The sequence below is a fragment of the Schistosoma mansoni genome, chromosome 1, assembly GCF_000237925.1.
Source record: "Schistosoma mansoni strain Puerto Rico chromosome 1, complete genome".
Taxonomy (NCBI): Eukaryota; Metazoa; Platyhelminthes; class Trematoda; order Strigeidida; family Schistosomatidae; genus Schistosoma; species Schistosoma mansoni.
Genome location: NC_031495.1, coordinates 25,726,213 through 25,861,083, shown reverse-complemented (window position 1 = coordinate 25,861,083; position 134,871 = coordinate 25,726,213). Strand labels below are relative to the sequence as shown.

Genomic DNA, 134,871 nt, shown 5'->3' with positions numbered 1-134,871 from the left:
CCATATTTCAATTGAAAGCTTTTCAATCGATATCTGTCTGCTGTTTGATGTTTTGAGAAGCGGTTTTCTCATTTATGTTTTTCTGTTGTTTTGCATAAGCATTTTTTCTGTATAGTCGTCTTCACAATGGAGTTACAGTGTTCCTGCATCTGTTCTTATTAGTTATTAGTGTTTTGCTGGACAACAAAGCCTAGATATGTGAGAGATGCTGTTGTACTCCAGTCACGAAGAGGAAAATGATCCACACACTCAGGGAGTTGCTCCGATGCTGTTCAAATAAACACGTAATACATTTATAGAATGGGAATCTCACGGATCCAGGATCATCAAGGCATCCTTCAAAACAAAGGAGGGAATCACAATGAATGTTATCCAGTGTTATGCACCCACCAATGATAGCAAAGATGACGATAAAGATTAGTTCTATGAGAGGCTGCAAACAATCACAACGAAGTGCCCAAGAAAGGATCCCACCATCCTGATGGGAGATCTAAACGCCAAAGTCAGAACGTACAACACCGGATATGAAGAGATCATGGGATGACATGGACTGACTGGAAGAAAGAAACTAAAATGGTGGGAGATTTGCGAACCTATATGTACTCAACAAATTGGTTGTAGGTGGCACAATATTCCCACACGAACTCACACACAAAGCTACAGGGGTCTCATCGGACCACACTATGCAGTATCAGGTCGATCACATTTTCACCGACAAAACCTCAGGAAGATCCGTGAACGACGTGAGAACCAGGAGAGGAGTTGACATAGCTTCGGATCACCAACTGGTTGTGGCCAAGATCAAACTGAAACTAAAGAAACACGGGAAAAACAACAATACAAAGGTTCAATACAGCCTTCCTTTGAGATACTGACAAGCTCAACGAATTCAAGGTAACTCTCAGCAACGGGTTCCAAGCATTACAGGATCTACTCGTAGAAAAATAAACTACTATGCAAGACAACTGGAAAGGGATCAAAGAAGCATTAACTTCGACGTGTAAGGAGTTGCTGGGTTGCAAGAAGCACCATCATCATGAGGAATGAATCTCCACTGAAACGCAGGACAAAATTCAAGAAAGCAAGGACGAGAAGGCAGCAATTAACAACAGCAGAACAATAACGAAGAAGGTCGAGGCATAAGTTGAATACACTGAAGAATAAGGCGAGTGATGAATAGCATTAGAACTGGCAAGCAGAATTTTGCGGATAAGCTGGCAACGACGGTGGAAAAAGCTGTATGAGAAAGAAGTACGAGACAACTATATGACACGACGAAGACACTGGTATGGAGATATAGTAAAACAGAGAGATCGGTCAAAAACAAAAAAGGAAAGACAAACTCAGAGATTCAAGAACAGAGGAACAGATGGGTATGTAGAAAATCAACGTTCATGTTCTATGTCGAAATGATTGGGGGCCTACTATAGTTAGACGAGAATGGTGACGAACCAACTAACGCTGAAGTCACACCTCGCGACCGGCCCTTACGTGGTTTGAACCGTCGACGCATCAAGGAATCATGGACGCTATGGAGACTGTACAACACAAAGGACGTTATTACAAGAATATATTAGTTAAGGTACAACCACGGAAGTACAGAAGTGAAAGAACAACCACTGCCGCGTGGGCCATTCCATGACATATAATTGATTGATGCGCGTTGACTATCTTTGACCTTGACAGGGATCAGTGATCTGTTCGATATTCAGTGACCCTACAATATGACAGCGGGAATAGGTTTAGCTTGGTCAGTCTGGTACCATACGGGAGCTTCGCTATTCCGGGAATCAGCCGAGTTGCTGTTCTCTGAATACTTACGGAATGAAAGGCGTTTTTAGGCAGGGGCTAGCTGCTTGTATGCAGTACTGAAGTTTAGGACGTACGAACACTGTATACAAAGTCAGAAACGTTTTAGCATCGAGATGACTAAAAGCCCTACGTATGGACCATAAAGTTCTAAAACCTTTGGCGGCTATGGCACGGCAGTGTGCAGTAGTCTTTAAGTCTTGACTAACGATGACTCCTAAGTCATTGTGTGCCTGGAAAATAGGTAACTCAGTGTTATTCATCGTGTATGTATCTGTACCCTGATGGCCAATATGCATCATAATACACTTGGAAGTGTTTATCGGCAATTGCCAGGTTTGGGACCATTCAGATAATCTCTCTAGGTCATTTTGAAGTTCTAAGCTATCGCCCTTGCTTTGTATCGCTCTCCATATCTTGAAATCGTCAGCATAGAGTAAGACCGATGACGATAGTAGATGAAGGAGGTCATTTACGTACAGGAGGAATAACACAGGCCCCAAAACTGTACCCCGGGGGACTCCACTAAGCACAGTTCCCCAGCTAGACAACTTGGAGTTCACCCTCACTCTTTGTTGACGCCCAACTAGGAAGTCTTTTATCCACATCAATAGATTGCCTTCAATCCCGACATTTCTTAGCTTATATAACAGCCGGTTATGCGGAACTTTGTCGAAAGCTTTGCTGAAATCGATGTAAGCTACGTCTATAGGTAACTTTTGGTCCTTAAGAGCGCACCGGCTTTCACGAGCGACTAATAAGTTTGTGAGACAAGAGTAACCTGTTCTAAAACCATGCTGCTTTTCCGAGAGGATCCGGTTTTCATCGAGATACTTTAACAGCTCCTTCCGAATAATCTTTTCTAAGATTTTAACAACCACACTAGTTAGGCTAATTGGTCGGTAATTCTCAGGCTTATGTTTTGTACCTGTTTTGAAGACTGGACTTACTATGGCGTTCTTCCAGTCTTTTGGTAGACGACCCTGGGTTACGGATAGATTAAAACATACACTTAAAGGGTTCGCAACAAAGTTAGCTAATTCCTTTAGTAACCTAGGATGCAGTTCATCGGGTCCCGTGGATTTACCTATGTCAAGCTTAACTAGCAGACCAAAGACACCGAGTTCTTTAATGATCACACTGTCCAGTGCTTGTGTGGGGGGATTTTCATGGACTGGTGAGAAGGGTGTTTCCATGGTGTATACATTGCTAAAGTATTTAGAGAATACTTGAGCTTAGCCAAAGTCGTCCTCCACTAATGATGAGGCGGTACTGTCTCCCCATAGTGAAGGAGCATTTCTTCTTCTTTTTGCCCTTTGGTTTGCATACGAATACAAGCGTTTAGGGCATTCTCTGGATTCCTTAACGATTTTCTCTTCGTACAGCTTTCTGGACTTACGGAGGGTCGAGACACAGGTATTTCGAGCCTTTTGATACTGAGATTTTGCCTCGTCAATCCCCAGTAACCTAAATCTATCCCACATTTTCCTTCTTTTATGGGGAAGGATGCGAACCTCCCTACTGATCCACGGTGGGGAGTTTCTCGGCCCCCTAGGTGTAGTCCAAGGGATGTGGGGGGCGGTAACTTTTAAGTATAAATTCAGGAATACGTCCCAAGCCGTTTCGATTGATGACTCTGGGTCTATTTTCCAATCTACTGATGATGCTGATTTCATGATGTCTGGTATGTTTGCTTTCCAGACGTTAGGTCTGGATTGGGCTGAGGCGTGCTCGTGATCGACAGTTATATGGAAGTCAAAGATTAAAACTGCATGATCACTTTTGCCTAGGGGTGGCATGTAATCCAGGTTTGCAACGTCATCCTCATAATGAGTCAATATAAGATCTAGTAAGGATGATGCAGAACCCGGGTCGTACCTAGTTGCTTCCTTCACGTGTTACACTAGGGCACATGTGATTACCGCATCAACTAGTTCCTGTTCAAAGGAATTTGCTGATGATTCAGTCCGCAGATTTCCCCAGTCCACCATGGGTGCATTAAAGTCCCCTGGGATTAGACATCGATCACTTCGTGATAAAGTGTTGAGACTGCTTAGCAGGACCTCGTTTACCTCACAGCTTGGGCTGCGATAGATCAAACTAAGCAGCAGCTCTTGTCCCCTGCATTTCAGGCGGCAGCTAACTAATTCATACGTCCCACTCTCATGGGATACACTGTCGATAATGGTGAATGGGATAGCATTCCTAATGAATAGAGCTACTCCCCCTCCTTTACGCGTTTGTATTCTATCGGCCCTTACTAATGTAAAACCTTCGAAATCAAGTTCCCTACTATCTATAAACGGCGTCAGCCATGTTCCTGTGACTGCGATTATATCTGGCCTAGTTGAGTCAATCTGTACACCTAGTTCCGGTAGCTTATTGAGTAAGCTCCGGGCATTGGTATAACAGATCCGAAGCCTATTTAAGTGGCCTCGTGCTTCACCCAGAGTGGCTTCGGCATCATCCTCTGTCGAAGCCTCAAAACCGGAAAATTTACAATTTTCAGGTCTTTTTCGCCAGTTTCTAATTTGAGCTGTAGTTCTTTTTCGGCTTCCCGTCTTTTTACACGGTCCGCTAACGGTAAGTCCTTACGGAGAACAACTCCTGAACCCTTTAATTTGTGTCCATTTTCTTAGATTAAGTCGCGTTCGTTTGGGGATTTGAAAACGACTTTGAGCAGTCTAGACTGATTTGGCTTCAGATGCGCCAGGTTTCCTAGTCTATACACCTTTAGCAAGGTGACTCGGGAGATGTTTTGGGGCATAACTTGGTTGAGTAGTTGTTTTATCAGCACAATGTCGTGCTCAAAACGAGCTTTCGGTTCTGAGCTCTCACTCTCCTTGACTCTATGGAAAATGACTGATCTGTCGCTGTGATCAGACTTCGGCTTTTCGACCTTTTTGGTGGGGGTAGGATTCCCTTTTACGTCATTTTGCCGTTTTTTCCTTACGACCCGTACCCAATCGTCGACGTTCTTATGTATATATATATAGCTTTGGTTGTGTCACATTGCCTAGACATTCAGTGGTGAATACTGTAGAAGCTGACATCGGATCGCTGATAGAGCCCTATGAATTCATCGAGATCATGTTTTCTCACTAATCTAGACTTACTTACTTACGCCTGCTACTCCCAGTGGAGCATAGGCTGCCGACCATAATTCTTCAAACCACCCTGTCCTGTGCCTTCCTTTCTAGTTCTATCCAATTTTTGTTCATTCTTCTCGTGTGTCTCCATTTCTCGGCGCAATGTGTCCTCTGGTCTTCCTCTTCTCCTTTGACCTTCAGGATTCCATTTGAGGGCTTGCCTTGTGACACAGTTGGGTGCTTTCTTCAGTGTGTGTCCTACTCACTTCCAGCGCTTCTTCCTGATTTTTTCCTCCTCTGGAATCCGATTTGTTCTCTCCCACAGTAGGTTGTTGCTGATAGTGTCTGGTCAACGGATCCGTTGTATTTTGCGTGGACAACTGTTAATAAACACCTGTACCTTCTGGATGATGGCTTTCGTGGTTCTCCAGGTTTCCGCCCCATACAGTAGAACTGTCTTGACATTTGTATTGAAAGTTATGATTTCGGTGTTGATTGGGAGTTGTTTTGAATTCCAGATGTTCTTCACTTGTACATATTCTGCTATTGCTTTGCCGATCCTCGCCCTCACATCCGCATCAGATCCACCGTGTTCATCGATGATGCTGCCCAGATATGTAAAGGTTTTTACATCCTCTAAAGCTTCTCCGTCAAGTGTAATTCCATTGCTGCATGCTGTATTATATCGGAGAATCTTGTTCTTCCCTTTGTGTATTCTGGGACCTGCTGCTGCTACACTGGTCGTCTTCCTCTGCATTTGTTGTTGCGTGTGTGATAGGAGAGCCAGGTTACCTGCGAAGTCTGAATCGTCCAGCTGCATCCCAACTCTCCATTGTATCACATGCTTCCCTCCAGATGTTGACGTCTTCAAGATACAGTCGATCACTGGGAAAGAGAGAAAGGGTGAGGGTAAGCAACCTTGCATCACACCGGTCTTTGCTTCGAACGCGTCTATTAGCTGTCATCTATGCATTATTTTGCAGTGTCATCCATCATAGGAGTTCCGTATGATACTGACTATCTTCTCAGGCACGCCGTAGTGTAGAAGAAGCCTCCATAGTGTTTTCCTGTCCATGCTTTCTCGTAGTGAATGAAGTTGATGTAGAGTGATGAATTCCATTCAATTGATTGTTCCACAATGATCTGTAGTGTTACGATTTGGTCAGTACACGATCGATCCTTAAGGAACCCAGCCCGTTAATCTCGAAGTTGGGCGTCCACGAAGTCCTTCATTCTGTTTAACAATACCCTGTTGAAGACTTTTCAAGGTATTGAGAGAAGACTGATGCCTCTGGGTGCTGCGTTGATGTTGGATGGGTTCAGTGGAGCTGGTCGATTAAAGAGTTCATTGAAGTGTTCTACCACCTGCTTCGTTGTTCTTCGGTGTTGATGATAACCTTGCCTTCCTTGCTTTTCACTCGTCGTTCTGCTTTACGGTAACCTCCAGCAAATTTACTCGTTGTGTCATAAAGTTGTCTCATGTTTCCTTCTCATGCAGTCTTTTCAACCGTCATTGCTAGATCTTCCACGTTTTACGCTTGTCGGTTCTGATGGTCCTCTTTACTTGCTTGTTTACTTTACGTATTCAGCTGATTACCTATAGATGATAATATTGGACAGGTTGGGTGGTCGTCATCTGCTACTATTACTTCTGTTAATTCTACTATCTCACTCATCAGCACTTACTGTAAGCGGATTGCCGAATTGTTGAATGACTCAAGTCTCTATTGTCCAACGTGAACAATCTTCTATTACGTTTGGTTTATAGTGGTTGTTTTATTGGCAAGATGAGTGTTTTTGTTCAACTTCTAGTGTCTCTTCCACCTTGACAACTGTGTGGGTCAATGCAAAAATCACAATAATAGTAACTGTAATAATCGGAAATGAAGACTGATCTGATCTAATTTTATTGTTCCAGTAAGAGGAGAGTAGTGAAGACAGAAGATAGTTTGTGTTTTGCGAGTGTGGTAGTGTCACAATTATTATTAGAAATGGTGAAATATTTTGCACACAGTACTTATTTATTGCTGTTGTTTGAAGGTGATAAATAAATGGAGATCTGGTCAACTAACCGTTGACTTCAATGAGAGAAGACTTATGGTCATTTCGATTGTTTGGTACAATATGAATTTTTGGAATGAAGCAGTTTGGTAAAAATGAATGTTATACTGGTATAGCGGCTTTATCCATTGGTAGCTTTGGTTATCTGACTGATAGGTCTTGTTATTTCAACGGAATGCATTATGACCACAACTAACATGACGTCTCAATGATGTGTAAAATCCATGTTAAATGACTTTTGCAATTGCACGCTTTTTATTAACCTACCTATGAACATACTACTTACTTGATTACCTATGAAACATGTACATATAGAAGTAACGTGAGTTGACACACGATTGGTTTCGATTGACAAACAAACTAACTAACTGCATAGTTTTCTACATTTGTTTACATAATTTTGACTGTTTCTCTAATATGAACAAGTTTATATTTGGACTTTCAGATAAACATTAAAAATTGAAATCACGAAGTTCAAGGAATTGATTCATCATCGAATTCATTATCAAGCTGTACAATCGTATATATATGAAATCTTTTCTGGTAAAGTACTAATTGCGGGAGGAAATGTGAACACGAAAAACGAAGATGGCAGAATGGAAAGATTATAATGCTACAGTACATAATTCCAGTAATAACAGTAGATTTGGTGAAAATAATAAGATGATTAAAATTAATAAAGTGTATTTATTACAATAATTGAAGGTCATTAGAGGTCATAGAGGTGTAAAAATAAATAAGGTAATGTGATGAGTATTCGTGAATAAAGTAATGAAGATGCAAGACAATAGTAAAAAGGAATACAGTATTAATTATAATATTAATTAAGGCCACGGTAACGATAACGATAAGACGTACTCCTTTTAACCCAGCATGTAACCCCTGAGGGGGCTACTCCCGGTCCTTGGCCCAGATAAGGGAGGAGGGTTGGGCATGGCTTTAGCGACTCTATCCCGTAGAACGCTGACTCGCTAAAAAACGCTAACCAGGAAAAATAATTCAAACCACTAATCTAGAAACTAGGAAAAATATGATGTATATAAGTTTTGACATGTATAGTCACTGATTTTCGTAACGATAATATAAACATCACATATTTTTCCTATTTGTCACACTTCATATTCAATATCTGTTGTTTCTTTATATCGATGGTAAAGAAAGGTATATAATTGTTTGGTTATATCTAACATACACTACCACGATTGTTGAAAATAATAAACGCTACCTCTGCCGTATGTTCTTCTGCTTTATTGGTTATGGCCTCTGATTGAAGATTATAATAGTGTTATAACACCCTTTTAGGCCTTCACACACTGTGTTGGAGTTTTGGCCCGGATCATGATTAAATAATGCCACCGGTTTTAATCTTTCTCATTACGCCGTTGGTGCCACTACGTGCAGAAGAACCTTTGTTAATCAAGTGAACTCATTTTTGGTTGTTATCTCAAAGAGCAGCTTACAAGTAACATTCATTTCATAACAACTGTTATCATTCTGTTGTTTAATATACTATTTATATCGTAACTGTAATTTGTTACCTTTTTGCGTTGCTTCCTTAGTTTATACAGGTATTATATTTCCGATTACCTTACGTTGAATGATGAAAGGCTTTGTGTGTTTGAACAGGTAATCTTGTGCTCCATTGTTTAGGTAACGACCTATCCACTCCTGGTCTGGTTTCTTCGAATTATAGGACGAGAGATATATATCACCATGAAATTGCTTCTGGCAACCGTGTTAAACGGTCTACACAAGTTAAGAGATCAGTATGCCTACTTGAATCTGGCAGGAATCCTACCAAGTCAAGATTAACGTGGTTGGAACAAGCATCGGGAGTTTTGAATGAGCATAAGAGATATTTGTTGTGTCTGATCACCTTAGAATTCTGGCAGCTTACACAAGGATGTACCCACTCCCTCACGTCTTTATTCATACCAGGCCAGCAAAACCGTTCGGCTATAAGCTTGGTGGTTGCACGAACACCTGGATGAGAAAGATTGTGCAACGTATTGAAGACGTTGCGTCGATAATGTTTCGGCACGATTGGACGATCCCTACCTGTAGATGTGTCACATAGCGAAGTTACTTACTTGTTTCCATGTGTTTAATATTCAGTTTAAGGGTTGTCGAAGATAACTCGTGCTGAAGGTCAGTGTCTTCTTTTTGAAGCTGAGCGAGTTTAAGAAGGTCGATTCCTTGGAAACTGCTCAGGGAAGTCATACGAAGCAATGCTTTTGCATCTACATTGTTTGCTCCAGAAATGTGTTGTATATCTGAGACAAACTGCGAAATGTAGTTCAGTTGTCGAGACTCACGAGGTGAGTACTTGTCTGAAGATGGGCTTAAAGAGAAAGTAAGAGGTTTATGACCAGTAAAAGGGGTGAATTCTCGGCCTTCCACAGATTGTTGAAAGTGGCGTATAGCACAACATATAGCTAAGAGTTCCCTGCCAAAATTTCTGCACTTCAATTCAGTGTCTAGCAACCGTGAAGAATGCCAATGTTGTGATTAACCCATTGTTGTAAGACTTCTCCGATTGCTGAGTTGGATGCATCTACTGGGATACTAACGGGTACTTCGGTATCCTGATGTGAGAGCATATTTACTTTGGGTATAAGTCCCTTAACTACAGAGGATGTTTTTTCACGTTTTCGTACAAGTTTATGAGCTTCAAATCTCACGAAGTTGATCGATTCAAGGTCTCATGAGAGACTCACACTTCGATTTGAACGGTCGATGAAAACGTACAAGGCCGCTGAACGTGTTTAGTTGTTTGATTGTGATCGGTTCTGGGTAATATGGAGCGGCTGCCACTTGGCTTTTCAGAGGTTGGATGCCTTGAGCATCAACGGTACGTCTGAAAAAATCGAGGAATTCGTTTTCGATCTGACATCTCTGAATGTTTACAATAATGCCGCGTTTTCAAAGTCATTCGAAAACAAGGTCCAGTACTGGAGATGAGATTCTCTGTCCGGAAATGTGGTCAAGCAGTCATCTACATATGCATGTACGAAGCTGAAATTTCGAAAAACGTCATCGATGAATCTCTAAAAGGTTTGTGCAGCATTTTCTAGGCAGAAGGGAATTCACAATAATTCGTAGGGTCCGAAAGGTGTGGTGATAGCGGTTTTAAGGATCTCGTCTGAAGCCATGAGGATTCGGTTATATGTTCTAACCAAATCGATTTTCAAAAAACAGTTTCTCATTTAATCACCGAAGTTACCAGTTGAACGCCAACCATTGATGATCATTCTAGGGATCATATTCAACGGACATGTCCGTGAGCTGTTGGGTGGCTGAATCATTGCTCAATTTATCATATGGTCGAATTCGTTTGTAGCTAACTTCAGCTTTCCAGGAACTAGTCAGCGTGCTTTTGATTCAATATGTAAAAATGAAAGTTGAAATAAAAGATACATAGTGTTCAAACAAGGAACAGACTCGCACTTTACAAATTAGTGTGCAGATCACTTCAGGTTTACCATTACAAATGACACAGGTATTCGGAGTATGACAATGCCCTAACACAGTAACACTTCTTATGATCGAAACATACCAACCCAGTCAATTCTGAAATCAGGAGAAAAGGGGTTCGAAGACATATTTGATAGGCTAACGATATATCGAGAATTGATTAATCTAAGCTGGCTAGCGGCTGTAGATGTGTAGCATGGCGCAAGCACTCGTGATCTGGTGGGGATGCGTAACTGAGTGCTTTCAGCTAAGTAAGTCCAGTAAAACTAATGTGGTGGGCATCAAATATCAAAGACTTACAGAGCTATTGATTTTGAGGATTTGTTTACCTCTACAGACTATAGCATTCGTCGACTCGAAAAAAAGCCGGGAAGGAGTGGCAGTGGTTGGGAGGAAGTGGAGGATGATGAACGTGTGATTATCGTAGTGACTATTGAGAAGAGAAGCATCCAACCTGCTTGTCTAAGGACAGCTACCATCAATGATCAAATGTCTTCATCTCGTTGAAGATACAACCAGTATTCTAGTTTTACAACTATTAACCAAAACACCCTCTATATTCGAATCGTTCCCCACTGGGTTAAAATCAGAAGTTAGATGCGAAGAGATCGGAAAAATATATTGTTATATCTAGAGCTTTGCTTCTTACTATGCCGCGTACTACTAGACTACTTGAACGATAGAACCCGCAACGTCGCAAGAGAGAAGTCAGAAGACTAGTAAGTAGGAAGTTTATTCCCCAAATCAGTGTCAAAATATAGTACAGAAACCTCATGTATTTATAGTTATTGGCTGAATGTAAATCATCATTTCGGTCAACCAATAGACACATAGGAGTCATTCTTATCCATCCAATGAGAGAGCTACACGTCGACATTCTAGAATATTCCCCTAGCAGTGATTGGATGGAATATGTCCGGCTCTTTCTGGGCTTCTTGAGGCTTCTTAGAGTTTACCAACGAGCCATCCTTACATATATTTGATGCGTTATCAATATATCAAGAAGCGTTTGCTCTAATCTGGCTAATGAACGTAGGAGCTGTTTCCCACGCTGAGTCGTAACGCGATCTGGTACGGATGCATGACCGAACGCCTCCAGTTAAACAAGTCCACTTAAAACAACGTGGTCAGTATCCAATGTCGAACTTTTAATGAGCTATTGATTTTGGGGAATTATTTACAGCTACAGATTACCCCCCCTAGTGAGGTAGTGATGACCCTAAGACGTGACCAGCCAGAAGTTTAAACCCAACGAGTTTGACGTTGGTAAACGCTCTTCTGATAGCTTGCTATATGTCAGCAGCGTCTGGTCGTCTTTCCTTACACTAAGGGACCATGAAGTACAACATAGTAATAAAGAAACAAAGTACAATGAAAATTTAGGTTCCTTGTAAAACTTCGTCATTCTTTTCCAGCCGTCCTGGAAAAGAAAAAAATAGAACGTGTGAGTGCATGTCGAAATACACGTACTTGCGTAGGGACACAAGGTGAGCGGAAAAACAGTAAATAAACTAATACGCTTGCAACAGCGTAAAAGCGATTGTAAAAAATTTGGTTTTTTTGGGTGTTCTTCTATCTAAAAAAATATGTGCCCTCATAAGTAAAAAAAAATTTTTTTGGAATAAATATACAAAAATGAGCATATTAAAAAAATTCTTTTTTTTAACCAATAATGCAAACGGAATTCGAGATAAAGTTTTTGTGTCCTACGTGCAATAGTCGTTTAAATGTTCTGGAAATCCTACTCTTCTTCCAGAACGCGTTGCCTTAGGTTTACTTGCCGACGTTGACGAAGTATCAAGATGTGTGTCGGCTGTTGTGTAGGGTACTACGAGTGTAGGAGCCGTGTCGTACGATTGTACCGAAGTAAAATCGACGTAGCTAGGGTTTCCTTCTAAGTACGCCGCTTTGAGGCGATCGATACTGATGCTATCGTTCGTGCCGTTCTTATCGACTACATAGTACTTGGGTTAACGCTGAAGAACTTTGAAGGGTCCTTCGTATGCTGATTCGAGAGGTCGTCGATGTGAGTCTCAACAAACGAAGACATGTGTACTATGTCGTAAGTCAGGTTGAACGAAAAAATCAGTTGATTGCTGTCGAGTGTGATCAGGTTTAACTGAACGCATTGCGTTTGTAAGCCTGCTCGTGTAAGAGTTTAGATTCATGTTTAATGAAGAAGACGAAGGATCCACGAATTCTCCTGGGAGTCGGAGTGTCGTTCCATAAACGAGTTGAGATGCAGTGTATCCAATGTCAGCCTTCACTGCATCGCGGATACCTAGCAAGACGAGTGGAAGAGCGTCAGTCCACTGTGAAACGTTTGTAGCTGATAGTGAAGCTTTAGGTTGTCGATGAAAGCGTTCTACCAACCCGTTTGCTTGTGGGTGGTAGGTGGTCGTTCGGAAGCGAGTGATTCCTAATAGTGAGGTCAGACAATGGAAAAGTTCAGATTCGAACTGGCGTCCGCGGTCTGTAGTGATGGTTGAAGGGCAGCCGAAATTTGCTACCCATCGTTCGACGAAAGCGCGAGCCACGACTGGGTTAAAATTGGGTTAAAATCAGAAGTCAGATGCGAAGATATCGGAAGGATATATTTGATGCGTTATCAATATATCAAGAAGCGTTTGCTCTAATCTGGCTAATGAACGTAGGAGCTGTTTCCCACGCTGAGTCGTAACGCGATCTGGTACGGATGCATGACCGAACGCCTCCAGTTAAACAAGTCCACTTAAAACAACGTGGTCAGTATCCAATGTCGAACTTTTAATGAGCTATTGATTTTGGGGAATTATTTACAGCTACACCGTATTGAATATTCAAACTTAACTTCACTCTCTCTAAGGCTATGGAATGTCCTAGTGGGGTCCCCCAGGGTTCAATACTAGGACCTCTTCTCTTCTTGATTTATATTAACGATCTTCCTCAACAAGTTTCATCTGACTTATTGCTTTTTGCTGATGATGTGAAACTTTGGAGAGAGATACGTACTCACAATGATATACTAGTTCTTCAGGAGGATCTGACTCGACTTCAAAGTTGGGCAGACGACAACGGACTTACCTTCAACACTTCAAAGTGCAAGGTAGTCCATCTGAGACATGTTGCAGACTATAGTTATAACTTAGGTAACTCACCTCTAGAAGTTTCCCAAGTTGAAAGAGATTTAGGAGTGTTGGTACCCTACGACCTGGAATCGTATGCGAACTGTGACAAAAACGCCTCTCAAGCAAACCTTGCACTGGTAACATTGAAGCGCATTTTTGGCCAGTTTGACGGTAGAACCTTCCACATAATCTTCAACAGTTTTATTCGTCCCCACTTAGAGTACGGAAACATAGTATTTCCTCCCTCCCTCCAAAAGGATAAGGTCACTCTGGAACGTATACAACGTCGAGCCACGAAATCAGTTCGGCGACTCAAATTCAAACCTTATGAAGAGCGCCTCAAATCACTTAACCTTTACCCGTTAGAGTATAGGCGTCTTAGAGGTGATCTTCTTATGACTTATAGTATCCTTAATACTTCTGGTCATCCCCTTAAACAACTTCTTAAGCTTAGTCATAACACTAACCTCAGAGGTAACACCCAGAAATTGGAGACCCTACATAGCAGAACAGACTGCAGACACAACTTCTACTCCGTTAGAGTTGTCAAGTGCTGGAACTCGCTGCCGACTGAGCTAGTCCAAGCGACCTCCCAGGAGTCCTTTAAGAGAAAACTTGACTTATTCTTAAGGACTAAGGATAACATATTATTATGATTTACCAAATTCTTTTTTTCCTCTATTATCGTTCATATACCTAGGTTTTTGCCTGGAGGTATTGGTGATCCACTGCTACCAGACACGGAAGCCCGTTAAGCGAAAGCTTCTTCTATTCCGTCCTCAACCATTTGAACTAGCTAAGTCAGGAACAATGCCAGACATATACAAAGCTACTTTGCGCTTATTTACTACTGCTATACGGTTATTTTTTGGTCACAGGGCACGAATGTACAAATGCCAAGTGGTATATTGATAAAGAGCTTAAAATCTTGGAATATTACTTTGGTTTCACTGAGCAAAACGTCCTATTTCCACATTTATGTCGCTGCAACTTATCACTAAAACAGATTTGTGTTTTTTAGGTGCTTAATTCATATGAAATTTTCTGTCCTTAATCTGCCAGCAAAATATACCTCTCTGTTAGACATAAAAACTACATATGTTGCCCCACAAAATATTGTATATTGAGCCTTTATGTACAAGTTAGGTGTACTTCATAAGGTCGTCTGTTCTACAGTATTTTGCAAGGTTTTTGAGTATTAGATATCAAGTGTTTGTGTACTGGTAGCAGTTTTCACATGAATTATGGGTCAGTTAGACCAGGTATCACTGTCAAGCTTGGCAAGGTAAGAATTTATTTTACTAGTTGTTAACTGATGATATGATTGTCAAGAAACTAGAACTGTCGTATCATGTACATGATACGACAGTTCTACACGTTTACTACACGTGTGGGAAACTATAGTACTTTTTACAAGCAGCATGACACTCATTAACTAATCCAATAAGTTTCTGTGCAGTAGTCTGGTTGATGTTTTTGCCATATAATTCTGTTTCAATCAAGACTTATATTTACGAGTTAATACTTTTCACCTTAACTTCCAACCACTCATATAAACACCGCATTTCCTCATAGCTCTTACTAAATAGGACGAAATCATGACAGCGGGTGATCATGATCGCGTTATTTGGAGGTGTTTCTGTCTACTTGATTTCATATGAGACAGTTGTTCATTGGTTAACATCGTTCGACTGTCGACTGATACAGGTCTGGTTCAGATTCCGGGGCGAAGTAGACCTTCCTATATACCCCAACTTATGATAAACTAAGTTCTTAATTGAAAGTTTTCATCAAATAGATTTCAGTGGTAGCCTACACAAGGCGCATATGTGACGCATATGTATCTGGTGCCCTTTTGTACCAATATGTATGTGTTTAAGTAAATAAAAATAATAAATAAAATACACAAGGCAGAGATTGTAGCTTCACATAAAGACCTAGGTGATCGATAAGTCGTGTTATCTTTGTTACTTCCATTCATAGTGTTTATCGCTTCAGCTTATGTTTAATTCTCTTTTTATTTTTATTATTTTATTTATTTAAACACATAAATATTGGGTACAAGGAAGCACCAGATACATATGCGCCATACAAATCTCATTCGATTTGCTTGAGGGCTGTGATACTGCCCGGGTGCCCAAACTGAAGCAGGTGGTTTTCTTAGGGGCCCACACCCGGAGCCTTTGACCTAAAGGTCTAACCCACAAGGCAGTGGAGCTTCGTGAGGTGATGCAGTCCCATAGTAGCCGATGACCAACAATTGGTTCAGACGCCATTCGTCCCTTCAGGATACTGGAGCCCATGTGCACCATTGGTTTGGAATCAGGGTTTGCCAACTCCCCTAGGTGGACTATCCGTGTCCACCAACCCGGTTAAAGCGCCGGACATTCGCTTTTAGTCCTCTCAATTTCGTAAACAACCCCGCCACGAGAAGGCAGTGAGTAGGACTTCCCTGGCAGAGGCTATATATTCGCTGGCCATGTGAGAGCATTTCGAGAGGGAGAGTAGACTCTCCCCACTCTCGGCCGTACCAGGGCATTTGGGGGCTTAAATATTCTCTAAGTAAAATATATTCTGTTCCTTATTATAGCGGATTATTGATCCAAGACACTGCAAAATTTTGCACAGTGTACCCGTCGGAATAGAAGCTACAGAATACCTACAGTTCAGTGTTGATGATCTCGGTAAGATTAACTTAATCTTTCCTAATTTTTTGATATAAATGGTGCTGAGGTTTATAGTTTCATATTATTACCGGTCTGTTTTTCTTACCGCGATCAAACAGATATAGAATCATGTCAGAATGGATTGTTTTTAAAGAGCTTTTGATTTTAACTAACCGGTATTCACTCTTCACACTTCTAATGTTGGGTGCCGTTGATTTTTTCAGACCTTAGAGTTATTTTTATTTTTATATTTTTCCGGCTTTCTTCAAAAGTACTAGCTCTCGAAATGCCTAGGCAGATATTACTTTACTATCATCCTGCTGCATTCACTGTCGGTTTGGCCGTAGGAAATATACAAGCCTTTGTTTTTCTCTTTTTATAAAACTAAAGACATTACTTGGCGGTCTCGTCAAGAGTAAATCCTGTTGAAGTGTGAAGGCTTAACCTGAAAAAGTTACCTGGCGTCTATTCCATCTCATAGGTTTTCATCGAATAAAGACAGCACTACCCAAGTCTATGCAGGTTTTATTTAGTTTATCATCAAACTTATGGGCAGCGAAGGAAACATTTTGTAAAGCTGCAGCTTTGGTGATACTTCGCTGAAACCCAATGTGAAAGACTCAATCAAATTACTTTTGTTCTGTTATATTATTGTGACGACAATTTCATTGGTTTCTTAAGAATACCCTCCTGTAGAAAAAGTCACCCCAAAAATATAAGACTAGTTTGTTATAGTTCTAAAATTGTACCATGATTTAGAAGTGGACTACATTTTACCTTGAACTATATAAAATTGGAATTAAAAGGTGAGTTTTTATCTACCTGTAAAAAATTAAGATTATTGTCATGTGTACTGCGTATCCAAGGTTCGACCTCGATTAATTATTGATACGACGTAACTCAGCTGCTGTTTTTGTTACTGTCATCGTTAAATAAGCTTAGTGTTTTAAAGGGAGATAATGCAAACTAACCAAAAAATAAAACAAGCATTTTATAATCTGAAAAATAGCTCTTTTATACATATACGAACATAACTCGGCGATGAAGCATCAATAATTTGTTCTTCAAACTGGTCGATGTGAACAACTAGATACTAATTTGATTAAGATAACGTGTGAATCTTGGGTAAGAAAGCAGCATGTGTGGAAAGTTTGTATTGTAAACTTATAACTCAGATCAGTCCGTGTGTATGTATGAAGTAAATCGGTCAACCAATAGAGGATGTTTACATACGTGTTCAGACTCAATTAAGGAAATTTGGGGATGCCAGGGCAATCAGGCTATCTTATGATTGTTAACCTAACACTTAAATTACTGGACTACAGCTGTATAGTAGTAACCTTGAATATCACTTTTATATTTCACTATAGTTCTTGGTAATATCAACAGTAGGGAAAATATGGTCGGTAGACAGTCAAATAATTGACTAATCAACTCAAATGCAATTCAGTTACTAATTACTCCAACGTGATTTGGTCAAATAGTCACTTATAACTTCATCTGTTGATTTCGTCTTGTCTTATCTTTTTCAACGAAACATCTTATCCAGTAACTTCCGATATGTCAACTGCAAGTTCACATGTAATACCCACCCTGAACTCAGGTGGATTTTTGCCACCGAAATTCTACCATGATAAAATTCACCCTTTTCACACTTCTGACGTATATCCCAAAGGTACTTGTCATTTCTGTCTTAATCAAAATATTCAAGCTTGTTGGTTTTATGATCTTTATGCTAATTCGACAAATACAATGCAACTTCAATCGTCATGCTGTCATGTGGTTCGTTTAAATGGTCTCATCAGGTCTGTAAGCATGTAAGTTCCTCTCAAGTTATTTTATTCTTTACAGCTCTAATTGCTCTGGAAATTTTCTAAAACCTGTCGGTTTCACTTTGCTTTTACAGACACCTATTCCTTCTTAGCACTTGCAATACAATGAAAGACATCTCCGGGGTTGGTTTCGGTATACATTAATCCAAAGGATAATGATTATATTAATATTGTTCGTCGCTAGACAGGATTGTTTGAAGGTTCCCTCTCTCTTTGGGGTAAATCCTTAGACTTTAATAATGTACTAATTTATGTTTTTCTCCATCTACACCTAAATAAATGCGAAGAACGGGGGCAAAATGTTTTGCATGTTCAGTCCGCAAACGAAATCACCAAGTTCACATGCAAGCAGTAATTAGCTCGAAAGTTAACAAAGAATAAAAACGTCTTGTTTTAATGTAACCTGGAAAACTACTCAAGCTATCAGATGAAAAGTAATTAAAACAGTTACTAATCTTCCACTGAAAGTCACTCATATCCGACAGATCACCGTAGCCTCATCTGAACTAGATATTGCATAAAGATTCCGTTTAATTTAGTTTGGAATACAGAACTCAGTCTGTATTCAAGTTGACAACGTTGATGAAATGATTGTATAGAAAGACGACTGTCAAAGGTGTGGATGGTAAACGGTTGATCAAACTTATGTGGAAGCCAGCGAAACTATGGCCTACATACCGAATTGCTACTAACCTCTGGGATAAGTTGATCATCTTATGGAATTTGCAAATACGTATCTTTCGGGTCTATTTAAAAAATATTTTGACCCTCATAATTTATATAGAATCTCCTCAGCTTCTTTAGTGGTACAACTGTGTTGCAATAGCTGAGTATTTAGTGTCAAGCGGTAATCATCACATATTCTATGTGTTTTTCTGTCCACCTTTAATGGAGTCACAATGGGAGTACTTCAACTGAACAACTCAAATGGGATTACTATCCTTTTTCCAGCCAGTTTATCTAGCTCATTCTTCACAGCCCTTCTTAAATCACATAGAATTAGTCTACACTTCTAGAAGATAGGCTCTCCCTTTACTTTGAAGCGTGCTGTGTGAGTTGTCATACATATCACGGTCTTCTAGCATTGTAAAACCAGATTTTTGGCTAAAATACTGCCAGAAGAACCAGTTCACAGAAAAATGCGTGCGTCCAGCAATCTTAGGTCCTATAACCCTAGCTCAGCTGGGCCATACTCATTAACAAAAAAACGGGATATTGACACAACTACCATCTTTTCTCAACGGAATATTAACTGTACCAATAATTGGTAACTGGTGGCCAGTGATCCAAGTTATTCCACTACTTGTAGGTTTTAAGTGGAAATCATTATAAAAAAGCAATAAATTTCTCTGAGAAATAGTTGACTCTGTGCCATCATTATGAACAATAAACAAATGAGACTTGCCTGTGTTAGCAATTAATTTTCGTATTGCACGTGACGTACTGCTACAGGCTGTAGTGAGCGGCAGAGAATCCATCCTTCAGCCTCCAAATGCCCTGGTATGGCTGAGAGTGGGGAGAGTCCGCTCTCCCTCTCGAAATACTCTCACATGGCCATGCGTAATATAGCCTCTGCCAGGGAAGTCCTACTCACTGCCTTCTCGTGGCGGGGTTGTTTACGAAATTGAGAGGACTAAAAGCGAATGTCCGGCGCTTTAACCGGGTTGGTGGACACGGATAGTCCACCTAGGGGAGTTGGCAAACCCTGATTCCAAACCAATGGTGCACATGGGCTCCAGTATCCTGAAGGGACGAATGGCGTCTGAACCAATTGTTGGTCATCGGCTACTATGGGACTGCATCACCTCACGAAGCTCCACTGCCTTGTGGGTTAGACCTTTAGGTCAAAGGCTCCGGGTGTGGGCCCCTAAGAAAACCACCTGCTTCAGTTTGGGCACCCGGGCAGTATCACAGCCCTCAAGCAAATCGAATGAGATTTGTATGGCGCATATGTATCTGGTGCTTCCTTGTACCAATATTTATGTGTATAAATAAATAAATAATAAATACATCCTTCTGTCCAAATCAACTGGTCTTGATTCAACATCACTTAAGGTTTTATTAGTAGATGACTTGGATCTTTTACAAACATTTTGTGTACGTCTAACCTTTCTATATTTACAGCAACGTACACCACGAAACTGACATGAACTACGAAGATGTAGTTTACCACATGATTGACAGGGTTCAATACCGAGAGATAAATTCAAAGTGCTTATCTAATCATTCACTTGTCTGAATGGAACTGTTTCTGTCTGAGGTTTCTGTAATTTCAGAGATTTTTCACATTGGATAACAATACATAATGATATTTCGTAACAGCATCACTTGGATCATTATTAACATATTCATAAGTGAAACAGAAGTCTGGCTGCCTGAAAGGTTCCAAAAAGGATTTGTATAAGCTTCTTCTGTAGTTTAGAATTATTTATACTAGCAATCAGGCGGTCACGAAACCTGATGTGCACCTGTTCACTGAAATCGCTCTTAGAAGCTTATGTCTGAAGTTGTATTATGAAATCTCTGATAGTCTGATTCGGTGCACGGACTAATTTGTTGAACTGTGCTCTCGTGTATTTCAAATGGTTTGACATGAAAATTAGCGGTTGATAATCTTTTAAGTTTGTTGAACAGAAGTAGGGTAAGTTTACCAGGATGTACAAGATTCTTTGAAAAACTATGGGCTTCTTTACCAATAACCAATAAAAGGGTGTGAAATGCTATTTTCTTTGAAGTTATTTGACAAACACCAAGCTTCAAAACATTCTAAATAACCCTTCACTTCTCTCAGGGACAAACTGATAGACAATTACCCCAAGTTACTCGAATCCATATGTACTGTGACTCCGAGTGCGAATTTGAAATCAGGTAGCGAAATACTACTAATCACAAGTCTAGAACTTCGACAAGACACAAGCAAGAACTCGAATTTGAAGTACGCAGTATGAAATTTTATTTTGTTATGATAGATTTAAACACAACATAAAATATGTAATTGTCCAGTAAGTGCATCAGTTATCCACCACACTAACGGTCTCGACTTTTTACTATTCCATAGTCATTTGATGCCAAGCTGAAACCAAAGAAAACTGGGTTGGTTTAAGACTTAATGCGTGGTTCATCGATTCGGTCTTCACCTATTACCAAATCTATAAACATTAATACACTGATAGATGTCTCACACTGACCACTCTCTTCGACTAGGTTATCGGTGCAAACGCTTGTATAAAATAATGCCAAAGACAAGATGATTAAGCAGAACAATAGGCCTTTATATCTCATAAAATAACATGTTTCTATACAAGCTCTTAGCACAAAAAGTAAACATTTAGGTATCATAAGCGATTGGAAGGAATAAATTCGATAGATCATTTACTCTTCAGTCAATGAAGATTCTACCGTTAGGTGTAATTCTATCCTACCATATTGCCTTCGTCATAAACAGAGGTTATCTCATGTGTTCGAATCAGGTTACGAATATTTGGTCTGTGTTCTTCGCCTAAATGTAAAAAAAACAATAATCGGTCACAGCATATTAACTTTTTATTCACCTCTAGAGCTTGATAATTTATTGCTTTCCCTTTATTTGTCTCCTTTTACTCATACCTTTCACTATTCAACATCTCTTATTTATTTTTTGATCTCCCAATTTTTCAGGTATTATTATGAAGTGTTGGGAATCGGCCCGATTCCTTTTTATACGATACCTAAATTGTTACATCTCTCTGCTCATTTTTTGTACCTTAGAAATTTGATTGTGTTTAGTGGTAGCCAACAGTTCTATTTCATATTAGACTTTTCAACAAAATATAGCTGTAATTCAGTGAATTTTTGTGCTCAATAGGTCTTACCGACCGACTACTTATCAACTAAAATGTAGAATCTCTATAGCCAATTTTGCAACTCTCCATTTAGGTATGAAACCGGTTTGTTGAAAGAATCGAAGAATTCAGCTCAGTAAAATTAAGGAGCCCATGAATGTTTCATTTAGAAAAAAATTATTTGCACAAAGGTTAGTCAATCTTACTCAGAATCCAATCGGAATGGCTGTAGTATTTTCAAAGGTAAATTAGGTTTAAGTCCAATTCAGTCTCACTGAAATAGCGTGACATAATTGACGAACTTTAATAAACCGATTCATACATTCAGAAATGAACTACTAACTATCGAAAAATATAAGGGGCTCATGTGACAATAACGAGACCTGTTAAATCTGTTCAATCAACAATCAAACAAAACAACTCTAGCTAATGTGGTCATTTTTATTCTCTTTTTTCTAATAGGGAGCATTTAAGATGCTTAAAGCAAACTTCTGTAGACTATTCACAGCAAGCAAATGGTCTAAAAAATTCATTTATATCTTGTGATCGGTTAAACACAACACCATTTGCAGATGCAAACATTCCAGTTGGATCACGTTCATCTGGAGATGGTCAAACAGAGGACGAAGAGGAATCGAACGGAGTTAATTACCGAATTACTCCTGACATGCAGTCAAAAATCAATTCTACTTGTTCAAATTTTTCAAATGAAGTGAACGTTTTGCTAGGTAATGTTAGTATGGATGCGAAGTGTGGTAGAAAACAAAAATGGTATCATATTTCCAGATATTCTTAACAAATAAAAATATCGCGCTAATGAAAATAACCATCAAGTATTAAGAGACTGAACAATATGAACATAACAAGAATATAAGAATTACATTAATATTCGTCTACAGTCTACCTTACAGTTGTCAAAAAGATTTTCGGTGCTATATAGCGCCAGTAGACTATGCGTATTCTGATTAACAGTGACTTTTCCAGTATATGTGAGGTGTTGCTTTATTACTGACGAATCTACAGTGATAAGATTGAGTAGTGAGTTTTTATAAAAGAAGAGAGTAAACGAAATGGTGACTTAGTAATTACATCGCTCAACTTTCAATCACTAAGTTGAATTTCGAAACCCCACTGCATTTATTTTGGTTTGGGAACCTGGGTAGCATCACTTGGTTTCACTCACATAAAAGGGACAGCTCTTAGCCAGTTGTATAAGCCTGATCCTAATTACCGAGCTGTATTAATTATGAAAATCAAGTTGATAAGGGTCGGAAATCTGAAACAACTGCAATTGTTGATGTATATGCTTCATTTACACACAGTTGCTCACTTCCGATGATAATGCCATGTAAGCAGCTCCGAGGTCCAGCAATGTGCGTCAAAAAGTATTGTCATAATTCAGTTGGTGTATTCACCTTAAAACACTGGGTTTTGTGATTCGAACATATCTAAGAAGTCCCATTCCGGGGAGACTTTCACAATGCCTATTATTTACGGACACCAGAATTGGGTAGAAAAAGAGGGAAACCGACCTATTTACGATGTGGTGCTAATGAATAGGAAAGGGGTTTTAGACCGGTATCTGTCGGCTCATCACTTCTTCGTTGTGTTCCTACTGATCATACAAGTAAGCGACGTGTCACTATCAAATATGGTTTAAATCAAAAACCAGTTGGGATCCTTCTATGCATTTTTCTACCACATTCTTCGTAAATGAAAGATGGAACTCTAATTCAAAGAAAAGTGTTGTATTTTTCAGTAAACTCCTGCCTTATTGAATAAAATATTTGTTCTTACTTACTTACTTACTTTACTTACCCCACGTATAGCATAGGCTTGACCTTTTTTATTTCTCCACGATGTTGTTGTTTCATTTTGTGTAGTCCATTTTATTTGTCCATTTATTTATCCATGTAGTTTCACATTATACGATTGATAATCATGTTAATATTTACATTTGATATGCTAGAAAATGAGTGTAACTTTTAGTATTCACTTTCTCCACGATTCCACCTTTATTTATTCCATTCGGATCGTTATTTGTTGGAAACGAATTAAATTTTTACTTTAATGAAATAGATAGCCTTAGAGTAATTGAAAAAATCTTAATTTTCTCATTGTATTATTTGCATTACATTAATGTGTTTATTGAATTCTAAGTTCACTAATTTATACAAATTATTACTCTTTATTAAATTTCCAAAGGTTCTCATTCCAAATTAGGTTCACCGTCAACTTCTTTTACACACGATCAAATTAATACTAAACATCTACTTCTTCCAGGTCGTTCCTCTTTTGAAAAACATTTAGTTCGAGAAGTAGCGTACTTTGAAATATGTGAATTTTTAATTGAACAAATAGAAGAAATTTATGATATGGAAAATTGCGAGTTTTTGAATTCTATGTACAACGAAAAAAATAAGGACAACTCTTTACAAATTCTTACTGACCTTCAGGTACAATTATCATTCTGTATTGGTGAATGATTTAATTATTCACAATTACTATGTATGTCATAATTTGTGGTAACTTTACTAAGATAGGGGTGCCTGTTTAATTTGTTAAGTCTGACGTGATTTTCTATCGTATACTAAGTCAATTTTCTCGAGGTAACCAGATTACTATTAGTCTTAATGACCTTGGATTTTGACCACAGAGATTGGAACAACTGCTTGAGTTTGGTCACATGCGACCTTTTAGCGAGTAGTCCTTAATGTGTTACTTCCATATTTCAAAGATCTCACCGCCGGCGACGGAAATCCTTGTGAAAAAGGTGACGTGTTATTTCTTGGTCCTAGAGTCCCACAGCCTCCTCGTTACTTACTATCACCAGCCTAAAATTTATTAATAGCTATAAAACACTGGATACAGCTTTTTTCTTTCAGTTTAACGACTCATCAACAGCGCTAATGCTCGAACTTACATGTAATTGAACTCAGAATTTTTAAATCTTATTGCAAAGACATATCTTTCGATCACTAAGTCGGAATGTAGCTGTCCATTCTTCAATCCGTGATATATGACCATCCTCCAATCCTATTAATGACCTTTGATCGATAAATTTCAACTATTTATTGAAGTTGTCAGTTTTTCGTGGAATTTGCATTAATTTTACTTTCAAATGCCTTATGCATTGTATGTGTGTCCAGGTAAAACCTTGTTTCGCATACATGTACTACTTTCTTATCTCTCTCACTACCAAACCAAGAAATTATTGCTAATGAATTTCAGTTTAAACTAGTTGTAAAGAACCAATAGATATATTTTTATCTAGTTAGAGCAGTTTATCTGATGTAATTACTATTTACAATATAACATTGGCAAATGCCTAATCTACACCATCGTATTTTAAATTGTTTATCCTCAGTTGTGTAATAGGCTAGTTATTCACTTCGTAAAATGAGATGAATGTCTTTCTAAAGTAGTAATGGTATTATTAGTCTTTACACACGCTCAAAGTGCGACTGAATACATGAACTTCTATATTTGGTAATTGAGTTCCATAAAATTAAAATAGAATACCTGATCACTATTGTAATTAATACCATATAATATTGAACCAAATATCCATGTAAATTTCTGTTACTTTAAAATTTTTTCCGATTTAACCGCTAATCGAAATTCAACATTTTTTCGTTACTTTTTATTTTCATAATTATGACAACACTTAGTTAATCATAAACCTTCAAATATGTCTAATTTTTCTTGTTTTGTTCTGTATACAAGTTAGTAATAATAATAAATAAATATTTGAATGTGTGTAAACATCCTTTACGTTGAATAAGTTGGATCATTAAAATTTTTTTAAGGTTCACAAGTCAAATACTTTACCTTCAAGTCTACTCTCGTCACATATGACTTTGGTAGATGTTACTGACCAAAATTTACATAATCCATTGATCAATTCAATATTGCATAGTCAATCTAGAGAAACAGATTACTGCGAGCATTGTGTAGATAGTGCCACTGGACTGGCAGTTTCACTAATTAATACGTGTATACAAAAAACTGCTCAAAACGAAAAACAAGAAGTGATTTTGTTTAAATTTTTAAAACTACAAGAACTACTTCTCACGACTTGTGATATTAACTGGGTTCGTTTAAATCAAAAGTTTATTGAATCGCCGAGACCAACGAGGTTTAATTGTGATACTAAATTTCAAAACTTTTCCAAAAATAATTGGCTATCAAGTACATCTAGTGATTCAATACAACTGGATTCTCAGGGGTAAGTACTTGCTTTTTCACATTGTATTTTGCGAAATTTAGTCACTTCTGTGCGTGTTCACTTAGTCAATATTCTAAATTGTGACCCAAAGGTGTCTGATATATATATATATATATATATATATATATATACTGAGATGAACTTGGAATAACACCTACCAAATGAATACTATAATATACCATACCAAATTAGAGTGTACTCGCAAATTAACATGATTCAGTTACTAAATTTTATGTATCACCACGTTGCACCGTTCTTACTTGTCTTCAGATATTTTTAGAACAGTTGTTTCAAGGTCTTGCCCACCATCTTCCTACTATCCTTAGCCCCCAAATACCCTGGTATGGCCGAGAGTGGGGAGGGCCTGCCCTCTCTCGAAGTGCTCTCACACGGCCACGCGTATATAGCCTCTGCTAGGGAAGTTCTACTCACTGCCTTCTCGTGGCGGGAGTGTTTGCGGAATTGAGAGGACGAAAAGCGAATGTCCGGCGCTTTAACCGGGTTAATGGACACGGGAAGTCCACCCAGGGGAGTTGGAAAACCCTGATTCCAAACCAGTGGTGCACATGGGCTTCAGTATTCCGAGGGAACAAATGGCTTATGAACCAATCGTTGGTCACCGGCTATCATGGGACTGCATCTCCTTACTATGCTCCACTGCCTTGTGGGTTAGACCTTTAGGTCAAAGGCTCTGGGTGTAGTCCCCTAAGAAAACCACCTGCTTCGGTCTGGGCACCTGGGCAATCTCATAGCCCCCACACAATCAAATGAAATGAAAAATTTTTGTGTGGCGCATATATATCTGATGCCCCCTTGTACCAGTATTTATGTGTTCAAATAAATAAATAATAATAACCATATTTATTATCGCTCACCATTACGGCACATTTATTATTTTAAATAAACTTACGTTCCTTCAAAGGTTTAGACTATTCACTTTTTCGAATTATTTTAAAATAGTAATTAAATCCATAAGGTAAAATTTTCTGTGCGATATTACATCTTATAAATGTTCTTTAGACAATTCTAGGAGACTGGAACATGCCTCGAATTGTTCTCAAGCGGTCCATCTCTTTTAGAAAATATGGATAACCATTCATTTGTACTATTTCCTAAGACGGTGGTTGGAGGTAGTCAACAGGAAACCCTGGACCTCGGTTTCATGCTACTTGGGACTCGTCAGCAAGGTCCTTCTTAATGTACATCGAATCCAATCCACCTAGACTTAGTGGCCACATTGCAACTTGGTCGATAGGATTCGATCTGCACTAAAAAAGGACCTGACATACATGACATTGATCACCACTCAATGATTAATCAATTATACGTAATATCTCTTAGTTTGATTGATCAAATACCAAAGTTATTAACTAATATTAGTGTATTTTCTAAAAGCCTCTAAAATCCAAAGATTACTCAACTAAATCAACGCTCTTTGACTTCTATAACGCCAAATTAACCCTGAAAGCAAACATGTGACATTCCTGTCTGCCAATCCAAGAAACCTGGGTTTTTAATAGCTAATAGGTCAGGTCCCAAAAATTCCCTGATACGGCCGAGCGTGGAGAGAGTTCGTCCTTCCTCTCTAAGCGCTCTCACTTAGCTTCACGTATACAGACACTGCCAGGGAAGTTTTACTTCTTCAACGTAAAGAATTCTTCATGATTGTTTTCCCCTAACTGGAACTGCTTCTCCCTCTTTATTATTATTATTATTATTATTTTACTCGAATACACTAATTTTTGTTCATTGTTTCTTTTTTATTATACTCACTCTTCATTCTCTATCTCTTCACAACCTTATTGTTATTATATGACTCATATGTATTTCGTACCCCTTTGTACCAATGTTTATATGTTCAAATGAATAAATAGTAAATACATAGGTCAGGAAGTCATTGCCACAAGTGTTCAGCATTTCAGACGTAACATCTACATACGGTTATGTAAGCCCATAACAAGTCACACGTTTGAGTTTGACTTCTGTTTGGTTTGAATACCCAGTAAGTATCACTAGCTCCTACAAAAACAGTATTTCGAAGTCAAATAAATAGATACATATTTGGTTAATGAGTTACACACGTTCTACTTTTAACTATTCAGCCTACATATTCATAGTTGCAATTCTGTTTAACCTGTTTCCCCTTTTATTATTCCATTTTAAAAATCTTTGTAGAAGGTGGAACAAATTTCATCATTTGACTTCATTATCTCAGTCAACTAATTCAAAAAGAGCTATGAAATCAATCTCACAATCTGATTATTCCCCATCAGTGTTAACTTCATCTAGTTCATTTGGTAGTCATACAACAACACTTTCAAAACCTACCATAAATAAATTAAGTAATAATTCAACTATTATCATGGACACACTTTTAAAGAATGATAATAGTAATAATAATGATAGTCATGCTAATAACAGGTCGTCGATTTCTTTAATTAAAGATTTTCAATTATCGGATAAAATTAGATCCGATAATCAAGACTATCCTACATCATCATTGTCACTGTCATCAGCGTTTGGCTGTACACCTTTACCATATGGATTATTGATCAATCCACCTATCCAAAAATCTAAGTAAGTATCGTTTTATCTCAATTTTTATGTTTGTTGTATGTAATTGGAGAGTTATTCAGGGGAAAAAGTGCCTTAGATCACCTTTATACTATAAAATTGAAGATAAAGGAAAAATTCGTTTCAAACTATTGATACATAACTTGTACTGGTTATCTGACTAGCGGGTTAGCGTTATTATCATAATCAAGTATTTCGACACAATTTATATAACATGTTTGTTACTCATGCCAACAGATTTTCCACACAGTAATCACAAAGTTTCTTTTTGAAACCAATACTAAGGTTACTTCGTATCGGAAAAGTTATCAATGAAGAAATAAGATGTCTTCTTGTCTGGAAAACATCTCAAATCTATACTTCCAAGTATGCATAATTTCTTTCCATTTGGTTATTTAGAAAGCCATTCAGTGAATTGTCCCGCACATAGTTCAACCTGATCATATTAGCATTTGAAATTTCTTTGGATGAATTAATACACCTAAGACATAAGTCATTGTGTATCATCAGTGTTTAAACATCTAGTTGTGTTTAGTTATATTTTTCTTTTTAATACTAGGGAGTATGTTTTAAAAATTTTAAACTTCACTACATTAATAATATTTAAATAGAATGGTTATCATTTTAATTGAATGACTTTTTCATTTGATCATTTTCCTACACATAGACGTAAAGGAGTTCTTGTTAGTCAAAATAACCGATGCGCCGGTTGCGGTGCCTTCATTGAAACGCGTAAGTTCTTCCTCAGTTGTTGATTAGTAATTACCTTGAATATTCAAGAAATAAGTGTGCTTTCTTTTCATTTTCCTTAAATAGTGTTTATTATATACTTTGATATTGATAAATCCATCGTGAATACTGAACCATTCTGAGGACTGTTAAATGTGCCAGCAAACAATATAAATGGCTGCATGTATATCTTTCTTGTAGATCATTGACAAGTTTTACTAGCCGGACTATCGTTTAACCTGCTTCAGTTCAGGCTTTTCAGCCTTCATATACCGAAACAAGAAACAGAATCAAACTTTTCTATGTAACTGGACTGTTTTAACATATCAAATTGAGAGAATTAGTTGGAGTGATTTGATAGTTTGAGGGTTTGTTTTTAACTCTTTGAGTCGAAGTTTCTTATTCGCACACCCACTTTAGCTTTAACAGACTGGTAGCATCAGTAGTCCTTACATCAAAAGTGTAACCGAAACTCCAGTAAATGAACTCTTTTGTTATTGAGTTACATTACAAGAATTATTTCCCGGTACTTCTGTGGTGTGTGCTACCTATACGGACAGATGTAAGTAGTATGTATCAGGTATTGGAAGTAGAATTCTTACTGAAGAGGAAAATGAAGAGAAGAGAAAGAAAAACTGAGAGCAATCGAAATAATAACAGGAATGAAAGAACGATGAAGTTTGTGAGAGACAATTCATGAAAGATGTGCAAATAGAGTATTTAATGCACAGTTTACATATTTTACAAAAACACTGTTATTTCGCATAATATAACTGATTTCTCTTGTCCAAGTCTTCGTTCACTACACTTCTACTAACATGACATTTGTCTTGACAAGTTAATCTCACTGTGTTGATATGCTGTGGAAATCTGAACCGGTACACGTATGTGCTGTGTTCTCTGTTGCTTATATTTAACTAATACATATAAATTCACGTAGATCAGTGTTAAATTATAGTGACGATATCTGCATTCTGTCGGAAAGCATAAGTTATTATTTGCTAATTCATTAAGTGAACTGTAGTAAATTTTTCACCCAAAGAGTTAACAAATCTAATCATGTATAGATTTGAGGTTCCACACTGTTTAACCCCAAGTTGAAATGAAAAAACTTGCAGCTCCTTGACTAATATCAATCAATAATAAAAACATCTTCTTGGTGGCTTGCATTAGTGTTTTTACTCTGCAGTAATTTTCCTAATGTTCAGTATTTTTAAGCAGAACATTGACGTAACTATCGAGTTCCGTTATTATTTATAATTGTTTACTGTTTCGTTCTATCCGTATTTTTCTTCAGGATATCTTAAAAGAATGCGTTTTTGTGAATTTTTTGGTCGTTACTTTTGTTGTGTTTGTCATTCGAATACACTTATGACTCTTCCTGGGAATTTAGTAACCTGTTGGGATTTTCGTATGTTATCAGTCAGTAATTTTGCACGAGACAGACTTCGTCAGCTGCATAATAAACCTTTATTAAGGACAATCGATTTTAACAAACAAGTTTTAAATCGTCAGTCTAATCTTTTGAATTGCTTGACTTTACGTAAACAAGGGAATTTGATGCTACCATTTATTCAACGGTGTCAAACAGGTTAGTTGTTGATGTTTTAACTAGACAAAAATTTTCATTATTTGTTGACTATCTTATATCATGTGATTATAATTTGACGTTGATGAAACAGTTGCACGGAAAAAATGTAAAAACTAGTAGGTAAAGTCGATAACTTTAAAAGTTCAGTAATTTCGATCTTACTGTACATAATTATTATTCTTACCACCCCATCTATAATATGGAAAAACATGTCCCGTTAATAATAATAAGCTTTACAGTCATTGGTAGCTAACCCAAACTTGAAATTCTGAAGTCGAAAGTAGAAGAGGTGGACTAACGAACACATTACTCCAAGAATAGGAAGAAAACATTCGAGGAATGTATAGCAGTTGGAAACGATTGGAAAGGAGAGTCTAGGACAGAATTAGTTGGATAATCCTGGTCGACGCTTTTTGCTCCCTTCACGAGGGATAACAGGCGTAAGTAATACTATTTTCTAGGTGAAAAGGTTTTGTAGAGATTGGTTCAATTTGTAGGTTGCATTCATCATCACAGATTAATCTCAATCAGCGTACCATTGAAAAGCAGAGAACACTATAATAACAAGTAATGATTAATATTTTACTTTTGTTTCTGTATTCTGTTTTAGCTCAACAATTAGTCGATTTTACTTCCATACCAAGTCATTGGTTCGAAACACCAGATTTATGGAGTATGGCTGATTTACATTCTGTACATGATGGAAAATTATCAATAGCTTTACGTGCATTACTCTTACCAATAGTAGAGCATATATCAATATGTAAACGATGTTTAGCTTGTGGCTTTATTTGTGAAATTTGTAAATCTGGTCAAATTCTTTTTCCATTCGGTCAAGTAAATACCACAATATGTTCCGGTTGTTCAGCTTGTTTTCATCGTGCATGTTTACATTCCCCAAATCCTGAAACATGTCCAAGGTGTATTAGACGTGCAGTTAAACGGGAACAATTGATTTGAAAGGACGCTATTAATTTTATTGGTTTACTTTTTGTATTCCAGCCTTTTTGCTGATGCTTGTATTATCACAATTACTACCCCTTTATCCCCCCTCCACACATGTACATCATTGGCAACCGCATTATTTCACTCCATTTTATCACCTAAATATTAAAACAGAATAAGAATCAATCCCTGTGTTTATCTTGTTGATCTCAACTAATTATTTTTCATCACTGTAAATTTAACTCGAAACTTGGTATAAAAATCAGTATTTTATTTTTAACGACATACTATCCATTTGAACAAAAAAATGTTTTATTCTATGACTAGTATTTTTATTAGTCAAATTTCTGTTGGTCCTCTTTATTTTCTCTGCTCAGAAATTTACTATTATTATTGTCGTTATTATTATTATTTTTCTACTACAGTTTATTACTATATGTAATCCAAACAGTTGATCCCTATTCATTAATTGATTGAAACATCGAAAAATGAATAATGAATAGGCTGATTTTTCTTCTACTCTCATGTCTTTCTAATCGTTTTGTAATTTACTTCACACATGTAATATAGTATATTCGATTGCCTTTTAAAAAATTTGCGCAAACAAGATATTATCGACCCTCTTGAATATAATTCAAGTCTGTGTTGTTCTATCTCTATATGATTATTGATGAACTGAAACATTATTTGTAAGATGTTAATTTCATGAATTTTGTGTGGAAATAATATAACTTATTTGCCAACTACAGGTCTATGTATTCGACTTTCATCATGAAGGCTAAGTTATAACATTTTGCCCGACTTCTGAAACTGATGTAATTAAGGTGAAATTTCCATATGCAATCTAGGACATGAAATTTGAGTGATTTAAACAAGAAGTTACTGCTTAATGTGAGAATGATACTTTCTCAAAGATACAGAACTGTTACAAGAATTAATCGCTAAAAATTAGTTGTTTTTAATTTTATGTCTGGTTGACTATGTCAAGCTCCGCCTGTAGTTCTTCTAGAATAACTACAGCTCTATCCTGTAAAAAACAACCTTGCTAAACAACACTAACCAGAATAAACAAATTAAACAATTTAAACTCTGCCCTCCGAGTTCAGGGAAGCATTATGACGCCAGATGACCTGGTTCTCCTAACCCATATACATCAACAAGTGCGGGTAAAAACAGTCATTGTAGTAGCGGCCTCTGTATCAGTGGGCCTCAACATACACGTAGGACAAACCGTGATCCTCAAATACATTACGGAGAACATCAACCCGACCGCACTTGATGGAGAAACTCTGGAGGGGATGAAAACTCACGTACCTGAAAAGCATTATGGAAGAACGAGCAGGATCCGAAGCAAATGTAAAGGCGAGGATTGGGAAAACAAGGGCCGCTTTTTTACAATTAAGAACATATGGAACTCAAAACAAATGTCAACCAATATCAAAGTCAGAATTTTCAACACGAACGTTAAAATAGTTGTACTGTACGGAGCTGAAAAATGGAGAACTACGACAACCATCATCGAAGAAGCACAGATTTTTATAAACAATTGTCTACACAAGATACTGAATGTCCGTTTGCCGGATACCACCTGCAACAGCCTACTGTGGGAGAGAAAAACTCAACTTCAAGCTGAAGAGGAATTTAGAGAAAGACCCTGGAAGTGGAAAGGACATACACTGCGGAAATCATGAAACTGCATCACAAGGCAAGCGTCAACTTGGAATCCTGAAGGGAAATGGAAAAGAGGAAGACCAAAGAACAGAATGCGTCGAGAATTGGAAACAGACATGAATAAGATGAATGGCAATTGTAAACACCTAATCTTGGCTTTATGCACTCAGCAGTCCCAAGATACATGTGATATGTTTCGAAGATACCTGTGATCAAATACTAGCAATCTACCAATGTCCTCCATTTTTAATAATCAGGTTTCACACCCATAAAATAAAACAGAGCAAACAGCTACTCAGTAGACTTACCACTTCGTTGATAGACGGATAACTTCCCTACTTCATATGTAACGCAAATTGGCAAATCCAACCGAACTTGTTAAACCCGTCCCGAGCTTTCATTAGATACCAGTGAGACAGGGCTGAAGAGATTTTTAAAATAGTTGTAGTCGACACACTAAACTACTCTCTCTATCATTTATCATGCATTAACGCAGACCAGTGTGGAAGTAACGTTTTACATTTAGAGAGAGAATCACACCCTAAAACATTCTCGCATTTTTGTGTATGGTGATCAAAAGACACCATTTCGTCAGTATCCTCATCTAATAAATCGATATATTTCTTTGGTAGCTTATTTATTGATAAATACTGTTATAAAACCTGTATGCCAGAGGTATTAAATGTTGCCTTAAAGACAAGAAGGAACACTACATTCGGGCGTTGGTACGTACTTTTGTATTTTACAATGTTATAAATGGCAAATATTTCATCCCTACATCCACATCCAGGTCTAAAACTTGCTCAGTTTTCCCGCATTTTCTACTGATGTACCATACTTAATCGCCAGACGATCATTAAAGGTAATATTTTATGCACCATATTAGCCAAACTGATTCTGCTGTAGTTATTAGAGGAGGATTCAAAACTCAGCAATCGTTTTTTTTTCCAAACTTAGTCATCTGAGAATAAAATATGAAGATATTTCACGATATGTCATAAACTATTACGTAGATTTTTTAGTAGGCTTTCAGAAGGTGAAACGATAACCGATTAATTTATCTAATTTATCTAACCTCCCTCGTCTACTGTCGTCATCGGTCTTACTCTATGCTGACGATTTCAAGATATGGAGAGCGATACAAAGCAAGGGCGATAGCTTAGAACTTCAAAATGACCTGGAGAGATTATCTGAATGGTCCCAAACCTGGCAATTGCCGATAAATACTTCCAAGTATATTATGGTGCATATTGGCCATCAGGGTACAGATACATACACGATGAATAACACTGAGTTACCTATTTTCCAGGCACACAATGACTTAGGAGTCATCGTTAGTCAAGACTTAAAGACTACTGCACACTGCCGTGCCATAGCCGCCAAAGGTTTTAGAACTTTATGGTCCATACGTAGGGCTTTTAGTCATCTCGATGCTAAAACGTTTCTGACTTTGTATACAGTGTTCGTACGTCCTAAACTTCAGTACTGCATACAAGCAGCTAGCCCCTGCCTAAAAAATGACAGTGAACTCTTGGAAAGGGTTCAGAGAACAGCAACTAGGCTGATTCCCGGAATAGCGAAGCTCCCGTATGGTACCAGACTGACCAAGCTAAACCTATTCCCGCTGTCATATAGAAGAATCAGAGGCGACTTGATCACAGTTCTCAAATTGCCTAATGACAAATTTGCACCTGATATGCCCTCATTTTTCTTGTCTTCCAAAACAGAAAATCTACGAGGACACTCCAAAAAAGTTCACAAGCCCAGAACGAATTACTTGTCAGCTGACTACCGACTTTCACATCGAATCATCAACGAGTGGAATTCATTACCTCAGCACGTGGTTGAGGCTCCATCCGTCGACTCCTTCAAAAGGAAGTTGGATCAGCTGATAGACCATCATTGTCAGGACTAACACAGGCCATCAAGCCTCCTGTCCTTTCCAAACTGAAACTGTACTTTTTTCTAGCTCTTTCCATTCTTCTACTTTGTCAAAATTCACAGTTAAACAATGTCCTAACTGCACACGGTGTTATAATCATTACTGTTTTTAGCTTGTTACATTGTTTTATAGACTTAGTATTGTATTCGCAAAACTTTTATATATGTCTTATATCGGTAATTATAAAATATTACTCATAGATTTATAACCGTAGAGTCTGGTGAAATTGTTTAAACGATCATTCGTCGAAGAATTCTTTGTTTCGAATAAATAATATTCCCAATCTATCATTTGACAACAAAAAAATACTTTCATCTGAAAAATTAATAAGTTAACACGATTACTTATTTTAAGGTTAATATTGCCATCGACAACTTGGAAGCAGATTATAAGCTATTGAGAACTTGTTACGATCAAGGTTAATCACCAGAGTAGTTTCAGGACATAGAAGTGAGCGATCAACCTTTGTTTAAATCTGTTTAGCTGACATATCGCATCCTTTCTTGACCGCATTTCTTATTTTATGATTGTCTACAGTTAATTAGTCATTAAATGAAATTTGCTGTTGAGATGACTTGAATGGCCTTGATATTGATTAGGATTAATCATCACTCTTCTGTTACTACTACTTCCAATACATTAAAATGATTGACCAATTAGACGTTCGATATGCATTGAATTGATTGGCTAGTTGGGTTAGAGCGAAAGCATTTGTTATTGTAGCACTTCAAGATGGTCTCTTCTATGACTAACAAGCATCAAGAGCGTGTTACACACATGCAAGCACAGCAACAGCATATTTTTTAATAACAGTTACCTGGATGTACAAACTCGATGACCTCTTATAGACTACGAAAGTCAAAAATAACGTAGACTTACACCTCAAACCTGTTTGTAGTTCGTTTCAGGAAGTTTGGTGAACTCCCTCAATGTACAAGCAGATTGGGTGCTTGTTCATCTTACAATGTTAGATGTTGATATTCTATGGTGGTCAGTTGGTAATATGAATGCGACGTCTGTTAACAACTTTCATACTCTGGCGTACGATCTAAAAGGAACAGAAGCTGAAGAAACCAGTATTAATGGGATTTCGACAGGAGAACTTCAAAATGCTTTGGGTAATAATCCTAATGTTCGTCTGGCTAAAAAAATTCATAATGATAAAGAAAAAGGGCAAACAAACTATCGGTCAAGTTCAACAGAAGCATCGAAACAAAACGTGACAACTGAGCTTGTGAATAAATCTAGTGATGGACAGTGGAATTTAATTAAAGTTCGTGTAGGTTTTGATGTTACACGTAAAGGTAGGTTCTGCGTTTTTTCCACTCGTCATATGTTAAGTAGGCGTTATGACATCAGATCTAATTTCACTACTAATGGCTTGTATTTACAAAATACAACTATTGTTGCAGTTATTATGAACCGGTTTATACTTATAAGGATTTGTATTTAGTTATCCATCCACTCGTAATTTGGTCATTTAGATACTTGTCTGTAGTTCCAGTCTGAGGTATAGATTAGATTATAAAATAAAGTGGTTTTATTCTAGTTGTTTGGTACTTACATATAGCTTTGATGAAATAGTTGGTATTAAAAATCTATTGGGTTAAATTAAAAAGTCTATTACGACCTATTGATTAAGGATATTTGTTTACATAACTGTTCGCTAAGTTATACGACTTAGCTGTTAAATGTTAGTTCATGTTCAAATCGGTTGCGTTTCATCCAGTTCTTATATAGCCTATAGTCTATTCAGTTTTAAGTTTTAGTTTAAATTATTACCTGAGGTACCGAGGAAATTTATTCTGTAACACGAACTGTTTGTGTGTATTCCTTGTTTGAAAGTTTTCGTTGTTTAGATATGTGTTACGTCCCTCCATTAGTTGATTTATGTTTGATCATTTGGTACATTTTTAGCGAAGCATGGAGAAAATTACACTTTATTTAAATGACTACACTCCATCTAATCAACATGAGGATATAAAAGACAAAAAAGTGGAGACTGTTAGTTAATAATGAACTAAGCGCACAAAACGTGATTACGCTTATCAACACAATAAACAGCTGATGTCCCCTGAAACGTATTTTAATTGAGATTATCTACAGATTAGATAAACTATTGAATAGATTATGGACTTTTACCCATGGTACAAACATATAGGTAAGGGCTACTATGCCTCGTATTATTCACTATGGCCAAATTGTAATTTGCAATCTTTGTATGCAAATCAAAGACTCTGCACACACCAATTAACATGGGAAATAACTTCACTTTTAATCATGTTGATTTATAGACTACATATTGAGATTTTTCTCTTCACAACATTCCTGATACCTAACCTGTATATTCATACTTTTGATAATAATCCTATGATCTAATTGATTGTTAATTTTATATCATTTTCTCAGGTGAAAGAAGTCTAGTTATCAATGGATATAAATTTACAAAATCAAGAGATGGTATGGGTGATCGTGTATTTTGGCGATGTTCTCGTCGTGAATGCAAAGCCACAGCAGTTACTGTTTCAAATAAAGTAGAACATATACGATCGATTCATTCTCATTTGCCACCAGTAGCTGCGGAATTTTTTTCTGATGATTCTTCTCGTTGTGAACAAGAAGTACGATTTAACAATTTAGTCTATACTCAACGTTCTCGTATACGAAGACGTAGTCAACCGAATCCTTCTATGAAACTATCAAAACAATCTGTAACGAAACCCTGTTTTCTTGAACAAATAAAAGAATTAGCCTGCTCAACTTCATATTCTGAAGCATCGAATGCAGTTTCACATGAAAAATATTCCTCAAACATAGGAAGTATGGATTGTTCACATGATTCATGCATTGATTCAAGTGAATATGCATCTCCTATAAAGAAAAGACATTGTTCTGATCGAGTTCTATCTGATTACCCAACTTTAAAAACACTGTCTTCCCTTCTAACTAAATGGGTTGATTCGAAACAAATGAATATAGAAAATGACGAGGCAAAAGTAAATTGTTTTACTGCTTTTGAAATGTGCTTTTTCTAATTTAAGATAATCTTTCTAGTCAGGCATTTTTTTCAAGTCTGCTTCCGAAAATTGATGATGTTTTGACAAAAATATATTCTTAATTTTAATAGTTGGGATCACGAGTCAATTGAAGCTAGACCACCATGGAAAACCTGGAAGCAGTGAACGGCCGTTTCGTCCTATTGTGGAACTTCTCAGTAGTGCGCACCCACGGTCCCGCCTCGCGAGATTCGAACCCAGGACCTATCAGTCTCGCACGCGAGCGCTTAACCTCTAGACCACTGAGCCGGCATCCAACGATGTTAATGTCTAACTTCAACCGATCCCCGAAATTGAGCGACACATCCACCATTGTCTTCAGTGAGTTGATATCTCACAACAGACCTGGCTGAACTCCACTGGTCACTGCTTCTCACTAGAACTCCAAGAAATACCTCTTGAAGCGAGTCACTAGTGAGCAAATGTTGATTGATATCAGAAGGGGTTTTCGAAAATCAAGCTGTTGCTACGTTGCATAATATATAAAAGAGAAGAAAGAACTAACAAAATATTTTGATGAATGGTCAGTAATATAGTAGTTATGTAAGAATCAAGAGACGAATGTAGCGAATAAGTAAAATACAAAAATGGAAGGAATAAGATAATTGTTTACCAAAGTTCTGCTACAAACTCCGCTATACCGATATATATTCGTTTCTTACTGACTGAAACTATTGTAATAAAAAGACAAATTAGGAATAATAATCATTAGAAATCATTCTGAGAACTAGTCTGTTCGGATGAACAATAATGTTTCCAAGTTAAAAATTACTCACTGACTTTTCATTTGAATAAACTGAAACCGCCTTATACCAACCAGAGTAATTTATTAAGATACTTATTAACTATTTTGAGTTTTTCACCAATACTATAACCGCATAAAATTGTCACTATAACACAATGAACTGTAACTTTTATTAAGAAAAGTATTCAATGCCCTATTACTTGTCTAAATGTATAAATGAAGTCAAAGAAAGTAATTGGATAACCATTGTCTATAACCGTTACCGACACAGGATATGGCAGCTTTATTGAACTGCTAGTATCTTTTCCAGATTTCCGCAATATCAAAGAGATTTATTGTGCATAAACCCTATGTCTGTCTTTTTATGTTCTCGATTTCACCAATTTAAGGTAACTGTAAAGTATGCACTAGACAGTTATTTGTGTATAAAAGTGGTGTTATCTTCATTATTTTCGGATTTAATCGGTCATTTTACTGTAGTTCAATTATGGTAATGGTAAATAATGACAATATTCTATCCTAAATCCTTACTCATATACAGATATTCTTGTTTATCGTAAAACCAGTTCAGTTTTGGCTTGACACTGCAAATTACAAGATACTAAACTACTACAGAGGTAAATCGATAGCGATGTTCGTACCTCAAATGCACCCCTTTTCTCATGAAGTTGCAGTAATAGTATAATTTCTACAAAATACAATGTTACAAAACTAAAAACAGTTATCTATTTAAAGACTATCACCATTCTCGAGTAGTAGTCCTTTTGTTTATCCGTTCAAGGTTTCATGTTAATGACACCATTAGTAAAAACCTACATTTTTCTGGTTTCTGAAAGAGAGGGATCATCCCGTAGAATGGGAAGCAGACAAGTTTCAGTCGCTTACATCCCTTCGTTATCACAAGAGCTCTTTCTTGTGGTTGATAAAAATACTCTAAATTTCTTGCGCAATGAAACCCAACGCCATCACAAACTTGCAACTCTGAGTAGTTTCAAACTTGAGCAGTTATTACTCAGAATTGTAAACGTTATCACTAGGTCGTTTGTTCTGTGGCTGATAAAGAATAGAAGTTTTCGTCAGGTTTTATAGATTACTAAGTCAATAATGATCAAACATTAATTAAGCCACCAAGCTAACTACTTTTAGTCACACTATATAAATGTTTCAGTCTCTACTACTATTCTGGAGAACTTTTATACTACCCGTCGAAACTGAAAATGAAGAAAATATTTTTGGTAAAGTTTAAATATTAGTAGCTCAAAAATTATAAATGGAGAGTGGGAAACACATCGGAAATATATTGGTTATTGTAGATACTGGAAAAATTCATTTGTTAGATAATGATATTCAATGAGTTCTTTATGAACGAATTATTCATATAAATATGATATATCACTTGATACTTTCTCATGTTTATTACAATAATACTAAAATGAAATTGGTAGGTAGCGATAACTAAAATGGAGTTGACAATATATATCAATAGCTGCCAATTTAGTAGTTTAAATTTGTCATAACTATAAAATCTGATGGTTCTGGATTGATATCTGTTTATTGTTCTCAGTGTTCATTTGTGAGATACCCTAAACTGAAGGAAAAACATCTTTTTCTGCATCTGATGTCAGTTTAGGGTGAAAACTAAATTTGTAACTTAAAAAGATCTTTAAGAATTATCTCCAAACTTTTACGTGGTATCATCAGTAAAAGCAGTATTACTGTAAAGTAAATACGGATAATCTATCAGTCAGTGACTGTCGAAAAAATAGAATATGGGTCATTTCTAGGTATTTTAGAAAAATTATTAAGCATAGCTTCAATAAAATAGAAGTAAAATTATGAATTATAGTGAAAAGGTAAGTTATGTTTGAGAGCTAATTCAAGTAATTTCTTCCATCCTAGACAACTATAAATGTCATAATATTATTTACTCACCGTAAAGTTGACATTGCTTGATTTAATACTTATGTTTGTATGGAAATATTGAGTTTAAAATTTATCCTAGGAGTTTGATGCATTGTAGTTGACTACCTAGTTCACCACGAGACTACTATTATTCATATCTAACAAAGTTAAAGCTTAGGATGACAATCGATCTAACCATTGTCTTTTCATTGTGAGCTTTTTGATTACATTCCTAATTAACATCATTTCTTCCTTAGCAATGTATTACTTCATATAAGCGTAGTTCTTATTTGACAAAATACTTATTCGGTTGTCACTTTGTTAGTTTTGTATCTTTTAATAAGACTGAACTCATTTTTCTCAAATGCATTAAGAAACAAATAATTAACCAGCACAGTAGTATAGTTCATTTATAAAATGACTCATAGTAAAATGTCGAAGCTCAAGTCATTTCATCTATATGTAGATTATTATTTAACCGACTGCATGCAATTGACTTAAATAATAGTTCTATCTGATAGACAGCTGATTAAATGATATGGTAATAATAATAATAATGCGTTTTGATCATGTGATGTAATAATAGTACATTTTTGTCTTGTGATATTCAAGTATCATTGATGTGGTGTGAATGTATTAAATCTTTTGGTGATAATTCACGAGTTATTGATATCATAACTTCCTCATTTATTATGTTGAGTAATTTTCTCATATTTTCTCAAATTCAATTATCAGAAGGGGGTTTTTGTGGAGATTTAGTATTTTCATAGTTGAAAGCTTGAGTCAATTGAAGCTTGACTACTACAATAGGACGAAACGGCCGTCCAATGCTTCCAGGTTTTCCCTGGTGGTCTAGCTTCAATTGACTCACGCTTTCAACTATCAAATCCAATTGTTTGTTAGCATTAGATTGACCTGAAACTACAAATAAACTGTTTGTGGTGAGATTTATTTTATTAAAAATAGGACTGGATGTTACTCAAGGAATTATTGACATATATTTGTTGACATTTAGTGTCATGTAGCAGTTATACTTTCCAATCAAATGTAGCATGTAGCGACTAATGGTTTTCTCTTGTTGGATGGCGTAAATAGTAGTACAAAATACTAAATTTACAAGAGCAAATTAAAAATCTCATTGAAATACCAGACCAATAGTGTTTAAAATAACTGTTGAAAACTGTGATTGCTTATACTTGAAACCGTGTATAACTCATTAAGTATCTGATATAAATATATGTGAATATTTTCCTTTTCACTGTTACAAACAAAATACATGGTATGGATATCATTCTTTGAGATCTGCTTATGATGTAGTTAATTTTAAATCAAATTTGATAGATAAGTATCAAAATAGTTCCTTATAATTTATGTCTAATCCTTTAAAACTATACATAGACCATCAGTGTATGTTTAAATGCATCAAATTACGTGTTGGCTTAAAAGTGTTCCCATAGGTCTTTATCTCAAAATATCATCGTAAATATTCTTGTGATAACGGATCCATTGTTAGGGTTTTCGAGTTATCCAATTGTATGTAGGTTTTCGATTTATTTACGTAAAAATAATACAAATACTTCAAACACATTATTCTTAGCAAAAAGAGCGTGACATTTGTAGATATGAGTGGATGAAAAAGTTAGGTAAGATTTGCAAACACTATTTATATAATATCGGGAAAACAAAGAGACTTCTTGTATACAGTTCAAAAATTGTTTTCTTTTTTACTTCCTTATTAACAGGCAGTTCACAGAATAAAATTTCATTATCGTTCCAAACGGTTGTTAGTTTTGGTATTCCACATACATTGGTTTCTACATAGTCCACTGTCATTGATAAACAGATTGAGGTCGCCCAATAAGATATACTCAAAGTAGACCCTGGGGAAAACTTTAGCTTAGAACAACACAAAAAAAGAAAATTAGCGAGATTCAAATCAAAAGGATGAGACTCCGAACATCAATTTTAGTAAAAAAAATAAACATAGGAATTGCATTTCACGAGGAAAAATATAGGTAGAGGAATATAACAATTAAACATCACCAAGTTCAGGATTTATAAGATATGACTTTAATCCAGATATGTTGTTGTTCCCGATTTGGTGTTGTATCATCTGAGGTCTAAAAAAAAGAAGTATGCACCTTTTGATATGGCCCACTCCAAAAGTTAGTGACCATAAACTGATCTCATTATCTTCGTTCGGACTTGTAATTAATGTATATGCATACCACTACACAATGTGAGAATGACATGACTAAATCATTTCTAATGTCATTCGATAAAGAATAAAGCTTTACGACTATCTAATGATACCAATAGTATCTCTACTAATTAGGAAATGGTTAAATTCAATCAGTCAAAGCTTTCCACTAGATGTTCTATCGCATCTAGTCAGTAACAAGTATACGAATATGATATAAGCAAGGATTTTATGAAAACTTTTCGATTGGAAGTTATTTTTTAATTTTAATTCGATCGTATGTATGACTGTGATTATTCATCGCCGAGAAAAAATTTCAATGTAAAATGAAACAACTGTGTCTACTGATTCCCGTTTCTCTAACCGATATCATTTCGTGTTTGAAAAGTATTTTAAGGTAGGTATTATCTATTTCAATCAAATTTCGACTTGATTGTCTTTTTTTTTAATATTTCGTTCAGGAACATCTCTCCAATATTTCAAAATGCATTTTACCTCCAAAGAAATTATCAAATAATCTCTTGACTAGTGAAGAATACCAGTTATTTAATAATAATTCAATTTTAGGTGAGTATTCAAGAAGAAACAATAATATCCATAAACATTGAAATGTTTTTTCTTTTCATCAATATTTTTATTTTATTACAATTAAATGATAAAGAAATTCAAGGGTTAATAAACGGGCTACATATGTTTATATACATATATACAATATGTTTATAACTGCCGTTATTTAAATTCACTATAAAAACGTTTACATGTCAGTGACTGTCGTTCATTCAGTGCTTATCGATCTGAGTTCAGATTGTCTTATTAAGATTTAGTGTAACGCATCGGTAATAAATTTTCATCAATCAGAAAATTGTGGAAAACTAGGAAGTAAGAAGCAGTTTTTTTTTAGACTGATGTTGATTTGATGATATCATTCACCTTTGAATCGCATATTTGTTACATTGAAATGTAATATAATGATTTGTTACTAAGTTACACATGAACGTTAATGCAAATATTTTATGTTCTGCAACTAATTATATGACATATTTCCAGTGACTTATTATTTTAATGAAATCAAACAAATATCCATGTTATGTAATAAAATATGTCATTAATGAATGTAATCAATATTATACAGTGCCAGACCAAACGTTTGGGCTTATCTATCAATTTGAAGAAACTCTATGTTTCATAAAATGTTTTGATTTATATTACACAACACCGCAATCATCAATGGTATTCATCGGACTCCTGATCTATATATATATATATAAGGTAAAATTCACTTCAAGTCACTGGTAAATCAGTCAATGAACCTCAATTTTTAAGTATTACCTTCAATTGTCGAACGTAGTAAACTACATAATCACACATTACTTATTGTTCATCAAAACATTTTATAGATAAATAGTTAGAATACCCTGTTATCTCTATTCTGTCAACAATAAATTTATTACTACTTGTTAAATTTATGAGAATATGATTGGTATGAAATTCACTTTATTCATGTGATAGAAGAAAAAACTAGAATTATTCGCTTTACACATTAAATGTCCTAATTTCTTGTTATATTATCAATTTGTTTACTTAAACGGTTATTTTTAAAACATTTCAATGTGAAATAGACTTTCATCTGACAAGTGACATGAATACTCCATGACTTTTCAAACATTGAGCTTAAACTACGTCTAAAATATACTGTTACAAGTAGATTAGAAATGTGATCAGCTGTAGAATCCAGGACAGTCATTTCGCTTTAATTCAGACACGTTACCTAGAAGTATATTTATCCCTCGATTAATGTTCCCATTGAGACTCTAACCCAGCGCTTATCTTTTTAAACACTGACACCTTATCTACTGATCTAATAAATCCAAGTAGTTACTATCTTGTTTAGTCTGTACGAATCTACATGTAAGGGTTAGAATTTCATCAATACAAAGATTCACATACATTCAGCTGATGAACTCAAAGTAGGACAAAAGGCGTCTCCTAGATCTTACTACTAGCTACGATCCAAACATACCTATAACTCGCAAATAAAGACATAATCTTCTCAAGATGCATATAGTGTCAATATAGACCATTCAATTGAAATATTTAGTATCAACACCAGGAAAGCTCAATCCTTTATATATATCTTAATTTCGTTTTGCGTAGTATGAAAAATAAACACCCATTTGGATTTCATTTACTACACTGTTGTTTGTTTAAGGTATTTCACACTGATCTCCTTGTTTTTGTTGAACTTTTTCAAAACTTATAGATGTAAATAATTCTTCGAATCCAACTCACGGTGATGTTTATGAGGATTCCTTGTCAAAAGTAACAAAATCAGAAAGTTTAAAAATACTAACTACCCTGGTCACTTCATTGAACAATATTTATGATCATAGTTCAGAAATCGATTTAATAGCAATGAATAAAATATCTCAGTTCATTACACGGAACGGTACTACTGATGAAGACGATAGTAATCGAGACTTTATAAATGATAATTCACTGAAAAATTCCATAATTAATAATTTGTCAAAAGCTCAGCAATCCGATATAAGTTTACCTTCAATAGATGTCAATTCTCTTGAACTTAACTCTCAACGTCAAATTATTCTTCTTAATAACGAACAATTGAATGAATTATTAAAAATAATAAAGTAAGGATTCAAATGTCTCATATGCCTTAATATAGTTTTCATTCAGTTCAGTTATCAATTTCAAACTGAATTCTAAAGATAATTAAGATAAATCAGTTTCATTTTAGATATTTTTGTAGCACAACGCTTAAAGGTTTTTCTATTCTAGTTGGATTTATTATTTCAATTACATAATAAATAACAAATCACTGGACAATTTGCAATAGTGTGTAACTGACATTCCTTCTATGATTATTTCTTAAATGAAGTCATTTGAAAATAAGAGACTGACCAGTTGCAGTCCTAAGCATTAATGGGAAGATTCAAACAAATAATACTAAGTGAATTCAAACTTCACCCCATTGCACAAGCAAGTGGCTATCAGGACTCAGTAGCTGAGTGGATAACGCGATGGCGTTTAAAGCGAAAGGTACTGGGTTCGAGTCCCAGCTCTGAGATGCAGGTACATCCAGCTGACGACTCCCAAATAGGACGAAATACACGTCCTGGATTCCACTGCTAGCCATTATTCATCTTTGCTTATAATGCTTGTGAATTAAGGCAATGTCGAGGCAATACGCACAGTATGCACATATGCCAATAAGAGACTGACCAGTTGCAATCCTAAGCATCAATGGGAAGATTCAAACAAACAATACTAAGTGAATTCATTTGAAATATGTTTACATAGTTTCCTTACCGTAGACTATCTGTTCTTTAGAATAGTTGAGCATGAAAATTGGTTAGAAAATACAAATTGCTGTATTTCTATTGTCTTAATCATAGTCTGTATTCAGTTACGATTAGTCACTGTTGAAAGAAGTGTGTAATTCTGTGATATCTTATTTGTATTATTTGTTCACATCGATAATTTTATTGATGGGTTACTTCTGAAATCCCATCGGTTAAAGTTAGATAAAACCTAGTTCATAAATTACACAGATGGAGATTTATTTTAAATTGCAAACCTATGAATTTAATTCATTTTCTTATTGGTTGTTTGAATCTTCCCATTGATATTTAGGGCTGCAGTTGATCAGTCTCTTATTGGCAAATGTTTATCCTGTGCGGATTACCTTGATTATTGGCTTAAGTTATAAGCGTTATAGGTAAAGATAAATAAATTTGTTGTTTGTAAAAGTTAGTCGATGAGTATTATGATGAGACTAATTTAATGGAAAAAGCTTATCAGAATGTTTTCTGCTTCTGATAAAATATAAGTCAGTACGTTTTAAAATTAAGATCATTTATGTGCATACCTTTAAAGCGGTTCTCTTTCAATCGAAATATTTCTACTATCCGTAGAAAATCAAAACATAGATTTAAACAGACCAGGACGTAGCACAAATTTTATACACTAGTTTATATTGTTTCACGGGTAAAAGAGAATATTAAAAAGTGTAATTGTAATACCGAAAGCAGCATGGAAATTCAAAGAAAAAAAAGAAAAGGGAATTTTGGGAACGGAGAGTTGAATGAACATATCTGAAATATAAAACTTTATAGCACTTGTATCACAGTTTTAAGTTATCTGAAATGCTTTTCGATATATGGTTCCCCAATACAGAGAGATATTAACTTAAGATACTGTATCACAGTACATGCCTCGAAGTCCCGAAGCTCCCAAACAACACAGAATAAGTTAAACAACAAATGGATAGATGATAAAATAAACGGAAAGAACGTGGGTCAGAATAGAAAAATAGCTAGTAAATATTTTTATAAGGTTGAGAATCAGATAAGTAGTGAATGGGTTTGCATCGTTAGAATGGTTTTCCACCCACTATTGTTTAGTATCTCAACGTGCTCAGCCAACGAAGTTATACCTACACACGGCTTTCAAAAACATTGTTTGACTTCATGAAATGGTAAATTATCTTGGTTTATTCAACCTTAAATTGTATTCTAACCGAATCTTACCTTAGCAGACATGGCATAATAAAGTAAATGGACACTTCAAACACACCGCCAAATATCTCTATTTCTAAGATTAACAGACAGGTGAAAATGTAAGGTGAGAAAAAATCTAGTAACGTTACTTACAAATCATACTAATGAATAATAATAATAATAATAGTCATAATAATAACTAATATATATATATATATATATATATATATATATATATGTCTTCTGACAATTGTAGTCGAATCAACAATATTCCAATCCAAAATGAATCTATGGCTTCACCTCTACAAACATCAAGTTTAGTCAATGACAATTTGCTTAATCCTATTGGGCTGTTCACAGCTTCCAATCCCAATTTAACTGGAGGTTTAGCACAATGCACTACTACTTATTGCTGTTCACACTATCCAAGACTTAATAGTAAAGTTGTGAATCGCAATAATGATTGTTTACCATCATTTCACCATATTTCCCGTTCTACAAACCTAAATTCAAATCCAATTGTATATTCTTCCAATAATTGTCCGAACAATTTATTCAGTACAATGTCCAAATCAATGGCAGTCAATGAGAGTAACACTGATGGCTGTGGTAAGTTCGATACAATAAACAATTTTCTAATAGAAGAGTTACTGGACACATCAAAAGGCAATTATTCACTCCTGAGATTTCATCATTCATTCAGTTCGAATAGTTAGTGGCACTATTTTGAAAATATCTTTAATGACCACATTATTAAGGTAGTTCTTGTTAGTACGTGGCTGAATACATGCTGAACGAACTGTAGAAACGTCCACTGTTGGCATAGTCTATTATATTCCAGGAATTAAATTACAAAACTGGATTGACTATAGAAGCTGCAAGGTATCTTTGAAAGCATTTAGCAACATTATGGATATCTTAAATATTTGTTTCAACTTTCTTTAACAGTAAAATATTTCATCACAATTAAAAAGGTTCTCACTGATCTCTATTACATTTTCTTTGTGCATAATCCCTTATCAAGTGTTTATTTCATTCATTTAAAGAATCAACCTGACAACAGCATAATGTTCCTATTTCGTATGTTTCAGTAAAAGGGGACTCATCTGAAATTTCACTATCTTGGAATACGCTTAAACATTGAGAGCGTACAAAATCCTTATTTATATCCGTAATGTTTGAAGCCAGATTACGAGTTTGAATCTGTTGGGAAATTCATGTTACCTTTTTACAATTTACGCTACCTTAATATGTTTCCGTAAACATTCTGTAATTTTTATTATACATTCTATGTATACGAACTCACTAGACAGTAACTATAGTAACCTAGCTGTGACCTTGTGCTCTAATAGTATTTTTGGATTAGTAATCGTCTGTAAACATTCTTTTCATTCACCTTTGTGATAAACATAGTGCACATGTGTAAGTCGCATGTTTCCGTCCCCTTTACCTAAATTGTTCAAAATAACAGTTTTACCATTATCTATGTATACACGATGGGAGAACGTGGGCGAACATTGGCGAGTCACTTACGGATATCTCAAATGGCTTTGTTTCTTATTTTAGTGCTTACTAGTTTAAGTACAATAATATGACTCATCACTTCACCATTGTCTACTTTATCTTCATACCCTGTCTCACCCATCCTGCAGTTTGTATGTTTAATATGCTTCATATAAAAACATAGTACTTTAGTAGATCAATGAGACTATTAATGTGATATTTCCTTTTTTGAAAAAAAAACGCTTATTTCAGATTGTATATGTGACCAGTTGAATTTACATAGAATTATTTTTAGATGATAAACATATCATATAAGTCTATTTCTTTAGTTTGAGTCATACACCTGAATTTAAAGACATGTTGAAGAGATAGGTAGCCGTTATTTTACTTGAATTATCAAGTCTATATAACAAAACCCAATTACGAGTAGATGTAGATATGTAGGGGACAGGAGCATCTTTGAATTCTTTTGATAAATTTCTGTCAGGTTGATATAAAACCGTCGTTTTATTTCAAAGCACAAAGACTAAATCCAATAAAGGTGATATTTTTTGAAAGCCTTCATTTATGTTTTAATCATGATGACGTAGACAATACTTAAGAATACTCGTCTAGTTATAGTATACTTGGATTATGTATTAAAAAGTAACAATTTAGAAATTTGTCATTACTGCCATTCTAAAGGCGTTGCTATACTACACGATGAGAATCATCAATCAACCGTCGGTCTAGAATTACTAAATAATTTTGGGTGAAACAAATGTAGTCATAATTTAGTTTCAAGGATATTGGGACTTTCGAACTTTCAATTCTCATTGTTATCACTAGTATCAGGTTTAATACCTAACTAAAATAACTATTCTTTATTGATATTACTTATTCAAACCAATCGTATTTCACAAGAATTGTCTTTATTTGTTGTTATATTGACATCCATAGTACACTAAATCAGTCACATGACGTTTCATATCACGGTAAGTCAGTAGCTGCCCTTCGTGGGATCAGTTGGGTGAAATATAGATTTATGCGGGGTTTACACACTTTATTCGGAATCCAGTTTTTTTTCCATCAAACAGGACAGCACACAGTAGCGTGCGTAAGCACTATTTAAAAAATTCCATTCTAAACATAAGAATGACTACTTTTTTAATATCTGTAAATATGCTTATCTATAAGTCTGTGCAAAGTTACAGAAGTTAGACTGTTTTTTTTCTGTCTTTTATTTCCAAACATCTTAAGTCAAAAAATTTGTCATGACACTGTACCGTCTATCTCGATTGAATTCATTTCGATTAGTTTTCAATAAAATATGTTAGGCCAGTAATTTATTTCATTCCCAATCATATTATGAAAAATGATAAGATTTTCTGGAAGCTCATAACATAAAAAGTATTATTTTCTTATTGTTTTCTTTTTCAAAATGGGATTCATGATCTGTTATAAGACACTCATCTAAATGGTCACAAATCATCATCTCCCAATTTTCCAATTCATTGGAAAAAGGAGAAAATACGTGAATCTGTTGAAGAAGATGGAGTCAATTCGTTGAATGGATTCTATGATAATAATGATACATTTTCACATCAACTTTATCAATATAAAGATCATGGTAATACATTGGAAATGGTAGATAATCATCAGATATCGGTTAATAATACTCCTTTGATGAATTGTTCATCACAATTCCTTTATGGTTAGTACAACTTTAATTACATTAATAATAATAATCTTATATTAGATTTTTTGTAGGTAAGGTGTAACAATTTGTTCAATGATATTTCATACAACAGGTTTGTATTATCTTAATCACAAATTTTAGGGGAAAATCATTTTTTTGGTCAAATGAATATGATTATACTCCATACATAGATCAGGTCAAGAAGCGATTATCGTCTACAATATATTGTAAACTCTAAAATTGTAATGACAACACAGATCATCAGTTGATCAGTCAGTCAGTCCTAAACAATTTAAAACCTGGCTGAAATGTATGTAGTCTTACGTTGTCGCAATTCATCTGACCACAACCAAACAGAAACCTTACAAGATCAAAACCAAAAGGCTGGAATTCGTAATATCAGTGCTAATAGAAAACTAAGCATAAGAAGTATACACCAAGAAAAAAATAAATGAAATTAAGAGGTGGAGAGTGTATAATAACACTATTCAATCAGTCATAAGCAACGTGGATTCTAGCACATACTTTCATCGGTTCAAATAGTTACCGAGTCAGTACTGCGAAGCGGAATTGTCAGGATAAATGCCAAAGTAGTAAAAATATTAACAGTATCAGTATAAGTAGGAACGATTAAACACAGAAAATATGATTATGTAAGAACGAATGAATTTTCAGAGGAGAGCTTACGGGTATTTAAAGAGTAAAAACAAATTATCCGCTCTATTGTGACTGATTCTTAGTCGTGCTATTCAACATCCCTGACCATTGGTTACGATTATTGGTAGAAACAAAACCAAGGAATCTGTACCTACCGATACGGCTCAACCCGACAGTCAGTCATTTCATCAACCGATGCTATTTCTTGATTTTACAACCTCTAGTGTAACAACATTAAACTGATGATTTAGAAGGAGAATTGGATGAAGAATAAATGCAATTCTGTTAACGAAATCGATTTTAAGCCATATCATCTAGAGTTTCTGACCGTAAATTACGATTATCTCATTTACTTCAATCAGGAAGTCTGAACTATTCAACATAGCCAAGGTCACAAGTTCATAGCTTCATGAATTTGTGATGTGCATTTTCTTGACCATTATCCTTTGATTCAAATTATTCATATCATCACTGAAAAACGGAATAGACTATGGACTTATATGAAATACTCATTCTAACCACCTTACAGTAGGTCAATATTTATAGCTTCTTAAACTAATCAGGGTTTTTTACTGAATACAGGTCGGTTAAGTAGGTGATTCCAGCTATTTTCTACCGAATGCTTACGATATTCCCTTCATATTGAATAACAGATAATTAAAATACACTCGTATCTACTTTACTTGTTAGTCCTGTGCTGATGAAATGAAACAGATTATTTCTAAGTAGTATAAAAAGTAGATTATTTAAATGATGTCTATAATTTGTTTTAGCTAGAATGGTACACCTGCACTCTTCATCTAATAATAAGAAACTTTTTCACTATATATATATATATATATATATATATATATATATATATATATATATAGCGCATAACTGTCAAGAGATAGGTTCGAATCCTGCCCTGCTGACTTCAGTTAAGTCATTTGATTCGCAACTAATCAAGTATCACATGAATTCGTGTTTTGTTACTGATTTGTGTTAAATGATGTCAGTAAAAGCTTCACAACTAAGCTATCCAGCTCAAAGAACGAAAATCTACCATAAAAAAACTTTCATCGAAAATACAAATTTTCAGTAATTCATGTTCTACAATGAATACAAAATTTCCAATATCTAAAGTGTTTTATATAAAATTCTAAGTGTTGATTCTTCTACCTTTTTAATTAATGATCTTAGTTTTGCTTATTATTTATTTATTACACCGACGAATTTCACTGACTCGAATAATCAGGTGAGTTATCAGTATGGGTTTGTGGACATCGTTGAATTTTACTGAGGTTACATGACCGACCCTTGAGAACCTGGGAGCACCGGATGGACACTCCATTGCAATGTAGGGCTCCTCACCAGTACTTACCCACGTCCCTACAACTGGAAATCGAACCTGGAACCCCCGGTCTCGAGTGCGAACGCTTAACTTCTAGACCAGTGAGCAGAAATCCAACATTGCAGATGGATCTTTTCTCAGAGGTGTGAAGGTGACCGGGACCGAAGATAGACTTTATAAACGAATATCGATAAAAATTAAATATAATTGGGTGGTTTCTTGTTAACCTTGTTTGTCACAAACCGATTTCAAACAATGCGAAAGTACCCAATCTAACATAGTTATTACAGCTAAAAGTCTTATGGCTATTAATCAACCATTAGATTACAATTGACAGATTCAGGATCTATTTTTTTCTGAATGAATCATCTACAGTAGAACTATGTTTTCACCATCTTAACTACTGCTCAGTGCTTTACACTGGTAAGGTTACAGTACGTAAGGCGAATGGCGTAGTAAATTTTTTTGATTAAGGCTTTGCAACGAATGCTTAGGCGCTGACTCATTATTGCGATAACCAATATATATATATATATATATATATATATATATATATATATATATATATCACATGGCGTTTATATTTCAGACCAGTTTTTACGTACTTTAATGTTTATTGACTTTTTTATAATTGTCTATTTCAATCACAAATTCTTCTCTCCTTCAAATAATCCTAGCGAATACTGTAGCATCATCTCTTTATATGTAAAAGTACTTACATGCACGCTCACATGTCCATATATTCGATCGAAAGGTACTTTGATTACAAGTACTTGATAAGTTTGTAGCTTATCTTACTAATTGATGCCATCTTAGCTAACCACATTTCGGCTAAAAAAAATATTCAATTTAGACGCTTAGACAACAAGAACTAAGTAAGTCAGTGAATTATCATTAATATATTCTGGGACAGATGTGGGTTGGCCCAAATCGCCATAATTCATTAACATGACAAGATGAAATTAACTTGATGAATAGCAAAAGAGATCGGAGTAATTTAGTGGCAATGACAGTGAGGAAGATTAAGCATTGAAAATGAGGTTCAAAAAGACAGTGGTACTGTATAATATAAATGAATGCTGAAATTCAAGATCTGTGGTAAAATAAACAATCAATGAATATGCGTCATTGTGAACGACTCTTAACCCAAAGACTCTAACCACTGATCGCATATGTTGCATGGACCCCAACCAATTGGTTTGCATCTACCAGGACGGTTTAGACTAGCAGTCACTGACTTTATGGATTGATATCATGTCTTTGAAATCTAAAAATGAGGGAAACATAGAAATGTAACAAAAATGTTACTTATTAATTATACAATAAAGGTATAACTAGTAATAATCCAAAAAATAGTGCCAAGAGTTCTAACTTTCCTAATACTCATTCTTTTATAAGGGTGATGTTCAAATTAATTTGTCTCTGAGTGGCAACCAATGTCGTACTATCGATTCAAAAGGTAGATAACGTATTCAAATTAGATCAATATTTAATAACCAAGGGAATACTCAGAAGTTATTGATGTCTGTCATCTAGAGAATGTAATGATACAACTTGGCTACTCTATCTACATCTTCGTCTATGGTATTTATTCCGTATGATTTAACTAGACCACCTTAACAATGATTGGGTGGTAAGAGGTGATTTTGTGCTATCACCCCATTGTATTTTAATGAATTATTAGAAAACAAACATGAACTGCATAAATGCGACTAATGTATTTTCTATGCTACACTCCTTTCCTCTCTACCTTCTCTTTCGGTTGGTAATCAAGTTGAAATAACTTTAGTTCACTTAAACTGTGTATTCCTCTCGCTACTACTTATTCAGTCTGTTCAAGCGCAAACGGAGATCACGTGATAACTCGTCTCACACCACCCTTTAACGTTGAGGATTGATTATTAATGTACGTCGTGGTGATATTAAATATATAAATTAGACCTAACCTCAACTAAAGTGGTTCATCGTTTCACCTTAATATATATTTTGAATGTTAATTCTTTTATGTATCATGAATTCAATGATAAATTTTCACAACTTAACTCTCATATCTTCCTACTTCTATTGAATTGTCAATTTTCTGATCAGAAGGGGTTTCGTGGAGATTTAGTATTTTCATAGTTGCAAGTGTGAGTCAATTGAATCTAGACCACCAAGGGAAACTTGGAAGCACTGGACAGCCGTTTCGTCCTATTATGGGACTCCTCAGCAGTGCGCATTCACGATCCTGCACTCGCGAGATTCGAACCCAGGACCTACCAGTCTCACGCCAGAGCACTTGACCGATGGACCACTGAGCTGGGATCCAACGGTGTTAATGTCTAACTTCAACTGATCCAAGAAGTTGAGCATCCGAACGGTTGCTTTTTAGATTCGTCCAGTAAAATTATTTGAGTTCCTGAAAGGAATCATTTATTTTTTAAAGGTTAAGTAACAAAACTATTTAAAAAGAGCGAGAAACAAATTCTTCAAAATTCTATAAACAATATCTAGTTCAAATTTCTTATATTATTTAGTGATTAAATGTTTATTAAAATTTCATTTAAATAGATGATAGATTTTTTTATATATAGTTGAATTCATGAGCCAATTGAAGCTAGGCTACCATGGAAAACTTTGGAAGCACTGGACGGCCGTTTCGTCCTATTGTGGGACTTGTGGGATATGTGTGGAAAATATTTATTTATTCAACTAAAATGCATAATGAAAAGTGACGAAAGTAATGACAATGAAATAGTAATAATAATAATAATAATAACAATAGTAATAATGGCAATAATGATAGTAATAATAATAGTTGTACTTCTTTTTCTGTTCAACGTAATCGTTGTAATAAATAAGAAGAAATAAACTTGTCAAACTGTCTCATCACCATGTCAAATAAAAATTGATAATATTCATTGAACGTTTAAAATTTAAAAAGAAAAATGTCTAACATGTAAATAAATATAAGAAACCTGTACGATTATGTCATAATGTACAACATTCATACTTTTTTTTATTTTCTTAAATGCTTCAATCCCTAGATACTAATTTGTATACTACTATATACTCATGTATCTTTAGTAATAAATTCATTATTACTATGGGAATATATTTTGTGTTATACCGAAGAAAAAGAAAATTCTGTTATCTGTCAAAATCTTATAATTACTTGTTTTCAAGTTAAAGAAGACATACATATTCTACAGAATATTCATAGAAGACATTTATATGATTTTAATGAATAAATCCAGTATGAATTTGGCGCCAACAATAAGAACAATTCATATCATTGGTATAATTATTATTGTGGTATTAACAGTAATAATAATAATAATGCATTACATTTTTCAATAGACATTATTATAATTACCATTATTATGCATTCGGCATTGTTGACATGAAATACAATTACTTACTATAAATAAGCTTAGATTATAACAAGTCCCAATGTACTTTAATCTTTAGAATATTTTATTGTTTTACCATAATATCACTTTGAATTTTCTTAGTCTATGTAATTCATTTTACTTTTCAATATTTACTGATACATGACAAGGAATTCTAGTTCAGTTATTTCCTCGTATGCTAGATGATGGTACAAATGACGTTGTCCAGAACAACAATGAAATTTCCACAATTAAGTTATCTAGCTCAAAGAATACAACATTACCAAAAGTATACACCTGGACCGTAAATTAATATCATCATAGAAAACAGTTGTATCATTTTAATGAGTTTACTACTATGAAACAAAATCAGAACCATAACAAACATCAATCTTCAGTATAGAGTTGTGGAGATTGTTGAGTTTTAATTGAGATCGTGAAGCGATCAATGTTAAACCACCATTGAAAACTTATAGGCACTGAACGGCCATTTCGTCCTAGTATGGGACTCCTCAGCAGTGCGCATCTATTTGTATTTATATTTAATAATACAGAATTCAGTACATAATATATTTTTACGGTTATCTTTTTTAGCTGTTTATTTTTAAATAATATTAGGAATTGAAATATTCAGCTAATTATAAATTTCTACAACGGATTATGAATCAATTTACTGTTTGTTTATATTACTAATTTCCTTTTTTATTTTTAAATCTATACTATTTGTCTAATTGAAATACTTGCTATGAAGAACATTCTAAAACAGTTGTATATGATTTGCTTGACATTAGGGTAGTAATGACTGTAGTGGGAAATTGTAAATTGACTTAAACAGGATACATATGAACCTAATAAATCTCCATCTATCTAAATGTTTAGTGTTTTTATCATGAGTATTATAGTGACTGGATTTGATCTATTATAATCTAATAAATATATATCTATACTATTGAAAAAGCGTAAACTAAGAAAAGGCAATTTGTCCAGTAGTCATTTTCAATAATTCTTTACCTCGTATCATTTTAAAATGTATAATAAATAAATACTCAATAAAAGTTTAAGTGAATGCAATAAGTAGATAGGTTTAGCAAGGATCATGTTTTACATCATACAGTTTATTAGAATGGATTTATAATAGGTAAGATCACTGAGTGGTAGCAGTATTAGTGTGGCATTATATATATATAAAAACAGAGAATGATGTTGATGGTAAAAAATAAATTTAACAAACTCAATTTGATCGAGAGTCTTTTAAATTTTACTGGTCTTCATGGAATGTTTCCATTTGAAGCAGGATGGCTCTTTCCGTTACTTTTTTTTTAATAAAACATACAGATTTGAATTACTTCATAAAACTTCTATGAAAGTCGTATTGTAGATTGATTTGAGCTCATTTTTGAAAGTGAAGATGGTGTGAAGAAGTAATCGAACGATAGTGTTATTTTCTGGCACCAGTGAATATTGACCTATTGTTTTAATTGACGAACGTTCAATAAGCTGTTTTAACAGTTGTGATCTGAACATTTCAATTGTGTTAACAGATGTAATCAATAGCTTTTATTTAATAACGGTTTGTAATTTTCTTTCATGGTAAGAGAGAGAAAATCCCATCCATCATTGATTACGCTTAGTTAAAGATAGAAAACGTTATACCCATCATACTAACTATTATTGTTCAATTAAAACACTAGTGATCAAATTCAATTTGACGATAAACTATTATCAGTGAAAATTGTATTCTGTCAACCGAAAGCCATGTGTCACATAGTTAAGTAAATGGAGCACTCTTTATGTAACTAGTAGACTGGGTAGATTCAGATATGCCACACGGCTATGTTCATATGCCATCTCATTTCCAGATGGTAAGTGAAAAATGATAAACAAGGCAAGTTATTAGATGATGTTGGTTATATAATTTCTTCAAGGTTTTTAGCTTATATGTACTTTTCTAGGTCAGATGGACAGATATATGGATTCTGATGATTCATGTACACTTTATTTCTTTTGCCAACTATAGTTCCTTAATTATTCTGTTTTATCACTCACGGGAAACGTGTGTTGTGATCGAGAACGCGGGTGAGAACTACCAATGTATTTCAATATTAAATTACAGAATATCTTAGTAAAATATAAGAACCATTCACTGAATACTTTATTTGCAAATTTCCATCGTTTGTTCTTAACATTCTATACGATTCTTCAAGTTCACAATTCCTTTCTGTTTTCTCTTATATTCTCTTCAACCCAATCACCTTAGCCTTCTGCCTCCAGGTTTTCTACTTCCGATTGGTGTTACACACTATTTATGTCTGTTGATATAAATATCATACGCCTCACGTGTAACTGGATCTGAATGCATGATTGTGGAATGCAACAGTAACTTAAGGTCTTCAGCTTAAATTAAACAGTTACTTTAGTTTTCCGCTAACTTTATTTATCATCGCCAATGGATACTTTGATTCAATTTTTATTAGATGTTCACTTCAACTTCGGACAAATAGGCGAAATATTGATTCAGATTTTCTTCATGGTGTTTCTTTTTACTATTTATCAAAATAAAAATAATTCTTTTACGTTGCTTTGTGTTTATTTCGAAATTTTAGGTACGAACGATAAATTGTCCACTTACAATAGATTTAGTTCAACTTCAAGGACTACAAATACTACTAATAGTTACGATGGCAGTAGCAACAGTGAAGCACGTGAATTAATTCAAAGTCAATCTGAAATTACCATTCAGTCATCAGACGATGACCAATTTTTATATAATCAAATTCAAGATGGTATTCTCATGAAAATACTTAATACAGTACAACATTTGACCGCTAAACTTGATGCAGATGCTGATCCTCCTGAAGTTATTCAAAACTGTCGAGCTATTCAAGCGTGTCTAGATACAATTACTGCTATAAAAAGAGCCAAATCAAATCAGATCTTTATTGATAAACTAGACGAAACACGTTCAACTATTACACTTGAAGATTCAAATGATAATTTACAACACAGAGAATTCACCTCTAAGAATCAAGAAAATTTCCAACTATTTTCTCCTAATTTTATTCAATCTTAGGCTTGTTGTCGTTGCTGGTAGTCAGACGTATTAATAGTTGTAATACTAATAACAACCAGTAATTTCTTTGTTGATCGGGTTAATTTTTCTGTAGAAAAAGAGATTGTTTCTTTTTTTACACAAAAAATAAATAATACTACACTTTTCAAGGAAATGTGGTTATTTTCGTAATTATTTTTCTGTGGATGGTTTTTCTATGCTTTATTACTTTTATGATACCGTGCATTACTTGGATGTACTAGCTAGTATTTACACTATTCCCAATTAATATTCATTACTCTATCTTCGAGTTCTTCCAATAAAATGGTTTTATATTATGTTGTATCAGTCATTAAAACGAAAAAAGAAGTCAGATATTATCATAATTCATTTTTTAGCCGCATTTCACATTTCATATAATTACAAGATTTTTGTATGTTATTCCTTAAGGAGTATGTCAATACATTAAATATTGAATGGTATTAAATCGATACACAGTTCATTCATCTCTACTTATTCCGATTTTTTCTGTTATTGCATATTATTGATGTATACAGCATACTATTTTTACAGTTTTCATATTTGTATTTTGATTAATAATTTCTTTTCTTGAAATCGTGTTACATATAAACAAGTAAACCTTTAAACATAGCTTTCCTCATAGTGGAATTCACCAAAAATACAAAAAGTGATCCGATATTAGTCTCAGTAAATCAATCAGGATGCTCAGTCATTAAGTAGTCAATCTAGGAAATTTTGCTGTTAAAACGAAAAAGCCTGCACCATTATCATACGGAAATTGTTTATATCACTAAATTTTTTTCATCTCCATGTAGTTCAGTCCAAAAGAACTGAAAACAACTAGTCATAAAACAGATCATAGATGTAATGTGAATAATACAAACTTGTCTGAAGGTGAGACGAATTTCACTGAAATAAGGGACATTGATCTACCCAGTTGATGGTCATCAGTGATTAGATTTACCTTTCATTGATTTCTGGTCTTTGGAAGGTTTCAGTGTACAATCTGTCAAGACATCATTAGCTAAGCATTTGCTGACCTGTTATTTTATAATCTTTTGACAAGAACCTGACCTTCTAGAAGCATTAGTTCGAAGTATCCTCGTAGTAATCAGTGTCAAGGTTAGTGATGTCATTCATTTCAAACTATGTGAGACCAAATGACGATGTATGAATAATTCAGAAGTGAATAATCACTCAGTGTTAATAGACATAGATACATTTACAACACTTATGTTAGATATTCAAATGTACATGAAAGATAGCATATATACGACAGAAACAAGTGAAAAAAAGAATAGATACTAAAGAGTTTATTCTCTGTTATTACCTCATAATTCGACAGGAAAATCTATGACTATTAATGTCATAAACACAACTGGCAAATTTACAACTTATCATTTTGTTTGAATTTGTGAATTAATCTACCCACTGTTCCAACAATACTTTTCCAGTTAATTATAGACGTTAAGAACTCATTTTATTCACATAGGATGGTTTGAAGCCCCTTTAATTAGGTGTGAAATCAAGATACTTTTGATTATGTATATAATGTAGTTCTCATCGAGTGACGTACATTTGGGTATTAATCTGTTAGAGAATCGATACGAACATATCTTGTACACCACAGTACATATAATTTGAAATATTTAAGTACAGTTCATACCCAGTAAACTATGTTGAAAGAGATCATATGAATTCTTGATATATCATAGGAACTCATTAGATTCATCAGAATTGTTGAGTTCACAATTATACTCACAACCACTAGAAGGTCAGTAGGTATTATAAACAAAGTAGATGTTAACTTATCGGTGTTTTATAGGAGTGAATTAAATGTTATTATTTGAATAATCTCGAAGAATTTTATTAACTAGTTGATACGGAATCAAACTAATTTAATTGTGACTGGGTAGACGGTTATCATTTAAATTGTATTACCTCATCGTTATCGTATTTTTTGGACTCTTCTAAATGAACAGACATAAATGAACTGTGTTATTTGAACAATTCTGTCAGTTGTAATTGAGTCAAAAATATATCTGATTCATAAAGACCTATTCTAAATCATTCCCTTGATCATAACTCAGTTACATCTATTAGGATCTGTTGTAATGTGTTCTAATTTCTTATCGCCATCAGTATTCTGAGTCAATATTTTGTCTTTCATATCCCATTTTCTAATGATTGATTGAACAGATTTATTCTGAGGTCAATTGAAAGCTTAAGTCACAATAAAAATTTAGCCAATGAGATTATAACTCGGTTGTCTTACAAATAAAGAGTAATCAGTTTACGATCATCACGCTTGAGTATGAATTTCCCGACCAGTTGTTTGGTAGCGAACGAGAACACAGGTAGGGACAATCGAATGTATTTGAATAAAAAATTAAAGAACACCTTAGTAAAATCTGACAACCATACGGTAAAATATTTATTTGCAAAATATCAATCAATCGTCTCAGACTTCATTGTCTTTTCGTTTCCATACAAATCATTTTCTGTTCTTCGACCTTCCTAACCTTCTGCCTCTGGGCATTTCACTTTCGATTGATGATACATACTACTTATATCTGTCGACATCAGTAGCAAACACTACAGTCCCACTAAATTCAAAGATCTTGAGTTATTGGAAATCAGGTATTGAGATAAGTGTAGTAGACCATACTGTATTTTCACATATATATAAAATCTGCCACTTCTCATGTTGGTGTGTAACCATGATTTTCGATTTTATGGTGTGATTGATTTCGGCACCTCAGTAATGTAAACCCATCTTTGCTTGGAACAAACGCTAACAGAAGCTTAGCTGCAGTTTCATCTTTCCGTACTGAAGGTTAGGAATAGGAAAAGATGAACGAATCCGCAGACCAATAGGAGTGGAACTTACGTTATCTCAAGATTAATTTTGTCAGAACGCGCCACTAGTCATGACTAAGGATGCTAGGCTACAGATCAAACAGTATATACGGAGCCGCGACCCTGATTCGCGAATTTAGGAAGTGATATCGAATGACATATCTCAGATATAATAGTACTGAGACAATGGATTTTAAACTCTTCAAATGAATTAAACCTGCAAAAACTAACCATTCACAAATCTTAATTATAGGATGAGTACAAATCATTTCAAATCAGTAACCGTAGTTTTCAGCAAACATGTGAGTTAAGTGAATTGTCGGTTCATAGACATTGTTTTGTTGCAAGAAAACGTAAATGCAAAACAGATTTACGACTGACAGAAATGGGGTAATATTTACTTCATTATTTTGTCTTTGCTGCACTAAATCAATATTCGTAACAAGCATATATAGAGCCAAAATTTACTTCCATCAGTTTTAGTTTCATAAACTGAAAGCAGAAATTTTAGTATACAACAGAAACATTACAAACTTCCTGAGTATTTTGTCATTATTGTGGACCTATGTTTTGGTTTGCTCGTATCATAACATATTTTGTATACGCCTAAACACTCAGCCGGGCGCTTAAACAATGTAGACCATGTCTATCTACCATACTAATATAATATGTGTATCCCTCTGACGCTTTGGACAGTACGCTATGTTGGTCTGCTTGTCCTACCAACCTATGCAAGGTGGGTGACATACAGTAACTCCTTAGACTTTCGTAGTTGATTTCCGACTTTTACTTTAGCTGAAGAAAGGTGGTTAAGCAGAGTTGGAGGAACATATAATTTAAGGAAAATAGCAACTGTAGTAAGATGAAATAACGGAAAAGCCAACTGACTGAAGGGACAGGTATGTATAACACTGATGAGCTCTAACAGTACTGTACTGTATATTTTCGAGTAGCATTTGAAGAAAACCACTAGCAACTACATTTGTAGTCATACATTTCCTTTTCACAAAACCATACTGCTGTCCGATCAGATAAATTACAGTTTCGGGGAACAGATTAGGCTTAATCACTTATTAGCCGATAACTCCAGAAGAATTTCGACTGCGGCCCCTCTGAAGCAACTGGAGGTTCAAAACCCAAGTACAGGAGAGTTTGATGCAACTTTAGCAACCCAACCTCGTAAAACAATAGATAAGATAAGAATAGGGAAACAAAGAGAACCAACTGAACTCTAAAGGATATTTACAAAGAAGAAATATGATGCCTCATGATGAAAGCCTGGAGTCTCTGGAAGTCACAAAAACGACTTGTTTGCTGACCACCAGAGAGCAATACAGTCAGTCAGCTACAACGTAGGACCAGGAACATATATGTATCGGTCCAAGTTGCCTCACCTCATTAGCACAACAAGATGAAAACCAAAGCCATAGAAGTAGTTACTTCAATGGAAGTATTAAATAAAAGATTTCATATAAGGACATGATACAGAGAGAAAGAATTACTTCGTAGAAATGAAGGTATAAGGCAATTTTAATCTCAAGGTTTAAGGGAAGATAAAGAGTGTATACACCTACGCCATTGTGATCGATTCTGAGCCATGTCACACACAGTCTCCAACCATTGGTTACGATAGTCACGCGGACCCCAACCATGTAGTCTGCATCTACCAACATGGCTCAGACTAGAAGTTAGTGACTTCAAGCCCTGATGTCACGTTTTGGTTTGGCCACCCTTAACTCTCTTCCAACCATCCCCAATACTAGTCAGCATTGCGCGTCATGGTAATCGGTGTTCAGGTATACGTAACACGTGGCCCAACCATCTCAGTCAATGAAGATTCATGACCTCATCAACTGATTTACCGTCATTCCCAAATACCCTGCGTCTAATCTCACTATTACTTACCCGGTGATCCCAGCAGATGCGAGCAATATTTCCAAGACATCTATGATAAAATACTAGTAAATTACGAGTACAGTCTACTCTTAATGGCCACGTGCAATGCTAACTAGTGTTGGGAATGGTTAGAAGAAAGTTGGGGGTGGTCAAAACAAAACGTGACATCAGTCCTTGAAGTCATTAACTTCTGATCTGAGCCATGTTGGTAGATGCAGACTACATGGTTGGGGTCCGCGTGACTATCGTAACCAAAGGTTTGAGACTCCGGGTGACATGGCTCAGAACCGATCACAATGGCGTAGGTGTATACACTCTGTGGTCAAATACTAGTAACTTTCGAATATCTGCTACTCTTAAAGGCCACGTTTTGCAGTCGTAAAGTAGAACAGAGCGAACTGCTACACAGTATATTTGTTCCTTAGTTGATAGACAGATAACTCGCCTTCGCAATAGTTGACGTAAGTTGGCAAAAGCCAAACTCAAACGACGAGAAAGTTATTCCCAACAATAGGTCTATCATGAAATTAAACGAAAATAAAGATAGTGGACAGTCTTGTTGGACACCACCTGGGGTTGCAAAATCACATGACAGTTCGCCATAAGCTCTGATTCGAGTGGTAGAGTTCAAGTAAAGAGCCTTCACAAGGTTCATGTACTTTTGAGATACACTTTCCGATGAGACACTGCCACAGAACCTTTCGATCTACAGAATGAAATGCTGCTTTTAAGTCAAGAAAAACTATCATTGTCGGACGCCGATAAGCATGCCTGTGCTCTAAAACCTGACGAATGGTGAATATGTGGTCGATGCAGCCACCACCAGGTCTGAAGCCAGCCTGATTTTCTCGTATTTGCAGTTAACAAGTCTTTGTTAGATGTCCAATAATTATTGAAGCTAGTATTCTAAATTATATATTGATCAGTCATCTTTCTATAGTTATCACGGGGTGGTTCTGACCCCTTCTTATATATTGGGACAATCAGTGATTGCGACCAGTCACGTGTTTTAGCTAAAATATTAGTCAACCTAATTGCTAAAACTAGACAATCATCCTTAAAGACCTCTGGAGTCAATCTATCTGTACCAGATGCTCTTCCTCGTTTCAGATTAACTATAGCCTTTTTAATTTCAATTAGAGTCGGGGGACCTACTCCAATGTTCCATTAAGAATGTCTGAGAATGGTGTGTAACTGTAGAATAGCTGAAGGCCACCTGAACTGCTCCTTAAAGTGTTCTGCCCATCGTTTTAAACGTCTAGTATGAGAGCAAATGAGTCTTGTCGTTTTCCGGAATAATCGTATTTACACTCCTTAATTCGTTTTTTCTTATTAGTCTGAAAAGCTGTCTGGTGTTACCTGAAGCCGCTACCTTTTCCATCTCTTTTGCTTTTGTTGCTCAAACTGCTCACGGTTATTCTGTAGACTTTTGGTTAACCTAGATCTAATTTGTTTATGCTCATCATCATGTTCAGAGCCTGATGCGATGAGTTTACGAGAATCCATCAGTGCAATAGACTTAAAAAAGAACCCATTGGCTTTATGCAACCTTTTGATTTAAATTACTAATTGATGTTACTGCTGTTCGTAAATCTTTCCAAGCAACATCTGGGTCAGCCTCGTTTACAGAACTGCCTTAATGTAAACTCAGTTGTTCCAGGAACTTACTTTCGGCTTTCTCGTCCTCCAGTTAAAGGTGGTCTTAGTGACCTGAGAAAGTGACCGCAGTGCTCAATGGACAACTGCTTGAGGCCGGTCACACAAGACCTTTTGTGAGTAATTTTCGTGTTAGCTCCGTACTTGTTGGGACCTTAGCCCCGGAGTCGGGAATTTGTAGGATAAGGTGGGGTGTGCATTTTTACGGTCGACCTTTTCTAACCCCACCCTTCCTTGTAAGAAGGTAGCACTGCTGTTATTCTAGTTGTCTAGAGGAAACATTACTGCCGTCACATTCTGTACAGTCAGAAGTACGACTTCGCCCTCGGACATGACCCGTTGATTTGATTTATTATTTTCCATCAAGTTCAGCTACACCAAAACTGTACCGAAACATGTGTGAATACTCGCATTACTTCATTTTTTTATGACAAAAAAAGGAAATTACCGGATACACGACAACTTAAACAAACTGTAGTCATCTGGTTAGCACAGCAGACAATCATGTGACTGTTGGAGACATTTCAGTTCTATCCTAGTTATTTGTACTCAGTAATATAGCTAATTTGCACCCCGCTTGTAGCCCTTCTAGGGTTACTGCCGGTCCCGATCCCGGGTACAGGAGGAGGGTTGCGTATGGGGTCAGGAACCCAAATCCGTAGAAAACAACCTTGCTAAAAATTGCTAACCAGAAAAAAACCAATCAAACCATTCAAACACTGCCTTGAGGGTGAAAGAATTTTTATTCTGATGAACTATGATGCCTCATAGCGAAAGCCGATATTCTTCGGAGGTCACGAGGCCGATGCTCCTTCTAACAATCAAAGCAACAATTAATATAAGTACACATAATAACCGGAGAATGTGAGGGACTGGAATGACCAATCAAATAGCTGCGGAAATGAGATACAACTTGGCGGTGCTTGCGATAAGTTAGACTCATCGGACCCAAACTGGACAGAAAGGATTAAATTTGAGAGAGGTGCTGTTGTACTCTGATTATGAAGAAAATGCGTCACACAAACAAGAAATTGCACTGACGCTATTCAAAGCACAGAAAGCATTTACAGGGTGGAAATCCTACGGATCCAGAATCATCAAAGCATTCTTCAAAACAAAGGAGGGAATCACAATGAATGGGCCGTATGAAACATCACCATACAGAATGAATCTCTATCGAAACCCTGGGCAGGATTCAAGAAAGGAAGAACAAGACAGCAATTAACATCAGATAAACAAGAGTAGTGAAAGTCAAGACACAGACCAAATAAACAGAAGCAAACAAGCAAACAGAGAGAAGCATTAGAGCTAATAAGCAGAAATACGTGTAAAACCTAGCAATGACAGAGGAAAAAGCTGAAAGAGAAGGAAATACGAGACAACTGTATAGCAAAACAAAGAAACTAGCAGGGAAATATAGTAAACTGGGGCGACCAGTTAAGGACAAAGAAGGTAAGCCTATCACTGAGACTCAAGAACAGAGGAACAAGTGGGTAGAACGCTTTGAAGATCTTCAGAACGGACCAACTTCGCTGTACATTGAAGTAGCACCTATAGACCATTCCATAGCTGTGACTCTATCAACAATCGAAGAAATCAACATGCCCAATGAGGAAAAGATGCTGGAGGAGGACATGACATACACTGAGGAGATCAAACTGCATTAAGAAACAAGTCCTAACTTGGGATCTTGAAGGCAAGAGTAAAAGAGGCAGATTGAAGAACACATTACGCCGAGAATCAGAAGCGGACATAAAATGAATGAATAGCACTTGCAAGCAACAGGGAAAGAGAGCCTAGAACAGAGTTGATTGGAGAATCCTAGTCGGCGGTCTATGTCCTACGAGGGGTAAAAAGATTAAGTACGTACGTGGATAATCCTAAACTTTTATTAGCGTACATTTCTATCTTTAGACTTTTGTTCATCTCAAAGGATTAGTTCACTGACCTATATTTGCGAGACATGTCCTGTGATCCAAATACATATCACTCCATATATACTCTTAGTTCATTCAGTCACTGTATTGCTTGGATGTCTGTCTGATTATACAAATGAAAATTGAATACTATAATAATTTTCATCTAGTTAATACAATTCGGATCATTGAGGTTATTAATACGAACAGGACAGTTATGAACGTTTAGATTCAGCTGTTTAATGGGTTCACTCAGAGTTCCTCAAATAATATTCTATCGGGAGATGTTTCAGATTTTAGAAAATGGAAATATTTCATTATTAAACAGGATAGACGAGGATTGAGTAAGACGCTAATATGTGAATAAAGAACAATGAGTTGATAATGAATGAAAATCGCCAGAATAACAAGAAAAATAAAAATGTAGATAATTTATTTTGTAGAAATGTGTAGAAAAAACAAGTTACGAATATACGATTACCGGGTTCGTTAATCAAATGATAAAAAGTTTATAAAAATAACAATGAGAAACAATTACATGTAAATCTTATTAAATTGGTGTGGGAGAAATTTCAATTGTAGGGAAACTTAAAGGTCGACGGCGGCGGGAAGAGAGTCGAGTATTCACTACAGTACCAGTCATATTTGTAACCGGAACATTCTCCTTTTCCTTGTCATGTTGTTCTAGGTCAATATTCCAAAAACCATCAGGTGTCGATGGTGATGTTCGACTGACTGATTTTCTACGCGATTTTTGAGCAGACTGCAGAAAATTATTTATAATGAATGAGTTATGAGAGGATGGTAGAGAAAAGGTATTAAGTTGGATAGTCCATGGAGTCGAAAAAGTAGTCCAAAAGACAAATGATATTTGAAATTAATCTGAACCAATGGAACTGAGATCAGTTTCAGATTAAGAAATTAAATAGTCAAATTAATAACACAACCTGAGCAATTAAATACACATTTGTGATGTATTCACTCACATTTGTTGTTGTAGCTACAAATTATTAGTGGTGATTTCTAACCGGTAACAACACGATTAACAGTTGCGTGTGACTAAACTGCTGAGTTACAGATCTATTAAGAGTTTGAAATGGATGTATCTTTCTTGAATGAAGCAAAGGTCGAGTGGTTTTTGGTGATATAAATAAATTGAAGATTGTTAACTATATAACTATTCTGTGTGCGAAAAAATATTATGATAGCTGCAACGTCATTTTTATTCGCTATAGCAGAACAATTATTAGCCATCTACAAGAACTCGTACTTACGACGTGACTGAAGAAAAAACAGTAGCTCAAGATAACACTTACAAGATCATTTTATTAGTTATTGTGATGACAGTTACACATTCAGACTAATATCTATACGTAAGACAAAAGAGATAATGCTAATAATATAATCGTTCAGTGGTACTTTAAGTAAAACAAGTGTTTAGGTTGGTAAGCATGTAGAAAACAGAAATGAATTGACATCATTTTCTTCTATACAAGATAAATACTTTGTAAAAGTATCAAGTTTATCCATCAGTTTAACGAAACATGAACACGAACTATTTATGAATGTTACACCAACTATTATTGAACCTACACTGAGAATAATAACATTCTCTAACGATCATTATCAACTGATCACAGTAATTTTATACAAAGCAGTGACCCCATAAAAAAAGGAATGAAATAATTCGATATCGTTCCTAGATGGATATGTGATAATTTACTTCTGATCATAATAATTTTTCTATACAAACAAGCGATATCGTAATGCACATTTCATACATATTCTTGATCGATTAAAGGATCAATTTAAATATTAATTAATGGACAAACTTAGAAACAATAACTAGATTGTTACTAATTTTTAAGTCACATCAATTTAATAGTTTAGAATTCAGTGTCTGAAACAAGTGGCAATCTCATGCACAATACAAAAAGCTTAATTAAAATTGACTGGACAATTCAGAGTAATGTCTAATACTTAAAAATATTGGGAAGACAAGTATTTATCGATTTCTCTTATTGAATTGTTGCAAATTATTGGCTTTTGGATCCATTTAAGCAATCAAATATCCAGAATAGTGTACGATGTCCATTGTTTCTCTTTTATATATCGTTGCTGTTCTTGAAAATGTTAGTCAACATTCACTCTAGCCAAAGTAATCACCAATTCATGTTGCAAAAAAAGAGATTATAAATAGTTTATATTATTTATGATCTAGTAATAATTCAATTACCACTTACTTTATTATTTAAACACGTAAATATTGGTACAAGGAAGCACCAGATACATATGCGCCTCACAAATCTCATTCGATTTGCTTGAGGGCTGTGATACTGCTCAAGTGCCCGAACTGAAGCAGGTGGTTTTCTTAGGGGCCTACCCCGGAGCCTTTGACCGAAAGATCTGATCCACAAGGCAGTGGAACATCGTGAGGAGATGCAATCCCATGGTAGCCGGTGATCAACGATTGATTCGTACGCCATTTGTTCCCTCAGGATACTGGAGCCCATGTGCACCATTGGTTTGGAATCAGGGTTTTCCAACTCCCCTAGGTGGACTCGCCTTGTCCACCAACCCGGTTAAAGTGCCGGACATTCGCTTTTCGTCTTCTCAATCTCGTAAACAACACCCCCGCCACGAGAAAGCAGTGAGTAGGACTTCCCTGAAAGAGGCTATATATTCGCGTGGCCGTGTGAGAGCATTTCGAGAGGGAGAGCGGACTCTCCCCACTCTCGGCCGTACCAGGGCATTTGGGGGCAATAATTAAAGAAATACAGCCATTAAGTGAAACGCACAAACATACCGACCAGTATTGCGTGTCTTAATAAAATGAATAAAATTTATGAGTCACACTAATATAATAGGATAATAATGTCTTTCGATTGGTAGGTCACATGCAACAGGGATAGTTTACAGACATATCAGATCAGATTGACGTGGTGGGAGCTTAAGCAACGACTTGATTGGTTAGTTATGGACATAACTAACAAGGTCTATACTCAACTTTGACACTTTATGTAAAACTTTAACACGTAGCTAAGATTATGTCAATTCCGAAGATCGATTCAAAGGATTTTTTTCTCTTAATACGAGACTTTTTAGAATATGCATGTAACCTTTCTGTTGAAAATGTAAATGCGGGATTTCTGTAAATAGATTTTGCCTTTGTCAACTGTTATATAATAAGTGTAAAATCTTTATCCATTGAGAACATTATAACCAAGTTGTGGCTGACAAGGTGATGTATAAGTCTACATTTGCCTCACCTGCAGTTGATATTCCTCCTGGAAAAGACTGCATAACAATGATATCTAGAGCTTTAGACCTACCAAAGAGAGAGATTATAAGGTTTGACGATAATCCCATGAACTATTGGAGTTTCATACGAAATTTCGAAGACTGTTTTGATGAAAGAGTTGGATTCCGATCTAGGTTAAACTATTTGATTCAGTATTGTGATGGTGAAGCTAAGGCTACCATTGTTCATTGCTTGAGCCAGAAGGCTATCGTAAGGCGTTAGAGCTTCTGGAGGAAGCATTTGGTCAGAAGCATATCGTGGCCCATGCATTTATTGATAAGATGCTGAATATACCTGCTATTAAGGGAACTGATCCAGATAGTTTAAGAAGACTGTCTCGAGAGATGCATGTTTGTGAGCTCACACTTACGCAGATGGACTATGTATCCGATCTTAATTCTACAAAGACCATCCAGTGTATGTTCTTAAAACTCCCACTGCATTTACAGAGAGAATGGGTTAAAGTTGCATCTAGGATTCTTAAGACAGGTAGAGAGCCTTTATTCAAGGACCTTTGTGAATTTGTGAAGGAGCAATCAGACATTGCTAATACTAGGTATGGATTACTTGTCAGCGGTGATCTTTCTAACCGCAACCAAAGACAATCGGTTACCGTTACAAAAAAGCCCCTTGACTCAGAGTACAAAGTGAGAGTGTCGTTTGCTAACACTAGTGGGTCTGATGTCTCCCCACACGTAGGACCAAGAACTCTTGGGTTATCATGTTTATTATGTACTGGGAACCATCCATTGGACCAATGTGAAAGGTTTAGAGATAAGGATGTTAGTGAAAGAATAGAATTTGTATTAAGGAAGAAGTTATGTAATGTCTGTCTGAAGGCGAACCATATAGCAAGAAACTGTCGAGCACCAAGATCATGTACCGTCAAAGGATGTGGTTGGAGACACCATACGTTGTTACATAGGAAGCAGGGAGAACAGAGAGATAGCGATAGTGATGCTTGCATTAGTACTCATTTCTGTACGGAGGGAAGTGTTAAGCGTATGCAGAGACCAGTAGCATTTGCAGTAGTGCCTGTATGGATAAAAAATGGTGAGATTATTCAGACTTGCGCCTTTCTAGATAGCGGATCAAATACCTCTCTCATTGCTGATGATCTGGCTGATGAGTTAGGCCTCGAGGGAAAACCGAAAATGGTGTCTCTAAAGACTCTTAGTAATGAATCGTCATTGATATCCAAAGAGGTCGATGTAGAGTTGCACTCGATAGATTTCTCATCATCTGTTAAGGTGCTGAAAGTGTTGACTGTTAAAAAACTACCGGCGGTTTACAGGACTGTGCCAACGGTGCATCAAATGGCATCCCGGTCTCATTTAAAAGACACAAGTTTTCCGAGAGTAGAAGACGAGAATGTCAAACTGTTGATTGGGTGTAACGCTCCGGGCGTACACGAGATAAAAGAGAAGAGAATGGGAAAATCTAATGAACCATACGCTATAAAAACTGCTTTAGGGTGGACGTTGTTTGGACCTTACAGTGAGACCACGAGAAATATGAGTATCATAAATCATTTATCACTTAAAGATGAACCAGAAACCTGTAAAATGAAAGTACATTTGTCTGGTGCGATCTCATCACCAAGTCGCGCAACGTTTGCTCTACAAAAGACTATCCTAGGTAACGAGGCTAGATTTCCTGAATGCATTATACAGACAGCGAAGGAAAAGTTCTACGTTGATGATTTATTAACCAGTGTTGATACGTTAGAAGAAGCTAAATTAGTATACTCTCAGCTGAAGGAAATGTTACGTTTAGAGGGTTTTAATCTAACCAAGTGGGCCAGCAACAATGTTGAATTAATGAAGTTTATTCCAGAGGAAGACATTTGTTTATCTGTGGAAAGAAATGAAAGGATTCTAGGAAAAGAGTGGAATGTTCTAACCGATAAGATCTTCTTCAGGGTGTGCGCGTTCGATGCGACTCCTGAAAGGAAAATCATTTTGTTCTATGTAGCATCTATGTTCGACCCAGATGGGTTTATAGCTCCAATTGTTTTAGCAGCTAAATTAATTTTCCAAGATGCCTGTCGGCTAAATCTTTCATGCGACGAAGAGCTCCCTAGGGAGTGCTTTATAGGATGGGACTGTATGCTCAGAGGTACGAAGCGCCCAAGTAAATTGTTACTTCCCAGATGTCTCGTACCAGGATCGTACAAACCACTAGCTACTCAGATTTATTGCTTTGTTGATGCCTCAGAATTCGCATATGGTGTTGTAGCGTGTGCTCGTTTTAAAGACGTCTCGCGTCAAGTTCATCGTTCCTTTTTATTAGCCAAGTCCAGGGTTGCTAAGCCAAAAATAAAGGCACCATGTGATAATAATCCCAAAACAACTCTAAGAAAGCCTAAGAAAAGGAAGGTCACCAAGCTGAAAGTGAAGACACCGAAAAAGCCAAAGGTCACTTTAACAAAGAAGTCAGTAAATAAGACCGTGAAGAAGCAGACAGAACATATTCGCCGTGGTATTGTACATGGTGTTCGGAAAGACGCCTTTGTGCGAGTTGTGAATAAGAGTAAGGATGGTTCTGATAAATTTAAAAAAGCCAATGCTAGTCGTAGACAGATTATGTGTAGTTGGAACCAGAATAAGATAGCAAATGCTCTTTTAGAAAGAGGTTGTGAATGGCGTTTTAACCTTCCTAGAGCTAGTCATCGAGGCAGCGTGTGGGGATGCATTATAAAGTCAATAAGAAGGATTCTACGATCACTACTGTTTCAAAAGGTATTGACGGACGAGTCTTTGGAGATGTTTATAATAGAGGTTGAAGGGATAATGAACAATCGACCACTCGTAAAGCCAGTTAACGACTGTGATAATTTGGATATATTCTCATCAAATAAGTTATTGTTAGTTCATAGAGGTGTGTCCCTCGAAAAAGCGCAGATGAGTAAAACGTGCTTATATGACAGAAGAAAGGGAGTGCAACAACTAACCAACCTATTTCGGAACAGGTGGTTAAGAGAGTACCTAACAACCCTTCTGACGAGATCCGAGTGGTTGGACATGAGAAAGAATCGACAACCGGGAGATTCGGTGTTAGTAAACAATACTGGCTCACCGAGAAATCTGTGGCCGAAAGCTATAGTTAGACAGGTCAATTATGGTCCAGATGGACGAGTCAAAACAGTTCGACTGAAGAGATCAACCGGGACATACGGAATCTGTCTCTTTGGAGAAGCCGATTATATAGACGCGACAGTAGTGAAGCTTGGACGCGGTGTCCACTTGGGGGGGGGAATGTTAGTTATGTCTATAACTAACCAATCAAATCGTTGCTTAAGCTCCCACCACGTCAATCTGATCTGATATGTCTGTAAACTATCCCTGTTGCATGTGACCTACCAATCGAAAGACATTATTATCCTATTATATTAGTGTGACTCATAAATTTTATTCATTTTATTAAGACACGCAATACTGGTCGGTATGTTTGTGCGTTTCACTTAATGGCTGTATTTCTTTAATTATTGTACTAATCTAATTGTTTTTATGTTTAGAAACAGATAAAGTTTAAAGCCAAGTTGTCCTTGTTCTGACTATAGCTTTCACATAGACTCTGGGATCGCCAGTATCGCGTTTACAGTTTTAATAGTATATCTGTAGGACAAAATAAATCCTACAGACCTGATAAACTGATCTGTACCATTATTCGTTTCCAGATGGAATGAACCACTTACATACTGATAAGCTTTAAAAACTTGGTCTATGAATTGTCTCGTATTCTTATTTTTCAACAGGAGAGAAGAATGAAGTGAGAGTTGTGAGATTTTAGTTACAATAGGATAGATACGTGAAATAAACGATCTGAATAGACTGTGTGAAACGATAAAATAGTATCAGTTAAAATAAATGGGAATTTTCAAATTTTTGTTCAGCTTAACCACGGTCTGTCTAATGTAAGCCTTACCTCAAAACATAGGCTATAATAACAAGAGACTGTATGGGTCTACAGATTTGATTATTCATTTTAGCTCCATGCCATTCTAGTCACCGGGGCAGTGATGATACAAAAAAACTTAGGTACAATTGTGTATAAGAAGATAGAAAAAAATATTTGCATGTCGAGAGGCTGCGTGTAAACTCCGAAAACAAACAGGTTGTTGGCAGCACGGTTTTGACTAAAATATATGACTTTATTGTAGATTTACGTTATATTCCAGTTTCCATCCCCTTTTTCACCTATGAAACTATGCATGTTGGAGTAAGCAGTTGATAAGCTTCAACAAAACGGGAAAATATGGGGGACTACTAATCAAAAAATCTTTGTTATGTAATCATATTAGCCACCTTACCTCCTCAAAATCTCATTATTTATCGGTCATACAGATATATTAACTACATTTGCCTACAGGAATGATTATATTAGGTTTAATTTTGTTAAAATGTGTTGAAATGAATACTCGAATAGGATGATATTGTTTTGATACGTATATTTGTGGTGTAAACCAGTTCTGAACAACTGGGTTTTTAAAAGAATATGATTCAAAATATTACCGCTGCGATAAGCACTCTTCAAAGAACAATTACTTAGTCAAGCCATTTAAAAGAAAATATGCCTGAAGTGTATGTAATTCATGCAGTGAAGTCCCTAACAAACAACAATGAACCGTCAGTGAAAATGGTTAGGAGCAATCTATTAAGGTCTGACAACCCGTCAAATTGGAGGCTTACGGTGAACTGATTAATTTCAAACAAATATAAAATCAACAAAGACTTGTAGCTCAGGTGGATGATTTTGGTGGAGTTTTGTTTTCTGAGCTGGATGGTTTGGTCGTGGAGCTTTCATAGTTATTATGAACGACATCATCAGTACAAACCTGAAGTATGTGCTGATGATGTCGTTCAGAATAATAATAAAAGCTCCACGACCAAACCATCCAGCTTAGAGAACAAAACTCCACCAAAATAATATCAACAATCATAATGGACGAGGCTACTGTATAATTACGATTATTTGAAACAGTGAGTGGACAACACGGAGTAATTAACTGTATTGGTCTACCTGTTCATATCATTTTTGATGACAACTTTCTATATTTTTAATTTTTAACTAATTCCTCTTTCTGAGCTGCTAAAAATATGAATAAATGCATTAATATACCCATATATACTATCTGATAATTCCACTGAACACTCAGACCAATAGACCAACAGACAATATATACAAACAATACATTCGATGTTACGACGTCAGAGTAATGATTACTAGAGTAATTTCATCGTGGACTGACTTTAGCTAAACAACTAAAGAGAATTAGGAAGCACTGGACATTCATCTCGTCCTTAGAAATCACTTCTCAGGAGTACGTAACCGCAACTCTGTCCGGAATTAAGCTTGGAACCTTTAGTAATAGCTAACACCTTCAAAAACTATCTAGAGTATTGCTTTTGATAAAAATCACGGAAACGTACCTTTACACCAACGCTATTTGCAACAGAGAGTGGTTTTTTTGCAACCAAGGTTGTACGTTGTGGAGGAAGTGGGAACTTGAAGTTCGACTCATCACGGGTCGGTGAACCACCAATAGATGGGAAGTGAGATTTTGCTTTATTACGTTTGTGCTTTATTGATGCATCTAGGATGATGAAAGGCAAATATGGATAAAACATAACTGCATGTTGCAAGGTTTTGTAACTTTCATAACGAGATCTTAAAACGTGGTTATCCAGCAGTTCTGCCATTCCTGTAACCCTCAGTATGTACGAAGACGCGTGTGGTACTATAGCGTGGCTTTCTGCGTTTCACATTATCCCAGTATGGATTTCATAAATAGTCTGGATCAAACACCTTACAAAAGTATTGAGTTTATTTAGCTTATTCACCCGTATGAAGCTTAACCAATTTACTGCTTATTTTCAACCGAAGTACAAGACATACTCTTAAATATGGAAAAATTTATAAGTTCCTACGAAGCAACTTGACCATGAGAAAAATTAGCTTATTACTTAAGACGCATCTTAATGTACGATCACTGTGAATCTTATCGTTTTGATATTGAATGAATGAGATACGAACACCATATTCCCAATAGTGGTGAGATTTGCTTTAATTTTAACTTTCGACACGACCTATGGGGGAAACAGTGATTGCTAGTTCTGGTGTTGTCATTTTATCTTAATGACTGATTCACTCAAGTGAACGGTCTACAAAACTGGGATGGCTCAATCGTTTATGATAATCATAATTATTTTTGAGTCAATAAATTGTACATAAGTATGTCATTTTATTAGATAAAAATCTATTCTGGTTAGTGATCTCTTGAATATCAATTCATTAAGATAGTCGGGTTAATAATGCGGTATCATAAGCAACAATTGCTTAGCCAAACCATACTGTTGTATTCATTTATCAGCTGGCATTCAACGCACTAGTCTTAACAATTATAGACTTTGTTCACTTGTAAAATCCTTCACCGTAGGAGTATTTAAAGCAAATTATCTTTTCAAAACATCAGAAATTTATAAATTCTAACAGTAAAAATAAAAACTACTAAAAGCATTTGTACTATTCTTTAAATTATATATGTCGACTTTGCATTTCATGTTGCAGGTAAATAGTCAAAAAATAGTGATTACCTAATCTGATGTTTGCAGAGGAATACATTTACGGGGAACTTATCAGGTTAATTCCATCAACACAAAAATGAGTAACGTTTCCCAAAACCAATTTGTGACGAGGACAGTGATGATGTAAAACCTATTCTAACTAACGCTTTCGGTGTTAACCTGCAAGGTATTTTACGCTGCCTATGACAAGCCTTACCTTGCATGACAAGCTGAAAATCCTGAACCACTCAGTTTCACATGTTTTGTAACACGGTAGTTAACTGATTGTCGATAGTTTGTTTTTCGGAACAAGTCTTGGTGTTTTATTGTATTACTGTTTACAGTATTCAGTATGTATGAGTCAGGCTACAGAAAGACATGTGTCACAAACATGCGTCTTCATACTGTCTACTTGGTGTGTGAATTGAAGTTAGATTCATGGGAAGAATCAAGCGATACTTCCCTATGATAAGTGGAGCACGCTCTAAAAGATCCTAAACTTTTCAGTTCCAGGTAAAGCTAATGAAGTCGAAATCACTGTTGAGATATCCACGAGCAACAACTGTGGTACGGTTCATGAATGAACTAACTAATCATTTTGTTAGAAATAATTAATACGATGAAGTATTTGGATATTTAAGTCAGTGAATGTTAAATTAAAAGCATTTGAACATCAAAATGAAACAAATTACCGCTGGTAGTGGATTTTGGTGGAAAATAAACTGATGTTTCGGATTCGAGAAAACCAGAAGGCAGACTAATGTCATCACCAGTATCATCAGATTTCTTTTTTTCTCGCATGTTTTCTTTAGCAGGAAGTGTACGATGAAAGTAACGACAAGACGGTCGATGTATACGCTTTGGTCGATGACAAAGAACCTGGACCTGGTCAGGGCCATCCGCTGAGATTAACTTGTTAAGGTTTTTAACATATGGAATAAATTCTGCACCAATAGGTCCCGTCCGGTTAGTACTTGGAGACTCTAACCTAATGTTGAAGAATTAACATTCGAAGAGATTTCAGTATTAATTTTGGAAGAATAACAGGATAAATTACCTGATTAGAATAAATAGTGTCCTTCTTGTTGTAACAATTAAAGATATTGCCTAGATGCTTAACTAAAATCGAAAAATACATCCAATCCCATGATGTGTAAGGTGATCTGATAGTTTAGCCAAACTTAGCTAAGTAATGCAGATTAATTTTATGGCGCGAACTTGAGCATGATATTAACATACTGCTTCGAAAACTTGTAATTTAAGTAGGCTTTGAAAAACCCATTATAACGCAGTACTTATAGTTACCGTTTTTTAAATGAGGATCCGCGTTAAGTTGTAAAAAATAGGAAATTCGTTTACTATGAAAACCATGAAACAAAATCTGCTTACTTTTTATCAACTGTTAGTAAGGTTAATTGAAACTATTAATTTACAAAATCCCTAAAAGGAATACAAAGAATAATTAAAAACACTACTTTAGTTAAAAGGATTCAGGTAAACATTCCACATCATTTGTCTTGGTAGCACATTGGAAATAATAAATATGACACACTTGGGAAGTTAGGAGACTCAATACAGAAATAGGAACCATCCACTTATTACTACCATTGCTGACAGCTGAGAGCTTTTTGCTTCATAACTCTGTATTACTTACGAGTATTCAATAATTATTTTTCTCTATGTACCTCATTAGTTGAACTAAATATCAACACTTTATTCTCTTATTAGTTGAAATATACTTCGCTTGAATAGCCATTCTAAACTATCCATTGCTAACGTTTGACTGCATTGTGGTAGACTACTGTTGTCTTATAACTTTGGGTGTAAGCTTAACTTGAACTCATCATAGTTTGTTGTAGGACTATATATTATCTATATTTTATACATAAACATTTCCGGAAAGACAAGACGGTCTTTTGACTCAAATTGGTAGCGGGTGAGTTATTTAAGTGAATATGACAATAATAGCTAAGCATTACTATGAACAAAATAGCTGTAAGCAGTATGATACATACATGTTCCCTTTATTATTTGAATGTGACATATCCAACATGGAAGGATCCCTGTAAGTAGCATCATAATCAGCCAAATCATTGTGATTAATAGCATTTTTTACTGCTAAGGAAGCATCATAAATTTGTGATGGTGGGCTAAGGGAACCGATAGGGAAAACGCTGTTAGTTAGTGTTGTAGATTCACTTTTAGATATTTCGCCTTCACATTGACTCTCATCAGGTGCTCCGGAAGGGGATTTGCGAACGTCTGTAACAGAAAAGGTTATTTTTGACCATAGTTAAGAAACGTTTATTTGTAGAAAAGAGAATTATAGGGATTAAAAGGCGGCAAACTTCATCACTAAGAAAGCAAGTGATTTAAGGTGTCGGGATTTAAACTTACCAAACAAGTCTAAATAAAACGACCAAGCTGCTAGCTTTTTAAAACATCACTTAGTATTTGCATTTACGAAGTAAAGCAAGAATATTTCACTGAAGTGCTTATTGCGTCAACCGCAAAATGCAAAAGATTAAGGTAGCTATGAGTTTGTTTGAAGTTTAACCAGCCCGAAGTAGGAGAAAGTTGATCTAAATAATAGCAAGAGGACTAGAATAAAGTTTACTAGGCAATCTGTGAACCATCGCATTCAAATCCCCTTTATTCATTGAACGATAGTGACGTAAATCGTAGAAACAATTCCTATGCACTATGCTGACTGATAGCAGGCACACTGAAGAATAGCATTATTCCACGGAACTACTGTCTGTAAACGCGCAAAGTGAGACGGAGGTCTACTCACTGATGATTATGGATAGAAATCTTAACAGAATTTAATCCATTTAATTGCAATAATTCAGACAAATTAATTGTCTTTTTATATGTTCTCAATCGTTAAAGCCATAGTTTTTGGTTTCATTCATTTCACTTGAATAACGTTCCTCATACTTAGTTTTCTATGGTAATTAACACCATTGATTTAACTCGTTATCTTTGGTCTTGCTTATTTGGCAGTCCGAAGTGTGATAACTTGGAGATGAACATTTTTTCAGGTCCCCAATAGTTTATAATTGATTGGCAGTAACCAATTACATAAACACGTTTCCCTCATACAAATAATAAGAGTGGGTATCTTACACAGCAAACAAGTACTTGAACGAAAATCCTGGTACCGAAGCTAGGAACCTAGTAACCAACCTTTTAAGTAAACCTTTACACATTGGGTAGTAGAACTTAACAATTAGTACGATAGTTTTTAGGATTTGATGAAGCAATCGAATTAGATTTTGATATTTCTTGCTCGGTAAAAACCTGGTAGAATTTACGGTACAAACTGAGATGTTAAATTAGGACTGCTGGCTTTTATCTCAAAAATCTCAATGTGACATTCAGAGGAAATAATTAAGATACTTACCTTTTGGTGTTATATTGTTAATGTTTTCTGCATCAGCGCTTTCAACATCGTTCGCCGGTACATATGGACGTTTTTTTACAGGCTGCTGAATATGACTATTTAAACTGGATTCCGACAAACCATCCGATATCGACGATGAAATCTAACAAAGATCGTACAAAATTTTTATGCATTACATATTTCAGAGTGAATGGACAACAAGAGATACTTAGCACATAACTGAGTAACAAATTAGCAAGAAGTATTTCAGAACAAAGCGTGACTCTAAATAGGATATAAAATGGTAAGATGAAAACACTGTAGAGATGCAAATATAACATTACGATATGGAACAATGGATTCGGCTGTCTAGAAAGAAGCTTTAAGCAGAATGCTATCCAAAGAATTATCTGCTTTCGTGATACTTCGATTCTCCTTAAGTTTTGGGCGAATTTGACGGTATATTCAGTCAGTCGGCGACAACGTAGGACCAGGCACATATATGCATCGGTCCAAGTTGCCATACCTCGTTAGCACAACAAGATGAACACCGGATTCATAGAAGTAGTTAATTTAGTGGTGGTAGTATATAAAGAAAGGTTGTATATAAGGATATAGTATAGGAAGGAAAAAAGTTATGAAGCAATTTTAATCTCAAGGTTTAAGGGAAGATAAAGAGTGTATACACCTACGCCATTGTGATCGATTCTGAGCCATGTCACACACAGTCTCCAACCATTGGTTACGATAGTCACGCGGACCCCAACCAGGTAGTCTGCATCTACCAACATGGCTCAGACTAGAAGTTAGTGACTTCAAGCCCTGATGTCACGTTTTGGTTTGGCCACCCTTAACTCTCTTCCAACCATCCCCAATACTAGTCAGCATTGCGCGTCATGGTAATCGGTGTTCAGGTATACGTAACACGTGGCCCAACCATCTCAGTCAATGAAGATTCATGATCTCATCAACTGATTTACCATCGTTCCCTAATACCCTGCGTCTAACCTCACTATTACTTACCCAGTTATCCCAGCAGATGCGAGCAATATTTCTAAGGCATCTGTGGTCAAATACTAGTAACCTACGAGTATCTTCTACTCTTAATGGCCATGTTTCGCAGCCGTAAAGTAGAACAGAGCGAACTGCTGAGCAGTATACTCGTCCCTTAATTGATAGACGGATATCTCGTCTTCGCCATAGGTGACGTAAGTTGGCAAAAGCCAAACGAGCTTTTTGAATCCGTGCTGAGATTTCGTCAGACACCAACCCATTAGGGCTGATCAGACTTGCAAGATAAGTGAAGTTGTCGACGCGTTCGACTACTTCACTCCCTATCCTTAGTTCAGGTGTTGACGCAGGCCAGTCCTGGAGTAACAATTTACATTTGGATGGGGAGAAACGCATCCCAAACATCCTGGCATTATTACTTAGTTCTAACAGAAGACTCTGCATTTTATCAGTGTCTTCACCAAACATAACTATGTCATCTGCGTATTCTAAGTCGATAAGTGAACCTCCTGGTAGAAGATCAATTCCTGAAAATTCAGTCGACGAGTGTTATTTCCAGCAACAGGTCTATAATGAAGTTAAACAAAAATGGGGATAGTGGACAACCTTGACGGACACCACCTGAGGTTGTAAAATCATATGACAGTTCGCCATAAGCTCTCACTCGACTGGTAGTGTTCGAGTAAAGAGCCTTCACAAGGTTTATGTACTTCTCAGGTACACCTTTCAATGACAGACACTGCCACAGAACGTCTCGGTTTACAGAGTCAAATGCTGCTTTTAAGTCAAGAAAAACTATCATTGTCGGACGCCGATAAGCATGTCTTTGCTCTAAAACTTGACGAATGGTGAATATGTGGTCGATACAGCCACGACCAGGTCTGAAGCCAGCCTGATTTTCTTGTGTTTGCAGTTCACGAGTCTTAGTTAGGCGCCCGATAATTATTGAGGCTAGTATTTTAGATGCTATGTTAGTCAGACTAATCCCTCTATGGTTATCACAGGATGATTTTGGCCCCTTCTTATATATTGGGACAATCAGAGATTGTGACCAGTCAGATGGGATTACGTCCGTCTCCCAGATTTTAGCCAGAATATTAGTCAACCTAATCGCTATAATTGGACCACCATATTTAAAGACCTCTGGAGCCAATCCATCTGGACCAGCTGCTCTTCCTCGTTTCAGATTACTTATAGCCTTTTGAACTTCAAGTAGGGTCGGGGGGCCTACTTCAATGTTCCATTCAGGTTTTCTGGGAATAGTGGGTAGTTGTGCAGTAGCTGAAGGCCAGCTAAACTTCTCCTTAAAGTGTTCGGCCCATCGTTCTAAACGTTTGAGTTGAGAGCAGATAGGGGTTCCGTCTTTTTCCGAGATTGTCTCACTTACACTTGACTTCTTAATTCCGGTTTCTTTTAGTCTGAACAGTTGCCTGGTGTTGCCTACAGCCGCTGCCTTTTCCATCTCTTTTGCTTTCGTTGCCCACTACTGCTCACGATCGTTCCTTAGGCTTTTAGTTAACCTAGATCTAATTTGTTTACGCTCTTCGTCGTGTTCAGAGCCTGATGGGATGAGTTTACGCGAATCCATCAGTGAAATAGACTTAGAAGAAATCCACTGGTTTTTTGGAGCCTTATGGTTTAAATAACGAATAGATGTTACTGCTGTTTCCACAGCTGTTCGTGTGTCTTTCCAAGCAGCATCTGGGTCAGTCTCGTTTACAGAACTGCCTAGATGTGAACTCAGTTGTTTCTGGAATTCGCATTTGGCTTTTTCGTCCTCCAGTTCAATCCCAATGGGTCTTCTTAGTGTACTTTTCCTGCGTCCATTGAGGCGCAGACAAATGCGCGCTCGTATTAAAGCGTGATCAGAGTCTAAACAAGTATTCCAATACGAGCGACAATCTTCTATTGAGCCTCTCCAACGATGACTGATGACAATATGGTCTATTTGAGTCCATCGTTGGTTTGGTGCAGGTGGTCGCCATGTTAGACGATGTCTCTCCTTATGTTTAAAATTAGTGTTTGCTAAAAATAAACGATTGTCTGAGCATAGTTGCAACAGACGATCACCATTATCGGTTCGTTGAGCCGGAATACTAAAACACCCACCTAAATGTCTTTCTGTTTGATTTAAGCTGCCTAATTGAGCATTAAAGTCACCCGCTACGACTACTATGTCTGAGCGCTTAGCTTTCTGAAGAAGCCCAGAGAGTTTTCTGTAAAAGTCATCTTTCACTTCATCATGGCTGCAGTCAGTGGGAGCGTAGGCAGAAACGACGAAAAGGCAACGACGTGTGTCCCTATCCTTCCGAGTTCTTACGGAGCCATTTAGCCGGACAGCACACAGGCGACTGTTAACGGGGATCCATTCTAGTAGTGCCTGTTCTGCCCTTGTACTTAGTGCTATGCCTACACCTGCAAGTCCACGAGAACTAGCCAACGGGTCACCAGATACACGGAGGGTGTATTTCGTTGGCTCTCCATTTTGGCGAGGTGAGGTCAAGTGAATGACCACACTAGGATCCTGTATGTGTTTCGGAGACACAGCATACATCAATGGTATGAGATTCTAGGGTTTTAGCTAAAGAGGCCTGTTGACCGATTTGACTTAAAGTACGTACGTTGAAGGCTCCAATGTGTAGTTTGGAGCGAGGTTTTAGTAGACCTGGGACAGCGTTTCGCGCACTAGAATCGTTGGCCATGGTGAAACTTGAGGAGGAAACCGGAAGAAGAAGTTTAGTGTTGAAAGTCAAGGTAGAAGGAATAGCAAGAATTGAAGGAGATTGATTATGAATACAGTGGTCTTGAGTGCTGTTAGAGGTATGAGGGCAGTTATCACTTCCCGGTTGCCCACACCGTGGAAGAGTTCTTCTAGGGGTACCTGAAAAGGAAATTGGATTAGAAGTGGTCTTAATGATCTGAGAGCGTGACCGCAGTGCCCAAGGGACAACTGCTTGAGGTCGGTCACACACGACCTTTTTGTGGGTAGTTTTTATGTTAGCTCCGTTCTTCAAAGGACCTTACCGCCGGAGACGGATATCCGTGAGATAAGGCGAGGTGTGCATTTTTAGGGTCGACCTTTTCTAACCCCACCCCTCCTTGTGGGAAGGCAGCATCGCTGTCATGCTGGTTGTCTGAAGGAAACACCTTACTGCTGTCACACCTCTGTACAGTCAGCAGTACGACTTCGCCTTCGGACCTTGGGTTTTCTGCTTTTAGTCTCACCGCTCTTCAAACGACCTGTCTGGCATGGTAGGACCTTGAGGAACGATTGTTCCAGCCAGTATAGCTCGATTGAATCATCACGATAGGCAAGCCCGACCACCACGTCAAGGTAGCAGCAACGGTATATTACCTGATCTTAAAAAACATTACATGATATTACATGTTTAAAAACTATTTTAACCTCCCAACAGACATACTTTAGACGTAACTAGAAACACGACTGTTGTATGAAATGGGAATGACTTCACGTAACAAATAACTTGTTTATATACAGCTTTGAGCCAGACTTTACATGAAGGCTTGTGAGATTATTTGACGGTACAAATTGAAGTACTTAGAAAGAGGACTGAAACTGCAAGCTGTAGATTGAAAAGAGATCGTTTCAACCACTGAGTCATCGGCCCATAGGAAGTGAACATTATACAAATTAGTATGATGAATCGTATCAAGATCACAAACAGATTAATTGTGTACTTAACGGAACCCGAAAATCTGATAAAACTTGAGAAAACGCAAGTATTGCATTGACACAGTTGTTTTCATGTGTAAGTTGCTATGTAAAAGTAAGACTTTTAGAACACAGCCCATTGGATCTCAAGTAACCACAAAATATCGACATAGCACGAGGAGGCGCAAAGAAATAAAGATAGCAACAGTTGTGAAGAATTAAAAATAGGAAACCGCAGGAACAATCAGCAACGAATAAGTTGAAAGAATGAAAAGTACGTCACAATATGTGTATATCAGGACAAGACTCTGACAAAATGCAGAATATTCTGACAGCCTTGATCAACAATGCACGTTCGAGACGCGTTTCTCAGATTTTAAATGCAAAATGTTTCAAAACTGGTCTCCATCAACCCGCGAAGTAGTGGTGAGTAGAGTACCGAGGTGTACTTACCCTATAAGCCTCATCGAGACCGATGGCTTGCTGTCTGATGATGACTTGGTAAGGATTCAGAGAACTCTGTTGGTCTTCGACAGCTCTTGTTATTTGTGGTGAAGGCGAGATGTTTGTTCGTCAGTGTAAGCTTACTGAGCGACAGCCCGCGCTATATTACGTGGTTGTGATATAAGGTCCATGAAAGTAAAAGACATGCACAGAGTGCTGGCTTTTAATTACAGGTATCTTACACGCATTGTTCGAGAATTTCGTAACGACCAAGTAGGCAATACTGTGGTTAAGCATAGGGTTTTGGGTAAATATGTTAGTTTGACTGTTTATCGACTCAAGTGATTGACTTATATTGTACGTATGCTTAATGATTGTTTACCTTGACGAACAGTCGCGGCTGGTGTAGGAGTATGCTAGAGCGAAGCTAGGGGTACCCAAGCCGACATACCGGGAGTTCCAGAAATCCGAGCAAACACTGAGATTGTTCGTTGATGTTGAGCGACATGACTCAGAGTAAGTCGCTTATCCAGACGCATTCACTCCCATTCTTCCTCTAAATGTTGGGTCCCAGTATTTTTTTTATACACACTTTACTTTTTCTCTAGAACCGTACCGTCTTGTCATTAATGATGCAATAATTGACTTTTTGGATGTTTAGGGCTTTAATTTCATCCAATCATTTAGATGTCGTATGGAAACTTGGCCTAAAGCACGTTAGTGCTAGGTTTGAAAACAATTGTGACTAGCTAACTGATCAGACACTAAGCCGCGCAACATGAATCAAAACTCACTATCGAGATCGAAAATAAACCTGACGTAATAAACAATTAGTAACATATACAAAACACATGTAGTGATTCCTCTCATAAACCTGCTAAACTAGATAACTTACTGTCATAAGCGGGCGTTTGTTTGTTGAGTTAAAGACAGTGTCTCCTACTAAAGTGTTTCTAGCCTTGATAGAATCCCTTGAGCAATTAGAACACACACCCCGCCCAGTCGAGAAGCTTTGCAATTGATGGCCTAAAAATGTTTTGAACAATGCTAACTGAAGCTTACGTAACCCATATATTTCAATTTCTTTTCCTTTTATCATTTCCTCCATCTGCTGCAAAGTTCTGTGAAAAATCAGCTAAAATAATAGCCCTACCGAACGAGAGCTTTATTTTGTTCACGTAAGCGAGAAACTTCATTACTAAATTCTATAGAAAATATGAACAATTTACTGTTAATGACTTACCGCTCTGCACACATCGGAACTGTCGTCGTATTTCTAGAGGGAATGTTACTGAAGTATATGCGACCTACTAGAAACAGAGGCCGATATCTCTCTTGAGACTGATCGCCTCAAATTAACCAGCGAACTACTGAACATATATTCGACAGATAGAAGATTGTTCGAGTCCATCACCGTATCGAGCGCCTTGACTATTTACTCTGCATAACCGATGCTAACTAACCACATATTCCCAACATGGAAGCGCTTCGATTCAATCTTCAATGTTAAGCATAGGATTTTTGGTAGCTAACATAATCTCCTTATTTTAAAATACCCAGAGTCAAATCGCCTCAAGTATCTCCATAAATAATGCTAATACCATTAGATATAGATGAGAGTTTCATTCGTACCGGCCAAACTGGTGTACCTTGACGCCTTAATCGTACCAAACACAACCTCTTAATTAATGTAGCCTATTTTTTCAGTGGACCAATGTAGGGTGAAGTTACTGATCGTCAACGAGGAGAAATCAGTTATGTTGTTAGCTGTTACTATGCCCATGATTTCCTGAACCAAATGAAGTTACAAATCACAAAACTCTGTTTCACTATAAATCGTCTTAAAGTTTCCTCCAAATCAGTTGAGATTACGTAAAATAACAAAAACTTTTAATCTAACGGGTTCAGATTCATGTGAAACCTTCGGACCTCTTGAAAAACTTTCTCAGTGGCTTCTTGTGGTAACTCCATAAAATGAATGGTTTACAAGCATTCGGTACTTATATTGGCCATTTTAGTTTTGATGGAAGTTGCTAACTGAAAGCACATTGTCAAGTACCACCGCCAAATCGCTGCAAGACCTTACACAAAACTTCTCTCCGATATTGGATAACCAGTTTGCAAGTCTCAAGCTCCCCTACCTCTGCGTACTATCAAATATACCTTTTCTCCTTAACGTCATAACTTTCTTTCTTGTCAGTCTTTGATTTCAAATTGTAAAAAATATGTACTTGAGTACCAGCATTTTTTCCACCAATAAACTTGGATAGATTTAATCCAGTTCCGGTCCTCTTACTTTATTATGTTTACATGGTAAATCCCGATTGATGACTCATTGAAAGATTACTGGATCTAACCTACATTCAGTATGAATTCGCTCCCCGATGTGTAGCTGTGTCCAAATTAGTCCGATAATGGTATGATCACGTTCCTTAACTTTCCTATCTAATTACAGCACGTGGTTCTCTGGCTTCAGTTCATTTTCTCTTGCAGTCAGATGCATATCTCCATCTAACTTTCAAATGTCTGTAATAATCTACTTTTATGAAAAGAACGCGATTGGTGTAATGGAAACATTTATTATTATAATCAAATGTACCAGTGACTGTTTTACTGTACCCTATTGTTTAAGTGTACGAAAAATAGACTTTCCATTGTTGTGACCTTGAACTTATGTACGCACAGTAGTCTCGCCTGTAAACTTATATTATTTCGATACCACAAGATCTCCGATAAATATATCCTAACTAAAATCTACAACTGTTCTAATATTTACCCTAAAGAGGGATTTAACCTGGTAATTGGCACGTAATCGATCTGTAGTTATGATCATAGTCGACTGCGACTTGATACTACCATGTGTCTTTGGAGAAATGTTGTGTTGGGAGGTCGTCCGATAGTACTACTGATATTTAAGCTTCTGGTATCCGAGTCCAACCTGTAACTCGGGTGAAAAAGCCATGACTTAGATGCGGGATTTCATTAGTTAACCCAGATCAAAACACACTCAACAGCTGACCTATTAATGCAGATGTTTCACTTAAAAAATGAGGCCATATTTTCATCCGATGCTGTATGTATAATTTTCCCCTGGAAATTAGGCCAGCTTTTGACCAGCAGCACGCACTCATTAGTACCTCTCACTTTACATCTGACCATGAACTGATTTCTGACTCTCAAGACCGATCGAGATGTGTCTAAAACTCAATTAAACCATAAATAAATTTTTATGTAAGAATAGCAGTAATATTCACAACATATCATCAGATGACCTGTGATTTCTACAGCACATTCTGAATACCATGAAGCTGGAAGAAGCAGATACACATTAGCCCTTCGAATATTATATGTCTAGTGTCCTGAAAATGGTCCCTTAAAGGACTTTATATTCCCAGTAAAAAACATTCTCAAAGACCTCGTTAAGTATTTGAAAGATTGTAAATGCTATACTGTTAATGATGTGTAGAAATCTCAATTGCAAGTTATCTGACGAAGGCATATAACTGCTGTCCTGGAGACTAGTAAAGATACCACCAGTATTGTAGTTTGACAACTCTTTACCAGTAACACCTTCTATAATCAAATCGTGCCCACCCAGTTAAAATCAGAAGTCAGAAGCGAAGAGGTTGGAAGATATGTTTGATGGGTAATCAATATATCGATGAGCGATTGATCTAATATGACCAATGATCGTAGGAGATGTTGGTGGCTCCGGTCGGGAATTATTTACAGCTACACTAGCTGACTGGAAAACAAATCAGCATTCTGTCTGGGTTAATGTGAAATACAATTCATCCATAAATTTATCACACTTAACAGACAAACAAATTACTATCCATATGGCCATCACACGATGGCTGACGAGTTAACTGCCTTAGGGAGTAAAAGAAATCAAACTGAATGAGGTTCCCAGATTGCCGTTGGTTAAACGAAGGACTAAATAACGTAAAAGACGATGACTGCACACCACTATCTGGAGGTCATTGTCAGCGTTCGTTAAACACTGACTCTATTGAAATATTTTGAAGTTCGGACCCCCTCGATTCCTCCCTAAAGAATCATAGTCTCGTCTTAGTTGATCGTGATTGTCACACTGCGGAGCGTGGAGGGATACATTGAGCAAAAAAACAAAAATTTTCCCTACAGTAATAAAAACTAAAAGTTCCTACTTATTCAGCATTCGTTTTGTAACTGTGAAATACTATTCAGTTTTATTTGGCGTTTCGGTTTATACAGTTATTCCAGCTACCATTATTCTCATTCGGACTGCTATTTCACCTCGTATATTAAACCTAGACCAATTCTTTGTGTGAGACCGCAGAAACAAGAAGCCGACAACGGATTGAGTTGGATGAATTAATTTCTAATTGTCCTTAACTTAGACAGATATTAAGAATGACAAGCGGAAGTCGAAACTTGACGGAGAGTGCAAGCGTGTCAACTCCATTTAGTGGAACATGATTCGCCATTTGTGGCCAGGAAAAAAGCAGGACATAGAGATGTAATGAATATGGTAAGATATACACATATATGCTCGTATAAAAACAGCTAAGGATATGGAAGAATAATAGGCAAGTTCAAAATGTGGCTCAAGAAGAATAAATTGATTGATCTTCCAGGAATTTATAAAAGCCCATATTTCCCGAATATAGCACTAAATACTACAAGCGCACGAATCTGTGCTGCAAAGACAATAGACCTGATCCAAAATTGTAGAATTGACATGACGTGACTACCTAATGTTACTTATAAATTATATCACCTTCTGTACTGACTTGTCCTCCGTGATAGTCAAAAGTTATTTGTAAAAACCTTTAAAGAATACATTTCGTCTGGTGATAGAACAACATATTGATATGAAGACCAAGGAGTTATATTGAGTGAGCATGACTGAGTGGTCGAAGCTTGCCGAGGAAATTAAGTGCTCCCCTGCTGACATATAGTGCACAACTGTTAATGTAGGCCTGCCCAGTTACTGTGTGTTCAGCTTCACGGATTGTACGGCTAGGAACCAATATCAATGCGAATTAATATTCCTAGTGTAGCTAGAAACTTGGTTTTCCTCACGAACTGATTAGAGAAAGTTGAGGAAGCCGAAAAGAATTAGATTGATACACAAGCTGGCGAGAATGTCATTGTTTGAGGGAAACGATGATGGTTTTTAGAACACGTACGATAATAAAAATACTGTTAAAAGACCGAAATCGTTAATAAAAATGAGTAATGGTCTGATTTTAGGTCAAAAATGGGCATGATATGCAGCAATTAGCAGATTTACAATTAAAACGAAGTAAAGGTTTAATGGCACAGTGAATGTGTACACGGTGAACCTGTATAAAAACACATTTTTGTTCTCAAACGTTGTAACGGTGACAGCGACTAGACACCATGCAACGTGAATAGAAGGGCTCAAAGGTCAACAGTAAGGTATTCAACGGACCATGGACACTGAAAATATGCGTTGGCTTGCACGTGCGGTTCATATAAATTCAGGTGGACAGGGATCAACACAACAGGAATGAACTTTCGAAGGATATAGATAGTAATCTGAGTATTAGGACCTATCCTGATCCGGGTACACCAAAATTTCGTCGGTCAGCCGATAACTTTTTGGTACAGAGTGTGTGCAATACGTTATGAAACATTGCTATTCGGTGGCAGCACGTTAATATTGGTTTCCCATCAGGGTAAATTTGAGTTCTTGGGATAACACCATTTATCGTGATCACAACAGTTTTGGTTGAGGCTGCATTCGGAATGACATTGTAGGGTCACTGAATATCGAACAGATCATTGATCCCTGTCAAGGTCAAGGACAGTCAACGCGCATCAATCAATTATATGCCATTGTAACGGAGTTGAAATTGCTATGTATGATATACTAATGCATTCTATTTTCTTTCTACTGCAGGGCGACCAAACATAAACTCTTTAGAGGAGGAAGAGCAAGCCCTATGTACACTAAGCTTACAGGATGACTCATAGGACTACTTTGTAAACTGACTCTTCCCGCTGTAATCTCGCGCACCGCGCTTTTTGATTTTGAAATAAAGAGGCTCGTGATTCCCACTGTGTTCTCTCTTGGTGTGAAGTCCTCGTTTACCATCGTGTGCTGTGCTGTTTTTCAGATCTGTACTGCTGTTCTCTAACTGCTAATACAACGTGTTACATCATGGACTGGACCATGCGGCAGTGGTTGTTCTTTCACTTCTGTACTTCCGTGGTTGTACCTTAACTAATATATTCTTGTAATAACGTCCTTTGTGTTGTACAGTCTCCATAGCGTCCATGATCCTTTGATGCGTCGATGGTTCAAACCACGTAAGGGCCGGTCGCGAGGTGTGACTTCAGCGTCAGTTGGTTCGTCACCATTCTCGTCTAACTATAGTAGGCCCCCAACCATTTTGACATAGATCATCAACGTTGATGTTCCACACTGGTGAGCAAGACTTCGAATAACGCAACCTATCATTATGATCTTTTTTATTGCATCCTATACTTATTATTTTTCATTTTTAACTTCGGCTATCTTTATCAGTTTCTGTGAACATTCGTTGCTTCATATCAATGTTGATTAGTATTTCAACTGAAATAATTAGTTCAATCGATAGAACTAATCAATCAACTACGACTATAATCGACTATCGTGGTTCTTTAACAAGCATTAGCAGCATGTAAATGTTCCTGTGTAATATGTCTGTTAAAATATTAACCACTCGTAAGTATAGTCTCAAGGCAACACGAACGCATATCTGTTTGCAACTTATCCGCTTGTATAACCAATGCAGGATTAACTGTCGATTATAAATTCATCTTTCTGCTTAATCACTATCAACTAACTACTATCAGAAACTATCTACTAGAATATTTTACTTTCTTCACCACTGCCTGCCTAATTTCCAATCGCTGAGTTCCATGGCGAATCGGAGGATATGAATGCTAGAAATTTACGGTGAGTTTGAATTATAGATTTCCCGCAATATTAGATCTTGTTTAGACTGTTCGTCAGGCAATTCTACGTGTTTGGCTTAAATTAAATTTGGACTTATACAAATTCAGTCTACAATGCTTCGTTAATCTACGAATTTCATCAGTAAATTTCAATTACTTTGGAGCAAGAGTAACCCAGGCGAGTTTCATAATTGAGTTAGATAATTTCGTATAATGTTTATGATGTCTAATAACATTTCGCGGCTACTTTCACTTAGAGTAGTCATACATTCTGTCACTACCTTCAAATTTTAGTCGAAACTATGTACGTTTATGACTCGTAAGTCAACATACTCCGAAAAAACGTATTTCATGTACACGAGCAATCTTAGTCCATGTCCTTACCAGACATTCATCGTATTTAATGTCACTTAACACGAGATAATAAGCTCTTTTACGAAATGATCACGTTATCTAAACCTAAACTTTAGTTACATTGGTGGTTACCATTTTAATTATTGTTTACTATGCGCTCTGTATTTGCTGTTATCTCACGGTAAATCATGGCTCGATTTCCTTATTGCACGAAAGTCACTTTAATTCCGTCTTTGGTTTATTCACATGCAATACGGGTTTGGAAAATATCTAAACGTCCTCTGAAATTCTCCACGAACCCCACGATAGTCTTCGTATATGTTTGATACTGCACATCCAATTGCTACATAAACAATGCCCAAACGAACGTTCAGTACAATTGTCAGTTTACGAAATGATGTTACTTCGATGTGACATTACAACACATCCGAACTACTGTAGTTATTCAACTTCAACGTCGTATTTTTTTATCCTATGAAGCTTTGTTTCCGCGTGGCTGTTATCTAATAGATGATTTCGGTACATCAATCGGCTGTTCAACTACTCGACGATCTAAAGCCTGTCCAGTTCAATTGGTGGTTTGACGACACTCATTCACGCGAATCATCAGTTTAGGCAGTCGAGCGAATCTCCTGCAAACTGACAACGATATTGTCGTCCCTACCCCAACACTGACAGCATTTTTCACCGATATCATTGACATGAGTCCAGAGTGACACTCTTGATTTCTTATGTTCTTTTCGACATTTTTTCGGTTCATTCATCGAACAAACATACAGCACTCACCGTTTATCATCTTTTAGAGACTTCATCGTGCCACCTTCGCTCTCGATCTGTATTCTTCGACCCTTCTTGATTGTCACAGCAGTTATCAGTTTTTCCAAACTGACTGCAAGTTCATCAGAAGCTTCTCACAAGGAAACCACGACTTATAATCACGGTTATACTTCTGTACTTACAGTTAGTCTGTTAAATATAGATATAACTAGAAATCGGCGCTTACGAACAGTTGTCAACGACACTTACTGACTTTCTACTTTGTACCGAGGGCAGTACAAACATCGGCATCGATTGATAATACACTTATCGTACTATCACTGTGACATCACTACTCTTGCGGCAAACTTACCTTTTCTCATCTGAGGAACTCAACCACTTGTCAGAGCTATCTTTTTCAACGCGACTTGATAAAACTCTAAAATGTCATGTTTCTTTTTCTATTATTTCTATGGTTGATCACTTAACATTCAACCAACGTCCTTGTTACGTGTTACTACTCGTTGTTTCCCGATCAGTTTCTGCAGCCTCTTTTCCATTTCTCTTACAGCTCGGCAATACCCGGAGGATTCATATTAATCGTCTGGCAACCTCCGGCGCGCGACTACTCCCAACATGTTTGGCATCGATTCAAACGGCCGTTGAATCTGGTGGGGAAGTATTGTAGGGTCACTGAATATCGAACAGATCACTGATCCCTGTCAAGGTCAAGGATAGTCAACGCGCATCAATCAATTATATGCCATGGACTGGCCCACGCGGCAGTGGTTGTTCTTTCACTTCTGTACTTCCGTGGTTGTACCTTAACTAATATATTCTTGTAATAACGTCCTTTGTGTTGTACAGTCTCCATAGCGTCCATGATCCTTTGATGCGTCGATGGTTCAAACCACGTAAGGGCCGGTCGCGAGGTGTGACTTCAGCGTCAGTTGGTTCGTCACCATTCTCGTCTAACTATAGTAGGCCCCCAACCATTTTGACATAGATCATCAACGTTGATGATCTTATAACATGCTTTACGTTCCTAAAATCTCCAGAGATTGTATACCAGGGACGTTTTAAGGTAAAAATACTTGGAACGTGGGAGGTACTGAAATAATTCAACTGAAAGATATTGGATGTGCGGATTTCGTGCCAGTTCATTTATAATTCCATCAGAGACAAAACTGTAGGCGAACATGTGTTTTAAGGAGAAAGAATCGACTAGGAGAGCCGAAATAAACAGGGATGAACTCCACATTTTTCAAGACATCTAACTGTATCGTAGTCAGTAATTACGGTCATACATTCGTTTACTTAGCCATCTAATTGTAGTTATTCTGGATTAATTTTTATCATATATTTAATTAGAGGGGTGACGTTTAAAATTTTTAATTTTCTTCTTCATGACTGAGTGGGCTACAATTGACACATCTACGGCATAGTTAGGTGTTATTTTGATAATAGAAAACCTTTTAGTATTCATAGTTATTTGCTATTAAACCTCTCGTGAATTCGGCAAGTGGCGAAAGCTTTGAGGCCTAATTTATTTTCGACATTTGGGGTTTGAACAAAGAAGAGGTATTAAAAGCAAATATAAGGGAATGAAAGGGCTATGTAATGATAATAATATATTTCTGACATAGTAGATACGTTGTTTTCGCAGTTGTGGTCGGAAAGTTACAACATTGGCCTACAGACAAGTTACTTCACCTGGTAGGGTTATAAAATAGAAGAGATCAATGCAAATAAATGGCAGAAAACTCGTGCAGATGTGCCGGTGAGTTAATAATTAGGTTTATATGTTAGTACAGTCCATCAAGTTCACAGTTGTTATCATCTTCTCAAAAATGGTTCTGCATCCAGGCTGTGACCTTGGCAAACACACATATGATGCAAACTTCGCATTTGTGTGTTGGAATCTCGGTGTTCCTAAGTATTTATAGAATACAGCTGTTTAATAAGTTTATAAATATTATAAAGTAACTATTGAAAGATGCTTGGTATAGTCCATGATCTTGACAAACATGTACGTTAGGTTTGTGTTCCAGGCACAAGAAGGACCTCCATAGTCGTGCACTGTTAACGGAGTGTTGGAAAAGAGGAACAAAAGAGCAGCGAGGCATTTGGATATAAGACATTACCAATACCTGAACGTTTGTAGGTGAACGCGTAAAGGTGTTTTTTATTAGATAAAACTCATACTACTGTGGCGTGTGCTACTCATATCGACATAAGTGTTGTATATCGTAAGTCAGGAGTTGAAAATCTGGCAGCGGAAGATTGAGAGGATCCAGAAGGGAAGAACAGAAACGGAAAGCAATTGGTGTGGAGATGGAGGAACCGTGAAGTCTAAGACGACTGGTTGACATTTGCAAAGGAACAGTCAAATTTGATTGATATTTCGCAAATTTACTATTTACTGTTTAGTTCTTAGATTTTGCTAAGATGTTCTGTAATTTTGTGTTGAAATACATTCGTTTATTCCCACTGGTGTTTGTGTTCACTGATCTACCTGTTATTGCTAGGATGAATTCTGGTTGAAGGGTCTTCCGTTAAAAGAATATAGTGATAAAGAACAATGAGTTGTAATGTGTGATGTAAGGAAAGTCAAGGTTGGAATTGGGAAGACTGTTAATTAGAATCGGAGGTCCATCAAAAGAGAGTAAAGTGTCTAAAAACGCCCATAATTTTTTCGTGTTATTCCAATTTTTCGTCAAATGCTAACCACTAAATCATAATGAAAGGGCCCGATTTGGCATGTTATTGGGTTACCTAGGTAAAATAGGTTAGCCAGCGAACATAGAAGAGCAACCTCATTACAAGTGATTTATGGCTTCATTCTGGATCACAAAGAACCTGAAACAAAAATATGTCCTGCCCCACAAACATGGGCGGAATGAAGTCATCAATGCTTACTGATCAGTAACTTTACCCTCCATCATTTGTGATGTTGGGCTGTTTTAAGGTTATTTTCAGATATAGAGTTATGTTAGGTTCAATGCCCCATTTTTCATATCCTGTTGGAAAACGCTATTTCTGAGGGAGTTGAAGAGAAAATAAAAGAGGTACTCTTCAAGACATATCCTTCGTCACCTGCCGCGGGACTTTCCCCCTTTGTTAATACGGACTGGAATATCTCGGGATTTATGAAGAATCTGTTGTCTACTTCTGCCTAAATTTTTGACTACTTTACTAGTTCGACCCTATATTTTGGCAAAATGACCTGTTACTCACCTTAACCTCCGATAATCACACACTAACTTATTTACTCTTGGCCTAAATATCAAAAACATGTGTACACGACACATTGAGGGCCTGATTTGAATTTCTCCCTATCAACCTTGCTTCCTCGTATCACAGTGCGTATAGGTCATCTAGAAATATAAGCTAATATATGTAGCTATAGAAACTGAAGGAATCCAACGGTGTCTCCAACCTGGGCCCACGTTCTCCTATGCCGTGGTTTAGTTATACAGTCAAGTTTATCACTAATATGTAGGTATCAGTGCCATGGATGGACTTAATAGTTTCAAAAGGAAGATCTAATAGACCCATCACAACATGGTTTCATTAGAACAACATCATGTAGTACGTGTCTGATAGACTTCCTTAACGAGGTTACTCGCATACGTTACCAGAAAAAGCTAGTGATTATACTATATTTCGATGTAAAGAAAGCCTTTGATAAAGTTCCTCAAAATCTTCTAATCACCAGACTCCAGTCAGTTGGAATTATAAACCCCCTATTGCAATGGATTAAGTCTTTCCTCACAAACAGATACCAAATAACCAAGATTAACTCTACAACATCTACACCTCGACCAATAACCAGTGGTGTTGTGCAGGGTAGTGTCTTGGGTCCATTGCTCTTTACAATCTATATCAACAATATATGCAAGTGCTTTACCACAGGTAAGACCTACCTCTACACTGATGACTTAAAAGTCATCTATAAAACTGACATTGGTGATGTAGCTAGTACTATGCAAACGATTCAACATGAACTCAACAAAGTAGACGACTGGTGCAAACGCTGGGGGCTAGAGCTCAACACAGAGAAATGCGGTTGGCTATGTATTGGAAATACGTCACTCAAAATAAAACTAGCACTTGACAAAAACCCACTGCCCAGACTGACATCAGTAACTGACCTTGGGGCACATTACTCTGACGGTCTTAACTTCTCAGAACATATCTCAACTAAAGCATCTCAAATGCGGAGATTGCTTGGCTTCATCCTGCGTAATTTCTTTCAAAACGAGACTAAAATTATCCTGTATAAAGCCTGCGTAAGACCCATCGTCGAATACTGCTCGTTCTTATTTTCCAACCTACGCCTATCTGATGTACTTAAGGTAGAAGGAATACAGCGAGACTTCACTCGCAAAATACTTAAGAACGACCAACTCACTGACTACAAATCCAGATGCCATATCTTAGGACTAGAACCCCTCTGGAAAAGAAGGCTTAGGTCTAACTTAATTCTTTATTTCAAACTCCTTAAAAACCTTACTTATTCCACATGTAATATAACTCTATACCAAGACTCACATGGATACAACCTTCGAGACAAAGTACCCACTGTCAAAATTGAAAAACACAGATCAAAAACTCGGGAAAACTTCTTCCTTATCAAGTACTCATTAATATGGAACAGTCTTCTTTCTGAAATACGCATGGCAGACAAATTACATACGTTTGCAAGACTCAGTGATCAAGCCCTCACCTGCACAGATCTGGCGCAAACGAACACATCCACGTCCCACACAGACATCATAGGCTCTCTTCATATATAGGCTGAATTGCCTTATTTTCCTACCTTGTAGTTGTATCAGATACTTTCCCTTCCCTAATTCTTTTAAATTGAAGTAGACAGGGAACTCACTGGACCTATCAATACTCGGTCACTAAACGACGCTTACAAATACCCTAAAACGTCAGAAGAAACGCACAATCGACTGCCTACTGCCAGTGGTCGTACATCCACAGAACCGGTCACCCAACAACCGGTTAGGATAGGACAAAAGAACATCAGTACGAATTTAGAGTGAGTTCCTTCTTGCCTATTCCTTATTAGCTTTTTACTCTTCTGTACACTATATTGCTTTCCATTAATATTATTTCACCACTCGTTATCTTACCTTATCTGTAACTAATATAAATCTACACTTTTCCGCCTACTTTGGTAAACAACTATCCTACACTATACCCGTCCTAATGCCTATGTCTGATTCGCAACCTATACTTTACACTATAGTCAATTAAAGCATTGCATCGAAGCCTTACCCACAGTCCATAATTTGTAAATGTCTGATAAGCTTGTAAAATGGTACTTATAGAAATAGTGTTTTCCAACAGGGTGTGAAACAGAGCATTGTGTGAGGTATGATATGTATCCAAAAAATAAGCGTAAATGAGCCTAACATCACAAAAGGAGGGAGGGTGGAGTTAATGACCAGCAAGAACTGATGGTCAAGGCGATGATTCCAATCCACCCGTGTTTGTGGGGCAGAACATTTTGTCTGTATCAGGCTCTTTATGGATGAGAACAAGTCAATCAATCTGTGATAATGAGATTGTTCTCCTACACTCACCATTCAGACTCATGTTTCTAATTTTTGTGCTGGATTAACTATTCTACTAAGACAACCTATAACATGCTAACTCGGACTTTTAGATGAAAACTGTGTGACAGGCTTCGGATGATGAAAAAAACAGACTGTAAAGGATATGGTTGTTATTTTACTCAACACTCTACTCTCTATATGCACTCCCTGTTCTTCCTCATTCGAATCTTGACTTCCCTCCTTCATTCGAACCTACTCCACCTTGATAAATATCAAAACTCATTGTTCTTTATTACTGCATTCTCTACTCTGGAGCCCCTAATCACATTTCACTCCTGCAACATGAGTTAGTATTAATTTAATCTAATAATTTATCGTACCTCCGTCTGTTCCACTACTGAATGTTGAGCATTGGTTATCGTTCATATCCAAATACCTTGCTGCTCCTCGGTTTCTCTTTTTTTCTCTTCAGAATCTTGCCCTGAGGGTGAAGCTAAGTAACTTCTGACATCTGGAACAAGCTCGACGAACGCGCTTTCCCAAGGTCATAGTTCAAACCAGGCGCTCCATAAGCCTACTTTATAACAGCTATAAACTTAAAAAGCTGCATTACATAAATACTTAGCACGACCGAAATCCTAATACACTTTTTGTCGAGATTGGATCTGGTATGTAACGTGGACGCCATGCCCCTTTGGAAACTATTCTTATGAAAACACATTATATCTAAACGAATGAACTGCTATCAACTTTTATAGATTATAATTACTAAGTAACCTTGCTTGGGATGCATACTGTAGATCATGCCTGTAAAAATGGCGTGTACCTGCTATTGCAGAAATATATTATTATTATTATTATTATTATTAAATAAGTTGAGCGTTGGATAGAAACCTAATCATAAACATATTATTTGTTATATCTCAATATGTAGAAATTTACCCTCTCCATCACGGAATACCGTAGCGTGAATGACAATTCCCACTTCATTTTGTGAGGTTGCCAAGCCAGGGTCAAAGTGACAAACGAGAGTAGGGTTTATTCTCAGTCTTTTAGATGAGCAAAGTTTACTTGATAAAACAAATGGGTTGTGTGGATAAAATAGTCCTGCCAATCCATTTTATTTTCCACAAACAGTTCTTAAACCTCTCTAGCGACCTTAGATTATGCTCAGTCGAATCCACTGAAAATGACAAATTATTATTTGGTGAAGTACTAACGAATATGCAACGACAGTTGATTGATAGAATTTGGTCAGACTGAGAAGTTTGCATCAAGGCTATAAGGGGATACTTGAACTACTATCAGACTATGAATATCGATATGTTCTCAATCCAATAAGTTTATTTCACTGAACGATCCCTTATCGACAAACAAAAGCCTTTGTCTCCTAGTTACAATACTCCAATAATAATAAAGTCAGTACCCACAGTTCGTGTCCACTATGACCTCAACTTTGGTTCAACAAAGTACTTCTAACCCGACCTAAAAGCTAGACTGATTTGTCGCAAACTATATATCCTAGAAAGGAAACTTCTAGTTTGGATATGGTTCATTGAACGATTCAGGAAGGAGGGTATTTTGTTTTGTAAACATCATCTTAAATCGCTCTAATCTTCAAAGAGAGGCTATAAATCGTCCATATAAAGTGGTTAGTTACTTGTATCACAGTACCAGCTAATATGATATAATTATAGTCTTTGAGGAGATAAAGATTATTTTTACCGACAAACTTCTTATCCTAACAGCACAGTTTTTATGGGGTGTCTATTATATCACAAACCTATTTATTATGGTGGATCAACATTCTTGATTGAAAGGGTCCGAAAGGCATCTTATATCTTGAATTTTCAAAAGCTTCCAGTCAATTCATTCGTAAAAGCACTTACACTTCAAAGTGTAAAGTAGTTCATCTGCGACATGTTGCAGACCATAGTTACAACATAGGAAACTCCTCTCTAGAAGTATCTCATGTCGAAAAAGATTTAGGAGTGTTAGTACCTTACGACCTGAGGTCGTACGCTAACTGCGTCAAAAACGCCTTTCGAGAAAACTTTGCACAGGCAACATTGAAGCGCATTTTTGGCCAGTTTGAAGGTAGAACTTTCCACATAATCTTCAACAGTTTTATTCGTCCCCATTTAGAGTACGAAACATAGTATTTCCTCCCTCCCTCCCTCCAAAAGGATAAGGACAGTGAAAACTGCATTCATTTAAACAAAACAAAAACAAAACAAACTTAATCGTATAGAAATGTAAATTGATGATTCTTTTTTTCCTTCACCCGTCAGAGTATAGGCGCCTTAGAGGTGACCTTCTTATGACTTACAGTATCCCTAACACTTCTGTTCATCCTCTTAAACATCCAATTAAGCTTAGTCACAATACTAACCTTAGGGGTAACACCCAGAAACTGGTGACCCAACGGACTGTAGATACAATTTCCACTCCTCAAGATTTTTCAAATGCTGGAATTCGCTGCCGACTGAGCTAGTCCAAGCGACTTCCCAGGAGTCCTTTAAGAGGAAACTTGACTTATTCTTAAGGACTAAGGATAACATAATATTATGACTTACCAATTTCTTTTTTTCCTCTGTTATCGTTAATATACTTAGGTTCTTGCTTGGAGGTATTGGTGATCCACTGCTACTAGACACAGAAGCCCGTTAAGCGAAAGTTTCTTCTATTCCGTTCACAACCATTTGACCCATTTGAATGATTCCGCGGCACATTTGACTCATGACGCTCCTTCCAATGGAAAATGGGGAAGGCATTCTCTGTGCACTAAAGTGTATGGTCTTCATTTTATAAGCTCACAAACCATAGGTTTTGAACAAGAAAAACCTTTATCTATACCACCAATTCTCGAGGATTACATCAAACAGATATCCAGGAATGGACAAACAAGGTAAATCCATCACCTTTTAGTTTATCTTATTAGGCTCCCATGGATATATGTGAAACCTCTGCTATTGCATAAATACAACAAAGTGGTCGACTCATTCATATCCGAAGGGAGTGGATTAGATTACTCAATGTTAGCTACTCCACCTCACTTAAGTGAACTTAGGCAGCGAGTGTTCAATACTCTCAAAAGACTTGATGGGTAAGTTGTTATTCCAGAAGACTTTTCTGCAAGAATACCTTTTACTATTCAGAGAATTTGCGAGTTGTTTGATAGTCCTACTCGTCACTACCAAAGAGTGGATAAGTTCCTTAGAGGACTAGAAAAGGTAATACACGTATATTAAATTCATTAGTCGCAGGTTTGTATGGTGGTGTCCACAGTAGATCCTTATGGAAAGTAAGTTAACGTGTGACTTTTACACTATACCATTCTTTCCGACAAAACATTGCATCCGAAACTGTCCCAGTCATCATATCAGAGGCTTGCGTGCGATGCTGTGCTCTGTTGAATGTTTTTGCAGCTTATGTAGTCATGGCTCTAATAATGAATAGGGTAAAATAATTTATATTGCTGGAGCTGAGCAACACCTTTAGCGGTATTGAGATTCCCAGGCCGAATTTTGGCCAGTGACAAAACTAAGGATTTATCTCTAAAAAAGTGGTGAAGACCAAATGTCTATGTTATTTTTAAGTAGTTTCCGAGTTCATTAAGGTCCATAATCAATCTTTTTAAACCTCGGAACGAACTCATGCTAGAGACGCTCGTTCGAGTGGTAAGTTTATACCCAGCTAGCCGAGCAAGTCAAATAGTTTTGTAAGTATGTGGTAACTTTCACGATAATTGTATACAAAAGTTCTGAAAAAAGACACTAAATGAGATGCGACATAAGTGTTTATTGTTTACTGCATCAGCAGATACATGATCTAGTTGAGTTTCTTTTGTTTTGATTTACCCCCTAATCCTGTTTGCCACTAGTTGTGATATCAAAACCGTTCATTTCGCTTTGAGGGGCGATAAACTCTGTGGTTGTGCAACTTATATTAACATTTTTTCTTTCGCCGCGTCAGCCATTATATTTTTTGAAACCAGAGTAGTGTGGGCGTTTCACACATCGTGTATTTGCATGACGAGATATTTGTCACCCGTACTCATTTATCCTCGTCTAGTTTTCCACAGTAGAGTTTTCAGGGTAATAAGTTGGAGCAAAGTTTGCGCTAACATTGTCTTAGGGATAGACACCAGTCGATACTTATTTGCGTTTTTTGCAAAATTTAAAACCATTTGATCTGACATTTCCTCTGTATATTAGTCGAGTCAGTCAGTCAGTCATAAACACCATAGAACCCAGCACAAATATGCATTAGTCCATGTTGCCACGCCGTAATGCATTAAAATGAAGTTATCAAAAATATAAATAGATTGGGCTATCTGTAAACAATGGGTGGTGTTAATTTATGATTTCATCACAGTGAAAGGAAAATCAGTAGTCCATAACGAATATTATTATGTACTCGGAAGCTTCCGTTATCTTCCACTCGTGAGATTATAATTTATGGACAACCTTTGAGCGACGCCAAAGTGACCTTAAGAATGGACATCTGCTGATCAGGACTAAATAAGGGTCATAAACCAGTTAGAATTATGATTTACATTTGTTTAAGGTTAAAAATTAGATTTAAGGTTTTCTTCACGAACTGACATCAGCTATGATACCAGAACTCTATTCAGTCAAATTTACGAATAAATTTCACGCCAAAATTCAAGACGTTATTTTATATCTGATTGGTTCGTCCATAAATGATAGTCTCGCCCCTACTTTTTGTCCAGATTATGTGCTGAAAGCTTATCAAAACAGAATTTTAAGTAATGTTACTTCTAGCTCTATTGTTAAATTTATGTTTTAGTTAATATTCATTGTTTTCAGCAAAATTCACCAAGAAGATCCCAGGTTCCCAAGCCGTGCTGGTTTGGATGACTGTGGGTTAATAATGGAGGGTCCTGTTACTTCACCACCCACCTCTCCATCTCCTGACAATCCTCAAGTACACCATATTTCCAAGTCCTCAGATGAAGAGATCACTGAGGAAGAAGATGACGAAGGTGAGGATAATAGTAGTGATGGGAGTGATGAACGACAATCACCAAAAGCTGAACATAGTATGAATCCAAATCCATTAATGAACAACTCGTGTGCAAGTTCATGGCTTTTCAAAGCACAAAATGCATCGAATCTTCCACATACTCCTCCAATGCCGTTTCGTAGTTCTATTACCAAAACCAGGTTGACGGACCAGTCTTTAGCAAGTGCTCCTTTACTCAGTGTAAGTTTGTTGGCTGAGTAGTTATCTTATTCGCCTTAGACATGAAATTACCTTTTCCTTGGTTAAAGTTCAAATTTGATTGTGTTTTTAAGCGTATAAACTTTGTGTAAATGTGATTATCGTGCTCAAATAAGAGCTAGGCTATAGCTTACAAAGTAAATACATGATTAGTCAAGCAGTAGTCTACTTCTGCATGAAACATGGTAAATGTTATAATAATGTTTCTAAAAATTTAAGAAAATTTTCTTTTCTTGTAGGGTTTGTGTGGTAGTCTTCTCTCTGCATACTCAAATAATGACGAAGATTACGACCAACTTAATCGACCATCAGAAAGTAAACATACTGATTCTAATACCCAAGTTAATTCCGATCACTTATCGTCTGTTGGATCTGATTTCTGCTCTGAGCCATCTGAGTGTTTACATGCCTTACCTGTAGAATCTAACCTACAAGAAAAACCATCAGATGATTCACGTAAACTCTCTCCAGCTGCACAAGATGAAATGCAAGATAATTCTCTTCCATGGAATGAGGCGACTAAAATGCCAATCGTCAACTCGGAAACATTGGAAGACACAATAGCTCAGTGTGATAAATTAGATGAAGTATCTAGCAGTGGTCTTAAACCTTCAGTTTCCAATGTCAACCGAAATGATTCTCCTTCTAGAGGATTAGAGGTTAGTATCAAAATGAGTTTTGTGTAATATATATTTAGTCAATTTAGGAACGCTAATCTTCAACTACTCTGTGACAATATATTAAATGGATATAGAGGGTTTCAATAACACTGTATTTTACTCAAGTTCTCACTTCCAAATGCGAATTGTTAGTTTTTTTAACGAAACTCCTAAGTGATCTAATCACGGTGCTATCAAGTTTAGAATGCTTTTTTATTGGACGGAAACGTCTTACTGCTAGTGATTTATGGATAGTGTTTATGTCGAAGATAATGTCTTAGTATTCACATTAAACATATTAATCAGTGACTCAGAATTCTATACAATTTATCTGTTTCCGCTAATGTTCTGCCCTAGTAATACTGGAAACAAGTCTTAAGCTTTTGAATTCAGATAAAAGCAATAAATTCCTCATCCATTATGAAAGTTTATGAATTCTAATACTTCACTGTACGTCTCAAATCTTGTTCGAATTCTGTGACGTTTAGTGGATAACAAAATTTTGCTTTGGCTTTATAGCTCGACACAACTGGAGATGAAAGTGGTTTGGCTGGTTGTCAAGTCCTGAGACCTATTGGTCAACTCGAAGCATTTGTACAAAACTTAAATTCTGAGGTTTCTAGCTCAGTAACGTCTGTACCATTGCACAGTGGGTCTCCGAAATCTACAAGTGACCCGTCTGCTCATTTGAGTTGTGTATCATCTATGGAGGACCCAAATCATCAGGTAAATCAAATTTGTATTCCTAATTTTTATGTTTTTGAAAGATAGTTCTACTCTTGGTAGCATGATTATTGTAGTTTAATTAAAAACGAAATGAGTCAGTAACCGAAAGATGACATCTTAGTTTATGTGAATTCTCTCTTTTGTAAAATATCGGATTTAACATCGACTAAGATCATCTTATTATGATGTATCGTACAAATCAGTTTATCTTTTTGAAATATAGTCACCTAAAAAGCTTCAGTGCATGTTTTCGAGTCTTTGATGATCCTCAATTGCAAAAATCGTAGTAGCAAGTCTTCAAAGTCTAAGTCATTGATCTAATTTACTATAGTGTATGGTCATTGAACCTAATAAATACTTCTGTAAAGTACATCACTCCAGTTGGTTTGAAAGTCTTTACTTTTCCAGTTTCATTCTTACTGTGATAGTTTCAGCGTTAGCACCAAAAATTCATGTTACAGATACTCAAATCTCCTAAAATAACTTGTAAGACCTATTATCTCATCATTTGTTTTTTTGCAACTTTAGATTTGGTGCTTTTCTTTTCAAACTGTATATTTTTTCTTAGCATTCATAAAGATGCCCTCCTTATCAACTTGTTGATATGTGTTATTTCGTTACCGTTTTCAAGAATATCAGTCCCTAAGTAGGATCTAAGATCATGTATTCTCCATCTGTATTTCTGACGTTACTGACCTGATTTCAGGTTAGACATAAGAGAGTCGCATTACCAAAATTACCTGGTCATTGTATTTATGGACTGTTTTTATTTTTTAGGGATCAATTACTTCATCTAACTCACTCTTACCTGTTTTGATTGGCGTTAGACGTCCCCGTTCGCCGGGAATGGATTCGAGTGGTAGTGATCTGAATGTTTCGACAAGTAAAGGTGCAGATTTGTCGGAAAGTCCTGCTAAAAGACGTAGACTCCCGTCTTCAGATTTAACTGAAACAGTAGAATCCAGTACAGATTCATTAGTAAGTTTTATCCCTTATAGTTTTAGTCAGTGGATAAGATACAATGTTTTGATAACTATAAATACAATCAAAGTTTGAGATTATATCACTTTCTAGTTTCGTAGGTGATATATTTTTCATGGAATTATTATTTGTTGTTTAGATTCGGGCTCCCGGTGCAGTATTCCAGCCCTCACACATACCGAGTGATTTGTGTGGCGCATATGAATTTGGTGCCTTCTTGTATTAGTGTTTGTGTTTAAACAATGATAATAAATAATTGATAATTAGTTATCTGAGATTATTTAGTGTTACATTCGTCTCTACAGTCTTGATTATGAACCCTAATTTATATTATCTTTAAACTATTATTAGTTTCCAAATCTGAAATGTTATTGCTGGTCATCCGTTCGAATCCAGTAATTTTTCTCCTGACATTAAAAAAATTGAGTTGATGTGAAGACGACATCTTTCTTGCTATGGGTTTATTATATAAAGCAGGTTGTTTAATTAATCAACCACCATTACAAATAATCCTTCATTAAACGAACGTAAGCTTCATTTTAAAACTGAAAACTATCCATGTAGCGTCAGAACATTGACAAATCATAAGCATTTAAAACAGATAAACAAAGTTGGATTCAAGTTCACCACTTATTTAAAAATGACTCAGTTCTCTTTTGTTTTATTTAGATCTGTTATTTAAAATTTTATAGGTTGTTTTAATGTACTTGTGTAGTAGAAAAATAAATTCGGAGAATTTATTTTTTAGATTTTAGTCTGTGATTATATGAAATACTGGTGTGGGAAATTTTAACTTTTTGAAATTTAGCCATAAGTGCAAAGTTAATGCTATTCATTGGGTATATTCTTACTATAATTTATGCATTCGAGACTGTCTAACGTATTGAAACCAATCTTTTTTCGTTCCAACAGGTTGGGATTAGTTTCCAGATTGTGACTTCATCATCTTTGGCATTGAATGATTCTCCTCCCATTATTATGTGTAATCCTACGAATCAAACTCGTGATATGGATTCTGGTGAATGCATTTTTGAAGCCTCAGAAAATTCTAGTTCTGGTCAGTCTGTAGTCGATCCAATCTCAGCTAGTGATAACATATCTAACTTACATGGAGTAGTAAACATTAGTTTCCCACAAAATTCTGAGTTAAGTTCAGAATCTGTGGAAGGAAGTGAAACAGTTTCTATAAACAATGATAATATTGGCCTATCAACTATAAACTTGTCGAATATTAATTCAGAAACCGGAGAGGAAGAGTCATAGTATCTCTTTTTCAATTATAACTATTTACCAATGTTTTATAGAAAAAATATTGTGGTCTCAAGAAATTTCATAAAAATATTTTTAAAGTGTATATCGTATTACTTTTATTACCGTTGTAAAACTTACAAACCTGTTTGTTGTTTTCATGTTTTCTGATTGTAATTGTTATTTTTAATATTCTTTGGTTAGTCAAGCTTGATACAGTGTGTTATTCATAACTATGTATTAGTCTTGGTAGAGGATTGATAAAGGACAATCTAATTTATTGGTTATTTTGGTGTTTTAAGTGGCTTATGTTTCTCATTGTAAATCTCACTCTTCAAGAACTTGAATAAATCTGCATCGTTCATTTTCGATATCAAAGATGTTATCATTTGGCAATTTGAATCTTATTTTATCTTTTACAGACAGTCAATTTAGTAACATTGTCACACAAAGTAAAGAGTTCCTATCAGAACTGTAGAGGTTTACAAGTTTTATAATAAAAAAAATGCTAGATTATTGTCGCCATTATTTGTGTATTTGAATTCTATATACCTGGGGTATGATTTAACGTAGAAAAAAACCTATAAGCTAAGATTTTAATTACTTGACATTGAGAATTCATTTGGATTTCGAAACGTTGAAAAGTAGAAGCACTGATGCGTTTCAGTGCTTCTAGGTTTCCCATGGTGGTCTAACTTCAGTTGACTCATGATCTCAACCATTAAAATTACTATAATATCCACAAAAACCATTTTTGATATTAAAAATTAATTTTTATTTACAATTTCTATTTGACTATTTGGATTTATATGTTTCTCACTACTCATGCTATCTCAAATAAACACTAAAGGTGTAGAAGATAGGGTCATCTGACTACATCTTTGTGAACACTTGATCTAAAGGTCAACCACACTTCAGAGAGTTGAAAATATTGTTACAAATGATTTGAAAAGTTGGTATCATTTTTAAAAGACCAAAATTTCAGCACTATTTTCCCTAAAGGATTTTATTTATTTATTTAAACACATAAATATTGGTACAAGGAAGCACCAGATAAATATGCGCCTCACAAATCTCATTCGATTTGTGTGAGGGCTGTGATACTGCTCAGGTGCCCAGACTGAAGCAGGTGGTTTTCTTAGGGGGCCACACCCCGAGCCTTTGACCTGAAGGTCTAGTCCACAAGGCAGTAGAGCATCGTGAGGAGATGCAGTCCCATAGTAGCCGGTGACCAACAATAGGTTCATACGCCATTCGTTCCATCAGAATCCTGGAGCCCCACGTGCACCCATTGGTTTGGAATCAGGGTTTTCCCAACTCCCCTTAGGTGGACTCGCCGTGTCCACCAACCCCGGTTTAAGCGCCGGACATTCGCTTTTCGTCCTCTCACTTTCGTGAACAACACCCCCGCCACGAGAAGGCAATGGGTAGGACTTCCCTGGCAGAGGCTATATATTCGCGTGGCCATGTGAGAACATTTGGGGAGGGAGAATGGACTCTCCCCACTCTCGGCCGTACCAGGGCATTTGGGGGCTCCCAAAAGGAATTTGAAGCTCACTACAGTTACAATATTATCAAGCGAAGGTGACCTATGTACCCGTGTACAGCTTGAAAGTGACCTGTAAAGAAATTACTAAATTTATTGTACTAAGTTAACTAATTATTGCCAGTTTAAAACTGAACCAAAGGTAACCATCATGGAAGTACAGCGCATATGTAATAATGTTCCGAGTTAGCAAAACATGTACACTGCGTACTCAACGACAATTTCAACATGGCAGTAAGAGCATGAATTTAAAAGATAATTTACTTTACAAACACACTGAGGCAATAAAGGTCAACATTAAGATTGCTACTTATAAATGTTTGAAAGTAGTTTGAGTGTTTTCATTTATTTTATTGTCAACGTTGTACATGTTTCCAGGCTTTTTAATATTGAATGTGAAAAAACAATAATTTTCTATGCATTCTGGAAACAGTATTGGATACGATTAGTAACACCTTAGTGTCTCGGTTGAATAAAAGAAAAAACAATTATTGGTTGGGAACATAAAAGACGCTAATGTCTTCCTAGAAAATATATTTTATTTCATATCTCTTTATCACGGACTGATTAAACTACATTCAATTATTTCTTCCAAAAAAATAAGAAAACTAAATATTATTTAGATAACTTACATGTTATATTATTGTTTGTTGGAGACAAGTTTGTCGTATGTTTAAGATTTTACAGTAGTACAAAAAGAATTGTTGCTGAATTTTATGAGAAATAGACAAAATAAATCACTTTTTATTTTGCTCTGTCTGGATTTTAATGAATTTTACTTTAGTTTTTATTTATAGTTATTGCTGTTCTAAGTTACAAAAAAAGAGGTATCCAAGAGTATATTCTCCTTTTGAAAAAGAAAATTTCTATGAATTAACAACACATACGAAAGGTTGGATTGTATGGTTCTTTCAAGACCATAGTTTTTCCAGTTTAAATAATAATAATAACAACAGTGTAGCATTTCTGGTTATATGGTCTCTTGTGCTCATTGTTCAAACACTTTAGGGACTGAATAGTTACTATGAATTGACTCTAAACAATAGAGGTTTACACTAGAGCATAATTTTTCGATGAAAGTAGTTGTTAGCATGGAACAGTATCATCAGCGAGCAAGTATAGTACCGCATTGCTGTTATAATATGATCAGAGTGTAATAAAAAGCATTTCCACGTCAGCTTCAGATCCTAGAACCAAAAAGAAGAAGTTACCGTTTCATTTCTTTGAGCGATGAGAATTTGGATAGTCTTCAAGGCATTCTGTATCCATTAAGCTGTTGTACTGTTTTATACTCGTTAATTAATATAAAAAATTTTGAATATGACTTGCATTCAAATGTTCTCAAAACCTCTACAATAAATAAAATACAATTTAGTAAACAAACAAGGGTTTAGATAATTTACATTGAGGTCCGTCTTTTGCATGGGGGTTACTGATATAATTACGTTTTCTAGGAATCTGTACATCGTAGTCGCATAGTATTGTATAAGTCAACATCGTATCTGTCTAGTCCTTATTGCTGTCCGAATTCTGTCTCAGTCCAGCAGGAGGCCAGTAGAAGCCCAAATAGCTTAACGGTAACGTCTCTGTCAGTGATAATGAGTGATACACAGAGGATATAATTTCCCCCAAGGTTGTAGATTCATCTTGTTGGAGAATATCATGTAGTAATAAACCTGGATTTTCGTTGACTACCTTGAATCACCTAACATCCAAACGTAGATGACGAGAATTTCCATGTATAGTCCTTTTTGTATAGATATCATCATTTTAAGTACTATACAAATGAACTCAGTTGCCTCACGCTTATCGGTAATTTTTGAAATTAGTTAACAAAAATATACTACACTGTTTCAACATATTTGCGATCACAAACAGCTACTATCTTTGGGCATAAAGGATTGGAATCAGTGAATGTCAATAGAATAAACTGTTTGTAAAGTCCCATTGAACGGAAAATTGAATTTCTGACATTTCATGACTCAGTATGAGACATTTCTTCAGAAAATTAAAAACAAGCAAATTAACTGAACACAAGTTTAAATAGTACAGAGAATGGAAATCAGAATATGTTTAGTATGATCAAAATCAAATAAGGTTTAATTATTTACAATTGCTTGATCACTGGGTAGTGATCAGTGTCATGTGTGTCAGGTCCTTGTTAATGCAGATCGAATCTTATCTACCAAGTTGCAATCTAGTCTAGGTGACTCAACGTTGTGTGCACGATGCTGAGATAAGATGGTGGTTGGAGGTAGTCGACAGGAAATCCTGAGTCCAGTGGTAACGTCTCTGAATGCGAAGCTGGGTGACACGGGACCGAATCCGTCAGGGAGTACCAGTTCGCTCAAGATTATAGGTACACCTTGATGGTGAATGCCAAATGACACGAAACCTAGGTCCAGGGTTTCCTGTCGACCACTTCCAACTACCATCTTAGGTCTAATTATGTTAAAATTTTTGTTATTTCAGCCAAGATCTTTTTTATTGTGAGACAAATATATCATTATTTTATTGTTAACAGTCTAGCGAATGCTCAATTTATCCGAAATCATAAAGTCAAGCCTTGGTAATAACATTCTTTGAATTTTTTGTTCTGTTTATCTCCTAATCATTTCATGAAAGTGTCGAACTCTTAAACAATCTATTTCCACTTTAAAGAACGGTCATCCTGATGAATAAAATTCGTCCGTCTTATTAAATGTAAATAAATCTGTCACAATGAAGTGATCAGAAAAGTTTAATAACTAATTTAAAAGGTTTTTGGTTTCAAAAAATACTGGGTTGATAACAGCTTATATATTTGTTTCTACGAAATTCAGTTAACATTGAAACAAACTGTTGTACACATTTTATTCCTATTGTAGTAAAGCTACACAGGATAAAACCAATAATTTGTAGTTGGATAAAACATTTTCAACTGGATCTGGCTTCTAAGATGCTATTAAAATACAACACAATATATGGGAAATTTCCATAACTTTTTAAATCAGGGAAATACTGTAACTTACTTTCTTTAAAAACAAGACAAATGATATTTGTGATAGAATTTAGCAATGGAATCCATGTCACTTGTTTCCTGAAATTCATCAGCTAGATCCATCTATATCTCATTGTTCATGTTCCCGCGAAGACTCGAATTCCCTACAAATCGCTTTCAACACTAATCCATAAAGCTATTTTTATCACGATACCCAGCATTGTGCTTAACTCCAGTCTGGAGCGACTGGTATATGGTTAAAGTCTCCATGTGAAGATTAATAATAATATACATGTATGATCAGTTTGAAAGTCTAAAATACGGTGAATAAAAGTATCACAGATTAGACTATTAGCCATTATTCAGGATATAATCGACTGGTAAATGAAAGCAGCATCGAAACACTTTTTTGAAGTTCATATACCTGATTCAATTCACTTCTGGATATTACATTCGATAAAATGTTTATCCATACGGCAATCTAGGAAAAAGTAGTCCACATATAACTCGAAAAATTCCATTTCCCTTTAAAATGATCTTAATAAACAGTCACAAATCAGTTTTGGTTTTCATTAAACGTCATCCTTGATAAAAGAAGACCTAACTAAACTGATCACTATACAGCTATATATGGAGTTTCTGTAATTTGCTGCTTAGTGCTGTAACTAGCTTCCATATTGTTATTAAAAAGTATATCCATCTGCTTAAGATATCAGTATTTCTGTCAGAGTATCTTAATCTTTAAACACAAAATTACAATCTGAGCAATGTCACTTCATAAAACTAAAGGCCTCGTTTTATGAATATGTTGTCGAAGATGGTTTTCGTCATGATCCAAGATCAGCCAAAGGGAATCCAAAGAGAAATAAATAAGTGATTCTAACTAGTTTAATGGGTCTTAGCAGTGTGCATACAAGGACCTACATATGTCAACCTTCGTGCACCAATAAGAGCAGATCTTTACATCATTGAGTTCAAATTTAACGTTTTTTCAAACTTCAGTCGATTTTACAATATAACTATGATAATCCAATTTTATGGGTGAAAGCAATCTTAAAATTATGGACTTCTTATGCCATGGTTTAGATATTTTGGGTCCGATGATGTGCATGTGTTCAAAATCTAATAATACTGATATCAGTTTCCTAGAAATGTTGTACTCAGATAATATATTGAGACCCAAAAAATAACTAATTTAGTGGAGAATGGTACTAGTAGAAAGGTAATACAGTTTTTGTTTCTGTACATAGAAAGACGATGATGAGGCTGCTAAGCTAGCTGCCCAATGGACAGAAGGAACGTCTTATATATGCCTTATATGTGTCTTATATGTAAATTGTTACTCCAGGACTGGCCTGCGTCAACACCTGAACTAAGGATAGGGAGTGAAGTAGTCGAACGCGTCGACAACTTCACTTATCTTGCAAGTCTGATCAGCCCTAATGGGTTGGTGTCTGACGAAATCTCAGCACGGATTCAAAAAGCTCGTTTGGCTTTTGCCAACTTACGTCACCTATGGCGAAGACGAGATATCCGTCTATCAATTAAGGGACGAGTATACTGCGCAGCAGTTCGCTCTGTTCTACTTTACGGTTGCGAAACATGGCCATTAAAAGTAGAAGATACTCGTAGGTTACTAGTATTTGACCACAGATGCCTTAGAAATATTGCTCGCATCTGCTGGGATAACCGGGTAAGTAATAGTGAGGTTAGACGCAGGGTATTAGGGAATGATGGTAAATCAGTTGATGAGATCATGAATCTTCATCGACTGGGATGGTTTGGCCACTTGTTACGTATACCTGAACACCGATTACCATGACGCGCAATGCTGACTAGTATTGGGGATGGTTGGAAGAGAGTTAAGGGTGGCCAAACCAAAACGTGACATCAGAGCTTGAAGTCACTAACTTCTAGTCTGAGCCATGTTGGTAGATGCAGACTACCTGGTTGGGGTCCGCGTGACTATCGTAACCAATGGTTGGAGACTGTGTGTGACATGGCTCAGAATCGATCACAATGGCGTAGGTGTATACACTCTTTATCTTCCCTTAAACCTTGAGATTAAAATTGCTTCATAACTTTTTTCCTTCCTATACTATATCCTTATATACAACCTTTCTTTATATACTATCACCACTAAATTAATTACTTCTATGAATCCGGTGTTCATCTTGTTGTGCTAACGAGGTATGGCAACTTGGATCGATGCATATATGTGCCTGGTCCTACGTTGTCGCTGACTGACTGACCTTGACATAGCGAGAAATGACGTGGATGATTGACTTTACGCCTTATGACATTTAATTTCATAAAAACTAACTAGTCCAACATCTAATGCTGTATATCTAAACCATTTATTTTGGGGAATTAATTAATTAGTTTATCCTTCTCTTCATTCTTATTGGTTACATTTGTTATACAGACTAGAATTAATTCAACGTCAAACGTATTAACTCTGTCTAGCAATAATCCACCATTATTAGTTTATGAACCATATGATATTTGATTTAAATCCTAAAAAAACCTCGATAAATCCCAGAGACAAATAATCTTTTTGATTATAAAATATTTTCTCAGTTTTATGTTTTTAATCTGCATAATCGATTACATCAAACTAGTTCAATAAGAAAACAAACAGTCATTATATATGAAAATTACATTTGAAATAATCTCAGCGATTGAAATTTACATAATTCCAACGTTTCGTCCAGCTAACTTGTCTGGACTTCTTCAGGGTAATAATCAAAATCAAAATCACCAAAGAAATATATAGTGTTTTTTAAACAATCATATCAAAATCTATACTACGTTAAACCAATCATATTTGGATGTTGAATTTATGTAAACAGGATAATATGAGTCAGTTGAATGAGAATCAAGTGAAAAGTTCAACGATGTGAAGTAAATTGAGACTGGATGAATTGTGTGTGTGTATGTATGTGTAAGAATGAGTTATTCATGAATGATATTCGGTGTTGATATGTTTCTATGTGAAGTAAAAATAAGAATAAAAGTGCAAATGGAATGTTGAAAAATTGTTTCTGAATCATTGAATTGCAAGTAAAAATGAGAATCATCAAGTAACATAACTCATATTGAATTTCAGTCAAAATAACGATTCATGTGAAATAAACAGGTTGAATAAAGAAAGAAAGGGTCCACTTACTTGTTGATGAATATTTGCCAAATGGTTGCTAGCTGAATACCATCCTTTCTGTTTAGGCTGTCAAGCTATTCGTTCTAATCTTGACAAATATTCGTATAAATCAAACAGTTAGTTGGATTTTCTTGCGAAATCCATGATCAATTAAAAAAATAACTTTAAAATGTCACAGAGTATTTTAAGTTAATCCATACAGATTGACTAAGATGAAATTTGAAATGGTATGTTTACTTTCTATGTATAAACAGTTATTGGATACGTATTATCTTAATGTAAGAAATCAATTTATCATCACAAAAACAAAATAAAATATTCAGGAAGATGGACAAAATATTATCTGTGTTGCTCTTTTGATTGTCAAATGATTAAACTTCAACTTTTCAATAGTTGTCATTAAACCAAAAGGAAAGTTTTTAAAACATATGGAAATGTCTTCTAAAAGTTGTAGCTAAGTTAATGTTATCAATCAGGAAATGTGGACCAGTAATTTTCAAATCAATGACTAATTAGTATCGTACTCATCTTCAGCTATAAAGGTTCGCTGTCCTATCCTGTGAAGTATCGTGCATGAGTATTACAGAAGAGTCTTGTCCTTCGTAATCAGTAACTAGTTAATACTAATCATTAGTGATCACAGTTTCGAATACTTAACTGAATAGTTGGAATACTGGTCAAATGTAGTATTATGATTAGCCTAATAAGGATTGTTTCAACTGTTGACAATGACAAAATATAAAATCCACTCCTGTAGTTAAATATTATTACTAAACTGATATAATGTTTTGATCAGCTTGATTACTTAACACACTACATATTTTAGTTTAAAAGACATGAAATATTTACATTGAAGGTAGGTAGATTATAGGATGAATGATATCTGAAGTGTAATGAACGTGTGTCGTTGGAACGTTATTACGGATTCGGAATAAAGAAGACAAACATTTTTGTAATATGTATTATAATTTCATTCTCAGAAATTCATATTTTTTCAACCTTTTCTAAAGTAACATCAATTATCTCACTGTATCATTTATTACGCGTTTCAATCTTCACTTCAGACCTCGAAAAAGGAACTAAAACCTTTAATTAGGCGTCGGTAAGCATACACGTGCGAAAGTATGAAGTTTCAAATGTCAATTGTGGTCTACCTCATACATATTCATCAAGCTTAGATACTGTATATATATGATCACGAGTGTATATATATATATATATCGATGAAGCCTTTACAATATTTGTTAACAAATTATTTCATCCGTAATCAAGCAAGTAAATATCTACAAAACAACTCCTAAAGAAAAAAGTTCGAGAATATTCCTTGGATATTTAGAGTCTATTGACATATTTTGAAAGTGATTTCCTGTAATACTAAGTGATTAGGGAATTGAGTAGTTTAGTCGGTTGAAAATTTCACTTACCTAGATTGGTATATAATCTATAGTAAATTCTAGAATGGTGAATATATCTGCGTAAATACGAAAGCCCGAATCGATCTTTATGAACTTATTTACGGTACCACTGGCACTGTCTCATTGTTTTTCAGGATTTAAATGTATGGAGCAAAAGTAATAACCAATGGGACTACTGAAATCCTTTGATTGTCGCAGTTATATGAAATAATCAAACTACATGCAGAAGATGTATATAAGGTAATGAGGCTGAGACGTTGTGTCAACTGGAACCACTTGATCGTGATACGTATGCATCACTGCAATTATCTTTTTAGAAAATAACATAATCCTCTACCGATTTATTTCATGGAGTTCAAACAGTGAGCTCTTATTTGATTAGTACATAAATAGTTCTAATTTATTATTATTTCAGTGAATATCATTTATAAATTTCATATGGAAGTTTCTCACCTGAAAAAAATATCTAGGAGATGAAACACGAGAAGTATCACAGTAAAACTCAAGTGATATGTATGAATTACTTAATGATTCATTAATATGAACAACTAAGTCCTACAGGATGTCAATGGTAGCTTTAGTCAATGGTAACGACTCAGAATTACACTAGATGATGAACGTCCGTAACTAAAAAAAACACACCACTCTCTTAAAAAACGAAGATCGGTTAGTAGTACAAACTAGGATGAAAGTCAGGTCTCTCGTCCAAAATTCTACAATCACCTATTATGAAATAAGCATTCTTTACATGAACACCATTTATACCATTACCGTTATTATTGTTATCCTTGCTAATAATAATAATATTCCTATAAAAACAACAAAAATTTATAGAAAATAATCAATTAAAATAAACAAACAGAGTAAAAAAACAAACAACAAACACACATAGAGTAATAGAGGAAATTAGGAATAGTATGAAACAAACTCCATATGTATTTAATTCACATCAAAACAAATAACAATAATTAAACACACTCATCGGTTGAGTATAGTTGATGTTTGTGTTTATTATAGAAAACAAAATTATATATTATAAGAATTTAGACTTGTTTAGATAAAATTATAATTAAGAATTATTGTCGACAATTTACCTGTCAGTAAGCAAACAAAACAGAGAGTGATAAAAACAAACACTTATACAATATATATATATATATATATATCGAGAGAGAGAGGGAGGGAGGGAAGGAGAGAGAGAGAGCATATTAAGAAAGCCTCATGTGTATTCGTTTGTTACTATAATGTTGGCTATTTAATCAATATAAATAAAGTAAAAAGAATAAAGCATTAAGCAACACAATTTGATGAATTTCAATAAAAAAAAGCAAAAAAATATTATTTTAACGATTCAATGTTATTAAAATAATAACTTTTATTATTTCCTAATTGTTTTTTCTTTTATTCTTTAATTAAAACATTAAAACGAATTTAAACAACTAAAATGTAGCGTATATTTTTTAAATGGTGAAAACTGTTTTTCTCCGACTTAATAAGCAGAATGATCTTCAGATAAACAATACTTAAATGGTATGTGATGAAGGATTATGGAATGATTTAAGATGAAATAAAAAAGCAAATAAGTGATGTTTATTTTGCTTTTTTTCAACTGGATGATTATAAAATAAAAAAAACAAACAAACATGAGAGACAACAGAAGTAGAAGAAAACAACATGAATAACGATAGGTTTAAAATGAAAACACAAGACTGAATGAAAATAATGAGATATTGCATAAGTCAGTGTTAATGAGGATTGTTATTATTATTATTATTATTATTATGATTATTCTGGAACATAAATACATACATCTTGCTCTTAAGAAGACTCTCTTTTGGAAGTGTTCATTATTTTCAATGAAATCCTTTGAACTGAATAAATTTTTTTATTCAAATTACTATACAATGTGCAGTTTTCATATTTCCTATGTATATGCATTAACATTGTTTGTAAATTCTAAGTAGTTAGTTGCATATGTGAAGAATAGGAGGCATATGATTAAAATCATAATGAATTATGTTTAATGGAATTACAGAATTACTTTTTTTATAAAATACATTTATTGTTGTAATGCAACACCTTCTTCACCAATATCAGATGTTTCATAATATCTAGCCTCTTGCATTCGAGCATAATTCATTGCGGTACAAATAATTATTTGTATCTAAAAAGAAAGAAAAATGAGTAAAAACAATAATTTCATATTGTTTAAACAATAGTTCTTTAGTTTATTATAATATCTGACAACAGACATCATCGATATTATCTGTGAAGTATTTTAGCCATGCTTGATTCAATATATTAAATCAGAATTGATATTTTAATTAGTTTTTTGAATCAAAAACTTTGTCTTGTAACATGAAATCTATTTTTAATAAAACCTTAGTAATCATACTCTATGGTAAGTGTGGAAACCAGTTCAATACAATAGGGTAAATATGAGACTGAATGATCAACACGTATTCATCCACTACAGTAGATAATCAATTGGATCAATGTTTTGAGTAAGTTAAGAGACAAGATTATATCACTGATGTGGAGTAAATGATCGTATGTGATACTATTTGATGACCAGAACAGTATACAAGTTTGTATTCACCAAAGTTAGCATCAAGATATCCATGCACAAGTCTGGTTAGAGAACAAAACAACGCTGAAAAGAAATTGATTTGACTGTATTATCTAAATAATTATTTCTTAATAAAGGATTTTTATGGTTAAACTAGACCTTATTACTAGCAAAAACACTGAAAATGTAATTTGATATACGATACTAGTAAATGCACAATTGTACCATCACATTGTATTTATTAACCAATGACGTTTTTCTCCGACTTAATAAGTAGAATGATCTTCAGATAAACAAATCACATTGAATTTAACTGGATGATAAAAGACCTCAGAATTGCAAAATGGATTGTTATGAGGCAACACAGATTATAGTATTGTGTGGAAATATGCCTCAAGCTCTTTGGTTAAGTAAAATTACTTTCTTGTTAAAACCATATGCACTATCCAACACTTCTTGTATTTACAGGATAACTTGTTATTAGTTAATCCTTGCAGTTGACGCTGTAATTACAAATAGTATTCACTATAATGTGGCAAATAAAAACTGATGATTTAAAAATTCATGCTTTTATTATTCCACTAGGCAAGTAATTTTGTTATTAATTGATTTAGAAGTAACATTGCGATAAGCAAGCCCGATTCAACAATACAGTCATCGTGTTTTTGTATCACCAGTTCTAATCTTAGAAATCAAGCTATTTGCCTTTTCTTTCAGTACATTTTTGTTATTTAAAATTAGGTAATGTTAATAAAGATTTTGTAAAACACATTTTACAAATAAAATTATTTTTAAGCTTTTGAGCAAAGATGGATAATGCAATTCAGGACGCTTGTTTCGTCCTATTTCGGACTGATCAGCTGGACGGGAAGATACAAGTAAACAACATCAAGTGAATTTAAAATTATTTTCGTTTGTTTTTCTTCAGTAGATGACATATATCATTTGAAGACCAAACACTTGATTGAATAAGACTTCAAAAAAAGCATTTGAAGTTGAAACTAATCGGCTTTTAAATACCAAAAAAAGTTATTTTCGGATCCGTTCATCATTATCATGATCATCAGTTGTTTGGTGATAATTCACTCGTTTATTCTAACTGACGACCTTTATCTTCCTTTATTACTGTGACATGGTAGATAAAATGAAATATTTATATATTCGAGTGTGTTAATGTGAGAGAAAATTGGTTGATAAATTTATTCACTTGTGATCAGTATGAAAATTAAATAGTTCGTCGAATAGTTAAAGATTTTCATGATTGAAGTCGAAACTAATGTAGGATAAACCGTTAGGTCTGATACAATTATGAATAATTCATTTATAGGAAGAGATGAGAAAACAAGTATGAAACCTGGGTATCTATTGTTTAGTGAATTAGTTTGCTAATTTTCAGTAAGTATTTATTGAACAAACATTTAGTTGTAATCTAATATTTACTCTTCCTTCTACTGTCTACAACTTAAAGCCAAGTATTATTATTATTATCATTATTATTAGCTTTATTCAATATTATATTTTTGGTACAATACAGAATTCTCAGCACAAAGTATTTCAACAAGTTTCCGTTTCTCACTTCTTCATCTATCCTGACGACAAATAATCAGTTAATGCCAGTTAGAAGTTAGCAGTCCAGTCAATCGACATCTGAATAATGTATATTCTTTTCGCTACATATTGCCAGCAACTACGATGTCTCTGATTAGACCTTTTGTAACCTTTACAGAAAAAGGTTGTGCACTTTTCAGAAATGCACTTGAATAGGTTGTGCGATTAATAGCCATAATGATGTATTAAAACAAACGAAGTTAGATAACTTGTTGAAATATCTAGATGAAAGGAACAAGTAGCCCAGATGTTTAAGCAGGCAGTAAAAATATGCTTACTGAGATTTATTATTTGAAACGTGTTGGGGTCTTGTATTGTACTCAATATGATCAGGTGAATTAAAAGATTGAATAATGAACGGTACTTGTAACCATTCATCCGACTTTCTGACTTTCCGTTTAGACTTTTAGAAATGTGGAGATATATATGATCTATTAATAGTGTGATAAATACAGTTACAGGATAAGTGAATTTATTGTTAATGTCACAGACAAAAACACCTTTATGTTTATGAACAAATAAGTCATATTTAAATAAAAAATTATTCACATGATTAACAGACTTTCATTTCACTGAAAAAAACTTTTCTCAACAGAATGAATTTTCTGATCGGCCGATTGTCATACGTATAAATAACATCCTGTAAGATTTGACAAAGTCTAACTTGTTTTACTACTTACACATAGTAAGTAGTAAAATATATTCAGCTTTATTTAAACGGTACCTAATTTTTCTGAAATCGAAAATACATGAAACAGTCTGTCTTTTGACCAAAAAGTAGAATTTGATTTTTGCTCATATACTTACATAACCAAATAGTAGTAGGAATATGCCAGCGACAGCAAGAATTACACAAACTAAAATATCATATGTTCTCTCAGGGAAGTTAGCTCGTGCAATGTGTATCGGTAAACCACTGGCATCGTATAGACCTAGTTGAAAAACAAAAGATAAAACGAGGACCTCGATAGTGAAGCACATACACGAATATATTGCATATCATGTTAGTTAAAACTCTCCCGTAAACTTCTAAAATATTCTAAATTAATTTTGACTGTTTTAAATTATGTATCGATAACAATATGATGAAAGAACCATTGAACAAATTTTCCTGAGCCGACAAAAGTAAATCGTATGGAAATTCATGGTTAAACGAAATGAGGATTAAAATGTTCTTTATTCTAAACCATCTAAGTGTATTTTTGCAAATAAAACAAATCCTGATTGGTGGAAACTCATGGATATGAAAGAAAATAGAACAAATGAAAATAAGTAATATGGAGAATATGTAATAATAAGTAGAATGACTTGAATAAGTAGTAAAAGCACTGAAAATATACTTAACGAAGCAAAAAAACATGGTTTCCAATTTTAAACACTGAATATAGATGGTTTATTAATATTTGTATAGTTTCAATACAAAGTCAACGCTGTATAGACTTTGTATGTTCACTATGAAGAAGTTCAAAATGAAGTCGAGACACATTTTTAGTGCTCTCTAGTCTCTAAAAGTTTTACAGCTTTTCTTATATTAATTTTATCCGGATTTCTGGGAGTTTTTAGCCTTAAACATAAAGTAACTGATATCCTCAGATTTTAGCTGAACTAAAATATTACTTAGCCAATTTTCTGTGTGATTCTAGTTTAATTATTTAGTTTCATTTGAAGCTCTGTTTCTTCTTAAATCTACTGGACTACTGTTTATCTGAAAGTGTGTAATCTTCATTTGTTCTGTTTCATGTATGAATGAATTATATTATTTCTCATTATGTAATATTATTCACACACCAATTTATCATGATATATTTAATTATTAATAAATATGCAGAGAATATAAATAGAAAGAATAGACCTATTAAATATCAAATCATTTATCCGATGACTTTACCTGACGAAAATACAGATTTATTCAGTGATTAATTACCTTTTCCTAATTACTGTTTCTAAGTCATGCGTGACACTAAGTTGAGTTATTGAAATTGTGACGAGGCATCCATTATTGTGTGAAAAATCCTTTAGAAACCGTAAAATGTTTAAAATTAATTTTGATCAGTCTCATTGCCTAAGTACCAAAATAATTATGAATCTTAGTAATTTTCTATAGGTTTTTAAACAACATAAGGTTGTTCATAACTTCGTAAGTACTCTTTATTTTGTAAAATTAAACAAACTATATAAATAAAGATTCTTTCATATTTCCACCTTCTGGATTCAATAATAGTTTGAGAGTTGAAGATTGTAACAGTCTAGGAATTAATTGGGAAGTTATTGTTTTAAGTTTCCAAGGGAACAAGACTTAACAAAACTACTACATATATATATAACTTAGTTAAACTATAGTATAAACAGTTTCATTTCAATAATTTTCAGTATCTTAGTAACATAACGTTTAAGCAAACACACTTTTTTAAATTGTTCAATTGAGAAGAAAAATGAAAATTTTCATCACTTATTCGTTTTTATAACTAACTGACACGAATTTTATAAATTTTTTTATTTAAAAAAAAGTTAATTTAACTGAACACTTCTTAAGTTTGTCTTTTGTATGTAGAAATACATACTGATAGATGATGATATAAAAGGAAAAAATTTCTTTCATCTTTATTTTTGCAACTAAAAAATGTATCGTTATTTCAAAACTAACACCCCCCCTTTTGTTATTTTTTTATTCACCAAGGTAAACATAAAATAATAAAAAAAGACATATGAAAAGAAAATAAATTGAATTATTTTTTTTGTTCTTTCGAGTGGCTTATTTTAAAGGATATAATGCTGTGAATAAATGCAATTAGTTCATTGGTAAAATACCACCATTCATTATATTATCCGTACTTAAAAAAATTTTTTTATGGCTGAAGAATGGTAATTTCTGTGACTGAAATGTAAAGACGATTATCATTATTATTACTATTGTAATTATTACTGTCATCAATTTAATATTGTAAACTAACTGACAGTAAACATTTATTAATCAAAGAACTCCATTATGTACATGAACATTACAAGGTGTAAAGATATTCTAATGAAATCAAGCCATTATCCATCTTTGCTTACCATGCTTGTGAATTTAGGCTATATCGAGGCAATACGCACAGTATGCACATATGCCAATTAGAAACTGACCAGTTGCAGTCCTAAACATCAATGGGAAGATTCAAACAAACAATACTAGGTGAATTTAATAATAACATTCGTTAGTACCTCGATAATTTAGTGGTTATTATAAGACTACAAAAGTATATTAGTCAGTTGTTTGGTAGTTTAATTCGTATCGGTAAATGAATTTTATCTATATTAATCACATTTAAATAGTTAGTTCTTTCACGATTGAAAAAACTAGTTTTCTTACGATTACCGGTTTTTACAAAATCTACTATTACGGATTCTTATTAGTTAGTCTCATCTAAAGAACTATTATGTTTAATGAGACCAAAGTATACTTTACTATAAAACGCCTAAACATTTAAACAATGTCTTTGTAACAACTATTTCATTTTGAGAAAAGTCCTCTTTCATTAACTGATATTAGAATCAACCTCACACAGAACTAACTGGAACAACATTGTTGTTTTATCGTAGTTTGGGAATCTTGAGCAGCTCATAGCCACTAACCAATACATACATTCGAAATCACGATCTATTGATCTAGAGGCATGTACCACAGGCTTAGATCATCGAGTCAACATTCTGTGACATTGTATTATTTTAGCTAATGCGAAATATCACACAATTCTCAAATGTATAATCAGCGTATCAATTTCGCTCCCAGTTTGAATAATTCTTATAAGAACTTCAGGAGATTTATGTAAATGCCAATCGTTAGTAAGAATGCGATTTACAATCAGATAAGTGGTTTTGTGGGTGTTTTTCAGTTTTTTTGAACAAAAATGGGAGGACTATTTTGTGCTCCAATGTATTTCTAATTGATGCTACTGTATGACTGAAGAGATTATGATAGTAAAACGTTGATAAATACAAGTTATATAAATGTGCTGTTTATCAAATGTTTCATTTCTGTAAAATTATTCCATTAAGTTTAAATAAAAATTATAAAAATGAATAAAGTACTCTGATTGTTTTTTAATAAAAGATTAAAGATGATTAGATTTTCTTACCGTAATAAGATAAATCAAATGTCTCTTGGCTACACTGATAAAACAATTTGATAGATTCTGGAATACTAAGAGCACCATTCATTACTTGTTTTACAATGTTTTTTGATAAAGGTTTTAAAGACGATTTTGATGGTATTGATGATGATGATAATTTATTATCAGAAAATGAACTTATCACAGGTGGTGGCTGATCGACCATTTTTGGACTTGTCACCGTAGCTGTTAGGTCTTTACTTAAATTAGATGGATCTGTATGAAGATTATCTGGAATATCATCTGGTACGGCAACAGTATTTTCAACTGTATTGAAATCATTAGGATCATCAGGGAACCATTCTTCTGTATCACGTCGTTTTATTATTTTTCTATTGGAATTGAACATTTCACGTATGTAACTACTGCTTGAACTAGGAAAATTTACTTGACCATCATGGTTAAATGAAGTCATTTGTCCGACAGAGGCTAGTCGTAAGCGACTAGGTCCTTCATTACGGTATAACAAAAGTGCAATACTGACGACTGGGTAACTAACTAGGCATGCAATAGCTGACCATAATATGACAGCCGTTACCAAAAGTATGATAAGCTGAAAGATGAGAGAGATAAATAGAAAAACTCATCGATAATGAAAAAATGCAAATGACTGGTAATAATAATCTCAAACATAAGCATGTACCATAACAATAACGTCTTGAAAATATTAAGAAAAAATATGTAACCAGTTCTATTGTTTAAAACAATCATTTCTGTTTACAATATTAAATGAATTCTGAATTATCGGGTGATGTAATAATGAGAAATATATAGACATGATGTCTCAGTTAATGGATAAATGTTGACCAAAACGTTTTTGTTTAGAAAATGAATCGTTCACTATTTGATCTCAGTTTTTTTTGACATACAATTTACCTAACCTTTTGGTTAATACAGGTGAAAAATAAATAAGTAAATGAATGCACAGCAGAAATAAATTTAATTCATTTTTACATTGGTTGTTTAAATCTCCCCATTGATGTTTAGGACTGCAAATGATCAGTCTCCTATTGGCATATGCGAATACTGTGCCGATTGCCTCTATGCTGTCTTAATTCACAAGCATTATAAGCAACGATGGATGGTGGCTAGCAGTACACTATTTGAACAGAAAAATGCAAAAATGAAGTAAACTTCACCACATTGCACAAGCCAGCAGCTATTTAGACTCAGTAGCTAAGTAGATAACGTGATGGCGTTTGGAGTGAACAGCACTGGGTTCGAGTCGTGGGGTGAACATCAACTCTGAGATGCAGTGGCATTCATCTTGCGAATCCTAAATAGAATGAAACGTGAGTCCTGGATTCCATTGCTATATGTATAAATATATACAGTTTGACAAGTGTTTTTCAATCTAGGTTTAAGGCTTCATGAATCGAGTATAAAGATTGACTAACTTAAGTCCAAAGTTTGAGAAAAAAGTAATGTTATAACGTGTCACAACTGTTGTTTTTTTCATATCTATTCTCTATTTGAACAATATTACCAAAATATATTGATAACAGATTCCACGACATTAATTCCTTTAAGTAGGTTGAAATGAACTGATTGATGAACATGAGAAGAGTTAGTCAATTTATTTGCACTGTGATTGACTGATTAATCTGAAATAATACTTCTTATTTAAATGAAATGTAAATATGAAAAAGATAATAACAACAGAATAAAAATGTTACATTTAAGGGAAAAGTAGTTCTTTAGACAGAAGCAATATAATAAGCAAATGATGAAATGAAACAAAGGAAAACAGAGAAAAGGAGTAGGAGTTAATGAAAACGAGTGTTGACACAATAATAATAATAGTAATTGTAAACAATTGTTAGTTGATATGGATAATCTGAATTTACTTCCCCTTTCCACTGGGCTTGGAGAACATAAAATGGAGGGGGAATAAAAAGGGAAGAGGAAAACACACTTTTCTCTCCTTTACTTTCCAGAAATGATAACAATGATCAAATTTTGGACAGCAACATATTAATCTATAAATTAATAACTAACTATATATATATATATATGGCTTAGTTCCGGTAACTCAAACATCGAGTGTTTTATTAAGTATGATAACTGTATAATTTTCATTTTGGTTCAGAGTTACTATGATCTAATCATGATCCTGTTTGTATTATGAATATTAGATTAAAAATTCTGTAGCACAATGAGAGCTCATCTGTTTACAAATCAAAACACTGTATTACCATTTAAGTCATAGATTAACATCAATTGATGAACTATAGAAAACCATGGCAAAGTGAATAGTTGTTTACTCTAGCATAGTACGTCCGAGGATTAAGGATCTTGTTGCACTTTGAAAACCAAGGTTACGACCTTTAAACCACTGGGCTTGAATTTAATATTGTCAGCTCAATAGCTCATGTCAATCAGTGGTGAAGTTGTCTATAGATCAAGCTTATCACTACAAAGTTACAAATTAAAATAGATTCTATATTCAAATCCAGACACAATAAACCATTTGTGAAGTATCCAACTCATTTATATAAGGCATCTATATAGAAGGTAATTAAAAATATTACCCAAACATCAGAAATAAATCAATAAAAGGATATCTAGTCCTTAAGGCAGTCATACTGAATAGTCGGTCATATATGTTTACATTGTACACGAGTCTTATCAATGCATAGTGTGATGATTTAGATATTTAAAGATGTTCATTTTTTGTTGAACTAATTATTAACTTATATTTTCTATGAGATTTTTTGTAGTATAAGTTCTTTGTTGACTTTTTTTTACAATTTCTTGATTTTGGTCTTTCTCCTTGTGTTTTTTCTGTAAGCTTTATGTTTTCTTCCTCTTCTTCTTCTTCTCTATTTTTGCTTGGCTAAGTTTTTAGTGTTCTACTTCAGGACTAATTTTATCTAGTCTCTGTTACTGTTTGTTATGCTTTTTTATCGACAATTTTAATTTAAGCAGTTTGTTCTCTGCCGTTTATCACTATGTGAAATCTAAATCATTTTTATGTGAGAAGAACACACTTTGAGAACATTTAATGAAGGAGTGAAATGCAATGGAAATAATAAATAATAAATAGTGTTTGTTGTCCTTTTTTTCTGTTATGCTTTTAGAAAATTACCTGTGTTATATATGAGTATATTTTTACTTTTCCCCCACCAATAAAGCAAATAAATTCCTATTATATTCCAATACTTCCCAAAAAATTGATTTCTGATAATTTTTCTTTAATACTACAGAAGGTAGAATACTGAAAGCTGATTCATATTTGCATGTGTTTAGTAATTAAAGTGGGTATGTTATTCTCATATCCGTAAATAAACAAAGTGGAAATAAATAATGATAAGAATATTAATCATGGTAATAGTAATAATAATAAGGAACATTAAAACACTTCAATGTTATGTATAGAGGTGAAGATAATATTTTTCTTTGGATGAATCCAGATAAAGATGAGTAAACTTAACAGTATTAAGTAATTAGTTTAAAAAAGGGATGCAAAACAGAAGTTTGATGTAGTTCTTACACTAATATAACTGATGTTTTGGGGACAGATTTGTTAATTATGAATTACGATGATATTGATGATCAGAATATTCATCAAAAGCCTAGTAGACAGTAAACGTGCAGTTATTCTAACATTCTTTTATGTACATGGCAAATAATATGTTCTTCATTGATTTATGGAATTAACCGATAAGATTAAGATCGGGTAAAAACTTTTTGTATTATCTGTTATTTTTTTGCGAACTGTTAAATCTTACAAAACATAATTATGGAGGATCAAAGTATATTTTGGAGCTATTAATTTAAGTTCTGATCAGTGCGGCAGCAAAACCCGACTCGTAGCGCTGCTGGACAGTAGGGGAAACCCTGATAGTGCATCTCAGTATCGTAAGGAGGGCAAGTAAGGGAATTTTCGAAGTTTTTACTTACCCTGGATAAGTATAGTCTAATTGAATACTAGGTAACATACAAACTTTCATTCAAGTATCACTTGGCATACACTCAAATATACGTTACATACACACACCGGTAACACACAGGTTTTATCCCATGCATCTCATAGCATACATACAGGTACATTCACTTACATAAGAGGGTAGATGTTCACCCCTGACTTTGAAACGTATTTACAACAACAGACTGTCTCTTACACATTATATACATATCATTCGTACCTTGGATACCACCCCGACACTTCCTGATGCTCACACAAGCATAAACACTCTCCCAAAGGAGGTTGTTGGTCGCAGCTCTCTAGTATTTGCTACCACCTCTTTTTATTATGTCTTCAACCTGATAGACTAGGTTTCTGATTTTGTTAGACATAGAGCAGACAATATTGCAGCCAACGTTTCTATTACACGACACTACACACATGTTAGTTGCATATACCTACACATGTGAACTACGTAGACCCGAGAGCTTCTGCAATTCTTATACATAAGCATATACATCAGGTGGCCCGGTGCGGTTAAGTGGGCCCCGAGTTAATCAAGGATACAATGGGGTGAGCGATTAGTCTGATCTCCGTCAGCCGCCTAAGTTGGTTAGCAGGGTTGCCGCTACTGTCCAGCAGCTCTACGAGGAGGCCTGAGGTCGGATTTCGCTGCCTCACTGAAGCATATGTGATATAAATGCATAACACAAAGCCTCAAAATATATGAGAGAGCTTTTTGTGCATTAAGGATCACCGGACAGCTATGTAGCCTTATTCAGAGTTTTTATGTCTCTTAGCGAGATTAATACTACAGATTTGCTAGGTTGAGGTTCAATAGTTTATCTAATAGAAATCCAGTCACCTCATGGAATAAAGGAACATTATGGTACTCTGAAATTGGTGAAATGTATCTTGAAATTAGACACCTATTCATAGAAATGATTCTAACCATACTTTTTTACTCTATTTTTCATCTATTTATTCAAAATTAGGTCGGATTAGTTTTGTTTGTTTTGAAATGTAGATGGATGGTGATTCACCTAAAAGATGTTCTTTCCCTTTTTTTCTAGATGTTTTGTTTCGGTTCATTTATTTTTTTGGACTGTACATTGATATGAAGGTCATTGTGTGTTAAGTATTCACATTTAGCCAATTAAATACATTTGGTTTCCATAGAATAATGGTTATAAATATTTACACATGAAAATACCGATAAATGTTCTGTTTTTGTTTTGTTGTTTATAGTTTAACTAAAAAATTAGACGTTTACAAAACTTAATTTTGAAAGGATGAACTTAATTATTAACCGAGCCGATTCAACACGTTCGAAAATGTTTTATCGATTAGAAACATTACATGGTATCAGTGGTAATCATAGTAACTACCAGATCAACGCTGAGACAGAATGACCGTATTTACATATTGAATTATTACACTATTGTAAACTATGTGTCCAAAAATTCGTTTCAAATTTTCTGTTATTTTTCACATTCTTTATTATGAGCCATTTTACTGAGGAATTAATGAACGTATTAATTTTGCCAAATATTTCTCTTAGTCAACTTAATTAAAATATCAAAGAAGTAACTACTTGCCTCCATTTTTGAAACGTGCTTCTAGATATAAGTTCTTCATACTGACAGTGACCATATGTGTAACTTTTAACAAAAATCAGTTTTCTCATATAAAAAAGTATATTTCATTGATTGGATAGATAGAGAAATATTTGATGCAATCCAGTCGTTTATAGATTCTTGATGAAATTACTGCTGATAGAGTAAGAAAGATACGGACAAGAAAAATTTTTTCACCACCTTTTTTGACCAACTACTCTTACAGGAGTATTTATAGGCACATTAAGCAAAAGTAAAAGCCTGAAACTTTCATGGACGCAGTAAAACTTGACAAAATAGTACCATTTTATTTGAAATAGTGAATAGTCAACATCCGGTTATCATGAATCAAATATTTTTCACTATATATTCGGTTTAAAGTATTCTCCCAAAAAAAACAGAGTTTCTCCCCCATACATATTAGAGGCCTTCAGAGTTCACATTTCGTAACTCAGTTTGAGAGCTAAAATTTAGTGGGTCACAAGAAATGTATTCCGGCATCTTTTACAGTAGTATGAGAATATTACAAACCGATAAGCCCAATATAGATAAATTATTTGAATTGTCATTATTTATTGACCACTAGCAATCAGTTGACTTGTAAAATAGCAGATAATCGTGAATGTACACACCAACGAATAACTGAGTGTAAACATTTTGAGAAGCATTAAAATTAACTATCTAACCGAAACACACGGTTTCAAGTGAATATTCAGATAAATATTTTTTTTATTTTCAAGTTTTTTGTAACACTCTTAACTAAAACAAGACTATTTAGGAGTATTTTATTATGTGGCCGAATAAACAAAACTAACTTTGAGAATTGAAGCCATGATCACGGTAAATTATTGTATTAATTTGAAGTTTATTCAGTGATAATCATCATAGTTTCAAAAATGGTCATGAATTTCTGTCACTGAAACTTCAAGCAAGTAAGTATCTTTGAGAAATCGAAATCCATTAAACACTCAAATGCAGCATATGCAAGTCATGGATAACTTGTTATTAATCAAAGTGAAAAGCAATTAAAAAATACTATTGATGTAAATATCAAGACTATAGGTGAATCATGAGCGACAAAATACATAAATCATGTACACCAGTGATTTTCTATTCAATAATCACTTTAAGGTAAACGGATAGGCAAAAATTATATTGCGGTTAATCAATTGTCGTAAAAGAAGAGTTAAAAATAGTAAGATTGAATGCTAACCATATCTATATTCCTTTCAGTCAAGAGTGGGTTTAAATAATTTTGATCTAGAAATTACTCAAAGACCATCAAAAGAATATATTTTACGAAATTTCTATACTAAAAAGCTAATAAGTTTAGATAGGTTTATAATGGGAGAGTTTCGATGCTAAGGAACATTAGTCTAAGAAAAATAAATATCTTTAGTCAAAACATTGTAAATTGAACAGCTGTTAAGAAAAATGGCAGGTTGTTTTCTAGTATCCGTAGGAGGATATAAAATCAAAGATTACAAAAGCTCATAGTTGTTTAAGTACCCTACCGGTATTTCCTGGTAACTTTTATAATGATATGATTCTCAATCGTAACTAGGTTACATAAAAAAATTATCGAGGTTAGAAATGCCGGGCATTAGAATAATCAATAATTTTAAGAGTCAAAATGTCTTTTTTTATACAATCGAATTTCATGTTTAAAAAATGAGCTGCAACGTCAACATTGGAAACAATCCAGATTTTTCAATGATCGTTTCATTGTTTGAACCAATAGACATATTTCTAGAAACTGTGACTATTAGAGTTTAACCATGTCAGGTATGGAATACATAACACTGATGGAATTGCATTAAAATATTTCTTAAAGTATCTAATTCAGACAAACAAATTTATATTTTTCAAAATTGGATTATGAGGTTACCTCTGAAGAATATAGTTAACATTCTTTTGACGTGAATTTACACAAAATAGAAGACTTACCGTCATATTACAACACCTTCCACAGCATGCTTTTCGGCTACTTTCAAAGTAATGTTTTGCATTCCAACCAGAAGACAGGGCACATAGTAAGTAGGCTAACAGTGAAAATAATCCTATTGCTCCGACTAAGCCATAAATAGCATAGTCCAAGTAAGGGAATCTACAAATAAGTAATACGATAGTGAGATACACAATAACTAATCCTTGCTATTTTGTAAATTAAGATTGATTAGTATACTTAGATCATGGTTCGCAGTGAGTTCCAGGATGAACTCTTTATCCTACTTAGGACTCATAAACTAGATGTATCTGGATTACAGTGTTAATCTTTACACAACCGCTACCTAAACCTTTAGACGGATGAAGACTCAGTCTTCAACATCAACGACGGATTGATGCAAACGCTTACAAATCATTAATGGCAATGTTTAAATGTATAAAAGTTATATAGTATCAGCAGACTAGATTATAAAAAGTTTCTTGTAACAAATATTAACTCGATTTAAGCTATCCATACTGTATACTGATGCAATGATAGTAATAATAATAATCTGATTGATCATTAGTTATTATTTAGGTTGGTATAAATTATCAGTCAAATTCATGACAAGTGATTGAAATCGATCAATCAAAAGAAATCTTCACTACAGAAATACTAGCCGTAACTTTTGTGAAGGTGTAAATCATAGAACGATTTTGTTTAGATTTCATTTTAAAACTTCATTTAAAATCTATATCATAACAATTTGGAATGTACTATGAGTGTATAGACGTCGTTAGCCTTGATGTATATGAGTGCATTTGAACATTTCATCTCAAATTTGACAATAAAGAAAAATCATCGAAACTATCACTAGAGTCTGTATAACCATCTTGCTGATGTTAATTATTGAATAATAGTGGTTATTGTGCATACAAAACTTAAAAGATAATCAGAATTCTTAATTACAGAAAATATGATTCTGGCAATTTAACATTTGATTATGTAACGTAATACAAAAGCTTTTATTCGAGTCATGGACAAAGTAATTAGATGTTATTATTATTTATGTTTTGGAATGAAAATAGGAAAAAGGGAAATGAAAATATAGTGAATGAGTTTTTTAGGGATGGAAGAATGTTATTTGTAAATAATTCTGTGAGTTAATAAGTAGGCAATAAATAGTTTCAACAAGAATGTCGACATATTCAGGAACAGTCACAAA

The 134,871-nt window shown here is 35.3% G+C and overlaps 4 protein-coding genes across 4 annotated transcripts in view; 2 read left to right on the top strand and 2 right to left on the bottom strand.

Moving 5' to 3' along the window:
• Positions 1-14,638: 14,638 nt before the first annotated feature.
• Positions 14,639-59,571, top strand: Smp_161860 (hypothetical protein; the record flags this gene model as incomplete). Its single annotated transcript, XM_018793834.1, has 17 exons — positions 14,639-14,825; positions 16,131-16,224; positions 17,577-18,023; positions 22,322-22,587; positions 24,065-24,315; positions 25,669-26,087; positions 28,263-28,664; positions 29,329-29,393; positions 30,688-30,981; positions 31,592-31,818; positions 36,438-36,843; positions 37,949-38,535; positions 43,904-44,009; positions 45,703-46,090; positions 48,216-48,568; positions 50,907-51,155; positions 59,105-59,571. The coding sequence occupies exons 3-17, from the start codon at positions 17,767-17,769 to the stop codon at positions 59,569-59,571; spliced, it is 4,737 nt and encodes a 1,578-aa protein (XP_018648306.1). The 5' UTR covers positions 14,639-14,825; positions 16,131-16,224; positions 17,577-17,766.
• Positions 59,572-68,315: 8,744 nt separating this feature from the next.
• Positions 68,316-87,720, bottom strand: Smp_073300 (hypothetical protein). The gene is made up of 10 exons (XM_018793833.1): positions 87,590-87,720; positions 87,522-87,554; positions 87,432-87,483; positions 87,341-87,399; positions 87,174-87,304; positions 81,172-81,313; positions 79,781-80,027; positions 78,458-78,753; positions 76,632-76,795; positions 68,316-68,661 (listed from the first exon to the last, which is right to left on the bottom strand). The coding sequence occupies exons 1-10, from the start codon at positions 87,687-87,689 to the stop codon at positions 68,449-68,451; spliced, it is 1,437 nt and encodes a 478-aa protein (XP_018648305.1). The 5' UTR covers positions 87,690-87,720; the 3' UTR covers positions 68,316-68,448.
• A 14,917-nt stretch (positions 87,721-102,637) lies between these two features.
• On the top strand, positions 102,638-109,319 carry Smp_073290 (putative protein phosphatase). Its single transcript, XM_018793831.1, has 10 exons — positions 102,638-102,700; positions 102,736-102,817; positions 102,851-103,015; positions 103,049-103,142; positions 103,176-103,213; positions 104,742-105,138; positions 105,396-105,815; positions 106,335-106,541; positions 107,319-107,519; positions 108,435-109,319. Exons 1-10 carry the CDS (start codon positions 102,649-102,651, stop codon positions 108,783-108,785), a joined length of 2,007 nt encoding a protein of 668 aa, XP_018648304.1. The 5' UTR covers positions 102,638-102,648; the 3' UTR covers positions 108,786-109,319.
• Positions 109,320-119,090: 9,771 nt separating this feature from the next.
• Positions 119,091-134,871, bottom strand: part of Smp_073280 (hypothetical protein) — a 16,478-nt gene continuing 697 nt past the window's right edge. Inside the window, exons 2-5 of the mRNA XM_018793830.1 lie at positions 133,667-133,826; positions 126,164-126,749; positions 122,856-122,980; positions 119,091-120,035 (exon numbers count right to left, since the gene is read on the bottom strand). Coding sequence (XP_018648303.1) covers positions 119,931-120,035; positions 122,856-122,980; positions 126,164-126,749; positions 133,667-133,672 — 822 coding nt within the window. The 5' untranslated portion in view covers positions 133,673-133,826 and the 3' untranslated portion in view covers positions 119,091-119,930. The remainder of the gene's footprint in view (positions 120,036-122,855; positions 122,981-126,163; positions 126,750-133,666; positions 133,827-134,871) is intronic.

Bases quoted from the DNA above. Each gene is read 5' to 3' on its own strand.
- Smp_073300 (XM_018793833.1), bottom strand. From the start codon at position 87,689: ATGGACTCGAACAATCTTCTATCTGTCGAATATATGTTCAGTAGTTCG. The intron at 87,400-87,431 runs GTAGGGCTATTA...GATTTTTCACAG, and splicing joins CAAAATAAAGCTCTCGTTCG to AACTTTGCAGCAGATGGAGG. The intron at 87,305-87,340 runs GTAAGCTTCAGT...AAACATTTTTAG, and splicing joins AATTGAAATATATGGGTTAC to GCCATCAATTGCAAAGCTTC.
- Smp_073290 (XM_018793831.1), top strand. From the start codon at position 102,649: ATGACGCTCCTTCCAATGGAAAATGGGGAAGGCATTCTCTGTGCACTA. The intron at 102,818-102,850 runs GTAAATCCATCA...TTATCTTATTAG, and splicing joins TCCAGGAATGGACAAACAAG to GCTCCCATGGATATATGTGA. The intron at 103,143-103,175 runs GTAATACACGTA...CATTAGTCGCAG, and splicing joins TCCTTAGAGGACTAGAAAAG to GTTTGTATGGTGGTGTCCAC.